Source organism: Hirundo rustica, chromosome 1, assembly GCF_015227805.2.
Source record: "Hirundo rustica isolate bHirRus1 chromosome 1, bHirRus1.pri.v3, whole genome shotgun sequence".
NCBI classification, from domain to species: Eukaryota; Metazoa; Chordata; class Aves; order Passeriformes; family Hirundinidae; genus Hirundo; species Hirundo rustica.
Genome location: NC_053450.1, coordinates 138026273 through 138170451, shown reverse-complemented (window position 1 = coordinate 138170451; position 144179 = coordinate 138026273). Strand labels below are relative to the sequence as shown.

At 43.1% G+C, this 144179-nt stretch overlaps 3 protein-coding genes and 1 non-coding gene across 6 annotated transcripts; 1 reads left to right on the top strand and 3 right to left on the bottom strand.

Annotated features, from left to right (window-relative positions):
* Positions 1 to 36715: 36715 nt before the first annotated feature.
* Positions 36716 to 84064, bottom strand: SPAG6 (sperm associated antigen 6). Of its 3 annotated transcripts, none has more exons than XM_040075442.2 (12): positions 83981 to 84041; positions 83793 to 83888; positions 73606 to 73772; positions 69980 to 70163; positions 63112 to 63317; positions 62051 to 62224; positions 59528 to 59680; positions 57010 to 57201; positions 55708 to 55824; positions 52848 to 52993; positions 37916 to 38017; positions 36716 to 37311 (listed from the first exon to the last, which is right to left on the bottom strand). In XM_040075442.2, exons 1-11 carry the CDS (start codon positions 84003 to 84005, stop codon positions 37936 to 37938), a joined length of 1542 nt encoding a protein of 513 aa, XP_039931376.1. In that variant the 5' UTR covers positions 84006 to 84041; the 3' UTR covers positions 36716 to 37311; positions 37916 to 37935. The 3 variants fall into 3 exon arrangements, with proteins under 3 accessions (XP_039931376.1, XP_039931367.1, XP_039931382.1); XM_040075433.2 differs by having other exon boundaries at positions 36717 to 37330; positions 83981 to 84064; XM_040075448.2 differs by lacking the exons at positions 36716 to 37311; positions 37916 to 38017 and adding an exon at positions 45759 to 50594.
* A 10737-nt stretch (positions 84065 to 94801) lies between these two features.
* BMI1 (BMI1 proto-oncogene, polycomb ring finger) lies at positions 94802 to 105050 on the bottom strand. Its single transcript, XM_040066452.1, has 10 exons — positions 104475 to 105050; positions 99301 to 99434; positions 98788 to 98884; positions 98001 to 98056; positions 97828 to 97878; positions 97457 to 97565; positions 97327 to 97372; positions 96685 to 96783; positions 96264 to 96344; positions 94802 to 96178 (listed from the first exon to the last, which is right to left on the bottom strand). Exons 2-10 carry the CDS (start codon positions 99410 to 99412, stop codon positions 95849 to 95851), a joined length of 981 nt encoding a protein of 326 aa, XP_039922386.1. The 5' UTR covers positions 99413 to 99434; positions 104475 to 105050; the 3' UTR covers positions 94802 to 95848.
* Positions 105051 to 106409: 1359 nt separating this feature from the next.
* On the bottom strand, positions 106410 to 109961 carry COMMD3 (COMM domain containing 3). Its single transcript, XM_040066464.2, has 8 exons — positions 109813 to 109961; positions 108833 to 108944; positions 108665 to 108728; positions 108541 to 108575; positions 108167 to 108227; positions 108026 to 108082; positions 107861 to 107920; positions 106410 to 106799 (listed from the first exon to the last, which is right to left on the bottom strand). Exons 1-8 carry the CDS (start codon positions 109943 to 109945, stop codon positions 106740 to 106742), a joined length of 582 nt encoding a protein of 193 aa, XP_039922398.1. The 5' UTR covers positions 109946 to 109961; the 3' UTR covers positions 106410 to 106739.
* A 28923-nt stretch (positions 109962 to 138884) lies between these two features.
* TRNAN-GUU (transfer RNA asparagine (anticodon GUU)) lies at positions 138885 to 138958 on the top strand. Its single transcript has one exon. It is a non-coding gene; the product is annotated as a tRNA-Asn (tRNA).
* Positions 138959 to 144179: the final 5221 nt, after the last annotated feature.

The window sequence follows — 144179 nt, the reverse complement described above, 5'->3', positions numbered from 1 at the left end:
CTGAAGAGCTGCAGTGGATGGCTGTAAACTCTTCAGAATGGATATGTGAGGGACGAGGGAAGGTGGGGAAGCCCTGTATATTAGGGCCAGTTTTGATTGTCTGGAGCTTAATGACGGTACCAATGGGATCGAGTCTTTATGGTAAAGAACCTGGCAGATACTAAGATGGGAGTCTGTTACAGACCTGCCAGCCAGGATGAAGAGGCAGATGAAAAATTCCACAAGCCACTGGGAGAAGTTCTGCAATTGCTAGTCGTGGTTATCCTGGGTTACTTAAAATGTGGGAGTTGGTCTCTATTCCCAAGTGACAAGTGATAGGACAAAAGGAAATGTCCTGAAGTTGCAGCAGGGGAAGATTTAAGTATTAGCTGATGGGAAGAAAATCTTCACCGGGAGGGTGATCAAGCACTGGAACGGGCTCCCCAGGGCAGTGGTGGAGTCTTGTTGCAGCCCAGCAGAGAAGGTGAGGGTAACCCAGGGTGTTGTTACTAGATCCCTTGGGGCAGGTTAGAGTGAAGCAACACGGGAGGTTTGGTGTTGGTGAACACGCATATGTAGGGTTTATTGTAGAACAATTTGGTTGCAAAGGAAAGCAGGTATGTAGCCATTTGGGGTTTTATTGTCTGCAGTGATAGAACAGCATAAAAGCATTGGAATATGGAAGTACAACAACATCCAAGGATGTGCACAAGGGAAAAGAAAGAGAGAAAGGACAAGAGCATGAAGCACGAAATAAAGAGAGAGAAGGGACCGGAGTGAATATCTCACCAACCACAGGCCCTGCGACAAGAGTCACCTGCTTGTAGTCTTGGTCCCAAATTGGCTCCATCGGGTGGGGGAGGAAGTCCCAAAGAAGTGGTGGGGAGAATTCTCTGGAACACATCATCTGTTGGATTTCTATCCACTCAGGTTCAGGTGGGGAAGCCTTCAGGCCACAGCCAGTGTCCGTACTTCCCGGGGAGAGGAAAGGGCAGCCCCACAACCCAGCGGTTTGTGCGAGGGAGGACAATTTAGCATGAGAGGCACAATCCGTCTCCACTGGATCTGTCTCTTATCTCCTTCATAGCCCCTCATGCTTTCACCCTCTGTCTTATCAGATCAGAGGCTTAGCCATTACACACCCAAAAGACTCACCCCTTTTCACAGCTCCCCATCCCTGGAGGTATTTAAATGACGTGTAGATGTGGCACTTAAAGAGACAGTTTTGTGGTGGACTTAGCAGTGCTGGATTAATAGTTGGAGTCAATGATATAAAAGGTCTTTTCCAACCTAAACAATTCTATGATTTGATGATTTTCTTCATTTTTTTTTGTTAGGATTCAATCCTCAAATCCCCTCCTGACCTGGGTGTCTTTCCCTAGCTACTTCTCCAAGATGCTTTTTGTGCAATGACGTGTATTTTTACATATACAGCAATATTCTAGGTATACATAAGCAGTTGGAGGACTGCATGGGATCCAAGTGTTTCTTTGGCATGTAAGTTGTAGTGTAATGTTCAAAACCATAAATACACATGTGCAGAAAAGTGAACAACTTTGGATCTATAATGTTAACGATTTCTTTTCAAGCTTCCTTCTTGTATTGCTAGGCTTGAACGTAAAACAGAGTCCCTGAATGAAAACATGTTGCATTAGATCCTCCTGCGCCATTTTAGGTTATTACCTCATCAAGAGAGAAATCTTAAAATTGAAAATAGCCTCCAGGTTCAAGACTAGGCAGCAAAATTGTTCCCAATGAGATTAAAACAAAAACAAACAAACAAAATCCAACCAACCAAACAAAATCCATACTTCAGCTGATTCATTGAAAGAGTCGAAGCACACTTAGCTTTCTTGGTTGTACACCTATACTTATTTCCCCAAAACACTTCTTCTCCAGGAGCTCTACATTCTCCACTTCATCACTGTATCATAAGCAGATTTTAGGAAGAAAATGCAAAGCCATAGTGAAAAAAAAAACCGACTTTTTAAATTTTTTCTGGCCTTTCACAGCCCTCTTAAAGGAAGAACAAACCTAAGACAAGGCTGAAGTCTCCCTGATTGTCAGAAGGCACCGACCATCTCTGCAGCAATCTGTGCTGGACTGCCTTAGCCCAGGTTTTCCCAAACAAGGCCCCTTTTCCAGCTAGTTGTCATTTGGAAATGAAATGCATTTCCTGAAGATTTGTCCAGATCAACTGAGCCAGGGGTGATGGCGTTACTCTAAAGAGGGGACATTTAGATTAGGAATAAAAAATAAGTTTTTTACACTCAGGGAGGTGAACATGCCATCTACAGAAGCTGAGGGTGCCCCAGCCCTGGAAACGTTCAAAGCCAGGCCAGAGGGGACTCTGAACAGCTTGGTCTAGTGAAAGGTGATGCTGCCAAGGGCAGCAGGGCTGGACTGACTGGTCTTCAAAGGCCCTTCCCAAGCCAACCCACCTGTGATTCTGACTGCACATTCACACACCACAGGTCTGACACTGCCTGGAAGTTTCAGATCTGCCATTAACAGCCTCCTGCTCAACTGATTCACACATTTACAGTCAGCCCAAAAGACTTCCTGAGTGTTAAATTTATTGCACATTTACAGTGAATCCAACACTTCCCAGAAGCTTCAGGCTCATTGCACAGGCACAAGTAGAAGTGTAGCAGTTTCTGTCTGGAACACCCCAGCACACGGGATTGGCACGGCAGCCTTCGCTCCGAGGTTTGAATGAACACGACACAGCTGCTGTGTTGCTGATGGTGCTGGGCCTGAGAGACACAAGGACACTAATGAAACCCACCCTACCCTGTTCCAACGGGTAATATGAAGTAAATCCAAGAAGAACTTCCTCCACTCCTCTAGATGCTGTACAGGAAGGTGCATGGACTGAAATCGCTTACCACTTGCAGCTACAGTTTGACTTCAAGCAGCAAAGAATCATAAAATCTGCTGAGTTGAAAGGGAACCATCAGGATCATCAAGTCCAACTCCTGACTCTGCACGGGATTATCCCAAAAGTCGCACCATGTGCCTGAGAGCATTTTCCAAATGCTTCTTGAACTCTGTCAGGCTTGGTGCTGTGACCACTTCCCTGGGGACCCCGTTCTAGCCCCCAACTACCCTCCAGTGGAAGAACCTTTTCCTAATATCCAGCCTAAACCTCCCCTGACACACTTTCATGTCATTAATCCACGAGTTAAAGTCCACTGACCTGCTTCTGTTGGTATTCTGGCTACCTTTCCAGGAAAAAGATTCTTGCTGGCTGGCATAAAACCATCAATATTAAATACAGTTGTTTAATTATAGGTGTTTCTTCTACTTGTTTATCAAGAATTAGATACTACCATTATTTAAAAAAAAAAAAAAAGTTTTCTGAGGAATTCTATATTAATATAATTGTTCTGTTGATTTAACATGTATTATTGTAACTAGTGGCAATGGGACATCAGCAAACAGTTGAAGTTTTGCTGACATTTGGTATTATCCATGCAAGAAGTTCACCATACAAGATTAACCTTCTTCAATTACTAAAACTATCTCTCAGCTTTCCACTTCTGCAGTTACACAAAATCCAGGTGTACTCTTGTCATGATAAATGGAGCATGTTAGTGAAGCAGCTTACAATTTCAGTTTAAAAGAAATACGAATAAAGCAAGAAGATTCTTAGCACAGCAGAGGCTGAAATTCCCAACATCTGGAAAATGAAAAGACTCAATCAATAGGCTACAAAGTCTCAGCAATTACTAAGTCTATCTAGATATTCAATACTGTGCTGCATTTCTAAAGCTTCAGAGAAGGAGTTTATGAAACATGCTCTTTCCCCTCTTTGTATATAAAACAGTTTACTTCAAGTAGTATATGGACTGATGATATCTCAATTATTTTCTAAAAGGTATGTTTCAATAAATCACTTGCAATACTAAGTAGATTTTGAAGCTGTCTGGTAATCACTTTTCTTAAAGCCTTGGTTTTGTGAAAATTGATCAAAACTGGTGTAAAAGCTGAACTGTGACCCAAGATTGCACTGCTTGTCCTGTAAGAAAATAATTTGCAATCTACATCATCTGAAATGCCTTTCAGACTACCACGGTGTTTCATTTTTTTCCTCAGAATTTCTATTATTGGGGAAAAATAGAATACAGAGGCAAAAATGTTTTCATTGACTTCCACAAGTCTTTTATTAGACTCAAGAGGCAAAGAGAACATGTAACACCTGGAAGTCTGATGGTAAGAGGAAACAGGAATTATTTTTATCTATTTCCCCTCTACACCTCCGCTACATTTCTTCAGCCCCTCGTTAAGTCATATGTCATCTTGGGAAGATACTCTTTTTTTCCTCCAAACTCCCTCTGACAATGCATTAATTCTCCAGCTCATTTCTGCAGCACAGTGTTTTTCTTTCACGTTTAACCTTTTTAGAGAAGGATTTCACCTTTTTTCCCAAAGTAATATGTTCACACTTACACACCCCTTTGGTTTTTAATTCATCATTAAAATGGTATTCTGTGCTTCAAACAGGTTAATCTCAAGTGTGCACCACAGACATTACCTCATCTGGGCAGCATATGCAGCTCAGTATACGCAGTCTCCTTTATGTGACAATCTCTTCAAGATTGCAAATTATCATTCCCCTATCGGAAACATGAAAGCATCTTTCACAATATGAAGAGGATCATGGCATATAAAGGCACCATCAAAATTTGCATTATCTTTAGAAGACAACGCATGTGGGGTAAAAACAACCTACATGTTCCTGTTCACATAGAATCAACAATGGTGTCATTTGTTTTTATAAAGAAATTAAGAATTCTTTTTTATATATGCGGTTTGTTTTTAACTCGATAAAATGTTAAAGGCTGCAAACTTTCCTGTCCTAGCTATAGAGACTTCATTATACCAGAAGGGACATCAGCAATTTAAAAAAAATTAGGCAGCACAGCAGTTATGCAGTTGTGCAAACTTAGCTGTTTTGTCCAATACTAGAAAAGTCAAACTTGTATTGAAGAAACATTTTTAGTGCTTTTTGTGCATTTTGGCACAGATTATTTATGACCCAGGATAGCCAGAAAATGATTTCCATAAGCAGCTTTCTTTTCTTCTTTCTTTTCATCATTTTTCCTCTAAATGCTGAAACTCACCATAACCCATATGTACACTCTTTTAAAAGTTCTGCTAGTGATATTTTCGTTACTGTATGTAATTTGTGGGTAGCTAAATTGCATGTATTTAGCTTTGATAACTTTAAGCATTTGCCATTCAATCCTATTCATGCTGATAATATTCTACTGCATTTCCAAAAAGAACAGAACAAGTCCCTCAAAAACAAGTATTGTGTAGCCTGCCTAGAGCAGAATCTATTATACTTTCCTACATGTTATATTATTTAAAGGAAGCTACATAAAGGTTACATTTTCTTTTCTATCTTTGAGAAATACAAACCCTGATATACTTGCAACACTCATACACTCTTTGGTTATCTAGGAAACAGACACACGTGAAATAAAAATATATCCAAACCCACATATATAATACTACAGAATCTTCTGACCTAACCAAAGAGTTTGCATTTAGAGTCTGCATCTCCACTAACACCACAGTTGCATCTGGGCCATTATGTTTAATGGCCCTCAGTGGACCCACCCCTCCCTGAACTCTTTAATGCCTTTGGCCTCCACAAGTATTCTCATCATTTTCTCTCACTGCAGCTCTAGGAGCCTGAATTAGCTGCACTGGCAGAAACATCCAGGAGGCTTGAATATTCTTTTTTGAGGATTAAAGTGGTCAATACCCCAGAGTGGAGTAAAATATTCCTCCAACAAAGAAATAAAACGGAAGATAGAACTACCTCAAAAAAAAAAAAAAAAAAAAAAAAAAAAAAAAAAAAAACCAACCACCACAAAAAACAGATTTTTGTCATTAGAATTTACTTTTTGATATGTTTAAATACAAATTGGAAAAAAGATTGCACTTTTTTTTTTTGCATAAAAAACCTCCTGCATCTCCCCATCTCACTGCTTCTATTTTTTTCTTCACACTGTTCCCAAAAAAACTCCGAAGACAACAAAGAACCTACCCTAAGGTTGGTTCCCATCAAATATCTTCTATGATGCTTTTAAGTTTGACTAGATTTAGGTAGTATATAATATACAGCACCAAGGCTCAAAGAAAGAAAGAAATTTCTACATTAAATAGAGATAATGGCTATATTATTTATTAGGAGACATAAACTACCTCCCTGATAGTAAAAGATAAATCGCTCAGTATTTCCAGGGCTATGCATTAACAAAGTCAGTGGAAGGGTACGAGATATAAAAATGTTTAGTTAAATAATAAAATTAGCTGAGAAAAGAGACTGGCTATGTATAAGCCTTGGAATTAATTAAATCTCACATTTCACTGAGGACAAAGAGAGGTTGGCAGGGCAGTAAGTACTGGGCTGTGGGGATGTTAAAGAAACACCTCTCCCCACAAATACCAAGGAATTAAAAACAACATTGCACCACTACATTTCCAGCATAAAACTGCTCCTGAACTCTCTATTCCTCTGCCTGAGAGAAGAGGAATAACACAAGAATTTTCTGTCAAGCCTGTTCAGATGCACAGATACCATCTGCACAAACTCAGCAAACAGACACAAGCACAACAGAAACATGCAAGTAATTGTAACCAAGACACAAATTCTGCACAGTATAAAATATTTATCATCGCCACAGGTGGTGTAACAGTTTGTTGTGCAGATGTTCGCAAGCCCGTCTACTACACCTATGAAAGGAGCAGGTTTGCCAGCTTTACCTGGACTCAGAGCAGTGACTGAAACACCAAACCCTTAGGCAGAGTCCCCAGAATCTCTTCCCTTTGGGTCATTGTCCTTTGCCAAGGTTTTTGTAAAGCAGACAACTGTTTGTGGACACCAGTGTTACTAGAAGGTTGATAAGATCTGAAAGGGACATAAAACTTGTGGCTGTGAATATTGCAGCAGGAGTTGGCATCAAAGTAATTCCTCTGTCTGTCCTTTCTCCAGAGCCTCAGACTTTCAGGGTGCATAGTCCTATACCCAGAACAAAGTCAGGTATGCTGGGGAATACTTTGGAGCACCTACTTAAAAGCAGAAAGGCCAGATCTGATTGCAAAGATCCCAGAGTACTAAATCAACCAACAACCAGAGCTCCAGCCCAGACACAAGTCTCCAGATGCTCTTCCTCTTTTCATTTCCTCTCTGAATTGCTCTCTAACATCTGTGTTTCCTTTTAAATACCATGCTACAATCCAAACCGTTTGTAAAATATGTCAGTTTATACCAGAGTAGAGTGCTACCAGATAAATACAGGGGATATGGGGAAGTGTACACAGAAAATATGGCAGAGTAAATGTCCAGAATGAAACATGTCCTGCCCACAGTCCCTCCAGTCAAGGGCTCCCAGCACTCATACACATCTCTAGTCACTGTCTGACTCGACTATTGCAGTTTATTTTCCCACCTTCAGCGGTAAGGCGGTCCAGAGAGCAACACCCATACTGAGGAAACGGCAATTCTAAAAGCCATTCTGTTAGGCCGTTTTCTTCAAATCAAGTCCCCTCACCTTCAAATTCATTCTCAGAGCAAATGAGTTTTCAATTGCATGTTTACAGTGCTGAGCCCTTGGAAGGCAGAACTGACCAGAAAGACAACGACCAAGGGCTGCCTCGACCACGGACCAGTTTTAAAACCCAGGCGGAGACACGAAAAGCCATGGGGGAACGGCACAAAAGCCTGCTGTCCCTGCCTATAGCAATATCTGCTCCTACTCCCACCTCATTAATTGCTAGTTTTCCTGATTATAGAAACAGCTTTTTCTGCTGCCGAAATGTATGGCGCTGTGCCATTTGCATATGCAAACTGACAAACGAACAATGAACCAGTTGCACAGTTCCTTAGAGAGCAACAATGTAGAGGATTTACGACATGTATAAGGCAACAGGCTGGGAGGGAGTATGGGGAGACAGACACACAAAACCACTCATGATGTTCTTTATGTTGCTTTTCTGATAAATAATCTTTCAGGCAGTCAATTGAAATAAAATATTTAACACTTTAGTGGATTTCTGACACTGGATTTTGGGAAAATAATAGAACTAAAGATCTGCGCAACTTTGATTTGCCTCCAGATGCATATCTGTTTATCAGATTTTAATATATGATCTTTGATTACATGATTGCACACTGTTTGGCCACAAGGTCTTTATGTTATTCTATACAGAGAAGATAGTGTTAATTTAACAAACAGAAGCCTGGCATTCTGTTTTCTTCCTGTTATTCCAGGTATAATCCAGAACTTCATTTGAACATGCTATTGAAACTCTGCTATCCTAAAAGGAAATACATATTTCCTTATGGACATCATTCACTTCATCAAATGTATTATTTCTCTAATTTTGTATTATTTTTTTCCTATGTTAGATGTGAGACACCATTATTACTCCCATTTTACAGACCAGGAACTGGAGACAGATTAGGGGGGAAAAAAATTATTTTGTGATGCCTGTAACCTATTTTCAAAGCATTGGAATTTATGTAAGACTTCATAGATTCAAAGCACAGCTCTCATCATGCCAACTCCATCTCTGAGTGTCTTGCATTTCCACAGGTCTTATTTCACAAACATGAGAACAGTGATTGCCTGGAAAAGATTTGGCTTAAATAATAATCTGATCAGGAAAATGTAGAGCCCTGCAGCAGTGGCAAGGATAGGCTGCAGTTCCCCGACCATCATTTGGATGCCTTAACCATTAAGCATTAATGGTTACACCACCTCCACAGCAAATGAAGAAATTTTACTGAAAGCAAACCCCGCAAGAAGCAGCAATTGTATCCGATGGATGGATGGATGATGAACCACACCGCTCAGCACTTGGGCTGACACCCTTAGGTTCACCACAAACACCTCTGCCACTTGAGGTAAGAAAGCAGCTGGCAGCGGGAGCAGGTGGTTACATCCGCATGGACCAGCACTGGAAGGCAACACAGGGCACAACTCACCAGAAAACTTCTCAGCTGTTTTGTGATTGCAAAAGAAAGGCAAGATTTAGAAACCTTAGTAAGGATAGATCCCATCCTCACTTTAATAATCAACAGACTTCTGGTCTTTCTCCTTGGGATTGACCCCTCTCTGCCCCATCCTCCACTCTACGTTTCAGGCCTGCCCACAGCCCTTGTACCTACACCAAGCTTCTCAGCTCTAACTCTGCCTGGACAGCTATGGTTCCCTTAAAAGCACAGAAAATGCCAAATTGTGCCTCCTTAGTTTAAAACACAGGAAAATGGCTCAGAAGTTATGGACTGTTTTGCCTGACATCAGTGGACAGCTGAGTAGAAAACAGAAGGAGGCTGTGCCAGTACAGCTGGATCTCTCCCAGGTGTCTGACTTGGAACCACACAACAGGTGATACTTTATAGGAAGATAATAAGGCACATATAGATTAAAAACTATCTTAATGAAGAATATCCAAATGTAGGATGTCATTTAATGAGAAAATATCTGAAGGGGCCTCTCCTGGGAGAACCTCCTGAGCATAGTTCTCAGGCTTTATATCTATTCATCAATAGTCCACTCAATCTCATAAGAGCTTGGTCAGTAGAGCTTGTGCATGACACTAAAACCAAGGTCTGCAGAAAAAAGTGAACACATTATTCTTATGTGCTCTGATAAATGGATACCGCTCCACAGGACATTTCAGGGAAGCCTAATGGAAATCTGAAATGCAAGGGATGCTGGAAGGACAGAAGACTACTTTGAAAATCAGTTTCTCAGGGGGAAGCTGAAAAGGCCATCCAGAACACAAGCCTGTGGCATAAGGTGCAAATGGAAATATTGAGTGAAAGGAATTGATTTTGCTACAGTACAATTCACTCCCAAGACCACTACTATGTGCAATCCTGATGCCTACTTTTCTAAATCTCTCAGCTTCCTTGTAGACAGCTGTACAAAAGTGATAAAAATTTGGAAAACAAGTCATAAAAATGTGAGCCAAGGAACAACTGCATGCCTAAGTTGGGCTGGATAGCTGTTGTCCTTCCTGACCCTGGAACTAGTTTCCCACCCAACTCTTTTATGGATACTGGCCAGACATGTAAGTTTTGTAGCCTCCCATGAAGCCAGCTATTATTTGCTTCAAGTATCGCATTTAAGCCTTCTGCTATTAAGTAAAGGAGTCACAAAGGAAGGATTTCCCCATGGACACAGATGTATTAATTTGGCTTCTGATCTTAGGAAAAACACGGATGTCTTTTTTAACTTAATTTCCTAAGGAAACCAAGATGCAAAGGCACCATGTGTCTCTGTATTAGTCTGATCCAGTTCTCGTCCAGATCCTCTGGCCAGCTTTAACCAAATTTAACAGGGAGGTACAGATTGCTTTGAGCTACCAAGTTCCTATACATCTTCAGAGGAACAGAAGTTTGAGTAGAAGAGGAGGACAAAGCAACCTGCACAAGGAAAAGTGGAAGAACAGTCCCCCAAGGTAACAATCACTAACTGAGACACCCTGTGAATATTTACTCACAGTTCCATTAGGAACTCGGGATCAATCACAAAACACAAATCTGGAAGTGCTGGAAGGGGTGAAGGCAGATGGGCAGAATTACTCATTCTGTTCCCCTCAGAAATAGCAGAGCTTAGCCTCAGATGCTGAAAGGTGCTGACAGACCAGAAGTCGAGGGATGGGAGGAAAGCTGCCCCCCAGAGATGTGCTTGGCACGACTGCTCCAGGATGACCAGGGCAAAACAGGCCAGGTTAGGGCAAGGTGGTGCTGCCACATCAGAGGGGAGAGACCACGGGGAAGGTTCATCCTCCCTGCAGCTGAGCCACACTTCACCTGCAGGAATCCTCCACCTGTATCTTCTCTGATAGTTCCCTTTTATCACAAGAACCTGCCGAGCTGAAAAACAGATTATAAGTAACTCCATGTATGAAAAGTTCTCAGCAGATTCCTCTACATTGGACTCCTTTCCTAATTCCATCTGTGAAAGTAGTTGGCAGGTTCTTCTCTGCTTGATTCCTTTACTCACTAAAAATACAGTAACCCAAATATAGGTGAAACTTCTACCAACTTAAATAAATCCTTCTGCTGGTTAAATATATGAAGAAGTACTAGATACATTTCTTTTTTTACTAGGAGAATATATGGTCCAACTCACTGAACTGTTATGAACAGTGTATTTTGAATAATGTTTAATAAACTTCCTTAATTAACTAGCTTAAATGTAGTAAAGTATCTGTATAAATCCTAATGCTGCCTTTGACTGGTAATCTGCACGAAACACAAAAAAACCAAAACAAGGAAAAAACTAAAATCAATAATTACTAATTAGTCTATAATTAGTAATAAATAATATTAATACTTTCATTGAAATTCTATTAATTACTACAACCAATTCTAATAAACCCTTAACAATGCTTCCTGGAAGATCAGGAAACACCATTTCCCCAATATTTTTTCTTTTTTCCTCTGTTTTCACAAAGATTGAGTTTATATAAGAGTAAGAAATCATTACTTTTTTTTTTTCTTTTAATTCGTTAGTAGTTTTCTCTTGTTTAACTGTCATTTTCCTGGACATAATTGGGGAAAAAAAAAAAAAAAAAAAAGGCTGTCTTTTTTGTTCTGATCCTTTGAGACAAATATTAGAGGGGGAAAGTTTACAAAATCTAACACTATCTAAAATGTACAGAAAGAGCAAGTGCTCAAGCAATATCAAACTCTTTATGTACCCAGCTATATTTCACAGATATGACACACAGAAAAAAAAAGGTTTCCAGAGCTACTTTATCAGTTCTAAGACCACAACCATCACTTCACAGATACCTATTTAATATGAAAGGATGTTTTTATATAAATAAGACATACGGTTTTGCTTAGACAGCTATGACATTTTCAGCTGGTAAAGAGCTCTGTATCTACAGGCACAGCATTTTGAGTTTTAATTGTGGGAAAACAATTACTAAATTTATGAACTTTATCAGTACTACAATCTGACAGTATTTCTAAAATAGACCTATGTCACAGCAAGAATATATCCCTTTAAATATCTTAGGTGGAAAAATCCTCTGGAGGAATAACTAGGACAAACATGTTTATGATTATTCAGCACTGTGGATTGCTGAACCGGTGATGTCAGCCATACAAAGCATTTCTGCAGGGGGGAAAAAAAGCCACAAGATACCATTTGAAAGGCCCTATGTAAGTCTCTACATTGAAAGCAAATGCCTCATCCTGCTGCCCCCGAACAGGTGAGAGGGATCTGCGCCTCATGGCTGCACGTAAGAAAAACACACCAAAAGTCACAGTGAATTCATGCGGCTTCCAAACTAATATATTTCAAAGATAAAACAATTTATGTATTAGCCGAAAGCATGCTGTCAACAAGCATTCTTTTACATTCAGTGCTTTTTAACATTTTTGAAAAGGTGAGGCAAACCTAAATGTTCCGTGCTGTGCGTTCAGCACATCCTCCTGAGCCGGCTCCCTTCTGCGGCGGGCAGGAGCGGGCGCGGTGTCACGGGACGGCACTGGCCGTGTACCGGAGTGACTTCGGGGCCTCGCTGCCCCCGGGCAGCCGTGCCAAGGAGCCGCCCGGGCTTCCAGCGGCCTCGGCCCCGTGCTGCCTTGGCATCACACCACGGCACCTCTGCGGGGGTGCGTGGCTGGGTGATCGGCGCTCGGTTTTCTGCCGCTCACAGCCCCACCTCAGCTCGTCGTTAGGGGAGGCAAGTTAACAGCATCTAATTATCGCGGCCCGCTAGTAATGACACTGTGCCCCCTGCAGTTTCCATGGGATACGGTCCCTCTCCTGCCTTCCTCTCCTGAGCGGCGGGGCTCAGGGCTTGCTTCCCGAAGTCGCTTTCTTCTCGGCACAAAGAAAATCTGGGTCGAGACCACGTTCGCCCAGCTAGCAAGGGCTGGATCCTGGCAAGGGGAGCGCTGTGAGAGCTTGGGCAAAGAGGAGCTCTGCAGCTCATTAGCCGCTTTTCTGCGCTGCGAAGGTACTCAGCGGAAATTCTTCATCGGCGCAAAAATGTATTTTCCGGAAAAGCGTCCTCCTTCCTCTGGAAGCTCACCCTCACATCCTCCTCCATTACCAAGCAGGCCAGAGACATCTGAGTGCCATTTCCATGCCGTCGGACCGACTTCAGGCACCGCAGAGGCAGCGCCGATCCTCCGGGATCCTTCCTCCCCTGTGTGCCCCTCGGGTCGGGATGCTGCCCCCGGGCCAAAGCTCAGACTGGGGGCAAGGGCAGTTGTTCCTGCCTGGTGGGCTTTCCAACCAAAGCTGCTAATTAATAACTGCAGATTCACAGGTGGTATGTTACTGGCCCCAGGAGTACCATCCCAAATAATTTTCCTGCACACAGTTCAGCACAAGTTCACAGAAATCCTGTATTATTAATATTGCAAGTGCTGTTCTTGGCACTGCTGCAAATTGTATACAAAACAAATAAAATATACAATAGATGTTAACTCCGCAGAATTACTGAGAACTAACAATAACACGAGTTTCACTGACTATCCCTGGTTGTAAAGGCCTATGATTTAATCTAAAACTTCCCTTCTAAACAAACTATGGTTTCTGTTACATAAATAAAACACTTCTCTGGCTCAAGCCCAGGCAGCATGTTGACCCATTTACACTACCTTGGTTTCCTGCTCATAGGTGGTAATTATCACATCTGCGTTTGTTTCCAAAATTAGAACTTAAAACACAACTCAGTTTACCTCAAACAGGGACAGTATCTGCAGGCTCAAGGAAAGAGCTTTCTGTAACATTTAGGACTCACCAAATCTGCACTGACCTGGGCTGAATTTAAGGAGGCAAAGGCATGCAAATTTTTTTGCCCTATGGGAAATACTAGCACTCATGAGTCACCGGGGAATTCCCACTGACTTCAACAGGGCCAGAACGGGGTCACCTCTGCCACTGTAAACCTCTTCAGTAAGTAAAATTTTGGGAGGAGGCAAGTAACAGGCCACAGGCTGAAAAATATCAAGTCTAACATCATTTTCAGATTTACAGAGCAGCTAACAGGTCTGGTGATTTCCAAAGGACCTTTTAGTTTTTAAGCATTTTAGCTGCTCAAGACAACAACAAAGAGCGAAATGAGAAGCACCCAGTTCTTCACTCCCATGTGGTTGCCTTAAGATGGGAGCTGCTGTAGCTTGTTCCAGTGGGGACTCTCCAGCCTCTCACTTTGCCACCAGTTTCTCCGTGGGGCTTTCTCTGGCCTTCCCACCTTGCCAGCTCATTTTGTTAGAAGTACTAATGCATTTGCACTACATCACTGTGAGGCAAGGTGGCATTATTCTCTTAGTTGTATATGCAAGACATAAAATGAAAGAAAAAAATTAAAGCTGAAATGTCAGATCTCTTGAACAGTTTTCTTTAGATAGCAATAAAGGCTGGCTGCTCCCTCGGGGCCAGCAGGGCAGGGGCAGGGACTGACAGCCACAGACTGGGCTGCCACAGGCAGGGTCAGAGAAGCCCCAGGTGAGGCTGGGCAGGCACAGTGAGACGTGTCAGAGCCTTAAGTTTTGGATCTCCAAACTGGAAACCCTCAGAGACGAATCTTGTGATATCTTCATGTTTTGTAGTACTTCATGGATTCACAGCATAGCTCTCAACAACTTAAACAGAAGCTTTCCCCAAATCAAACCCTTCAGCTCAGATCTCAACTGCCCTTTGAGGACCAGAACCAGTAAGTACAGCACAGAGCAGCCAAGTCAGAAATTTTTTTGACAGGGGACGGCTCAGGTGACAGATGAGCTGTCACACCTGAGGCAAAGCTGCTATCTGTGGGGTTTCCCCGCAGGAAAAACATTGCCTGCTCCTGCTGCCCACCCAACACTGCAGCTTGTGCCAGGGAAGGACAAAAACCACAATCTGGACCCGCTTGCAGGGCAGGAGGCATCTTCTGCATTAAATGCAGGAGTCTTGCAGCAAAGATAAGGTAATATCTCAAAATCTAAGTGGACCAAAAGCCCTTTATAAGGGCTTTATATAAGGCCACATTAACTTGCAGGGAAAAGTTTCATCCTGTCATTTCCTACTTTTGAGCGCTCCGTTCTGTGCACTTTTTCTTTTGATGGTGTTCTAATCTGTGAATTTCTTACTCAGAAAAAAATTTTCCACTGAGAACACTACACATCACAAAAAGTAAACATTTTGCTGGATATAATTTCATCTATCCTGCACACCATCACATGGCTTGGGAAATCAGAAGCTGCCGGTGAGGCCCGTGTGACCTGTGCTAATGAAGGCTAATGTAGGGAAGCGCCTAGGAAGGGGAGGTGCACAATTTCCCAGTAGAATGCCAAGTTACTAGAATTGGGGGGCGGGATAAAGAATAGCCATAACAATTCTTCAGTCTTCATCACTCACGGCCACAAAAACAGCTCTGCAAGTCCAGCACAGCAGGCAGCACAAGGACAGGAATGAGTAAACGGGAGATAAGAGGGGAAGAGTTCCTTACACAGCCTTGCCACCAAACGGGAGATCACAACCAGAGCCAGCAGCATCTCCTGTCTGGGTAGCAACACGTTGTGCTCACACGACTCTTGTACCTAGTGCTGTGCTGTATCATTTCCTGAGCACCAATTTAAGAACTTGTGGTTTTAAGCAGTTTTCTGAAAGCTTGGTACCAGGTTTCCATCCTAATTTTTAGTTCTCACCCTTTCAGCTCGGAAGGCAGGATTTAAGACTCGCGAACAGCGGCACTAGCAGACCACGTGCAAGTGGACAACTCCAACATCTGACATGAAGGCTGCTTACGTATTTTGTATGAGAATTACTGCATGAAGTGCATAGATTTCACAGGGGACAGAGACCCAGGCTCCCTTCATCCTGGCAGAAGGTCCTCAGCATGAACTTTGGGCTCCCTTCTTGTTGTCTGTCTTGCTGGCCCAACAAACCTGGTATTCCTTTCGGCCCAGCACCCCAGCTTCACACAGAATGATGCGTGTCCTTGGTCAGGAGTGGCGTCCTCAGCTACCACTGCACTCGGGAGAAAGACAAATCTTACGTCATGAGCCTGAAGAAGGCCCCAGACCCTGGGTGCCCTGGGAAGGGCTGCAGGCACAGGAGTAGTGCCCTGCACACTGGGCAGGGGCTGGTAGAGTGAGAGGCGTGGCTGGAACACCATATCCACACAGCCTGGCGCTGCCCTGTGCCCTCCGGCAGCCGCACCTCTGGCTCAGGGACACGGTGCCAGGCCGCCCAAGGGATCTGCGTTGGACGCTGACTCGTTCTCTCACTCCCAAAAGACGATGGGAACAGACAGGAGTCTGGGCAGCACCTGCAGGCAGCAGCCCCCACACCGGCGCTGGAACGGGTTCAACACCCAGCTGAGGAACTGGCGCTCCTCCAGCCCGTCCTGCCCGGCTCTGAGACCCCACCCCAGGCCCCTCCGGCCCCCGAACAAAGGGCCGGGGTGAGCAGGGGGAGCGGGTCGGTTCTCCTTGGGGGATTTCGCCGCGCCCGCGGGGGACGCGACGCCGGTGCCGAAATGGGGAGGCAGCGGTGGGTGCCGGTGCGGAGCATGGCCCCCGCATCGCCCCCGGTGCTGGACGGCGCTGCCGAGGCCGGCAGACCCCGCGGGGCTCCCCGAGGGCTGCTCCGCTCCTCCCGGACCCCTGCCTGGAGCCGAGCCGATGCCCGGGAGCGGGGACGGGGGCGGCTTCTCCCGGCGGTGGGGTTTCCCGAGCAGCGGCACAGCATACGGTTTACATGTTGCTCTGCTGCATACAAGGACTAACATTCAGCCCAGGGATTCACTTGACATAAAAAAAGCCCTAATTACAATAATTTAGAGGTGCCTGAATGACAGCAGGCTCAATTTTTGGTTGAATTTGCAATTAAGGGGAGATAATTATGCCTCGCACTAGCGCAGAGTATTAATATTTATGGTAGGAGCCAGAGGCTCCTGTGGCTGAGAGGATGCGGCGGAGCAAAGGTTGAAGCCCGGCGGTACCGGCGAAGGAAAAGTTCGGAGCCCCATAAACTAGGGAGACGGCGGCTGCCTCCATCTCGCCGATGGAATCCAGACCCCGCCAGGGCAGGCAGATTTATACACATCCTTTTATATATATTTATATCGCCTGAGATACGGATACTTCCTCTATAAAGCTTTTATCTTTCAGCAGGCACCTCCTTCACCTACTTCGGTTTTACTCCCGACTATCGATCCCGGGGGCTTTCCATGCCTCATTAACAGATTGGTGACTAAATGAGTAGAATTAATTTTTAAAACCCTTTAATTTACTTTATTAATTACACACATGCGCCCTTGCCTACCCCGTGTGTCCGGCTCACTCGGCACTCAACGTGTCGGGGAACCGGTCACGCCAGGGTGAGAGGGATTAAACGGGGAAAGAAAGGTGTCTGAGACCTCCCCAGCGAGCCTCTTGCGTCCCAGCGCCAGGCATTGGCCGCCGGCTCGCCGGGGACCGGGCATCGCCCGCCAGCGCCTTTAAAGCCGGTTTGCCATTCATTTAGCGGCGCCTTCGCCGGTGCCGGGCTCCGCACAACAAAGGCGGGAGCCCCGGCGCGGGGGCGGGGGCGCTTCTCCGGCAATTTCGGCCGCCTGATTTCGGGGAGAGAGAAAGGAGCAGGCTGTTAAAATTAGCGGGAGCGCCCCGGAGCCCCCTCCCCCTTCCCGCCAGCCGGCGGCTCCGGGAGGGCGGCGGGTGCCGGGCGCGGAGCGGAGCCGCGGCGGCGGCCCCGGGGCGGCCGGCGTCGGTCCCATGGCAACCGGGCGGCCGGGTCCGCAGCGGGCGGGAGGGCTCCGCGCAGCCCCCGCGCCGCAGCCTGCGCACGGAACCGCCCCGGCGGGCAGGGCCGGGGTGCGGAGAAGCCGCGGAGCAGCGCTCCTGGAGCCGGGGAGCTCCGGCGTCCCGGGCGCGCTCCGGGCCCCGCGGGGCGAGCGGCACCGGCGGCACACGGGCCGCCTCCCTGCGCGAAATGCTCGCGCGGGTGCGTGAAAGGCTCGAACGCGAATTGGCCCCTGTATTTATACGTGTCACATTCCTGTTGCCGCCGGGAAAGGCTCGTGTATCTTTCTCCGGGACAACCCCCACCAATTAAAGTGGAATATTGGGAGTCAGCAGCCATAATTTGTTTGGTTTTCCGTCTCTGAGGACTGCCGCTTGCTCGCAGTATAGCCTTCAAACAGCTACATTCCCAGCCCTCAGTTCTCATGCCAGTAAATTAAAACATCTTTATTCATGTTTATTCTTTCAAAAAGTCTTTTTAAGCCCTGGCAAATTTTATAACTATGTCAAAATTCTTTCTGTGTTTTATTGTTGTGAACTAGAAATAAAAAAGCATAGAGAGAGAGTACAGCACTGAATAGTTACCCCATTTACAATGAGAGTCAGAGGTGTATTATACCAGTCACCATGGACTTTATACAGCTTGTATCCCTTTGTATGGCTCGTCATTTACTGACTAAGCTGGTGTTTTCAACGAGGAGGGGAAAAAAAAAAAAAAAAAAAAAAAAAAAACACAACCTGGATCAGGTTTTTTGGGGTTGAAAGATGAGTATATATACTTTTGTACACACACACAACCATGCAAATACGTTGTCTTGCTAGTAGAGCTGGCTGTGCCATTCAGTTTATGCCAATAGGATGATTTATTAATGGAGTTTGCATGACATTTCCCTGCACTGCCTGCAGAAAGGCAACACAGCATCATTGTAAACTCATCAGCGCTGCATGGAGAAAGCAAGAGGATGTTGAAACTACAACTCGGCGGAAGAGAGGAATGTAACTGGAGAGACTTAAAGCATCTTCCAGTGAGGACAAATCCCCCCCAGATTTCCACATTTTCAAGCACTTTGGTCCAAGGGACTAACAAGAAACCTTTGCAGATTTTAAGCCTGAGACTCTGTGGGATTTAAGTGATTCAGTGACTTTGTACCTGTCTTTCTACACAGAATTTAGGATGAATTTTATCCATGGCTAATCCCATTGACTTCAAAGGGAATGCCTGCATAAGTAAAGCAGATGATGATTATTTAAGTGAGATCTTATATATGTTTTAAAAAATGAAACAACTTTGCCATTTAGTTTCTGAAGTTAATGCTGCTTTGATTCTCTTTCTCAGAAAGTTCAGTTTTTAATTTCTCTGTAACTGAGTATTTCTCAGCAAGTCCTCAATTTTTTGTACAAGAAGAAAGGCTTGATATTGTTCAGAACCTAGTACAAAGTGATATATGGTATAATCTAATCCAACCCAGACTCAATCAGAGAGACCCATGGACAAAGCATATGTTGTTTGTTTTGGCTTTTAAAAGCACAAGTTAAATGTGGAGAAAACAGCATGATGAGGTTTTAATCAGTGCAATGATGTTTGAAATCATGGGAAGAGAAAATGTGTAAATCTGTTCTTGTCTGGTTTTCCTTTTCACTTAAAATTTCAGGGAAATCTCTGATTGTAACTTCATCCTTGACTTATCCAAATGATCCTTGAGACAATATCTTTTACAGTAATTCAGATTCCCTCTCCTGGTAGCTGGATTAAGTCAAGACTTTGATGTTTTTTCTGTTCTGATAAGTTCAAAGTTTCTGTTTTTCCAAGGTCCTTACACATTAGTTTAATTGTTTATTATTGGTGTTTCATTGCAGTGTCATTCTCATCACTTCCAGTCAGCACCTTTTTCTAAAATAGCTACGAATTTCAAAAAGTTAAAACTGTCACCTTTTTGAAACCAAATAGCAACCAAGTCAGTGACCAAGAGGGCTGTCCACTGAGTAAAATAGTCTCCAGGCTTGCCAGTAGGTAAATAGATTGTGTAGGGATGTAACATCCTTTGGAATAACATCCTGGAAACTGAAGATTCCAACTAAAAGAGACAAAAAGCTGATACCATTATCTTAAAATGTAAGTAAAATGCACAAATCTGTATTAAAAAAAAAAAAAAAAAAAAAAAAAAAAAAAAAAAAAAAAAAAAAAAACACAACACCAAACCTCTTTCCCTCCAGAGAGGAATATCTTTCACTCTTTCACCATCTATGGATTACCATTCTTTTATGACAAGTGGGCAAAAAGGTAAATCAAGCTGCAGAGTTTATCTGATGAATGCTATCTTCATATGAGGACCTGTTTGGTCTTTATCTTCTAAGCAGAGTGACTTCAATTGCAGTTAATATAAAGATTTATTAACTTGAGAAGTAAATATTGACCAAGGTGAAGCCAAGGCCAATGTTTACCTAGAGGACTAATAAATCTTTGCATTAACTTAAATATGGAAGCTGATGGGCCATATTTTGATCTCAAATCATTATCTACCTTAAATTAGCCATACTAAGATACCTTTGTATTTGCACAAAACATGTTTAGATTACGGACTGTTGTAAAATACATTGAGTATGAGTTTATCAGAAATAGGAAAACTAGACTTTTTTTTACAGGATCACTGACTATTCCTTCACATCTGAAAATCTGACAAATATGTAACAATAAACAGCTAGAATTATTTTTTGCTTGAGGGTAAACATTCATTTAAGTGAATATAGGATCAGGGTGAGGGTTCTGTTTTATTTTACACTCTGGTAAATATAATAAATTATCATGGAGATAAAAGGACACTGATTTGACACGACCAGCTTCCAGAAATCACAGCTTTTAATCTTCTTATTTATATCAATACTGGTCTCGGCCCCTTATTTAGAACATGAGAGGCGCCTAGGTAAAACAACTAAAATATTTGTCAAATCTGCTGGCCTGCCTTTCTACAGAGACTGTTGAAATAACTTCAGTATAACAGAATTTGAGTGCTTTTGTCTTTATGACATTTAATTTCTAAGTCACATGGCTGTGCTGTTTTGTTGACCCTCACAAACATATCATTTTAGCTTATTACATAGGCATTACTGGGCCTTTTACTTGTAAAGAAATCACCAATCTTTTGCACCTACCACAAATATTCTACTATAACTGTCTCTACGTGCCTTAGAAGAATATCACCTTTATCAACCTCTCAGGATGCTTCATGAGTTTTGACAGAATTAGTGTAAGTCTTTTTCTCCTTTGTTATCTCTTTAATAGATTTTTTTTTTTTCCCTGGGTTCTCTGTCTCAGTTGTCTGGTTGAAATGCCGCTTTCTCTGTTCTCAGGAACAAAGAAATGGCTCCTGTTTAACTTAATCAAATACTCTGGTCTCTTTCTGATAGAAAGAATAGTGGCCAATTTACCTCTAGCACTATTAAGTCCCCAACAGTTTTCCTGTGTTTGATTTCTGTATGTGCTTTCAGTACAGCCTTTTTTTCCCCTACCCATTTTCCTTTGTTTCCCTCTCTTTAGGAAGACTGACACAAAAGAATAGCTTACCCATAACATATTTTCTTAGCAAAATCTAGCATTATTTCATTAATTTATTTCTTGACATTTATTTGCAATTAAATTAATTCTACCTTCTGCACACACGAGGTTTTAGTAAATGAAAGCATTACTGCTCCAAGCACCAGATCTTTCTATCTTTGCTTTGCTTATCCTTTGTGCAGCAGAAATCCTGTTGGCTGTAATGGAAAAGCGAAGTATTACTGACTTTAACAGTCCTGCCTGTGTGAGAAATGAGTCTTGAGTTTTGTCTGTTAGTAAATGTGTTCTGGATCATATTTCACAATCAGACTTTCATACGCTCACTGCTAACATTAGATTTCTAGGCTCAATTTTTTAGTTTCACTTCCCATTCATCACACAGAATAACTGATCCTATAAAATGAATCTGTGTTGGATGAAACAATAAAAGGAGCATCCAGTCTCTGCTGCTCACTTTTCTCATGCAAGTGGACCCCTTGAAATCAATAGAATCATTCAGGGGAGTCAGACAAGCAAGAGCTAACTCAAAACAGGTACTCTGTGCTGCCCAGGAACAAACTGCATCTGTCCTCTCTGCCTCTATGAAAAAAAGGTGCCTCAGGTTGTACCAAAATTATGAAAGGAAAGTAATTTTTAGAAGAATTGTAGGGGGAAGCCTATTTAAACTCTGATGGCTTGGCATTTGTATGCAAAGGGCACAGTTTAGGAGATAAGTAAAAATGCTGTGATCAGGAAATGTTAAATGACTATATTTTTAAAGGAATTGTACAACTCTAAATAATGCACAGTTAAAGCTTTTCTTGCTTGTTTGGAACAGCAAATGCAACCTCTAAATTGGTCTTTTCTTAAATTGTGAGTGTTTAGGCAGAAGGCTGAGAATGCTTTAGAATGTTACTACAAAACAGTTCTGCTGTTTAATTAATTTGTTTTCGGTTTGTTTACATTCCTTTTGTATCCACTGTTTTCAAATGTGCTTCAGAGGAACAAAATACTGTCCAGTTTTGCTGAGACTGTCAATGATACAGTCATTTTTAACAAGAGTGAGAAAATCTTCACAGAAGGGGAATTTGGAATTTACTGTGTCACATAGTAGAAGTACAGATTTTCAGGGCTGTGTTTCATGGAAAGAAACATTCCTCAGGGTTCAGTCAAAATACCTCAGATGTCTACATGCTTCTCAAAAATTCATTTTACTTGCTTATATGTTTTAAAATAACAAATATATTCAGATATCTCAGTATGTTCTTGTGCTTGAAATTCAAACAGGAGAAGAGATACATTTTGTTTATATAATTGATGGAGTACCAATTATATTTGTGGGATTGGTGGAATACAAGTCATACTACACACCAGATTTCTGTGGAAATGAAAATCTGGTCAAGACTGATGGTGTTTTATCTCCTAAGACCTGAATCTGCAGTTATTTGTCGGTATTTTTTTAAGCACAGACTGCTCCCCTAAGTAAGGCTATATACATGTTCAGGCTGCTCTAGTTTTACTGTATTAATCACGTCGATCTAAACATTTACAAATTGCCTTCTAATTTCTACTATATCATGATAATTAGAATCTTTACAAATACTACTCTGAAGTCAAAAGCCTGGTTAAAGCATCAATTAAAACCTTAAGTTATGTTACTGCCAATAAGTGGTCATTAAGGGCATGTGAGGGCAACCACCATTGCTGTAGAATCACATTCTTAGGGGCTGGTCTTTAAAGCAGATGTTTTTCATTTTTATTTCTTTTTTAAATGACTTGTGAAATCTTAAGACAACTGTAAGGATAGTGAAGATTTTTTTTTTTTTTTTCTATCAACAATTCATTATAAATGCAGAAATAAGACTTTAAACAAGAAATTTTATTATTGATGAGCGAGAAATAGTCCCTGATCTGTGGAGAGAGAAGCATTGCAACAATATTGATGGTTTAGGAGAATGCTCACTACATTTTAATGGAGAGGAGAGGAATTAGTAGCTTTCTCTAGCGTGACAATTTTCCAGCAACATGAGAAAGGAATTTCTTCAAATAAAATAAAAGAGCAGAATAAAATTTCTTCATACATTACAATTCTTCCTACTACTGGGAAGATACTACTCATTTTCAATACATGCTATGAAAAGGTTGATTTTTAAATCTGTTCAATAGGATTTTTTTCTTTTAGTATATCATGCATAGTCAAAATGGAAGTACTGATCAGCTTTCTGATGAGCTTGTGTTCTCCTGCATGACCTGTGAAGTGTACTATTTGCCCAAAAAGAAGTATTACTGCTAAAATATAGTCCCAAACCACCACTTCCAAATGAAAATAGTTAATTAAATAAATCTCAGAGTAGGTGAAATCTGTTAATTTCACTCACCTCCTTATTCCCGTATCACATTGCCATCCTAATGTATTTAATCTTCACTGAAAATGAAGTATAAAGTCTTGTTTGGGAAGTAATAATCTCAGCATGTAACAGGCTGAAATACTGTTCTTAGTCAACACCAGCTGTTTGGCTTGAGGTAGTTTGTGGTGTTGAAAAAGCATTTAAATTATACAGCAGCAGTGGACTTTTAATGGAATATCTGTTTCCACTAAGTGGAAACCTCTCTGTTGAATCTAAACATAAAACAGAGGAAAAGACTCTCTCTCACCTCTTTTTTTTTTTTTTTTTTTTTTTTTTTTTGTCAAATTTCAGCATGAAGTAGAACAAAGTATAGGGGTTAAATCTCAATAACGTAAGGAAAAAATAATGCCCTTCCTGCACATGCAACAAATGGGATTCTGGACACAATTACTTTGTAAGGTAAACCATGTAATAAACAGAAGTTAGTAGCAGGCTAATGCCCAACAAAGTATCAGGGCAATTTAACGTGCCTTGTGATATCCTCAGTGTACAGCAGAGAATATTTCCTTTCTCCAGCTATTTTCATCTCAGCTCAAAAAGTGTGGAGTTAATGGGATGGAAAATTCAGGCAACCTCACGCTCCTGATTTATGCATGACAAGAGAAACACTTCCCTTTACATTTCTATGATAAAACACACTCCTTTTATTACAATCAAGTTCTTTGCAGTCTGTTTGCTTTTCATGGGCACGGATGTTACCCGTCACAAGCTAGACAGGACACAAGTACTTTTGAGATACTCCAGAGTTCTGCTGGCATAGGCATGTAGGTCATGGTGGCTAATCCCCTAACATAAATGCAGTTTTACTAGCCTAATTTGGCCTTTTTTTTGGTCACAGTACCTAATCCCCTAACACAGATTCAATTTTACTAGCCTAATTTTGGGGGTTTTTAACCTCTAAATTCTGTGGAAAGCAATCCTGTGGTTGTATGGTGGGCGTTCACAGCTGTAGGACTGTATGGGTACGTCACACCACTCTCCCTATTTTGGTAGCATCTTCCTAGTACAGTCATGACAAAAATATCCACCCTAACACTGCCAGTGCAAGTGCAAGCTCGAGGATAAGTCAGGCATCGTGTGGAACTATTTGTATATGCAAACCCTGACCCACAGTGTTATTTGCAGCCCTCCACCAGATATCTACGTTTGACCCTTCAATGTCAACAGAAATGTCTGACTACCAGAACCTGGTTGTCATCTCCTTTCATTATCACAGGATTTTCTTGGGCCTTTTTTCCGTTCTTCATATTCACAATGCTAAGCTTCCATATTAATTAAATGTCAACATTCACTAGTCTGAGACTATGTTATCCAATAAATACCTGCCTGAAGCCAACTGCAGGAAGGGTGGAACTCGCACGATTTTTAATACAAATTATTTGTTCACAATGTTTGATCAAATTAATCAGTAGCAGAATAAACGGGAGCTGCAACCACGTCTGAAAAGAATGTTAAAAAAAGTATGAATGCTGCATCTCTCCACTTTGCCTCCAACAGCCCTCATTTAGGGGATCTTCACCTTCCTCTGTGCCAGAGATGCGTTGTTGTCTGTACGCACAACAGAAAAGATAGTAAGAAGCCTTATACAAACAGAGTCTTATTTAGATTCCATGGGGTTCTTTTTCTTTTCCAGGTCTCCTTTTCAATCCACTTAGGTTTTTTACTAATAAAAGGGGCGGGGGGAGTGTTTTGAATCTTAATGGGAAACCTAAGAAGGCACAGCCCTTTTCTCTCACTTGGTTTGACAATTTTAGCCGCTGGCTGTCGGTGATGAAGCTCCCACGGGCAGATATTATTATCCAGGCTCCCGAGGTGAGGAAGCTGAGCCGGGGAGGGGCTGCCCTTAATCTGCAGAGATAAGCAGCACTTTTGGGCAGGTCAGAAATAGCGTGTGGTGACACAAACCTGCCGGGAGCCCCAGGCCCTCTCTCCTCAGCACCTTCTTCCAGGCAAAGGGTTGGACTCTGCCCCACGCCGGATCACCCTCCCGCGGCTGGGAATTAATGGCTTCCGCGCAGGAGGAACGATATTTTCCTCATCAGTGCTGCAGATGGAGCTCCAAGCAACAGCCAAGGCAGGGGACTTCCACCTCCTCGTAACCGGAGGCAGGTCGAAGCGGGTGCCCCCACACGCCGAGGGCTCGGCAGCGATTTCCCCAGCCCCAGTGGCGGCCGGCAGCGCGGCCAGCTGCCGGCAGCCTCAGCGGAGTCCGGGCGGTGAGGGATGGTGAGCCCAGGGTGTGCTGCACGGCTGGAGGGCTTACCTCCTCGGCAGGCTCTCTGGGATTTCCCGCCCTCCACATGCTGGATGCCTTCCTTTGGATGGGGTTTGCTGGCATTCCTGGGAGAAGCAGCCTCAACAAGCGCCTGCTGCCCCTGCAGCCCCCCAAAACACGAGGTGAGCGGCTCCTGCCACGGCGGGACCTTGCAGCCCTGAGCCTCCGCCGCACCCCAGCTGGGAGAAATTCATGTAATTGTTTGTTGTTGCCTTTTCTTCGGGGGAAGACAAGGCAGCTCCGAGGCAGAGTCGTGTATGTGAGCTCAGGGCTGTCCGTGAGTCTGGCTGACACCACCCGTGTGCCCTGCTCCGTCCCCACCCTGCCCCAGCTGGGGCAGAGCTGAAAGCAGGGGCCGGCAGCGTCTCATACACAGCGCTCCAAAAACCCTCGGAAAGGACCTGGGATTTCAAACAGAATGCTACCACTGCCAGAGCCGCAGCATCCTCATTACAATTCCACAATATCTGTATCACAAACCCTGGCAATTTTAATGACAAAGTACCTCGACGCCACCAAGTATTTTTAGAACTAATAAAACCTCTGCAGAATATTTCCATGGAACGTATTAGGATCCAATTTCTGCCTTCATTAACAATATCAACTAGAATGTGGTGGATGGTTATTTGGGAAAAAAAAAAAAATGCATTCAATGTAAATTGATTTTGTATTATCAGGAATAACGTGGAGAGACGTTTTTCAGCTTCTTGAAGCTTCAGCCATTCCCCTGCCTGCTGCAGTATATGCCCTAATCTTGTGAGATTTACATAGCATTTTAATTTTCAGTCTTGCCTGCATTTGCCGGCCGAGGGATTCTTATTATACTTTAAATTAATTCCAAATTCACACCACAACAATAGCAAAAAAATTGAGTACTGGCAAAGCAAGAGGCCAAACATGACTCAATTAAAATAATATGTATCACTATTAATCACCTCTGCCTGTCCGTCTACATTCCCGTGGTGGTGCCTCCCTCTGCAGCAGCAGCATCTGCGAGCGAAGCCAGCTCTCATCCACCGCTCCGCTCCTCCCTCCGCCTTCCTGCGGGGTGACGAGGAGCCCGGGAGACCGGGAAGGAGCACAAGGGGCAGTGCTGGGAGAAGCCCGGGCTGGAGAGGAGCCGGGCCAGTGCTGAGCCCCGTGCCGCCATGCTCTGGGCTGCCTCCCCGCCCTCGCTGCTGCCTCAGGACGTGAGATGGGTCCGGTCCTGCCGCTGGCCAAACCCAGCGCTCCGCGGGTCCGGCCGCCCGCCGTGGCCGGCAGCCTTGTGCCAGCGGCCGCGTTGTCCTCGGATTTGTGCAGAGCTCAGCTGGTCGCCAAAGCTTAACGCTTCACATTATTATTAACCGTTAATGCACATAAAAATAAGGCAGGACCGATGACAAAGAACAAAAGCAGAGCGGCAATAGCCACGCTCCGCGAAACAAACCCCCCCGGCTGAGCGAGCCGAAGAGGGCAGGGCTCCAGCGCGATTTGCCACCAGCCAGCCGTCAGGTTAATCTGAGACCGGGCAGGGGCTGGCAGTGACAAAGGGGACATTGGAGGCTGAGGCAGGAGGGCTGGCCCTGGCTGTCACTCCTCGGTCCCTGCTGTGCTCCACGGTACAGAAAGTGAGCTGAGGTGCAGAAACAGGGTGAGCTTTGGGAACAGGGACCCACAGGACCTCGGCCCAGGGTGGCTGCTGGCAGCTGGAAAACAGGGTGATGAGCTGGGGGCTGCTCCCCTTGGAAGCAGTCGGCAGAGAGATAAGCCCCAAATCTGCTCAGTGCAAAGCCCCACCTGGCCCTGATGGTCTTAGAGGCCAGGTTTAACACAGACCACTTGGATCAGTCTCTCTCTCCCCTTTTCTGTGCTTTATGCAATCGCTGGCATTTGCTCCAGATGGGAACATATGACTGCTGGCTCGGGCCAACAGAGCCCTGTGCCTACACGGGCGGTGCGAGCCCCGCTGCAAGGGAAAGCCCAAGCACAGCATGGAGAGCAGGGCTGGCGTGTCTCTATGTGACGGAAAAACACAGCCCCACACACTGCAGACTCGCACTAATGTGATTTTGAAAACCATAATACGAGGCTGGTATTGCAACACCCATCCATGAAATTATGGGATTGCAGAAGAACAATCTTACTGCTCTCCTGCATCTGTCTAGCCAACAGCAGGTTCTGTTCCCCCCAAAATCATTTAAATGTGACCCAGGAAGCTTCTCTTGGAAAGAGCTTCAGCGAGGTCTCCACCTTTGATAGAAATGGCCAGGCCTGTGTGTGCAGGAAATGATGCTGTCTTGTTCTCCCCCCTCTTTTTCCAGAGAAGTCCTCTATGTGTCAGCATTAGCCAGAGCCTATAGCATGGAGACAGCAACCACCAGAAACCACAGACAGCTTGGTTCAAAGGAGAGCAAGGAAAACCACGCACCAGTTTACAGCAAGCATTCATGTTTGATCTGGCTGTGCTAGCTGCTCACAAAGCGCCCAGCCCAGTGCGTATGGGCTCCGTTTCATTTGAATAAAAACACTTTGGGTAGCCATGGAGGAAAAGAAACAACTTGCAAGAAGCACTAGCTAGTTTCACAAGAGTAATCACTCATCCGAAACTGGTAACAAAAAAATGGCCCTGTAGCCAAGCACATCAAACTTCAGCTTGACTAATTTGTGACTGGTTATCTCTTTGTGAACAGTATGTTGAATCTAATCTGGGGAAAATGGGTAATTAATGAATCAGTCAATGACATCAGCTCAGCTAGGGACAAAGCTCAGTATCTCTTCTAGCTTGGGACTGTCATTTGTTGCAAATGATCAAATACCTAAAGAAAGGACATATTTGCTGAAAAATGTAGGCAGGCAGATCCAGAAGCATTTGCAACGCAGCTGGGTTTGGCTGCTTCCCTGGGTTACTGCTATACCACAGCTTTCCTCTACTGAAACAGCAACACAAGATGACGCATCAGGCAGGTTAGTACTAAAAGAAATTATTTTTTTCTCCATTCTCATTGCTGAAACTGCTGGAAGAAGCATTTCCGATTTCCTTCTGCAGTAGCAACTCTGGCCATCATGTAGTTTATCTGACCTTTGGCTATGCCACACCATGAAATCAGACACCGCTAGGAGGGGGGCCAGAACAAAGCCTGGAGAGATTAATAAGAGCATTATTTGCGATGTGGCACTGGGCCATGAGTCACCGTGCAGCCAGGCTGCTGCACCTTCTGGCTACAGGAACAGCCCAAGATCTGCATCAAGCTTTCTGCTTACAAAAAAATAAACCCCAAAAAACTAAAACCAAAGCAAAACCACACCAACAAAAACCTCACAAAAACAAACAAACAAAAATCCCCCAGCCAACTTCAGTTCCTTTGCACAAAAACCTGGTCAAATGAATGAATGGGAAAAGAAAAGAAAAAAAAAGAATCAAAACAAAACAAAAAACCCCACTCTCAACTTGTGTGGGAGAGAGAAAATATAAAACATAAAGTTAATGTGTGACTTTCATTCAAAAGAGTCTATTCTTTTCATGATTGTTTGAGGCTTTGGGGTATTAACCAATAAAGAAAAAAATTCTGCTTGTTCAGCCTGATGTTAATGTTGGTGCAATACTTTCATTAGCACAAAGATTTGCTCATATGCCCCTCTAACACCTTCCACCTTCACAGCTGTAGCATTCTAGGACGCAAATGTAGTTCTCTGTGGCAAACAGAACTTCATTTTCTGGTGTCATCATGTACAGATGGCTTGACTTGGAGAACACTAAATTCTGTGAAGGTCAGGTTCAAAGAGCTTGAGGATGAAGAAATATATGTAATTATTATTATTACAGTTCTATACCAAGCCCAGATAATAAGAAAAGGAATTAGATTTCTTATCTTTGACTGCATTTGACTGTAAGGTTAGAGATCAGTGACATCTTGATTAAGAAACAAGAATGATATGAATCAAGAGATTCAAAATTAATCAAGAAGATGTGAATCACATTGAATCAAACATGAACAATATGAGTTTTGCTCTGTATTAAGGAGCTCCCTGACTGCAGCAAGCTCCAGCAGGAAAGCTGAGACTGGAAGGAACCTCTGAGTGAGGAGCAGAGGGGACAGACCTGCTGTAAACAGGGCAGCCTCTCACATCATCTCACAGCATCTCACTCTCAGTGAGGAGAAGCCTGTGAACACATCTTCCTACAGAAAACTGGCAGAAGTGTCTTTCTAGTCTCTGATCCTTACAGAGCATTTCAAACCAGGCATCTGCTGGAAGAGTAACACAGCAATGACCAGGCAATGCAGGAGCTCCTTATATGGCACAAGTGATAATTCCATCTTGTGAATGCTGGAGGGGTCAGCTAGGGATTACACTCAACTTCCAGTGGTGAACATGGTCACAGTATCAGCCTGGATTTATCCTCTGTCACCATTATTAAATTCAGGATCCAGAACAAGGCTGGGAAGGTAAGCTACAGAATAATTACTCTGGATTTCAGGAGAAGAAAGTTCAGTTTGCTCAAAGAGTTGCTAAATAAATCCCTTGAGATACAACCATAGAGTGGAAATGTGCCCAGAAATTCTGAATTATTTTTAAAGACAACTTACTGAGTAGCTCAGCAAAAAATTATCCTGTCGTGCAGGAAGAAGGAATCTCAGCAGAATATTTAGTTGGCTACAGAAGCATCTTCTTGATGAAATGAGATGCAAAAAGGGAACATACAAGAGATGGACGTGAGGCACAGTACCCATTTCCTGGAAGAACTGGCCAGTGGGATTGTAACACTGGTGTCTGTGACCGCTGTCTAGACTGGGAGAATCCCCAGTGTCTGGAAAAATCTACCTACTTTATCTTTAGAAAGGCAAGAAAGGAGACTGGGAAACTGTCTGTTGATCACCATCATCTCAGTCACTAGAAGATTAGGGAGTGTGTCCCTCTTGGGGTCGACTTCTAAGGCCACAAAGGACAAAAACTTACTTGGGAACAAGTAGTATGGACTTGCTGATGACAAACCAAATTTGACTGACCAGCCTGCTTTCTAAGATGAAATTACTGCATGTGTGAAGATGAAAGTGCTGGCTGTAATGTGCCCTGTAAGGTTTTGACACCATTCCACTTAACATCATTTGGAAGCATAAAGAGTGTGGGCCAAAAAAAACAGGTCGAAAGAGGGACTGAAAACTGTCTGGTCATGCCTGGCAGTTCACCAGCAACCAGAGGTGCACCCAAGGGGTCACTACCAAAATCCACACTTCAGTATCTTCATCAGATACCTTGATGGTGACTCAGTCAAATTAGTTGATGACTTAAGCTGTCTGCACTGACAAACAGCAAAGCTTCCATGCAGAGGCTCCTTTATACACTCGCAATCCGGGCCAACAGACACCTCAGGATGTTCAACAAGGAAACATGATCTGTTCCAGGCTGGGAAGCGCCTCGCTGAGGAGCCATCCTGCTGAAAAGGAGCTGGGGATTACAGAGGGCACGAGGCCAAATGTGTCAATTTGGAGAGGGTTCAGTAAAGCGCTGCTGAGATCATCAGAGGCCTGGAGCAACATGAGAGGAGCTGAGGGAGCTGAGCCTGTTTAATCTGATCAAGGGAAAGCTGAGGGCTGCTGGAACAGGATGGGTCTACAGAAGAGAGTCAAACTTGTCTTATTGCTAAAGGTTGAAGGAGTGGACATGTGCTGAGGTCTGGACAGGACATGTGCATTGGGAGGGCAGGGTAACCCTGAAACAGGTTGCCCAGAGAGTCTGCGGAACTTCTGCTCCTGAAAGTGTTTCAAGATTTAGCTGTAGTGTGGCTGACCTCATCTACTATTGGTCACAGCCCAGCTTCAAGCAGGATGTTGACCTAGATGAACTCCTTGATTCTAGAATTAACTAAATAAAATTATAATGGTATGAAATTATAGAAAATTATTATTATAAATAAGATTAAGTAAATTCATTTCCTGTTTGCAAGAAAGTAGCTGAATATGGGTGATTCCATATTTTTGCACTGCACAAAATATGTGATACAATGATTCCTGAGTAGTATTTTTAAAAACTCCAAAATCAGTGCAGCAGTATGTTACAAGGAGGAAAGATTGTAACACAAAGAGTCAACTTGATCATTTGCATGAGCACACTGAAACCATAAGCTTTCCAATGCAGCAAGCTCAGACACAAAGAAGGATGAAAGAGTCACAAGGATGAAGAGAGCCCATGCTGATGAGCAGAGGTTAGTGAAAAGACATGGATAAAGGCCAAGTATGATGCAGGAAGTTATGTCACCTCTGACATCGGCCTTCATGGGCTGTCTGTTCGGGCCACCTCCTGAGTGGGACACAATGAACAGGAGAGAGTCCTAGAGGCTACAAAACGCCTTACAGTGAGAGACAGAAACATTTCATTATGGTATCTCCGCAAAGGTGAGCACAGTGGAGATTGCTGTGCTGGTCTGAAGAGACAATCCCACATTTCTCAATGACACAGGGGAAAAATGGAGTTTTGCTGCTTCTTAGTTGAAAAGAAAAGAGCTTTTATGGGCACTTTGATGTGTTTTCCTCCATCTCCTACACAAAGCCAGAGCCCTGCAAGCCCATGTCAAGCCCACCAAGCCTGTGCCAAGCTCTGCAAGCCGCTGCTCCTGCCTCTGCCCCAGCACTGGGAAGCAACCTCAGCGGACTGTGAGCGTGGGCAGCAGGGACAGGGTTTTACCTCTGCAGAACTCTTTCCCTGCTTCCAGGAATTTGCTTTCCTGAGGCATCTGCCTGTTCTACCCTCACCCAACACAGAGTTTGGTCTCCACATATTTAGACAAGGAACACGGACTCAGCATCTCTTAAAGCTTTCCCAAAGGCTGGAAGTTGAAACTAGATCAGCTGAAACAGAAAACAAGCCACAGTTATGTACACAACATATACATGAAATAAATAACGGTAGTTAGCTACTGAATCCGTGGTGATTGGTGAGAAAATGCTATTAAACTTAGTGTATGCTTGTCCCAAAAGCTGGTGTTTTCTGCAGCGACTGGGCTCGAAACTTGACTTACCTCTGGGCTGGCTAGATGGGAGGTCAGCTGGATGAGTACTCTGGGTCTTTCCAGCCTCAAATTCTGTGACTCTGTGGAAATTATGTGTCAGAGGGTTTTTCTCATCATAGCCAGACTGAGAGCTTGAAATCCACATGGTTACTGACAACTCCCAACTGTCAGTAAAGCTGTTTTACAGAAAGTGTTACATGACTGATGTCTCTACAACTGCACTTTTCCAAACAGATGGGGGAAAAAAAAGGCACCGGTCTCAAATCAAATTAGTCTTGATGGATTACGCAAAAAAACTTAACACATGCTCCACATTTTGAGAAACTTCTAAATATAACATCTCCATTGAAAACACAGTAGATGACAGTACTAAAAATATGTAAATACACATCTATGAAACTATTTTCACATTACAGAATGAGGACCACTGCAAGAGGCTAGAAAAATAACATTTTCTTGATGCAGGAGCCCCGTGTCAGGGTTTGCCACACCTTGTTTAACCTCACAGATAAGCTCATATTTGAAAGCTTACTGTTTGACTTCTCAAGGTTTGTCTCTACGGGACACAGGGCAAAGATAAAAAAGTTCCCATTGTAACTGATGTTGTAATTGCATTCAGAAATAATAAATCTGTGATATTACAGAAAAAAAATAAAATAACCCACAAGAGAAAATATGGTATTTAAATTCTGTTGCAGCTGGAAACATACTGTAACGAAGAATTAACAGGTGAGTCAGGTATTTTCATTATAATTAGACTGGGCATAATTTTATTTTACCAAAGTAGTTATACCGGTAAAACATTTACCGTACATACAATTTTACTCACATAAAGGTATGATGCATCACCATTTCAGGAAAGAGATACAGCAATATAAGAACATCACACTAGTAGACTTCCTGGTATGTACCTCCAAGTAATTGTACTGGTTTAAATGGAGACATGCAGTCAAGGGAACATGTTGTGTACATTCAAATAGGTTCTTGGAAAGTTAGAGTTTTCAATTACTTGTAGACATTAATTAAAAAAAAAAAAAAAAAACAGTCTTGGAGACAGGATTAGCAGAGTAAAAAATGCAGACTCTATTATTGCATAAACAAAAAGTCAGGGATTTCTTCCGAATAATTTCAAATTACGCTGGTAAAACAGGCCCTGAAATGTATAGCAAAAAGGGCCGGTGTAACAGAAATTATTTTTCTAGGAGAATTACATTTGGATTCATTTGTAGCCATTTTGGTACTCCAAGTGATAAAAAGTAAAGCGCATCTCTAGTTTCTTTACTCAATGTAGAACCTGATTTAAAAAATGAACAATGACACCTTCCTAATTACTATTTTGAAAGCAAATTTTAAAATAATAAGAAGAGTCTCCCATGTAATTACCAAAAAGAATTCACATCGTTTCAGGAACAACAGCAAAAAAAAATTGACTGTAGCCTCCTACCTGGGCCAGGGCCAGGGCCAGGGCCAGGGAGCTTTCTTTGGTAAGACTGTGGCAGCCAGAAGAGGCATAAAAGCCATTGCAGCAGTAGATGTTAAGAATGCTAGCACGAGGGACAATTTTGTTCCTCTTGTCAGTGAACACACGCCAGGCCATCTTACTTGGCTCGGTAAAGACCAGCGCAGTTCTGTGAGAGCGGCAGAAGGATGTCCATTTCTCCACTGGGAACACCCAGAGTCACCACTGCAGGGAAAGGTACCTTAGGTTCTTGCAATGACAGAATTGTAACTGAGGGCACTAAAATAATATTAGCTAGTGCCTGAGCAGTGTTTTTTTGTCTTCAGTATGTTTTACAAACAATGATTTGATTCAGCACTGGCTGATGGGGCTTGGCTGCCCCGCCAGGCACCCACACGACTTTGCTGGGACATTTATACGGTGGGAGGCGCTGCCTGGGAGAGGACCTTGTTCAGGCATGTGCTGAGTCAATGTATTTCTCTGGCAGCCTGTACTGGCAGAACAATTATAGTGACCAAAGAGTTATTTATAACTGTCCTCCCGCAGGAGGATTCCTGAGGGAGGATGTTGGTATGAGCGCTGCTGTTCCCTGTACACACCCCACAGCGGTGTCACTATTCAGTGCATGTGCAACACTCCTCTGACAGAAGTCCTGGGGTTTATTTTCCAAGGAGGTCACTTACACAGGGGGAAGAAGGAATGCAGTTCTAACCACAGCCAGTCCACACCTCCTGCAAAAAGCCTGGAGGACTCCCCACAAGTTGCCACAACTTCTTCATGAACTCATCAGGACTAACAGCATGGTTAAGCCTCTGACCATACAAACAAACCCTAATGCTAATGTGGCTTCACTCACTTTGGCTTGCTTTACACTCACCTCCTCTCAGAAAACAGACCTCATTCTGCTTCTGAGGCCCGTATAGGAGTGGGGAGAAGGAAGTTTGTTCTTGAAAAGCTCAGGGCTCAAACATGTAACCCTGCAGGAAAGCCACCCCCACCACAGCCAGCCGAGCCTCGGTCCCTGCTGGCTGCAGCCCCTCCGCTTGCTCATGTGGAACAACTCACAAAACCAGACCAGGGCTTCACCAGTTTAACTAGTAATCTACCACAGGCGAAGATTTACTTCCACAGTGTTCTTACTTTCTTGTACTCTAGAATCTGGATGAACCAGGCAGAAAAATGATGGCAAATGCTGCATCGGCAAAATGTGGTGGCCTGTATGGGGCCTCCTGCAGCTGCATGCCTTTGTTATTGTCCTGGCTGGGAGCAGGTTGGCAGGAACAGAAATAGTCCTTAGGCACTCTAGAATGTGCCTGCGAGTTTCTCTTCTTTGTCTTGCAGTTTCCAACGTGAGCGTTCCGCCTGCCTGTCTGCTGTGAGAAGGCTCTGCAGCAGAGGAGATGCTGCTTCTTGCATTGAGGTTTTGCACATTTTCTTTTCCTGGCATTTCCCTGCACAGGGAGAAAATGTGCTTTTTGCTCTTTGTGCACAGAAAATGTATAGAAACCGGGAAGACATGATAGGGTTTTTTACCAACTCTCTCAATAAGCCAACATAATGGTAAAGAAAGACCAAAAGCAAAATCTCCATGAGAGAGAAAACAAAGCCTGTCTCTCTTCCGTGCTGAATCTCAGGGTCCTGCCAGGCAGGCATGATGCTTCACACATTTAAAGATGCAAAGCACATAATAGGAGCTATATCATAGGGGAAATAAATATGTCTGCATGCATTTCAAAGAAGCTAGGCCAAGCACAAGCATTTCTCCACCGTTTACCTTCGATACGCAGATCTGGTTTTCTATGAACTACCACAATGGTAGAAGGAGGAGCTGCAAAAGGGAGACAGGTGACTGATTAAAAATATTGGGATTCAAAACCTCTTGCACACAGATCAGAGATGTAATCTTTTGTATTGATGGCACTGAATTCAGAAGGTCTCATTCATGGTGATTCTCAATTTATTTCAGCTACGCAAACACTGGTTTGCTTTGGGGGTTCAGAGAGGCTGGAAAGATTTCATAACTCCACTGTGTCAGAGTTTGATGGCTGGTTTTCATTCCAGACAACATAAGGGATTTACTGCAGCTACCAAGGCGCCAGTATCAAAAAAACAGCAGAGATGTTTCCCTTCAATATTATTTTTATTCTAAGATTCATGTGCTTTGTTATATTCCCTTAAAAAAAAAAAAAAAAAAGGGGGGGGGGGGGGGGGGGGGGGAGAAAATCCCAATCCTTAGTGACACTAAAATTAGCAATGCCTAGAATAGATACCAAAATTGTCTTCTTCCCCATTTATTTAGCTCAGATGTGAATGATGCTGCTTCAAGCACAGAAAAGGAGCATATTAGTCTCATTCTACTGGAAAAAACAAGCACATTACATTGCTGAAATGTCAAGTTTCCACCATGCATTTGGTAATAGATTGTGTGCACAGTTTCTTGCATCCATTGTAGCAGCTCACTGAAGATATGCTCTACCCCTGCCAGCAGCAGTTGCCCTTTGGACTGAACCTCTTCAGCCGACCGGGGCTTTACCAGTCGCCCTTCCAGGTGTGGCCTGGCCTGTCGGATGGTTGGGTATCTCAAAAACAGTTAATACTTTTTTTAACAACAGAATTCTACACCTGACTGATTGGGTTTTTATTTATTTATTTTATTATCCCACAGTTTTCCATCATGCACTCTTCCCACAAAGATTTTTGACTACCGTAGCAGGTGAAAGGTCACACCTGGACATCGTCCATCACCGCTGCATTTTCTCTGCACTGCGATCCCATGGGTGGCTGTTTGTTTTGCAGGCTGTGGTAAGCAGGTAGGAACAACTCCAGTGAGAAGGGCTGTATACTGCCAGTGCAGGTCCCCAGATGACTTCCATCACAGTTTTAAGGCTCTGCATGTCATGAAATACCCTGAAATTAAGTTTCAGTCTGTTTCAAATTATACCAAATGCACATAAATCTCATTCAGAGTGGTCCTCCTCAAACACAGGCTGTGACAAGCTCAGGGTGAGGAGAGCTACATAACTAGGAAGGATTGTTATAGCCTAGTTGTTATTTGGGGGGGGAAGACAAAACATACCTAGAGTACCTTTCTTCAACTTGTTTACCAAAACCCAAGACTGGAAAATATCAGTGATCATACACATCTTCTCTGAAAACTCTGGAGAGGAACTGGCTTCTAGAAATACTTTCCCTTAAGCTGCAGTGAAACCTGCTTGTCTTCAAAACCTAACAGCAGTAGTTGAATTCTCAAGCTGTGCTGTCAGCTGCCTGGGTTTAGACACACTGCTGCTGCAGGCTAGAAAATTAACGTGGGGTCAGTACCCAGGGGATGAGTGTGTAAGAGGAGAGGAAGGAACCTGTACCTATGAGAAGTGACCCACTTAAACAGCCCCAGTCACTGCCTGTTTTTCTTCTCCCACCTTGTCGCCTCCTCAAGCAGTGTGGGATGCCACATTGTGCAGAAAAATCAGTGAAGGAACAAGACTAACACACCTCCAGGCGCTGGAATGTAGTCACCATCTCCAGGAACAGGAAGGGCTTAAAGCAGCAGTGAGCACAGAGAAGATGCTACCAGCTTGATGGAGGAAAGGAGCACTGTAAGAAAACAAGAAAGGAAAGTGGACAAATTAACTGAATAAATTTTCTGGTGAAAACAGCTGGATGAGCATCTCTAGAGACTAAGAAAAACTAGAAACAGAATGGAGAGATCATCATCATCTGTCCATATTTATAATGACGACAGATATGACAACCCATCCAATGCAAGCATTCCCATCCTGCTGTGGCACTTTCTCTTTCTAGAACAAAGCTCCTTGGCAGTCCCATCGAGGACAGCAAAAAAATTGCATTTTACTTCTGCCTCCTGTGGTTTTACTTACTATTTGTTATTTCTTTTTTTGCTTTTGTATTTTCATTTCTTCCTGTTTTGGTGATGACCAGTATACAGCATTACCTGCAAAACCGCATTGCTGTCTTACAGTCTCTTTCACAAGCTGGATCCTCTCGGAGGCTCCAAGCAGCATTGGTCCCTCCCTCATTAGTTGTCATATAAGACACCTGCTTTAATACTTGAGCCAAAAACTTTTCATCGTGGTGTTTCTGTGGCCCAAAGGGTTTGCATCTAGCTATGCTATTCAGTTTTGTGCTCATGCCTTCTGTTAAATCCTGATCTAGATGGTTTGAGAGTGTAGTCTCTCCTTTCACCCTCCACTCCAATACACTGCCACACAGATATTTCCATCACACTGTAGGGAATCTCCCACCAAGTCCCAATTATATATCAACAGCAGGTAGAAGACTCATGACAGAAGTTGTATTCCACCTAATCTCTACTCATCTCTGTATTTCACTGAGCATTGTATGAGGAGCCATGTAAAATGCCTTGTCCCACTGGGGGGAAGAAGGGGAGAAATAACTGGCACATAACTACTCCCTTCAGAAGTTCAGCAAATGTGCTTTGAAGTTAAAATAAATTAGTTACTGACCCTTCTCTGGATGGTGGTTTCCACTCCTGAGTAGAGCCCCACTTTGTCCCTTTGTACCATTCATCCACACCCCTCAGTGTCAGGCTGCATGGGATGGGGAGGGTAGCCCAGGCTGTCAGTGGGCTGGCAACCTGCCATTGCAACTCACAGCCAATAAAAGGACTTCAGAAGGGGCCCTGGGAATTGCAGACCAGGAAGTTTGCCCTCCATCCTTACCAACGGCAGTAGAGTCTGAAAAAATTAAGTCACTGTAGATAAGGATAAACACGGTCTCTTGGGAACAAGGTCGTGTGGCTTCTGCAGAGAGAAACCGTAACTCACCAACCCACCACAGCCCTCAGAGCACACCAGAAAAGACAGAGTCAGTGCAGCAGACACAGAACTGACCAATTCTGAAAAAACTTTTGATTAAGTTCTATACCAAAGCTTATCAGAGAAACTAACCACATGATGAGAAGACTCTTTACAGATAGAAAATTGGAGGCAGGACATGAAGCAAAAGATGAGGCTTAAAAGCCACTTTTCAGGGTGGAAAGCAGGCATCAACAAGATCTCTACACTCTGGGATTGTTGGTGGGACTTGCTTTACTCGACATTTTCAGTGAGTACCTGAACAGGGAGTGTACAGTGAAGCCCTTAAGTTTGTACGTCACAGAGTTCTTTCAGGCAAGTAACTGCAGAAGGACTTAATAAAATTGGGTGAGTTGGCAATGGCTCTATAAGCAGTCACTAGAAGACTTAGGCAGTGATGAGCCTCTGACACCCAAACCCAGCCACTGGGGGTGCTGGGGGAGCGCAGAGAGGAGAGGCTCTCCTGCTCTCTGTAGGCAGCATTGGCAGACAGGTTGGATGGACCACCGATCTGACGCAGCAGTGGATGTCTTACATTCTTAAATGTGCTTCTGCACACCATTCCTAGACACTTCCCGGTTTCAGCGCACACTCTGATGGCGCAAATTCCCAGCCTGGTACTAAGGCTGAGATGGAAAAACCCATGCAGCCCTATCGCTGTAGTCCCCAAAGGCAGCGCTGTCTATTCAGTCCATGTCTTCCTGGTAGCTGCCCAGCTGGCAGGCTGACCTGCCAGGCACACTAAATATAAACCCCTTCAAGGACCACAGAACAGTTAAAGAGAGAAGGAAACAGATCTTGCAGATGTGCTTTCACACACGTGCATTCTCTCACTTCCTCCTTCCCCATTATCAAACCTTGCAGAGCAAAGGTCTGTTCAAAACCGACAAACACTTGACTGGAGATCCCAGCTTTCACCTCCTCACCGTTCTCTGGGTTTATCCGGGGTTTGGTGAGCATACTTGTAAGGTCCAGGATCACTCAGCACCCCATTTTTCCTCCTCAGCCTGCCGCGGAGGAATGCCCGTCCCTGGGCCGAGGGCGGTGCTTTTCGTGGCCGAGGCTGCCGAGGCTCTGCCCGCTCCTCAGCCCGGCCGCGGGGCTGGTACGAGTCAGCGGCTCAGCCAGTCCCACAGCCGCACTTCTGGCGGCCAAACTCGGGCTGATTCAGTTCCACAGCCCAGTCTGCCTTCTACCAGGCCGGTGATCTCTGGCCCCAGGCAGCGGGTGCCTGTCCGAAACACCCCCAAGGAAAGGAGCCGAGCCGCGGGGCAGCCGCGCTCCGCCTGCGCGCTGAGCTCCGCGCCCGGCGCGGAACCCGGGGCTGAGCGAGCCAGATCAGGGAAGCAAGATGTATGTAGCAGCTTGTGTACTCTGCCAGCCCTCCGTGCTGTGTGCCTCCTGCACGGATAGGTAAAGGCTGAATTCTCCGTCTCTCCCAGCTCCTCCTGCTTCCCCTGTTGTTTGGGCTGTACTCTGAAGCCTTCCCTGCATTGCGTCCCCTTTTCCAACGCCCAGTTCCGTGATCTCGGAGATTCTTGAGTTCGCTTTACCGAGGGAGGACTGGTGAGCCCAGCCCGAAGAGAGACCTCTGCTACCACTTAGAGGAGCTGCATCCCGGCTCCCCTCCCCCAGCCCCATCAACACCACCCACACAGCAATCCATCAGCATCACCCTTGGAGCATCTGGGGGCAACATGTAATTAGGAATGATGCTGTCTGCCATTTATAGACATACTAGTGCAAGGAAAGGCTGGTGAAAGTAATACCCACCGACAGACATACCTTAGAGCGTGCATTGAACATTAATGGGGAAAAGTAATGGAAAGGTGGAGGAAAGATACAGAGAGGAGAGAGAAGGATGAAAGCAGCAGTGTACTCCCCACAGCTTTAAACCAAAGCACTCATTAAAATATCCTCTCAGTGTGACCGTGACGTAGTTGTCTGATAAAAGTTTATTTGAAGAAATAAATCAATTCTGTAAAACAGAAGCATTCTCTCTTGCTGTGTAAGTAGAGCTGCATTTGCTCTGTGATCCCTTTACTCAGATACAATCCAGCAGAAACTGTGCAGGCATCCACACGCTGCATTGCCTATGCACAGAACATCATGGGCCCGCAGTGGTTTTCTCTCAAAGTCTTTTACTGCAAGAGATCTTATTTGAGATTTACCTGACAGCTGATACTGTGTGTCTCATCTCAAGCATGCCTGCTCCTCAGTTTGGGATTGTTTCTTTTCAATTATTTCCTATTTTGAACCTCCATCTTGTTTATTTTTTAAAGTATTTAAAAACTTGTTTGTGCTTGTCACGACACTGTAAGTATTTAACATGCAGGCTGTGTGTTCACTCTGGAACATACATCAGCCTACTGTCACAGCAAAAAACAGCTGTTTGTGAGATGCTGTAACAATTCTGCCAACACTCAGTAACTAGCTTTGGATAAAGCAAAGTCAGACAAAAGGAGTGTGAACTATGACAAGCAATGTGTGGAGCAGTAATTCAGAAGGGCTGAAGGAGATATGAAGAGTAATTAGCCAAATAAACAAAAACAGGGGACAAATTATTTAAGAGCATCATGACTTGGAATCAAAGAACAGAAGGCGTACATGAGGACTGGGAAAATATTAGACGGAGCTAAAGCTGAGATTCCTGCATTTGTCCCACAGGAAAAAAAAATCACATAGGAGATATGTGCATCAGTGAATTTCAGTTAAAGAAATGAAAGGGGGGAAAAATAGAGACAGAGAAGAGGTGAAGGAAATCCAGAAGACAGTGACTGAACCACTATTTTGCTCAGTAGGAGAAAGGGAAGGATGCAAATAGACCAGCTGTCCACTTAGGGCACAGCAACACGGCAACAGACGACAGCAAAGACCTGAGTTCTGTGCTTTTGGGGCTATGGCAAATGCTCTTCTAATGGAGAGATTTTCAATTGTAGTATGAAGCCAGATCAATTCCCTCCATTGCTTTGTTCTTGCACTCGGTTTGCTCATCTGCAGCAGTAGAACTGATGGCAGTTAAACAGGGTGGAATTTATATCAAGCTTAGAAATTGTACTTGCTGTCTATGGTTTCCCTGCAGAACAGCTTCAAATTACACCCCACTTGTGTGAAGTTGCAGAGTTTTGTCATCTAACCATCCCACCAGTCCAGAGCACATCATGGGAGCTGCACCATTGTCATCTGACTGCCATATGCCCCAGCCTGGAATGTTCCCTCAGCGCAGTCACCCTCAGATCAACAAAAGCTTTTGCCTGGTTGAGGGTTTTCAGGACCAGCTCCCCAGACAAGTAGGATGGCCTGTCTGCACCATTAGCTAACTAACAACCATCTTTTATCTATTCTTCATGTGTCTATCACCACAGGATTCCAACACCACTAGCACCACATTTCATTCATCTGCTGCAGATTGGAATGAACATTCAGCTGAAGTTTTATTAACGTACTTGCGGATTTTCATGAATTACCTTTTAGTTTTGTGGATTTTTGTAATTCCTTCAATAGCTATTGCTTAAGGGTTTTCATACTATGATCCTGACAGTGACTTAACTCTGTACAAAATATGTCCAGATCCATTCATTCGGACTGCTCACACTGAGGGGAAGGAAGAGGTATATCTTTCTTTCAAAATTCAAATAATATTCATTGAGATTACAGAAAACTACTTGTGACCTCAGAGAAGAAGAAAAAAATCCAGATTTTAGATTGCTTTTATAGTTCTGTGTGCTTCCTCTAGGTGTGCAATGATGTAGCTCTGTCTATTTTCACACAGAAGGAATCCAGCTGAGAGCATGTTTTATTATAACTCCAGATGATGTTCAAGGGGATGAAAAACTCATTTTTCTCAGGTGGTCAGAGAACAATTCCCAGTAAACTGACATTCTTTCCTCTCTAATCTGAATTCTGCAGAGGAATTCAAGTTGTTTATAAGCCATTTGAAAGATGTTTTTTAAAAAAAAAAAGATAGCCCTGGACTTTTTTACATTTTCAATTACTTTTCAATCTCTTAAGAACAGTCATTTAGGTCAGAGTAGTTAAATTGCTATAAAACAGCTGCTAAAGCAGTCTTCTATTGTAAATTAAATGGCAATTTTACCAAACATTCACATTGCATGACTACATTAGAATAAACACAAATCTGGATTTTAAAAAACACTTTGGAGGGGAAGGGCTAGGCCTAAAGTAGTGATTCATGACCTTGTGATAGTTCGAGTCCATGGCAAAAATTTTAACAGATTTTGTTACTAGTAGGCCACGTCTCATATTAAAAAAAAAAAAAAAAAATACAAGAACAAGGCAAGGTGGTCCAAACTGGAGCTCCACAGTTCAGAGGGAAAGCCAAGTTTCTGCTCTTGCTGTTGGCCAGGGCAATACATCACAGGCACAGCTACAGCTTCTGAAATGGCAGCTTCTTAAAACATTGTCATCAAAACTGTTCATTTTCTTCAGTTTAACCAAGGGAATTACCACAGCAAAATGAGTTATGGTCAGCTACACACTGATGGCACTGATGAATAGTAACAGTACGTAGTACCCATAGCAGTTTTCAGCTTCAAAGCATTGTGAACATCCCCCCTGGGACACCCTGAGGCGGTGGAAGTCCTCACTGTGCCAGAGCCAACTAGGTAAGGTTGGTGCACTGATGCCAAGTGGACATGGGATGGAGGCAGGGAGAGCAATGTGTCATCTCTCAACCCTCTGTAGGCATATGCTCTAGGTGTGGATATACTGTGTCCAAGGTAGGGTGGGGTCTTGACTATGCAAGTAAGGACAGACCAATTTCAGTTCCACCCACTAGCTGCAACAGCATACAAGCAGCACCAGCACAAGGCCCACTCTCCTTGAACCCTCTTCAGCCTCCCACTGACAAATTTCCCTGTCTCTTGTGAGCTCCAAGACCATGTAGCCTTCATAGATAATCTGGTATAGGATTTGCTGTGCAGTGACTAAAAGCAAGAAAGTTTTGTATTGTTAAACTGCTTTTAAATAGGTTAAATTATTCTCCTTTCCATTGCCATAAAATAAAAATACCTGTAGGAATTACAATCTAATGCCTGAGCAGCACTGCCACGGTGTCACTGATGCGATCACCTGTCCCCAGAGCAGGAGGCAGAGCCCCATGACCAAACTCGGGGACAGCTACAGCAAGGTGTTACCCATGAAAGGAGATGGGAAACTTGAAGCTTCCTTAACATCCATTTCCCAATGCAGGTAAGAGCTGCAACACCAGTACGTTATTGATTCTTCAAATCTCCCTTTCTATCTCATGCTCTGCATGGGTGCAGATTATGTTTCTAACACCGAGCATGAGCCATTCTTCAGTTCTAGAAAAACGTTCCTACCATTCTCTCATTTGAAGCACCGTTGGAGAAGAAAGCAGGGAAGTAATTTTCTTGCTTCTGCTTTGCTTCCAGTAGAAAGCAGAGCTGTTCAGAGCACGGGTGATGCAGATCTAGTGCCCAATTCTCACTGCAATTGAAATCAGATGTGTGCTGCTGACCTTGATGGAAATTAGTATCATAAAGTTGGCATTAGTGCGCAGAGGAGCTGCCCATGACCTGTTCTCCATCAGCCCCTACAGATGCTTTACAGAGGCAAGCCTCGTGAATGCAGACAGATATAATTTTGATTACATTTTGGTTGACTATGCTTGCAAGTGTGTACATATGTGTATACAGGGAGGAGTTACATAGGAGTTACAGGGCAGACTACAAATGGGAGATGTTCTTTCCAAATTTTACACATTACTTGAGTCACAAAATATTAACTGCACCCAGCCCAGTGAACTGCCTTCCTTCTTTGTTCATATTCACTCTAGTATATCCATCATTTTGGTTTCTCTCCTGATTTCCATTGTTGGGGCTTATTTTCTGTGACTTGAGAACCTGAAATTACACTATATATCTTTGTACTTCATTGAGTTAACCAGCATTTATTTTAATTTAGTAAGGAAACATTTGGCTGGGTGTGACCAAAAAAATACTGTGTCTAAACCAACACAAATATAGTTTGTACAAGACTATAAACTTGTCTCAGAGCTCTAATGATATTACAAGTCAATGAAGCTTCAGTGTTCTCATTAACATGATTCCATCAGACCTCTATGTTGCATATTATTAATTTTTAACAATAGATTGAAATATAATTTATACTACTGTGGGGCAACAAAGGCTGAATGCTGATAGTAATCCAACCTTTTAGGTTGATAATGGCTTTAACACTGACCTAAGATTGAAAGGCGAATGTGTTCAGAGGGCATCAGAGCTAATTATAAATAGGACAACAGGGATAAACACATCACTAGTCTGCATCAGTGAAGACAAAACTTTCCTTGAGAGCAAAGGGCACAGATCTTGTCATAAGATTATGAAGAGTTTTGCTGCTAAATTGGACACAAAAAAGTAGTCAAAAACTTTGTTTTAAAGAAATACATTAACACACTTTTCTCACCTCTTGAAGTTTAATTTTTGTTACAAAGCAATAAAATGCAGAACAGCTAATGTTAATCTGGGTACCTATAATTTAGCTCAATTTAGAAGTCGGAACAAGCATATACTTACGAAGAAAAAGCAAGCCTTCAAAATCTCAGTGGAAATATGCTAAACAGATGACATTAGTAGCCTTGCATTGTTCCTCTCCACGGCTTGCTGATTCATGAGAGTGAACACAACCGGTTTGTGCTATGGACAGCAGCTCCCGGTCCCTCAGCACCTCGCTGAGCACTCAGAGCCTCGTGGTCTGAACTCGGGGCGGGAGGGACACAGCCGTGAAACGCGTTTAACCCAAGCAGGAGTAACTTCTTGTGAAAGGCAGCACAAAATTATTTCCTGGTTTAAAAGGCATTCTCATCATCAAAATATGCGGTAGTATTGCTTATACATATTTTCTAACTCAGTCTTTTGTGCCGTATCTAGAAATACAGTGCAGCGGTAATAATGTAATTAGTATTTTCACTAGCTAAATTACAGAGCTGGCTGCAGAATAAAGCACAGTAGCATCAATATTATCAGTTAAGTATTATACAAAAATAACTTCAATAGTTTTTGTATAGTCACAAGATATAATAATTTCCTCTTTTTCTCTGATCCCTTTAAATTGTGTCAGATGAGGAAACTCACAAAATCCACTGACTCTTAATTCAACTACGATTCTAAAAATCAGCATCTCCAAGATTTCCTAGGTAAATTTTTGTAGATTCTTGAACAATATTTCTTTCTGAGTATGGTATTAGTTATAAAGAACTTAAGTTCTGCTGCATCAATCTCTCATATGAATTTAATTTTCCCAGCACTTCTGTAAGTTAACAAAGGAGTAGAACAGATAGTTCACAGATGAAGATGATGAATCATAGGGATTTGTAATAATTATCCAAGACCATAAAAGCAATCCTATGTCAGTGTGAGAAGTGGAACCACTGGCTTTGCAACCCAGTCCTACTCCACATTTCCTTCCCCCTTGGTCACAAAGGGAGATCTAAAATTCCAACAACCAAGATACTGGAAACCAAGCAGCCATTAAGGAAGAAATGGAGGCAAGCATGTTTCACAGATTCCTAACATAGTGAGACGATTGTCTGCAAACCTTACATACCCAGAAATCAGAGGACTCCAACTTATAACAAAGTTGAAAGCATCCCATAGCATTTTCCATGCTTAAAACTCCCCTTCAGCCAGGCTAATTCACAACCCCTTAGACCAAATCAAGAACACTTGAAGATCTACTCACACTCCATCCACTTCCTAATTACAGTAACTTTAAGCTTTACTTCACAAAATGAGATTCATTTCCTCCACCAGTTCCATTCAACTCCTTCAACATTTTGTTCATTTGTTTGTTAAGATGCAGATCTCCAGCAGCTTGATCACTTCAGATGAGACAAAGCAATCCCTTGGTAAATCCCTCTGGACATGCAGAGCATATTATATGCACAAGAGCTGAACTCCTTGAATTTCCCCTTTTCAGATCCTCTAGGTTTCCAGTCATTCAGATAAAGAAAGGAGCTTTTGTAGGCCAGTTAATCCATCCGCTGAATGAAATATGGTAAAAGTTCTACACATCTACAAGTTCTGTCAAGGTCCTGGTTTACATCTGTAGATGTAATAATAACTGTAGTAATGCAGACAAAAATCATGGCTCAGGCCCCCAGAGAAGATCTTTAGAGACTTGAGTTGAAAAGTCCCAATGCTGCAGTCAAAGGAACAGGCAAAATGATTTAAGGGCTTACATTTATTTCTGCCAAAGCACTGGCTTAATTTTCTTTGTGTGTCTTAATAAGCCATCTCTGTGAGAGGGACTCTTACTTGAAATGCCTGTATGTCCTAAGCTCCGAAGTAGGCACCACTGAGTGGTAAGCTGAGACAAACATCCAAAGGCAGTGCAAGGGCCAAGCTGCAAAATGAGCCTGTTGTTCATCTTCTCTAGCACCACAGTCACCCACTCACATGAAAACAGTATTTGAATGAATTAAAATGCAAATCTACATTTTATTATATGAAATTGAGACAAATGATATGCACTTGAAGCCTGCCAGAGTAGCTATTACAAACATTAATATAGTTTTAGATGATGACTTAAACCAAATGAGAGGACGGAATAGAAACACTACAGGAAAAAAGCAACTCTTGCCATAGTTACATTAGTAAAATACAAATTAGTGACAATTCTGCTGTAAAGGGCTATATCTGTCTTGTGTAGACATGTACCACCAGGGAAGCCTGCAGCCACAAGGTGTTTGTGCAAGAGAAGCAGCCTGCCAGCAAAGAACAACTGTGCGGCTCTCAAACTACATGGGAGAGGACTTTGCCAGGAATTTGTCCAGGAATCTTGCAGCAAGAGGCCAAACAGCCGCTGGCCTAGGCTAGAGCTGCCCAGCAGATGTAAAGATGTATTTCTGCTAGGTCTGATTTAGATTGTGCTCTACACAATCAGATCACTTTGAAGGTTTGCCTTGTGCAATCATTTCCTTTGTCAGGAATCAGAAAAAGACTGTGAAAAGACTGTGAACAAATTGTTTAGGCATTGAAATTTAACCCTGTGGAATCCTTACAGTGTAGCACAGTGTGACACAGCAGGAGCACATTTGTCAGGGGACTGAAGCCTCTTTGCTCTCTCTGCACAACACATATACATTAGCATTGTGTGGGGTGGGGGTGCTCCTGAGCACACGAGGCAGCTATGGGGACACACAGCTCCACGCCCCTGCTGCCTCCCATCTGCACGCAGCCCTCTGCACCACTTCTGCTCTCTTAGGGAAAAGAGAGGCTTCAGACCCTTCAAGACTGCCTTGAAGCCCTTCCACTGCATTTTGTTTCAGAGATTGTACAAGATTTGATTTTTAAATATCCATAATGCATGAGACAATTATTGAGTATTACTCTTAACAACAATATCGTTAAGAGTCTCAAAGTTTTTCCACTAGCAATAATAGTGCCAGAGTATCCCAGCATTAATGTCAGAACATAAACACTAAAACCCAAAAGGTATTTGGTAGAAGCTGGTCAGTTCCAAGGCTTCTCACTTAGCTGTGGGCTAAGGAAAGAACCCATCTGGTGTGGAATCTACATGAACATTTATGACACCGACATTTTCCGTCTCAGTCTCCATACAGTAAGGTGCTGTGCATCCCCTGTTCCTCCTGAAAAGCAGAGCCTGAGAGCACCAAGTACTTCACAGCAGGAGCACAGCCCTCTGTAGAAATAAATTTTAACACGGGATAGCCCACCAATGTTTCTGTGAACTATTGAAAAATATGCTGACAAGAATTTTGAAAAAATAATCATTTGGAATTTCACAAAGAAAAGTCACTCTAAATGATTTCCAACTGCAATCAGTCTTTGCTCCTGCTTTACAAGTAATAGATGAGACTATCCTTCTTTAATAAACCCATTCAGTTATATGTTTAAAAAAGTAGGTAAGCTACTCTCCAGTGGAGGTTTTCAAATGCTGCCAGTATATCGATATCCCATTCCAGAAACTCTATTTAGTAGTCTTTAGGAAAAATGCAAAAAAAACCCACCAAAAATGAACAAACAAATCCCACAACCACACCCTCCAAACTGCTGCAAATGAGAAAAAGAAAAATGGTTAGAACAAAAAATGGTAAAGGACGGTTACATATTAGGGAAGACTAGAGGGTTGTTTGCTGTGTGATACACCAGAGGAGGAAGCAGAATGCAAGTCTTTTCACTCTCCAACAGAAGGTAAAAATTGTTTCAGGATGTTCTACAGGTGGGAAAGAGCTCATACCTCTACATCACTGTGATCTGCAGCTTCAAGACTTAAGTTCCAAATGTGTTTTAACTCAACTCTTCAGGTATTTCAGCTCTTGAAGGATAAATCCTAAGCCACCTTAGTCCCATCAGTCCAATGAGTGCAAGCTAAGTGTCCTCAGATTGCCTCTGAATGTGCTCAGAGCTTTTCCAACAGTGTTCCTGCAGCCAAGCAAATCTCCTCTCTTGTGAGGAGCACAAATGTGCTGCTGACCCCTGCAGAACCAAAGCTCCCAGGGTCCTTCCCTTTGCATCAATGGAAGTTCTGAGTTCACTCTGTCCTTCTCAAGAGGAACATTGCATGGGCCAAACAATGTAGTGCTCCTTTCCTCCACAGCGAATCCTGCTTTAATTAGGAGGACTTTTGCAAAAGATGTATCATTCTACCAAGCCAGGATCACCACACTATCATATCATATAGAATTCAGCCCTTGTATCATCTTCAGATCTGATTATTTCTTTGTTTAGCTGCTACTAACATGTTTGGACATGCAAAATCACAACACTTTACTTCCTCAAAGGTAGCAGTAGGAGATATCTCAGTGCAGAAAGAATTCCATTATTGGAAAAAGCACAGGGGCCAGCTTTTTTCCCCTCATCAAGCTTGGGAAGCTTTAAACAATATGCAAAGGCAAAAGGGGAAAATGGTAACAGTACCGAGAAGGCTAAAATTTGAATGAGATAACAAACCTTTCTTGTGGAAGGAAAAGGAAATGACTGATTCTAAAAAAGCTTCTGTGATAAATCATCACCCCTGCATGAAATTCCATTCATATATGTGGCAATATCTGGTAGAAATGTTAAAGAAAAGCAAAAAGGAACAAAAACTTAGCAACAAGTTTTAAAAGAACAAAATATAGTTTGCTATAATTGCTGAGTTTTTTCAGTAGTTCAAACAGTGGAAGGAGATTTGAGAATCAAGCAAAGCTTTCAACAGCTGTATTTGTATTACAGTCATAAAGGCATAAATGTGAAATGCAGCTCTAATAAAACACTGAAGTTTATAAAACTGGTTGGTAATTTTCCACCCTTTCCAGAAGTATCTCAGAATATCCAGGGGTATAATACCTGAAAGAGAAACATTTTGTTTGTCTGTTAGACAACAAAGGGTGTTCTGTGCAAAGTAATGAAACACTATGCATATTTCTAAAGATCAGGAAAAAATCTTAGCATTAAACACTGGTCAAGGGATTCTAGAGTTACTCCCCAACAACCTTATAACAACCTGCTTTTCAACTTACATTATCATTTATACTTGTAAGTCAGGTTTTTTAAAATATAATTAGCTACTTTTAGGGCACATAGGTAAGCAGCTACATTTTACATAGGTTCAGCTTCAGCTGCCATAAGCATTGTCTTTACTAAGAAATGTAGGTGTTGGCTTCTTTTGAAAGTATGGCCTTTAATAAAAAAGCATGAGTTTACACAGAACTGTCAGCTGCAAATAGTCTGCTGCTGTTTGTCAGACATAAGCACACACCCCAAAACTCACATGAAGTCTACATCCATGAGAGGGACACTGGTTCTGGAACAAAAATAAATGTTGCAGTGACCTTCTCTCTCTAATGCTACTCAAGGATGGACATTATCCAGCAGGTTTGCATTAGAGTAGGACTCTATGGTGCCATTATTGTCCTGCTCTCATTCAGCTGGTTTTCCACAATGGACCAACTACATGGATCCAATATGCAAGCATCAAAACTGCATTCAGTTCTTTTTTTCCAGGTTGAGACTATCTGAAATTTAATCTAATCTAATACTAATACAGTAGTATTCTAAAAAATTAGTATTCTAAAAACATACATCTCAGTATATTTCTAGTTTTGCAGGCAGGTGAATTGCCACCTCCGAGCCCTGAAAGCTTCAACTAGAAAGAGAGGAACACACCTCCATGTAATGTAGGCCTAAAATATACTAAAAAAAAAAAAATCCCCTATGATTTCCCTTAAAGGAAAAACTATTTATTTTATATTATTTATAATTTAAAATTGTTAATTTTAATTTTCTGGATAATTTTTGCATGATTTAATTCTTTTTAGATCTCATATTACTTCTGTGATTGTAAAGCCAACTTTCTAATACATTACTGTATTCAGTCTGGAAACAGCCTAAAATAACAGGTCTCCAGGACAAACCCAGAGCTGGATTCTATCACAGCTGCTGTGCCTCAGGCAGCACAACCAACATCAGGCAATAGCACAGGCAGGCAAGCAGGAGATGCTCAAAGGGGCCTTTTTCTTTATTACATCCCAGGTTAGATGAGTAACCTTTTTTCATTTACAGAGAGGAAAAAATAGCTATAACAAAGAAACATTATTAATATCCAGAAAAGCATAAACAAATTCCTCTTTCCCTCTGAAGTACTAGATGCAGAATAAAATTTCTTTATGACTTTGCTTTTACCCATTTGACAGCCACTGGCTTTTCTTTGTGGAGGCAAACAGGGCTTCATTTTGTGAGACTTAGTTTCTAGCACTATTAGCTGAAGAACTCTGCTGCTATAATTAAAATTGATGATGCGGATTTTCAGAGCCTGTAGAGGGAGTACATGAGTACAATGTCCTTCTGATGTGGTGATGGAGTGAAGGACTGGTAAATGGATACCTAGAATCTAGGAGGGCATTTCTCTCATTACTACAATTTAGGATGGTGACATTTTGACTGTAAGCTATTTAATAGTGTTTCTGTATTCATTAAGGGCAAAGTTCAACTTGGTGCAGACAGCTGGTGTATGGTCCTTTTATATAACACTTAAGCCTCATGATGAGGCTCAGGGAGGAAGGGCAGCTGTGGGCAGACCAACTGTGCAGGAGAGCCTCTGGACCCTCTGTACATCAGAGGAAGTTTCAAAGGAGCCTCTGAATGCACTAGTTCAGACACACTATTATGAAAGTCAAGGATGCAACCAAAGATTCACCAATACCTGTATTTTGGAGCCTAAGTAATCCACAGATAAGTTACCAAAATAAATTTCCCACAGACATTTGCAAATGTGAGTGGTTGTACTGAAGACTCAGAGTCCATCTGGGCAGTGCAGACTGACTTTTCGTCACACTTTCCTACAAGAGCCTGATTATTTGGGCTTTGTTGACAGACAAAGAAATTTGATTCCAAAGACAAAAAGCGAAAGTTTTCTAATGTATGTGTCCAGAGGTTGTGTTGCCACTGGGGCAATTAACCAAATGTTACACTTTGGTTTTATTAAAACCAAAATTCACATAGGAGTTAAATTACTATTTTAAATCCTTCCTTTGTGTTTTTCCTGTGAAAAACATCTAACAATGTTACAAGTATGAATCCTTTAAATTTCATTTTCCCTACCTTACTATTTCCTCTGGATAGCAACTGTTAATAGTGTTGATATATTCCTGAAGAAGTGACCCAGGTTCTGCTTTTATTTCTTGAACCTTTTTAAGTCCACCAGTTGTTACAAAAAGACGACGTGCTTTACTGTCGTGTGGTAACACCTACACACAGAATAGTACATTAAAAAAATATTTTTAATTAATCTGTATGCCACTAGGCTCAAATATTGCTTATTTGTTTTTAATTCAGAGGACAGATAAAATGGAAAATCAGAGAAACAACATCTGTAAACTACTGTATTATAACACCCAGTTGTATAGGGGAAAAACCCCATAAGCCCTTTATGATTACAACATAATTTATCAGTACTTTAATACATAACATTTATAAAATAATGAATTTAATATTTATCCTTACATAAATAATATTTCTTTAATTATTCCTACAGAGACAATAAGATCGTGGAGAATAAATAGATAATAAAAACAGAACACTAACATGGAATAACAACAGCATCTGTTCCACTTAAACCAAGTTATTCAGGTCTTTTATGTCACTTCCCACAGTTTAATTGTAGAGCTGAATTTTATATCATTATAATGATCTAGTATAGATTAGTGCATGAAAACAATACTGAGAATTGTTGCAAGTGAACAATACAGCCTTGAAGCATTACATGCTACTATTAAATTCCTAGATATTAAAATCCTTTAACACACTGTGTAGCCATGGAAGCCCTTTACAAACACACACACAAAGCAAAAACGTGAAGTTTCTGCAGCCAAAGGGGATGAGAAGCAGAAATGATCAGACAATAACATTCTGTGCTCCCTGAGTGATGCCAATACGCAGCTCTGTCCAGAGGACGGCAGGGAGGGAGGGAGGGAGGGAGGAATGAAGGGAGGGAGGTGGGGGCTGGGCCAGGCAAGGGAGAATGACAGCATGTAGTCCATAGGCCCATAGGGCTGCAATATTATTAAAAAAAAAAAAAAAATAGAGAGAGAGAAAAAGACAGAAAGATAATGCAAGATGTCAGCTGCATCTACAGCAAAACCAGATGCGTTTAAAACCAGCTCTGAGAGTTGCAGATTATGAGGGCAAAAGCATTTTGTAAGCTTCCACACTGGTCAGACATTAAGCCATAAATTTTGACTGTATTTCAGTGTAAAACAAGAGCCTCAAATGAGGCAGGGAATGCCTAAAAGGATGAAGAAAAAGAACAAGATTTCTTCCGTGCATACAGGCAAACAACCCTCATTTCTGTGGTTCCTCTAGGCTGTACAAAAGCAACAGCCAGGTAAAGAAAAAGCAGGAGAGCACAGAGACTTCTCTCTATTATGCGCTCCACAGAAGTGTCAGGAACAACTGTGATTTTTTCGTTGTGGGAACTGAACAGACGTCTGTTTTCACATATCTCCCACAACAAGAACTGCAAAGGAGGAGCTAGCAAGGAGACAGGATATGGCCCTTTCCCTGCCTTCCTCCTCCACACTGTGACTTCCAGGCTGGATAAGACAGCAGAAAACTCTCTTGGAAGGGGCCCTAAAGAGAGAGAGCACCTCTGAGACGTAGTCCTTTCCCCCAGTCCAACCTGAGACAGCACAGAATTGCACAAACCCTGAAAACACTAATGCTAAAATGCACAGTCCAGCACGAAAATAGCACCCCATTTTGAAGCACAGCTTGGAAATAAGGCTTTTACTGTGCCATAAATAAGCCCACAGAAGTAACAGACCACGGGTCTAAGATTAAGAAATTCCCAAGCTATGGTACAGGAGAGAAAAATGGTTTTGCTACAGAGAACTTAATTTTGAGAGTTAAGAGTAAGAGTAAGAACTTAACTTAATTTAACAAATGCCAGACAAGTATAGTTTTATATATATATATATATATATAGTATATATATATAATAGCAAGCAACATTCAAATATACACTGGGTAACCAATTGCTATGTGCTTGGCACATTAATAGCTCCAGTCAGAACAGAGAAACAAAAGGGACTGGATTCTGTGCAAATCTCCAGTCTTTAGCAAGAAGAGAGGACAAATTAAACTGTGGCAACAAAACCAGGAATCTGCACTACCAACAGCAGTGCTTCCAGATCTGTCATAATCAGAACTGAGTATCGAAAGTGTTTTACTTGGCCATTTCCAGGAAGAACATCCCACCAACAGAGCTTGGTATACCCTGCTAACAGGTTACACTGCAGAGTATTGCACAAAACATAGCCTATAGTTGAAAAGGATTCCCAACACGAGCTGAACACGACAGACACTGCAAGTCTCCCCATTAGTTAGCAATTACTTTAAAATGTTAAATATTTTTAATAAATTGCATCACTTTTACATGCTGCGTTCAAATCAATAATGTAATTAACAACTAACTACCAAAATTTTGAGAGGGATGAAAAAAGATCTGAAATTTTTACACTTATTTTAGACTGAAATTTAATCCGGATAAAAGGAGTGAAGCCTTTATATTATTGTCAAATAGCTGACTTAAGTCACTCCTGTACAGACAGCTTGTAGTTTATCTAAAACAGATGTGACTGGGATTTATGTGATACGTTGGCTCAGAGAAAATATTTGCACGTGAGTTAATATTCCACTTAATCTCAAGAGGCAAGGAAGAAAAAAACACCTTGCTTGTAAGAAACTGTTTTCCCAGTCTTAGGATGAATTATGGCAGATTCCAAATGAAACGGTATCCAGCTGTATCAGACAGAAAAACGGGATCCAAACTGCTTTTTAAGGGGATGTTTTTGGATCCTGAGAAAACAATGTCACGTTTCTTCTTTGGGAAGATAGCTTCCTTGCTAAATGGGAAACAATTAGCAATCAACATATTACTCACCAAGCAGAGTCTTTTTCTTACCTTACTAAACTGTCCAATAATATGCTTTAGAATACCAGGAGGGGCCTCATGAAGCAGGGGTTCAAGTGCTGGAAGATACGTGCATTTCTGAAGAATGCTCTTTAAAGCTTTCTTAGTCTATTGAAATGCAAAATAAACTTTCTCTAGTAAGATATCAATGAAAACAACAAGAATTCATATATATCACTGAAGTCTGATTTAAAAAGCAAATTGATCAGAATATTCAATGAGCAATTTTTGAATAGAGACTATGATATCTATCAGGTCACTTAATGAAGAATCAATTCTCTACTTAGATTTATTAAACCTCAAAACCTATAGTGCATCATATTATTATTATGTTATCTACAGTCAAAGTAATGGCAATTTTCCTTTGACTATAATGAAAGCTGGACTAGACCCTGTAGGTAGATTGACGTACCCTAATACAATAAGAAAGTTAAATCAAAACATGTTTTAAAAGATTGTATTTTAGAAGTGGCTTACTAGGAGAGGCTGCTGGTCTGGGATAGCAAAGTGCAGTACTGTCCAGGCAGGGGGTAAAAGAGAGAGTGAAACAATTGTGTATTGGTGCATATTTCTGAAAACAAACTCAGTGTTGACTGATACAAGCAGTAGTGACCTTCTTGGGCTGGGTTACAGCTACAACTAATTTGGCTTCAGTATTTTTGGGATCATTGGAAATTACTATATAAAAGTTACTTTACAGATCTGGAATGTGGTATTTCAGTGGAATGAACAGAAGCATAGTGCAACATGGGAGATCATATCCCGTCCTATTACACTCTTCTGTTGGTTCACTTACTGTTACTCAGAAACACACTTTACTAAATTGCAACTCTGCTAGCTCCCACACAAGGAAAGGCCCTAAACATGGGCAGTTGCATGTTTTAAAGAGCAGAGCCTTGATTGGCTGCTACAGTTTTATAATAATATAAAAATATAATAATAATAGTATTTTCTACTAGAGCTTACACTTGCAAAAAAATAAGTGGATAATTAGAAATGAGTCACAAGAAATGACAGCATTTATGGGTCTATGCAACTCTGATCTAAACTGGGAAAAAAATAAGGGATTAGACTGTGGTGGCTGTAGCATATGATTGGGTATACGCCATATGCCCACGCATTAGAACAAGCCAGTCTCCTAGTAAGTGACGCAGCCTTCATCCACTCTGCACCCAGGAAAGCTGTGACTCGGTGAGCGTGAATAAAAACACATATAATTTAGTCATTTTTAAGCACTTAAACCTCTTAATTACAATTAATATACCATACTGCAAATACTACAAATCTACTTGCTTTCGCCTTAAGATCTTCTGAGCTGCGTGTGTCCACAAAGATATCGAGCAGTGTGGGCAGCACGTTTGCTACTGCAACATGACGTGCATGCTCAGCAGTATGTCTTCCAATCTGTCCCAAGGCCCAAGCAGCTGCTGCCTTAATATGATCTTCATGTTCTTCTATCAAGCAGGCACCCAGTGGTGGTATTCCCTGTAGCATTAATCAAAAGCCCAACCTTTACAAATGTAGACCAGGGAATGACAATGTGAAACAGATACAGATAGTTAGAAAATGTTTCTCTCTTTACACTCTTCTCCTGAAAAAAGCTGTAAGAGAATGTATGCTAGTGGTATCCTATATTTACAGCATCATGATTAGCAAGAATTTTTAATAAATCTTAATAAATATAGTTAAAAAGAAACTGATTCAATGCTCTAAGTCAGAAAGCAGTTTGAACAAACATGCAAATGTAAGGTATGAAAAGAATACACAACATAATTCAGGCTGTAGTGAGTAAAGGTGGCAGTTTTTCTCAGACTGAAAATAAAAGAATTTGAGTGCTTGTGATTCTGTGAAATCAGTTTAAGACCAGAAGGGCTCAATCACTGAGTCTTTCTATTTTGCTATCCACAGCACTATCCAACTTATCAACCTCTTCTTGGGTCCAATAGTTCATCTTTGACTCACCCAATCATTTCAGGCACGGTTTTGACTCTTGATTTGCAGACATCAAGAGACAGAGATCTCACATCCAGCTGTTACTGAAGTTGTTCTGGTTCGGGGTTTTTATACTTTCTCCACAACAACTTACTAGCTGTTATTTCATGCCAAAACACTCCAACAGGAAACATTTCATGCTACTTTAGTAAGGCAAGGCTACCAAACCTCTATCCCAAAAACCTTTTTCTCTATCCCATGAATCCTTCTTTGCTCTTTTCTACAGGGTTTTCTGCTTTGTTGTTTTGGGTTTTTTTCCCCAAGATACTTTTCAAATGCAGACAGTAGAACTATATATGTTACTACAACAAATATATTAACTTCTCTCTTCCAATAATGCTTCATCTTCTTCTCTTTCATACCGCAAAGGACTAAATCGTGGGGGGTTTTGCCACTGCATTACAACAGAAGGCCACAATGAAGCGTTTGTCCAGTATGATCCCAGAAATCATTGTTCAAAAGTCATCCTTTCCAGGTTAGTGTACCATGGAATGGAACTATCACTTTCCATCATAACATCATCAGTGTCTAACTGCATATGGTTATGCCACAGTGCATTTCTTTCAAACTGTTCCAGTTTACCAAGCCCCATCCTCAGCACTATGTACCACTCCACAAACTTAATTTCCCCTGAAGGAGTTTGGTTGTTTTTTTAATGGGTTTATTATAATTTCTTTTGTGGATCATTCATTAACATATTTAATTTCATCAAAGATTGCCCAGATCCCTAGAACAGCTCTCACAGCGGTTCCATTCACTTATGATAGGAATTATTATTATTCTTCAAAAATCTAACTTAGGGGCTTCCTCCAGAACTTAATCCTGGTTTCATCCCACTTACTATCAAGCACTCAAGAGCAGGAGAATATTTGCTATAGGCATCCCTGAAAGTGGAAAGGCAGACACTTCCAGAGAAGAAGGGCCTCCAGAGATGGCAAGAAAAAAGCATCTATTTCTTTAGATTTAAAATACAGAAGAGCATTTTTTGATCACTCCTACTTTCCCTGCATACTATATTATGTTGTAGCATACTTCCATTCTTCAACTTGCATTTCTACTAGAAGAAATTTCTGTTCCTTTGTTTATATTTTTTGTTGCTCCACTCATACATATATTTTAAATTACTGACATAGTGTCAAAATGGGTCAAAAATGTTAGTGAAATTGTTTCCTTCCTTCTGTCATTAGTTAGCATTGTTCACATCAGACTGTTAAGCCAGGCACTAATTTCACCTATTGCAAACATTGCAAATTCTTCCTCTTCTATATCATTGCCCAGCAGAATTTATTTAAATCTGAAAAATTTATAACTTTACTCATTTGAAATGGCACTTGCACAACTGAATCAAACCACACTGCATTAGAAACTGAGGTCTTTTCAAGTCTGAAGATTGCTGTTGCAAGACACTCTAGCAGTACTAGCAGAGTCATGGTAGTAAAATGAAGAACACGCCATCAAACATAGTTGTTTCAAAGAAGCTTTTGATGTAGCCACAAATATACATTTTAAGAGGAAGCAGACTACGGAAATTCTGTGACTTATTTTCTGTACCCATGCAATTGCAACACAGAAAAATCATGCACTGTAATACCAACTAATCCAGGGTGTTTTGTAAGAGGTTCAACACCGTAAAGACACCCTTTTACCAGGCTACCACATAATTTCAGTCATAGAAAGCAGCAATACTAGGAGAAAGTGCATTCATCGAGAGCAAGTACATAATCCTGGCACAAAATGCATTCTCTGTCTATGTTAATTTGTATCTGTACCAAAGAATACTGCTGAAGAACTACAAGAAGACAACAAAGTGATAGCTAACCTTGGAGACAATCACTGCCATTGACAGGTCCTCCGAATGAGCCGCCACATAACCAAGTGTCATGATGCCAGGCAGTCTGACAGTCCCTCTGCAGCTGCCAATACAATCAACCACAGCAGCAACCCCGCCTGAATTTACTACAAGCTGTGAAAGCTGAAAAGATAAACAGAAGAGATTAGATACTGTGAAGTATCAACAGGCACGAAGCACCACATCAGAGAAGCCTCTTAATGTATTGCTCCTGTTTTACAAAATAAAGCTGGAATAAGAATGATGTATCATACAGACTCTGGGGAACTAAGTGCAGCATCAAGTTTTCAGGAATGAAGCTAATTTGCTGCTGTGTTTTTGACTGACTTTACTGCAAAGAAACCAGGGTTCTTAATCCTTGATGCTGTACAGCATGGAATAACATATTCTCAACTCCATCATCACACACCAGAGAAATGTGCAAATGACAGCCTATCACTTGATCTTGAAGATGCACCTACTGAGCCAGATCCTGTTTCATCCTAGTACCCCCCATTCCCTAACTAACATCCTATGTTCTGTGCAGTGACAGAGGGAAAGGCCCATTCCTCCTCTCACCTGCAGTCTAAATTACCTCTGTGGCACAAAATCCTTCGTGGATCCTTACGCTGGGGCATGAAGCCAAGGACGACTGTTCTGGATGTGCAAAACTGACTTGGGCTGCACCATTCTGCCATGTTAGCATGCCCTGGGGAAAGTGTCCAGGGAACACACTTGATGGGTAATGGAGTCTGCCCCAGAATGCCAAATTACAGAGCCTTGCTTATAAATGATACTCAAGTTATGTAATATGAGTTTCTACCAAAAGCAAACTTTTTATATCAGTTATGGGGCAGCAGTAGAACATGTATGATATCAATAATGCATATAAATTATTATTATTATTATTATTATTATTATTATTATTATTGTCCACACTTTTAGGTATAGCCCATTCTCCCTACAGATTCCAAAGCAAAAGGAACATGTTCTTAAAAGTCAAAATTAAATTAACAAAATTGAGGCACGTGAATTCCCAATCCAGTTGATTTCTATAAATATGAAATCCGCCTTTGTCCTAGAGCCTTTAAAAAGGGATTGTTTTCTTCATGAAACAGCCAGATGAAATTTTCAGTTAGTACTTAGGAAAACCTGTTCACTTGATTGTGAATTACAGCCAGTGGCAACCAAGTCCTACATCTGGACACAGCCCCGTGCACCTGGATGTGCAGAGCTCCTGCTGTGTCCCTCAGCCCTCGCTCTAAGTCCCTCTGCTGCTGACCTGCACATGAATTTTACTGCATATGCAGACAGAGAGCTGAGATTCAAAAGCCATGACTCTCAAATGACACAGCCAGGTCCTCTAGAAATACCATTTGCCAGCCTGTCCCCACTGCAACATGTGTCACTTGATAGAGTTCTCAGAACTGGACAGTCATCTCAGTCACTCTGAAGTCAGACATGGATTGTGACTTCCCACTGGGAGTCACCAAGATACTTCCTACTGCTCCTTTGGAGCGTGCTAGCATGGCCAGCTCCTCTGGCATGGAGGATCTGGTGCCAGAAGCTCTTCCAGCTTTACCTGCAATCCTGAGTTCGGTCTCTGGCTTCTGACTCTAGGGCCCCCTTTTGATAATGATAATTTCTTTATTTTTGAGGGAATGAAGTTGCATTTCCCATGAGGTACAGAGAGAAAGCAGGAAAGGTACCAAGACTGGAAACTTTTATCACCAGCTTAAAGACTGGCAGGCCAAAGAAACTACACAACATTCATGTCTAAACGCTTCTCAGTTTTTAAGTTAGTATCATGATTTTGAAATTACTATGCTCACCATTAGTGTGTTCCACAAATACATGGCTTATATTTCATTCCAAAGTCATATTTAGAGTATTTTAATTATCTCTGTGGTGTGGCAGATTAACATAGTTATAATGATACAGTTTTCCTATTTATTTTGTATTGACTTTGCCCAACATCCCCACCTTCTTATGGGCAAAAACACTGCAAATGCTCAAACTCACATTACAAACTCAAGTTACAATCAGGTTAATAATAAATAAGAGATTTTTTTTTGACCTTTGCTGTCATTGGGAAAATAATTAAAATGTGATCCCAGCAACCCTGAAAATTTTTTAAAAGACACACACCATCTATTATTGTTAAAGGATGATCTTGCAATTTATTAGCTGGTATCATGACTTCTATGAGGCTTTTCTCATAATATTTTTAATATCTAGGACTGACAGTACTGTCAGCCAAGAACTCCCTCTCTGTGCTGATATCTCACAGAATGAAGCAGCTAGGTATACATTTTATGATTCCCAGTTTCCTAACCCAATTCATATTCAATACACATCTCATAATATCAGCAAGCATTTCCATATTTTCCAATGAACATGCCAAACAGTCATTTGCCCTCCCTTTCGAAAAGCAAATGACAGAATAATCCTGTATTTTATTTAAAGTGTAAAATCTAATGATATGACCTTGTATTTGCATTTTCAAGGTTTTACCTCAGGCGTATGCTTTGCTATCTCTCTAATTAAAGTTGCACCATTTTTCTTGACATATTCATCTGAGTCCTTCAGGCATATGAGCACAACTGGGAAAATTTCTGCTTCAACCACCAACTCTGCAAGATCCACTGAATGCTTTGCTATTTGGCTTAGAGCTGACAGCACCTGACGCTAGTAAATAAAAATTGTTATAAAATCAATAGTATACAAACATCCCACAACACACACTCCCCCTGCACACAAAAATCTATTGCATCAAGAAAAACAAAGCAGGATAGGGAAAACAATTACAGCTATTTTACAATTCACTGAGTCAATTCACGCACAAATATAATGGCACAGAACATTCGCTGGTTCCTGAATGAAAGTTTCTCTTTTGTTTTATCCCATTCAAGATTGTATGTATTAAAAAAGAAAATATATATACACACCGTTTAAAACTGTAATTAAAAATCTAGTAAAATCTATAGAAAGTATTTTTATTTACATAAATTGGATCTGTCAGATCTTATATTAGGAATTTTTTGTGGCATTTTTATGTTGTCTTCGGCTTGATAAAGTAAGACAGAAAATTTATAATAAGAAACAAGTTTTCTGTCAATTAAACTCCAGTTATTAAACCTTTGACAACAGATAGTTAAATTAAACATCTGACAACAGATCTAATGCTATTCACATCAGATAGTATATTCTAAAATACAATGAGTTCACAATTAACTGGTTTATCACATAATCTTTAGTATGCAAAACCTTTTTTGAAACTGAAATGTGCAAATTTTATCTATTAAATGTATCTGTTGCATTCTTCATATACTATATCTTTCTAAAAAAACCCATACTCCTCATTTTAAAGATTAGTTTAGCTGTTCCTCAGAGCTACAGTTCATATCCAGTAGCTAAATTTGTAAATATGTTCAGAAGTCTTTGTCACTAACTACATAGTTACGTTTTGTTAAAACCCAAACCAAGAGCTTCTAAATAAATATGCACATCCATGTCTTTGATTCAGTCTCAAGTAACGACTGGTATAATGGAGATTAAAAAAAAATTAAATGTACCTTCAGTTTAGCATCAGGGTTCGGGATCATCTGAGCTAAGTAAGCGATAGCTCTTGCATCCACTACTGTCTGTGCTAACTCTGGAGAATGCTTTGAAATATCACTGAGAGTTGAAGCAGCAATCCTTTTCAAAGCAATTTCGGGCTCCTGGATACAGAGCACTAAAAGAGGAACAGCGCCTGCATCCACCACAGCTTGTGACAGTTCTGTAGGTCCAAGGAAAGTAATTAAGTGAGTATGGGTGACTGACCCTTGTGCAAGCCATTTTTCACCCTGACAGATACAGCAAAGGAAAAAGGGGAGGGTGTAGTTCACTGTCTCGACATCTGCATTTCAAATCAGCCCTCCTGGTTTCATAAACCGTGTGGACCAATCCACAACTGAAAAGAATGCAGGTCAATAGATGGACCCCCATTTACATGCACACATTTGAGGTAGATTAGGCTGAAATGGTTTGTTATTCTGTTTTCTTTTTCTTTTTTTAAAGTAAGCAGATGTCAGCTGTTTAAACCCTGGCTATTCTACACTGATCAATAGGAAAGCATTTTATGCATGGCTAACAACAACACAGAAAGCCAAAGTACCAAAATTTTATCAACCAGCTAATTAGAGAGCATTTTACCCTGTTAAATGATAAGCAGATATTAGCATAGATCAAATGCCAAAAACAAAAATACAAAAAACATATATTAAATATTTATCTTGCATAAAAGATTGCAAAAATGGAACTTGCTGATCAAAACTGGTCTTTGCTACCATATATGGGATGAGAAAGAATTTATACTTTAATAACAAGAAAATGTTATCATACAAAATTAGACAAATGAGAAATAGCATGAGTGATATTGAATGTCTGAGATTAGCACAGTATCCTTAACAAACTGCACCTTAAAAAAAAAAAAAATCTGAGCATGTGATTAGCTGACATGGACAAAAATTACACTATTAGAAATTCATTAGCTCTCTGTGTGTATGCAGCATTAATCACAGTCCTAAAATGAGAATTACTGGGTATCAGAAGCAAAATTTATATTATAACCAAGCTGTGCTATTTTAAAATAGTATTGAAAAAGTGGTAAAAACCACAGGGGATTTAATAATCTATTAGGTTTTTCATTCAGTTTTGCTACACCTTATTATGCATATCCATTATTATCTTTAACATTTATCTTGACTTACAGTACCATGGCAACATATGGCTGTTGTATTTCAAGACTCTAACTTAGCTTTTGATTTATAGTCCATCCATAAAGAGATTTTCATACTAAGAAAAATACAGCATACTTCATTAAATATACATAGACTAATACAGTTTTTCATGAAATCTCTAAGTCATGTCATTATTACGTTAATATCCAAATAATGTTCCAGACCAGATTTGTTTTCAATTTGTGAGTTATAGCCACACACTGCAATACATGTGATAAGTCAAATATTTACTGTATGTCATTTTATGATACAATGTTTTTTTTAAAAATACAAATACTACATTGAAAAAATAAATTGTGCAGTAATTTTTAAACTGATACAATACCCTGAAATTAGCTTAGTTGGCAAGAGCATAGTGCTAATAAAGGCAAAGCTGTGAGTTCCACCCCTGTACAGGCCATTTACTTAAGAGTTGAACTTGATGATCCTTATGGGTCCCTTCCAATTCAGAACATGCTGCGAATGTGTAAAATTAACTCTACAAAGTTTGTTTTTCAAAGAAGTATTTGACTGCAAATGTAGTGCGTGCATCCTCAAAATACACAAATCCTAAGGTTTCACAAAACTCAAATGCTGTATCTTCAGTTTAAAAATCTGAAGTGAAATGTACCTGAAATGTATGTGAAAACAAACTTGAAAAGGGGCTAATAAACATAAGTGGTATAAGCTACACTCAGCTTTTCATGGAAAAAGCCATGTTCAGCTTCTTCAGCTCATGTGTTGCTGCTGTACACTGACCAAGTGGAATACAGGGTGATCTACTGACCAACAGTCCTGATTAACCCCTCCAGATTGTGCCTCAGAACTTCAGACCAACAGCTCCAGTCCCCACAATCTGCTGGGAAATGCTAATATCAAGAATCTGATGTCAAGAGGGACATGGTGCTAGAAGAATGGGCTTCTTTGATGTCTTACGAGCTAAAAACATGAAGTTCAAGCAGGCAGAGAAAGAGCGATACTTTCAGGTCACAGCTACGCTCAGGCACGCAAAAGTAACTGTAAAAGTTATTTCAAAGGGGCAAACTAAATCTGATTCAATTTAGATCAGCTCTTGCTGTTAGAAGTGTGATATCATTTAAATACTGATGGTTACTGTTGGTCATGGATAATTAAATGGTTTTTCTTCCAGTGGTGTTTATAAGGTTCATGGCTAATAACTTACCACATGGAGGGCTGGACCATGTGTCAAGACAGACCAGTTGTAAATGGACTGTCAGAAAAACAGAAAAGCAGAGGCAGGGAAGAAAGGGAATATAGTATTTCCCATCATGTTTCCCTGCAAATTCAGACCAAAATCACAATTCTAAGTATTAATAATTCTATTATAAATTGTAATTCTTTCTTTTTTTTTTTTTTCTCAAGAAAAGGCTCAATTAATCTTCCTATTTGTAGAACATCTTTAATGAGGATTATACACCAAAGGATTCATGAAACTCTGCCATCCAATTAGAAACACATACAGAGTGGGAAAAAATTTAGACTGAGAAGGAGTTAGAGGCAAAAACAAACTTGGCAATAAGAAAAATTTAAAACCAAATATTCAGACAGAAAACATTAAGATAACTGAAACAAATTACAAAAATACTCTTCCAAATACTACGCCAAGGCTGTATTATAAGGGCAAAGACAAGACTCATAGCTGCAGAGGAGAAAGACAGCAGAGAAAAGCTAATGCATGAACCTCATCTAATTCCACAGAAGGTTATGAAAATCACAGGCTTGGAAGTCACATTGGGGTACAACTTAAGGAACTTGTCCAAATACATGATGATAAAGTTGAACTTCCTATGGGAGGGGAAGTAGAAAATTGAAATCCCTATGTTCAGACACAGGAGAACTATGGCTCAAAACTGACCACAAATTATCGCTTTCACCCAGATCTACATGAGGAAGATTTTAGCAAGTGCAAGTACTGCAGACAAGACTCAAATGGATGAAGAAGAGAGAATAATAAAAACAGATTTTGCAGTCTGAGATGCCACCAGTTCTAGTACAACTAGAAGTTGTACTAGATTTGCACTGGTTTGTCTCAATAAAAAAGTACTCATCAGGGATGAAGAAATTAATTCAAAGTTGAAGGCTTGTCATGAGTTTATGTGATCAGGAAGAGGGGAAAGCCAGCAAAGTGGAGTCAAGATCCTACCTACATACCCACTGAAAACAATGGGAAGTCTTACAGGATTATTCTAAATTAGTTTAAAGTGTTAAAAAAAACCCCAACAAACCCACTAATATTAACACATTGGCAATAATACTATGGATTAAAAAAAAAGATGAGAATAAAAAAGATGAAGGTGAGAAAGCGAATATCCAGGTTGTCCCCAGAGAAAGAAAATCAGCTCAATATTATATTGACAATATACAATATTATATCCCCATAGTAGAGCAGCAGCAAAAGCCCTGATTGGAAGGAAATGCAAGTTTCAGTTCAGACCAGGGTTCTCAAACAGACCTTGCTGTGGTAGCAGGGGCATCCACAGGAAACAACAGGTTTTGACCAAAACAACCACCAGTACTATCTTTTTCTGAAGACTATGCGATCATGTTATGGCCACATAGAAAGACTTGAATTCCCACAAGTAGCCCAAAGGCTGCACTTCAAAATCAGAGGTTTATGCAGGCCACTACAACCACAATGCTAAAGATTCCACTGGAACCAGTGTGAAAACCTTTCATCGGGAGGATGGAGGTTAGACTCAAACCACTGAAGTGCTGAAGAACCAGTTCTTGTAGCTGATGCTGCTTCAAGCAGGAAGGTCCAAGATCCCTTCTAAGCTGAGCTGTGATCCACTGTATGACAGAAAATGAGCAAAACTCTGCTCTTAGCAATTTGCTTCAGTATAAACAGTGTTGTTTAGTTTTGTTTTCCTACCAATTCACCATATACAGAAGCAGGTATGAGACAATTAATAAATAACACCTTTAATGCAGACAAAAAAAAAAAATGGAAAGCCAAATTATTTGCATACTTCAAAGAAAACATTTTTGCTCTTTAACTGAATATGGTATAAGTAAAATGTTACAAAATATTTTTCATTGACGTAACGGTATTTATGGGTTTTTTAACACTTTATGTTCTTTTTAAACACAAATAGTAGAAATAACAAATGGCAAACTCACAGCACATTGATTTGTACGCTTTGGAGTAAGATCAGCATTGGAAATTCAGATCAAAGGGAAAGAAAGAGCAGAACTGCAAGAGCAGTTTCTAAATTTTGGAATCTGACCTGACAAGATTTCTAGCATCTTGAAACCTCATGAGACATTTATCTTGACCTAAAATCTCACAGGACTTCTGGAGACATCTGTTCACAGAAGAACTGCATTTTAAGAGATTTTTGAATGAAGTCAGTATAGAACTTGTTAAGCAGTGTGTTTTCATCGGGGGGGGCGTGGTGGGAAGCCTCAATTTCTCAACATGGAAGTCTTTTCATGGGAACATACACTGCAGTTCTTAGCAGCTTTACTGGGCCATGGATGCAATTTCTGATAAAAAGCATAGAGACCCTCATTGCAAACAGTTATCACTGAATGCTGGGAACCTTTGACTGCACTCATGAAGACAGAGTTTCACGTCCTGCCTAAAATAGATCAGGACTTTAATCCCAGAGATATGCCCTAATTATTGAACTTTTTTTGTGGGGGCAAACAAATCTCCCTAACCCCCAATCTTTTCAGGAGAGAGAAAAAGTCTTGTCCAAATTTTTGAAACTGAATTTTTGAAACTGAAAAACCTTTTGTGGTTGGGGGAAACCATTTCACACAGAGCTCTACATTTAAAGTTAAAGCTGCATTATGCGTGCACAGAAATTCAATGATGGAAAATCATAACCACCAAATTTTGTCAACAGGAGCATGTCACTCTAATCCAGAGTTTCTTGAACAGCAAACAACAGCTATTGATAAGAAAAAGTCTCAGTATCTCATTTTTCTATCTCTGTATCCCATGTCCAACAACATCATATTGCAAAGGCATGCTTGTAGCAGTGTAAGAATCATATGATGCACAGAGTGATCTTCTTTCAGTGTAAATCCTCTATTTTCAACAATAATTTTAGAGACATCCTGTGACTGTGTTATAGAGGCAGGTAAATCCCTTAAATTGGCTGTAGCTGGGCAATTTTTTCAGGGATCTTTTAGTGGGCTTTTGTTGGCATTTGGGGTTTTTTTACTGATTTCATCTAGTGTTCTGTCTATGTCCTGATGCTTGCAGCTTGGTAGCACTCACAATTTCAGCCTAATTTCTGAGGATGCTGTTCTTATTGTCGTTGTAAATTGACATAAGGTATGCACCCATTCACCATCAGCAAATAATTTATTCATAACCATGGAATAAAAATTTGTACAAGGAATTTGTTGTCTTCAATACCCTCACATCACCTTCATCTTTGCAGACAATGCTGTCACAGAGTGAACTGGATCACCCTAAAGCTCAGTCAGCATTCATGCAGTGAATAGCATGAAGGGCAATTGAAGTGAGTCAATATTGATTTAGTGACATAACAAAACTGCAGAAATGTTTATGTTAGGAGTAACACTGACACACACTACACACATTTACACAAATGAATGCTTTTGATACTTGAATAAATATCTGTCAGATGGAAGGAACAATTATTTTCCAGCAAGGGTGGAATTCAATCCTGATGACCAAATGATAAAAGATCATTACCAGAGAGGTGTCCCAAGAATTAATTTGTTCCCCAGAAAATGCAGTCTGTTAGAAAGGTGCTAACAACTTTGGAGACTGTTCCAGAAAGCTAACCCTCTAAGTGGGAAGGAGGAATCCTTCTGCAGTTCAACATTCACTATTGATTAAAAAACAAAGAAAATCATTTCCAAAATCAGTCTATGCACATTTTAGAGCCAAAACCAAATATAAAACCAGGAGTTAATGTTACGTTCCTAAAATTAGTTTAACTTTGAACAATATGAACACTGACCGTTTCTCCCACCCCTTCCAGCTAGCAGTTTCTTCCCTTGGTTCTTTCATTCACAGTCTAAACTTTTACTTGAACTATATAAATAGCTGGAAAAAGAACTATCAGCCACGTGGATCAGCTTTTAAATAGGAACATGACACCACTGGTGAGTTATACAACTGCCTGTGAGACAGCAGTGAACTGCCCAATATTGGATTCCCAGGATCTATTCCTGACTCTCAGAGAGTAGTGTGGTTCATTGGCTAATGATAACATAGTGCAATAAATTTGGCCTATTTATCCTGCAAACACTACTGTAAGCTGAATGAAACTTGCTTCTCCCTAGGCTTTGCCATTCAACTATGTATATAAAAGAAGAACAAAAGTCAAGCAAAAGAAACCTGGTCCTGCAGTAACACCTACACAATATATAAAAATTCAGAAATCTCTTCATGAAGAGGAATAAAGCAGAGTGTCCTTTCCTGGCCACGGGCCAAACACGTCTCTTAAAGTGCCTCTCATAACAGGGCACTGCTGGTGTCAGGTATGCCAGTTTCCCACAAAAAGGTACAACATTGTTGGAATGGTACAGCTACACTAGGGTTTTATCACAAATTTAAAATTTGTAACAGCAGAGAAGAAAAAGCATCTTATTCTAGTTAGCAAAATAACACAATTATTATTATAAATTATCACATGACATTTAACTAAAAGAGAATACACATGAAGCTTGTTACCTGGATTGTGTCGGGCAATATACTCAAGTGCCCAACATGCACCTTCTTTGACTCCAGGATCAAAATCTTCCAAGCAAATCACCAGCATTTCCAGTGCTCCACATTGAACTACTGCCTGAGCTAGTTGTGGAGAATGTTTAGCAATTGCTCTTAGCACAAATGCAGCTGCTTTCTTGTAGTAACGCTAGAAAATCAGAAACAAACAAACATCCACTAACGTTAGAGGTTCAAAGCATAATATAGTACAGACATGCCTAAATTAGATGGTTTTAGTAGCAGCAATATCCTATACAGATCCAAATCAAGACCACTAGACATCACACAAACAATGAACATACAGTTCTTTGGGACAGCTCATGACATAAAATCTGCAGCAAGTGCATAAACAAACAGAAAAAATTAAAGAGAGCTAAGAGGATATGGGAAAAAGATAGTAGTCAGGTAGGTCTGTTTGTTTAAGTGAAAAGTGAACAAGAAGAACTGCAAAAACAATAACTCTTAACCAAATTACACAGGTTATGCCGGGCAAGCTCCTGAAATAATTCTACCCATGTGTAACATTTGCCAGATTTTACACCTTCTAAAATAGATACTCTCACAACCTCTCCATGAGAAAACATTACTTACAATTTGCAAACAGGAAACTGAGACAGAGAAAATTAGATCAAATAAAAGAGTTTAGGATCTGAATCCTGAAATGCCTAAATACTGCCTACAACCCACAGCTAGGATACTGAAAACCCATCCCAGCAACACCCAATACTGAATAATCCTCCATTTTGACCAAGCAGCATGCAATTTTACTTCAGAAGAAGCTCACTTTGAACAGGACTAAGCACCCTGGCCTTTTTGTCATAAGAGCATGTGAAGTCTAAGCTCTTGTCTCAATTCTGCCCACCTCCCTCAGTGCTGGACCAAATAATGTTTTCATTATGTATATATAATACATGACACTGCACACAGCATGGGATTCCCATGCAAACTGCAGCAGTGATTTCTTCTAAAAGCACAGTCTTCCCTCAAGAAGTCACATTTCAGTCACCTCCTGCAATTTTATAACTGCCATTAGGATATGGAAGCTAAAGATTAAGTTTCTTCTACTGCCTTACATTTTCAAAATCCAGACCCCAGTTGAAGTACTCTAGTCAGAGAAAACCATGTTGTGAGAAAGACAGTTCCTCTCCCTGATGAAGGGCAAGATTCATGGGGACACAAGTAACCCGCTGCTCCGTCTATGTGCCTGGAGTATACCCTCCAGCCTGGGCATTGACAGATGATCCCTATGGAAAAGCTCTAGAGGGCTCTCTCCGTATGCCAGCTGGGTTTGATCTCTTCCCAAGATGCTTGATTCTCCCCTGCTCTGCACAGGGAGCCTGGGCACTAAACAGTGCTAGTCCTACTGTCAAGGTACCCACAATTTAAACAATGCAAAGCCCACATCCCTTCTGGATCAAGTCCAGAAAAACAAAGAAGCACGTGAGTGCTTTGTGCATCCTGTAAGGTACCCAAACACCTTCAAAAGCCTGATCTAAAGCACTAAGATACGGCAACAAAACAGTACCTGCAATGGCGCTCCAGGAAATCAAGTATACCCAAGCCCACTCCCTGGCTCTAAAGGAAGGTGACACAGCATAACACATCCGTTCACATAAATTCCTCTTTCCTCAAAGTACAGTGGCCTCATCTATGCTACTGGAAACTGTTCCTGCCTTGTCCTACCCCTTAAACCACGTCCAAGCATTGTTGAGTAGTTTGATGGCTGGTATTACCTAAAACCACATCAGAGAGCATACTACTGATTAACGAGCACAGTTATCTTTCAGTGCTCCAACACATGCCCCTACCTTCCTTAGTTTACCAGTACTGATATAATTCCTTTATGTCAAAAATCCAGTTTTGTAAGTTAAGGTCTACAAGCAGGTACATTAAACATAATTTACAAGCAAAGCATTAAACTTCATTTAGGGGGAACAGAAGTTAAGGGAAACAGAACAGACAAATGGTCAAACCCCTAGATAATGTAAGTTGCTGAAAGTTTTGCTGAACTCGATGGAGCCATATTTGTTTACATAAGTCTATGTCTGTACAAATACGGGTATGTTGTTTCTGTTAATTAATTATGCTCCTGGCAAAGAAAAACACTTCTTTGTTTTCATTATTCAAAACACATTATTTACAAACAAACCATAGCCACAGGCATAGCTGTAAAACTGAATCCTACTCCATTTAATTGATAAAACATTGATCTGGGATGTTACCCTGTTACTGTCACCCGTAAATCAGTAGAATAGTATTTATTCATTGCGTGCTTGAAGAATCTCATCCTTAAATACAGATGTTGATACACTAAAAGTGAGTGGAATGGAAAAGGGTTTTTTGCCTGTGGGAAGTGACAAACTATCTGCTTGCTAAACTCTGCATGAACAGGATGAGTTTCCTTCACTTGCCCACAGTCACCAAGGCACAGCAGGCTTTCCATGACCTCACACTGCTTTTGCTTCCCCTAATTACTGTATCTCAGGGCACTTGAGCCAATTTAGCAAGGGTTTCAACTTGTAGCAGGGGGTAGTTTCCAAACCAACAGTGGGTAGAGTTCGTTCCGCATCTTCCCTTAAAAATAGAAATAAAATAACCAAAATGCTTATAACCTTGTCTAATTAAAATCTTTACTTTCTTTTCATACTATACCAGCATCTTGCCATCAAAGTTTTTCTTTAGTGTTTTCTTTTCCAATTTTAATTGCATAGGCAATGATTCCATATGCCCAAAAAGTATGCAATGAGTACATTTACATCTTTGTTTTCCTCAAAAGATTGAAAATGAAAATACGTGGTTTTCCAAATTATATTTCAATTGAAAACCTACTTTTCTTAAATCAAAGCTGCAACACAAGTATGGTTGTGATATCAGTGCACTTAACCCTTCGGCTGTCAGTTTCCAGATGTTAGGAGCCTCGGTTGAAAGTATTTCTGTTAATCTAGGTTAGCTTCATTCGAAAAATCAGAGTTGAAAGAGACTTGAAAAAAATGTCAGGGAGGGAGTGAAAGAGACCAACAGATTTATTTGTATTGCAATTGTGACTGTCCTTTTTTGGTATTGACAAATATTAAGAAGAAAACCTTTCTGTATATTTTCCTGCGACGGAGGTTTATTATTTCTAATGCTACAGATTTTCAAAGGCCTTTGGAAGATACAAAGTTCGTATTTTGTTTGGAGATACAAAGTGTTTCATTACAGAAGTTCAGGGGGTTTATACCTATTTTACATGTGTATGGTATTAGGACAAAACCTAGTCAATTATCACCAAAGCTTCCATACTGTCTCCTTTTTGAAGAGAGACCCTTTACAAAGCATCACGCAACATTTTAAAAATGTTACAGTACCATGAATATACTTCCTGTAGTGCATTAAATGGTAATACAATATTTTAAAGTGAAGCTTATTTGAAGTCAGACTCAGGCGTACGGTACACAGTGATCTCTCAGAGGTTCAAACATACATGCTGCTCTGACTTCAATACATTTAATGTCCTATTAGAATAAAAGCAGATGCTGATACAGAAAGATTTCCCTTTCCCTGTATAATAGTTAAAAAAAATACTATTTAAGAGAACAATCATGCCTTACATTCTCCTCAGGCAATGAACATATGAGCTGTGGAAGAATGCCTGCCTTCACAACTGCCTCTGCCAGCTCCACATCACAATCAGCAAGTCTCCCAAGAGCCAAGGCAGTGGTCTGTCGAATACTTGGGACGACATCCAGCAGAAGAGGTCTCAGCAAACACACTACACCTGAGTTGCAGCAAGAAGACAAAAGCCGATCTGGTAAGCAGAAGTTTTTCTAAACATTTGCCTTTACTCATAAAAACCTATTAAATTACTCTTCCAGGTAATAAGAACATGTAGGAAATCCAGGGGTTCCGCTGAAATGAAGTTGGCACTTGAGTAGCACTGCTGTATAGCAATATTTCTCCCCACTTTTCATAGGTACAAAACAATTCTGAAATACAAAAAAAAGTCACATGCAGAAATAAGGTGAATTTAAATATCAGTAAAATACATATTAAAATTTACACAAGAAACTAAGCTATATTCAAACATACATAAAGTACATGTGTTACTGTGTGCACGGGAAACTCCATCTGGAGATCCTGGTGAGAAGATATTGGCATGTATCCCTCATTCATCATGCCAGCAGAACCTCTACATTGAATTACACCAAATTAGATTTCAACTGTTGTAAGTAATGACTGATTTGAAGACCAATATCCATAATACATTACATTCCAGATAGAAGAGTTGTAGATTTTCTTATCATGTTATTATTTATGATGTGTTTTCACTGCTGAGGTCACAGTGTATCAGCCAACCTTAAAAAACATGAAAGCAGCAGCAAGGGAAGCTCTAAGAAACCACAGACTGAATGACTGCATAACAAAATGGCTCATGGAGCTCATGCAGGGAACGGAACTCCAGCCTCACATATGCAGTGATGGACCCCAGACAGGTTATCACCAATCAGGAGAAAAATCTCAGTGTTGGAACAGAGAGTTTGATAGAGATCCCAGCTCTTGCTCAGTAGTAGAGAACAAACTTTACCTGCAGAAGTATACAGAGTGCTCAGGATTATTTGGAAAGGGGTGGAGGCTGAAGCAGGGGTCACCACTATCCTTCATTTAATAGCCTCCACTAGAGCAGAGTTGAAAAAGATTCAGTGAAAGGGAACAAGGATGATCAAAGATGACCAATCCGTACGTGGAAGCTCTTCCTGTTAAACTAAGACTCTTCAGTAGGGATAGATATTAGTTCCAAGTGGTTATATAAAGTATGTTTTTCTTAAGGTCTGGGATTAGAAAATTACTTGTATTGTGATCCTTCAAACGTGCTGTCCCTGTAGCAGCCAGCTCTGTGAATTAACATTTTGGAGCTTTATACCTTAGCCAGAAAGCAGAGGTCTTTGAAAATGGAGAGGTGTTACAAGAGAACAACTAACACTCAGAGCTACAGGGATCCTCATATCAGCTCTCTCAGTCCTTTCCATTACTTTTTTTTTACAAATATAAAAATCTAGTTGAGCAACAATGAAAGAAAGCAAAACTTGCCTTCTCAAGGGCTCATATGGTTACTAGCACTGAGCAAAGGCCTTTTGGTGTGACAGTGCCACAACAGGGGGATCACTGCCTAATGGCAAGCAACAAACACCCAGGTGTTCAACAGGCACTCCATGACAAGGAAAAGCTGAGGACCTCAGAACAAGGACTAGTCCCAAGTGATGGAGGCTATAACAAGTTACACCTGTAGCATATTTCTTGCCCTAAAAAAGAAAAAAAAGGTAAGTATAGCAGCAGTAAAATTCTCACCTTTATTTTACATCAAAACCAAATTGCTCCCAGCAAGAAGAAAATAGCTGAATCATCTACACATAATTCTGAAAGGGCTGGGAAGGAAGACACAAAAAACTAACCATGGAGGCTATGCTGTCCACTAACAAATTTGTAGGAAGGTCAATACTCTAGACAAAAGCTGCACTGTCATGAGAGGTACAACCTCCCAGCATGTTCACAAGACACAGATTTCAGGGGGACACATAACAAAAGCAGAAAAGTAAACTGAAAGTAAAAAGTAAAAAGAACCTATGGAAAGAGGTCTGTAATATAGCTGGGGTCTACTCACCTTTCTGTTAAAGCCACTGGGAACTGAAAGAGGCTTCCTGTGTACCAAGTGACAAAAGATAGATCCTCCAGTATTGTAAGATCAATGGGAATTCATTTAGCACTTTGCAGAAATCACTACTTCAGAATGTGGTCATCACACAGACATCTTCTCATGAACTCTCCATAGCGGGTATAGTGTCATTAGCAAGTTATGCTTCATATCAAAAACCACTAAATACTTTCTATGACAAATTAGTAGTAAAAACAAACATATGAGTTGGGGCCAATGCCATCTATCTTCTAGCCAGTCATCTACACCCTCTGTGAGAGGATATTTTCTTGTCCTTCCCTCTAACATCAGTTGCATACTCAAACAGCTGCTGAAATTCCTAAGGGGACCTCACACTGTTCTTATGATCTACATTGAAGGTATTTTAGTGAAGCAGGAACAGTTAAAAGTAGTTCACTTTTATTCACTGTAAAGATATTATCTGACTTGAGATAATATGAAAACAAGATTATTTAATAAACAGAAAAGCAAAAAAGAAAGGGGGGGAAATAGTTTTACTGGTGTAAAAGAGCCTGTCAGAAGTGGTTGGGGGAGAGGTAAAGGAACATTTCAGCATGAAGTGTCCTGACCCTAAAAAAGCCAAGAGCCGCATGGCTGGGACATTAAACCAGGATGTGTCAGACAGTTCAATTCTGATGATCTCAAATCCAGAGAAATTTAAAGAGACTAGAATCACTTTACTCACAAGCTGGGTCCAGACCACGTGACACGCTTCTGACCTTTATGAAATATGTAAGCACTGCAAAATGTAGAACCACATTTACTAAGGTCTACATACATGTATGCTTTGAGTCATTCCAAATGTGAGATTTACACATTTTGTATTTTCAAGATTAGCTGATACAGCTTTCACTTTTGAAACAGCCTGAAAAACCTTCAATCTGAAAATACTTCCAAGCAGCATGCCTCCCCATGACTAATGCCTTTCATTTCATGAAAGTATAAACCATGTAAAGTTTGGTGATGACATTCAAGAATCAGCACAAAATGTTTTACTGTGAATTACTTTAGCTGGTGCAACTTATAGTGAGGAAAGAGATGAAAAATTAAATGGGAGTTACTGTTTGAAGAAAGGACACAAAATATTACAAAAAAAAAAAAAAAAACAAACCAACAACAAACTACAACATGTTTAGAAATAAAAGCAACTGTGCTTGTCCTCAAGGAATCTGTATTTTCTTAAAGTCATGTTTGAATGTAAGAAGAGACAGTGGACAAATAATTACAATGGCATGAGTTTTGGAGAAACAAGACAGAGAAAAAACAATTCCTGGTACTATACAAGGCTTATATTCACATCAAATTGACTAAGAATTGAGAGGAATATATATAGGCCTAGACCGTCCCTGTGCTTAGAAGATAATTAAAAGCTTTTATCTCTTCTTTCCACCTTCTCTTAAAACCACTTTTTTGCTCTGTGTCAAGATGCTTTCCATCACCTCCAATTACTCTGCAAGACCAACTCCTTGAAGAGTTTTCACCGTTGTCACCATTTTTGTATCTTCAGCAAACTTAGTATTTCTTTCTTTACAGCACTTAGAAAAAAGAGGAATTAATTCTGAGAGTATGAAAACAGCTACATAGAGATTCTACAGTCTCCACTAAGCCAAGATATCCAACCTTTTCTTCTATGACTTTTGAACATAGTGCTTTAAAGGACAGATGTGCCTGACACAGGATGGGACTTTCCTGCACTGGGCCCAGCCCAGCTCTTTGTTCCAGGGACAGCTGTATTTGGTGACCTCCTGTATTTGATCTCTTCCTTTCATCTATCCTGTTTACAGCAGTCTACTCCTCCAAAGAGGTCCAAGCCAGGATTCCTATCAGTATTTTTAATTAAATTCAAATGTATTTAACATTATTTAGAGTAGTAAAATAGGCAAGAACCTTCCAACAACTTCCTTTTATCTTGACCATTCACTCAAGTGAACAGGGCCAGACAGATCATGGAGTAGCAGTGTCTTGTCGCTGAAAACTTTAGAACTCCTTGGTCTTCTTCTAAATAAGTCTGTTGTGACAGAAGTAGGAAATTCATTAACCCTAATTCAAAAGCAACCGCACAGAAAGTAAACTACAAAATAAGGCATTTAGACTATTGCACTGGATTTATTTTGGAAGAGTTCCCACAAGCACTCAGAAACTGAGTAACAGAGAATTACTGCCAAGTATCCTCTCTTGCATCACAGAACCTTGACTGACATTGAGCAAGGAATGATCCCCCTTTCTATCCTCAGTTTCCCACTCAAATTTGTTTCAAAGAATGACACACTTTAGAAGCTGAATCATTCTTAACACACACTTCTCAAGTGGAGCTGTTACGTACAGGCCTGATGCACTTTCTTTTAGCAAGCAAGTGCTGGCTGCTGCCTAGCTGGAAAACAAACAAACAAACAAAAAAATCACTTGAGGCAGCAGCAGGTTCCAATTTTTTTTCATTCTAAGTTTCTGTAGCAAAGAAACAGTTGCTGCTCTGGAAATAGCAATCTTTGCTTGGCCATTTTGATTTTTTGGGAAAACAACCTGCAATTCATGCAAAATACTTCTACCCTCTTCCCATACTCATCAAATCCTTGTCAAACTTGCCTAGTCACAAATCAGAGAAATAACCCTACACTGGAAATTCTTTTCATTTCTGCATCTGAAGATGACTACTCCTAACCTACTTTCTGTCCTTAAAGGAAAAATAATCTCTCTTTTAAAATCTGGAAAAAAGTCATTCTACACTACTGTTGTCTCTGGACACACTCTTGTCTTGAAGATACTGTTCTTCTAATTTACGCTTTGGAACAAGAGAATGTCTTCTCATTTTTGTGTTCTGTTACATTTAGAACATTCACAGAGCTAACTTAAACTTTCATCATAATCAGCTTGATTTTTCACAGCTCCTCATGACAAATTCAGCTGACTTAACAAGGAAATAAAATGGAAATTTAATTCAGCCTCACCCCAACACCCTATCTTCACCTACCCTTTTCTAGGAGCTGCATTGCAGTAGGTTTTAAATCCCCTACTTAGAACAAATTTTCCAGAAGAGCGGTGAGAGAGAATTTTCACACTCACTTGTCCTGACACAGCCTCTTCCAGAGACAACAGAGTATGCAAGTCTCAAGTATGTACTCCTCAAGTGTGTCCTTTTCACAAGAAAGGACTCCTCACTGCAACAGTTCCATGGCCAGAACAGCTACCATCCTTCAGAGATCAAAGGGAACATAAATACAGTTTGGTAACAGAGACTCTGGCTGATCAAGTAATTCATACAGCAACTACCAGATGGTGTAGGACATAACGCACATTCAGCTTGACAGTATCACTGAAGATTCCTGAAGGATCCAGGAACAGTAAGTTTCTTCTCCTTAGATGCCAGACCCTGTTTCTGCATTAATGAAGCTGAACAAATCCTGTTACAAGAGGACAAATTTCTGAAAACACCCCTTACAGGGCTGTTAGTGGCCACCATGCAATTGTGCACAGATGCACCAAAACCAAGGCGGTCACAAGGAGCTGCTTCTTTTTAATGTCCACTCGTTAAGATGAGATTGAAATCCCTAAAAAATTCTGGTTTTGGCATTTTACTTGCAAATCTCCAGACAGGCCAGGAGACTGAAAAGAGGAGGTATCCTGGAACAGTTGAGCTTTCACTTGATTGAGTTACAGAAAAAGTCAATCCTCCAGCTTCAGCTGCATTTATTTTCTCCTCTGTCATCTCTTGTACTTTCCTTAAAGCAGCCTCCTTCTTCCCTTCATCAGGGGCCATGTCATCAAGCCTTTGGGAGAGCCACTCTCCACACCTGATCTACTACAACTGCAAAGACAACCTTTTGTCTTTTATGCCACACTGCATAATCCTCTCCCACTTCTGCTGCTAAAGCTCAGTAAAGCTTTTAACTCAAAATAAAAATATCTTTAGAAAACACAAAACCAAACCAAACAAACAACAACAAAACAACCAACCAAAAAAACTCCCAAAATTGTGTGCACCCTTTACAAATGGTACATAAACTCCAGTGTTTAAACTGGCTACTTGAGGGCACTGGAGTCTACTCATGTATATCCACTTGCAAGATCCAAATGCTCCCAGGCTTTCTATTAAGCACAGTGCTATCAAATTATAATCCTTAATACTACATAAAATATGGAACTATATCCTAAAATCTCTTCCTATGGTCTGTTCTGATTACACAGGGCCAAGTGTCCAACTGTCATATTCAAAAATAGTATATTTAAAATACATACATCAGAATCAAAAATTGAGAAAAGCATGGGCAAAAAGATTCAGTGCAATTGGAGGAGGAAAAATCAATTTTAACAGAGTTTTCTTTTTAAAAAAGGCTCCTAAAACCAATCCAGAGATTCAGAAATATAGCTCTTAAAACCTGTCACCAGTGGAATAGGCCTGGAGCCAGGAAAGAATACTGATGACATTATCCTTTACCTACAGAAAAACAGACCACTAAATAGGGGAAGGTGTCACGCCACTGCACAAGACTAAACTGTTTCTTAATCACAATGATAGCCTTAAATAACTCACATATTAAAAGCAACATTCTCATCACCATATGTTCTAATGCAAGATAAATAAATAAAAACTAATCAAATAACCAATCAAAAATGAATATCCAGAAGTAATTATTCTGATACATGTATTTATCCTGAATTGTAAATGCCCCAAAGAAAGATTAAAAAAAAAAAAAAAAAAAAAAAAAAAGAAGAAGAAGAAGAGCCTAAATCTGAGTGCAAGAGTGAGTGCTCAAGTTCATCTGCCATTATAACTGAAAATAACCTGTTTCTGGGATTTAAAATTTTGGAAGGATGAGGGGGTGTGGAGCTGAATAATGCATTCCAGTACCAAACTTCACAAGCATTAGCTGCCAAATGAATAGATTTAATTTTAAAGAGCATATTTAAAGTCATTACTATCAAAGTAGCTTCTCCCATTAGTCAGCAGCCCTCAAGAAAAAAAAAAAATTGATAAAATGTCTGTCATTGTTTCACATGTATATTTACTAAATGGAAAAGGTTTAGGAGTCTTGGAGCAGACTTTTCTCCCCAAGTATCAACTAATTAAGCATTCAAATGACAAATCCCACAATTATTCATGGTAGTATTTAATCATAGGGAACAACTTTATCAAAGCAAATCAGAGAGTTGGGAAACACACAGGAATGAGTTCCAGCAAAAGAATTTCTCTGATCATCCCTTGCACTTTCTTGCCACCAGAAAGCTGTTAAGCTCCCAGGCACTCACCCTCAGGACATTCTTGACCAGGAAAGAACCAGTGCCATGCAAATGTGGCCAGATTCCAGTTCCCTGGTTACAACATCTTTGAGATTTCTGCCCAGTGGGAAAAGCAGCTCCAGAACATGATGAGATACAGGAGCTTCAGAAGACAGATGCCCTAAGGAAAGGTGGGCTTCCTGTTGGCCCTCTCTGACCTTCTTTTCAGCTTCCCACCAGTTTTCCTTACAGGTCATACATAGGAGTCTCCAAAATAATGGTACCTTAAGGTTTCTCAACAGTCAAGCCAGCATAAGGAACTCGTGCCTCTGATCCTGGCTGCTTGCTCCCCTCTAAGACTGCAGGCTCCAAATGTGCAACAATATCACTGCTTGTACCTGGTTTAGCACCACAGAAGCAGGGCTTAGAGGGTGGTAAAGAATTACTTTTTCAACACTTCCATCTTTCATGATGTTAGCATGGTGTCCAGAGACACCTCCACAAAGAATAAAGTTTCAAACTAGTATTTATTTCCCTTACAAGATGTTAAGTACCAAAAGAACTTCTAAAATGGGATCAGATGCTTTATTCCTTGAGCACTCATCTTTCATTCTTATTCCAGGAATATAAACTGAGGCCATTAATACAAGAGCACATGATGATACATTTTAAGGATTTATTTTAGTTCAAATTCAAGTCACTGTAATCTTGGCTTCTGCTTTTGCCAGAAAGACACTAAACCCTGACAACTTTTGAGAACCAACAAAAGAACCCTGCAAGGTGCCCCTGACTCCTATAACTAATGTGAAATGATAGCAGACAAAGACTCTTCTCATCTTCTTAAAACAGTGATCTCCATAAGGGATGGCTAGAATTCTCATTCGCCAGAGTAAGAAACAAGCCCCAAACTCTTTTAAATACAGATTTATAGAGATACACATATAGACAGGCATCTTTCTTAAATCATTGCTCCAGCACTCACTAGATTAAGACCATAAAAGGCACACCAGTTATATGCTAGACAGCAGTGTCCCAAAATATTTGTTTTAATACAAGGACAAATTTTATTTGGTGGGAGGCTTTAAAGAAAAACACTTATTCACATATAATTTACGAGGAGGTTTTAAAACTTGTATCTAACACATCCAGAAAAGGCCAAAATGAACAGCTGTCATTGCAATTATATAACTACAAAGTATTTTTAAAGACACAGTTAGGAAAGATGGTAGAACATTTGCAGGCCATACAAATAAATTGCAACAACCATACTTGCAGACATTTGCCTCTTGTCCAGCATCTGAAAAACTAAAGTTTGTGGAAAAGCATGTCATGACCCGAAACAGCCAAGTAGGATAATCTACACAAATGCACATTTTCACATTATTACCCAGAGTCTGATCCTTGCAAATTTAACTTTCAGACCAACACCAGCTGGGTGCAGAAGAAAGTTTCAGGACTCTGAATGTGTTATAAGCAACAAATCGGTTCCAAGATAAAGTTACAACCAGATTACATCAAAACAGTTATTTTAAAAAGAAATACAATGCAATTAAAGTTTGCTTAGCACTTTGATTGCTTTCTTAAAATAGAAACTTTCTGCATTTTTAAAATGCTGGGCTGTGAGAAGCTTGCCTATCTGGGATCTCTCTCTGGGAGCTGCTAAAAACAGCACTGTAAAAGGACACAGAGGGACTTCATCATGCAGATAAGGCATAAATTATTCCTATAATCAAGCTGTCCCTTTAGCAAACAGAGATCACTTGTATAAACCACACCAGTGGCATTAACTTGCCAAAAGATGGAAAACAAAACAAAAAAATCAGGAGCCACAGCAAGGTAATACAAAAGGCCTGGTGTCAACATGTCACCCCCATAATAAAAGGAAATGTTTACTTAGCAAGAATTAAGAGATAGAGGTTTTAATAAAACAATTTTAATAAACGGTTGCAAATACAGTAAGAGAAAGTTGTGAATATTAACACCATTGGTTTTCTTTTCCATTTGCTTGTTAGATGTTGTTGTATTTGAAAAAAAGATGGATAGTTTTATTAGATCTGGGAAAGAAGTACTAAAAACAAAATCTAGGCACACCAAAATATACTCAATTCATTAATACCACATGGCAAACCAACCACTGATCTATAGCACATTTTCAAACTGTCATTCAGGTAATCAATTACCAGGCATTTCTTTTTCCTCTTTTAAGCTCAGGAACTTTGGCCGAGCGGAGTGGGTTTGCCAGATGCCAGCAGCACAACAGCTGGTAGAAGTGCTCCCGCAGCTCCTCTTTCTAAAAATGTTCAATTTGGTTCACGACATCCCATGACAGCAATATAACAAAAGCAAATCCCTCCTAAACTGAGCCAATCTGCCGGCAGAAAGAAGAACTTAGGAACAAACTTGTAAGGCCAGTTTAAAAATTCGTTTATTCTAAAAGTAGAATTTCCTTGGCAAATTAATGCTGGCTTCATCGGGAATTCCAATTTCTGTACTTCACATATCGGAACCGGGAGGAAGTAAATTTTTAAAAGGATTACACTGAGAATTTTTCCTCGAAATAAGCTGGAGGTCTCAGCCAGAGACATCCGCCCCGCACAGGCATGCGGGGCCCCCGCCCGCAGCTGGCCAGCGCAATTTACCCTCCCGCGGCAACGAGGCGGACTCGACAAGCAGGCTGGGGGCCAAATCCTACCGGGAAAATATCTCCAGAAACTGAGCGGGCAACGGGGGAGGAAGGAGACAAAAAAAAAAAAAAAAAAAAAAAAAAACCCCACAACACAGGGAAACCAGCGCTGCGGCCCCGCGCTGCCCCCGCCCCGGGGCGCGCGAAACCCCGCGGCCGCGCACGGCCCGGCCCCGCCGGCTCCCGCGTACCTGCACTTCGGAGCGTGTCGATGCTCTGCGGGCGGGCGGCGAGGTCGGCCACGGCCTGCGCGAACTGCGATCGGGCGCGCTGGTACTGCTCGAACACTGCGGGCGGCAGCGCCGGGGCGCCGGGTCAGCGGGCGGGCGAGCGCCGCGCCAGCCCCGCTGCCCGGGCCCCGGCCCCCGGCCCAGCCTACCTTGCAGGACCTGCCGCTGGCTCATGGCGGCGCCGGGCGGGCTCCGCGCCCGCGGGGATTTCCGCGCTGTGGACGCGTCTCCCCGGCAACCGGGCGGAAGCCGAGCCGCGGGGGGGCGGGGCCTCGGCAGTGACGTCACGCGCCCGCCCGCCGCGCCGGGTCCCGCTCCGCCCCGCGGGGCTCCGCGCGCCGCCCCCGGGCCGAGCTCGCGGGGTCGGGACGGGCCGCGGGCTGGGCCCGGCCGGCGCCGGGTCGCACACGCGTGTCACATGCTCCCTGCCGGTACGCGTGTGGCTATCGGCCCCTACAGAGTTTGGCGGGGGCGTGCGGACCGGCAGCTCCGCGGAGAGGGGACCGCCGCTGTGTCACGTCTGTAGCGCACATCACGGCACAGCACCTGTGGGGGTGTATCAACGCGACTTGACGTGAAAACGTGTACAGCGACTGTCCGCTCTCACCTCTCACCGGCAGGCAGCTGCCGCTCTCGGGAGCGCCGGGGAAGGCTGGGGACGGGCAGGGAACGCGCAGTGCCCGCGGGATGGTGCCGGCCGCGGCGCAGGGACGTGTCCGGCCCGCGGCGCGTCGCCGAGTTCAGCGCAGCGGAGGCTGGCGGGGAGATGTCGGACGGCCGGGCCGGGGCCTGTCCGCCACCGCTGACGTTTGGGAGCGGCGCAGTGGCCGCCCCGCCGGTGCGCACCGGTGGGACGCGCTGCTCCCCCGGGGCGCGTCCCTTGTCCCGCTCCGCTGCTGCATAACTTGCCGAGGGCTCGGCGGGCAGACAGGGAGAGCCTCGCCGCTCTGGCGAAATCCAGCGCATCTCCCGGCGGGTCCCCTGGGGTCCTCCTGCCTGGCTCCCGCTTCCCTCCGCACCCAGGGAGCCGAGGGAAATAAATAAATAAATAAATAAAAAGAAAAGATAAAAGCAATTCGAAGCTGCTCTCCCCCCGCCGCGCCTTTATTCTTCGGGAAGTGGAGTCCTTTGATTTTAGTTTTTTCTTTCTCACCACCGACGCGGTTCCTCCTCGGGGATCTCCGCTCCTGCCTTGCGCCGCCACGACGACCCACGCAGGGGGGGTTGCGCCTCACGGGGAATAAGCTTGCCCCGCGCAGGGCCGCGCAGGCCCCCTCCACCCACGGCCACGGAGCGGGGCCGGGGCGGTGCGGGCAGCGCGGTCGCGCAGGGGCGAGCCCGTGGGCTACAGCCGCACCTCGGCCGGGAGCCGCGAGAGAAGTGCGGCAGAAGAAGCGCGGTGCCCCGCTGGAAGGGAAGGCTTTTCTCAGACGATACACGACGCAGTTAATGATCTGCCCGAGCGCACCCATCCGCGCAGAGCACTCGCGCAGCAGCGGCAGCTCCCCGCCCCGCTCGGCCGCAGGTGGCCGGGAGTAGCATCCGCTGTCTCGGTGCAGGGCGGAGCAGCGCGGGGAAGGATGGTCCGGCAGCAGCCCTCTAGCTCTGCCTGGTACGGACACAAATTATTGCCGTGCACTATAATAGGGAGGAATTGTTAATTTTTTTTTTTTTTTTTTTTTCCCCCAGCAGCGTATCATTCTGGTAGATAAGCTGCGCGCTGCCTTCCATTTTTTCTCATCTTGGTGTCCGGCCATTAGGACTAATTACGAATAATTCTCTTCATAACTGGTTGGCAAAGACATGGTTGGTTGCATGTACGAGTAAACACAACCTTGGAGGTCTGTATAGCAAGTAATGCAAACGGTGGGACTGGAAAATGAAATCAGTGTTATCAGGGTTGGAAGAGAAATAGACTCTACATCTCCCCCAGTATCTTTTGAGGGCGATTCCCAAGACGCAGGATACTTGCGAACGAAGGTAATAGTTAGCTCTGCTATCGATCAGGCAGCTTCAACTGAAATTGTGATCCACAACAGAAAATCAGAGTTAATAGTCAATAAAGAATGTCGCTTTCTGTAGCCACACATTATTGCACAGTGGCTTCAAGTTTTCATGGGCTGCTAATCTGTCCTACAGAGATGTAAATGTACAAAATCAGACGACTGACACTATATAAACGTATTATCTGACAGGTATAAAAAGTTTTGTCTCATACCCTAAAGCTGGAATGTTGAAGGTATGTCAGCTGCCTTTTAAAAGTTTAGAAAAGTGTAAAAGAGATGTCTACATTTTTTAAAACTCTTGTCTGTGTTTACTCAGCTGAAAAGAGAGGGGCTAACATACACAATTTCATGGTCTGAAATGAGCTATGTGTATTTAGAGTATTTAGTGCAGGAAAAAAAATCTCTTTCAGCAAACAAATTAAACAGGCGATGTGCTGTTCTTTACAAATAAAGGAGACAAATAAAATCAGATTGGTGAGAAGGTCGTTTACCACAGAAAATATTTTGGGAAATTATCACCATGTGTACTTGAGAAGGGAACAGCTGTTAAACACATTTCTTTATACTTATTTCTGTTTATAAGTTAAATAAAAAATAAACAAATGGTGATTAATTACTTCCAGAGGTTAAAAAAAAAAAAAAAAAAAAAAAAAAAAAAAAAAAAAAGGCAGAAGTGTCCACTACAGATAAATTGATTTATCTGTCTAATTAAGTCTAATGTTTGGATAAGGAACAACAAACCCCACCCTGAGTACCACCAAGACTTGCTGCTACACTTCGTTGCTTGATACTAAGTCTGTTCACATGATTAATATTAATAATAATGAGGAATAAACACCATGCAAATGCAGTCTACGGAAATGTCACCGGTTCTCGCAAAAGTACTGAAGACGGAAAATCATTTATGGAAATGACGTAGTTGTGAGACTTCATTGCCTACTGCTGGGGTGCTCATTAGTAGGAAACCTGTATCCTTAAGCGGGTGGTGTTGGTAATGACTGCGTTACCGGACACGTCAGTTTAAAAAATAAACCAGAGACCGGGGGAACAGTTATCCAAATGAATAATGTGCCTTCGCTTTCAGGTGGATGTTCTTTAATCTCGGACTTTGATTCACTCGGAAATATGCCCGGAACGGGGCGGGGAAACATCATTTTCCCTAAAACGGGGAAAGGCGAAGTTGCTCCCGGGTTTGTTTGTGGGGTGAGGCGTGCTCAGAGCGTGGGTTTTCCCGGCTCGGTCTCGTCCCCGCGGGTGCGAGGCAACAGGTGACTCAGCTTCGGGAGCTGCCGGGTTCCCTCGGCAAGACCCCCCAACTCGAAGGGCACTGGGTGACCGGTCCAGGACCGAGCTCTCTGCCCCTCGACGGCTCAAGCCCCGCCGTGCCTCGGCTGGTCAAGCCGTGGATGCTCCACTACGGCTTAAAACTGCACGACGCCCATTAAAAGGCGAGGTCTTCCCGTGCCTTGGTGCGGCGGCTTCCCCAGCGGTTCGGGAGGGCGCCGGGGCTGAGGGTCACCCGGGCTGGAGCCAGACCGCCCCCGGCCGCCCCCCGCGCCCGTCGGAGGGGCGCTGGGTCTCCCCATCTGCCTCTGGAGGGTCTGTTCCTCCTGCCGCACGCCTGGCAAATTGTTCAAAGTGTTGAGGAGATATTCATAGGGTTACAGAAATTAGGGCTTTTAATCCCGTATTTGAGCGACTCGGCTCATTTGGTAGGAAGAGTAACGCGCAAACTCTCCCACGGATCAGAGTCGGAAGTGCTGGGTTTATAAAAGTCGGGAGTTTGAACGTGGAAAGGTTAGTGGGAGCAAATAGGATGTAAGCAACTGAAGTGCTCTCTCGAAAAGAGTACACTGACTGAAGAATCTCCAACTCCACGTATAGCCTCTACTGAAATTATTTTGAAACCTTTAATAATTTATTTTTAAAATTTAAGTTGGGCTGTGCCATTACCTGATTTTAGCAAAAACTTTATCAGAGAGACCATAGGAATGGAGAGTTCTCTCTTTTTTCTCCCTGAGCTTTGGCTCGGGGCTGCAGGGACTCGAGCCATTCTGGGGTCCCCTCTCCGGATTTTCGGAGACGAGTTTAGTTTGTAAGATCTTCTTATAGAGTACATTATTTCTGTGAGGCGAAGACACAAACATCGAGGCACTTCAGACGCACTAGAAAGAGGAGTTCTTTTTCTTCACTCAACAGGACGACGCTGGCATTTGAGCAGATATTTGTAACTGTAAAGGTGTAAAAGCTACAGGTTTGGCTAGTGGAGATTGGTGAATCACCATTACACTAGGAAAGGCTGAATAATAATGTTAAGGGATAAATACACCGGAAAAGGGCAAAACATATCAAGTTGACTTGCAGGATGAGACCAGGAAATATTAGCTGGTAGGGCTGAGCCCTTTTTACCACGTGCATATGGTTACACCTCTAGTTTCCTGCGGAACCGTCAGCGCCTGTGCAGTGCCATTAAAAAAAATGTATTTTTGGGACGTTCCAAAACTGAAAGCCGGAGCTTAATTTATTCTGCGGACTTGAAAGGAACGAGGTCTTCCTTTGTGTCTGATGCTCCGGGGGAGGGTGTGTGTTGGCTTGGCGCTGAACGCTGCCCGCATCTACATATGTAAACCCAGCAGCGCTTCTCCCCCCCGCGCCGGTCGGATTGCAGCTCTCAACAATGCTGCCACACAATGCGAAATGCGCGGAGCCTGCGCGGCTGCGGCTGAAAGCCAGTATTTAGTTCTTGATGTGGAAGGACCAAATCTGCGCGGTGCCCAGCGGAGCCCGCAGTCCGCCCCGAGGCCGTCCCGTCCTCCCGCACCGTTATTGTCCTTGGCTGCTGCGGTTAGTGGGGTGGGGACAGGCAGCAGCCAGACGAACGTATCCCGGTTTGCAGAAGAAGGTGTAACGAGAGGCGCTGGCAGCAGCAAAGGCTGCAAATCGCTGTCGTGTGGTTGCTATTAGCAACAAATCAGCTGAACAGCCTGCAAACCCCGAGCACCTAGGGCGGAGGTGGCAGGGAGAGCGCCGGGGCTGGGAAGGCTGGGGTTGATGGGCGCTTTCCCGAGGGGACCTCCCGTGCCGCCCCGAGCTGCCTCCCTGCAGGAAGGCCGAGGAGGGGCAGAGCAAGGGGAGATGCTGCCACGGCCGCGCACAGCGCTGCGGGAGAGGGGAAAGCCAAACCTCTTAAAAGAGACAAAATGGCAGCTCATGGCTTGTAGGCATCCTTCCCGGCGCTGAGTCCCTGTCTACCCTCCGCCAGTCTCCTCTGCTGCCAGCTCCTCCGTGCCAGGGGCTCTCCCCGCCTGCCCGGCAGCAGAGCCCCAGCCTGGGGAGCAGCAGCGCGGTGTCCCCCGGGGCTCCAGCCGCAGCCAGCCTAGAAACTGAAGTGCCACCCCTTCGGACGGGACAGGTCCCGACCGGGTACATCGAAGCTCCCGTTGGCCGGGCAGAGCTGCGGCTGAGAGCACCGCGCACCCCGGCTCCTCTGGCGCGCTGCCGGTGTCGGGAACACACGAAGTGTGCGCGCAGACTCCGCACCCCGCGCAGTGAGAGCTGCCTCGCAGGGGCATCACTCACTCAGCATCCCTGCACCTTGGCCATGCCAACACCTTTCTTTCAGCACCCTGGTAGCATAACTTTTTGGGTATCTTGATTTCAGTTGTTTGGGCTTTCTTCTGTTTTTTATTTTGTTGATTGTTTTGTTGGAGGGTTTTTTCCCTATTTCTCCTTCAAAGTTTTGGGATTGTGTATGTGGAGTTTTTGGGGGGGTTCTTTGGTGGAGTATGGGGTTTTTTCTCATTTAGCTAGGATTTTTTTCTGATTTTTGTGTTTGAGTTTTGGAAGTTTTTCTTGTTTGTTTTTCTTTGGTTTTTTTTTTGTTTGTTTGTTGGGGGGGTTGGTTTAGTTTTGGTTGGGGTTTGTTGTTGTTGTTTGGGGTTTTTTTGTGGGGTTTTTTTGTGTGGGTTTGTTTTTGTTTTTTTTTTTTAAACTCAGTCCACCTCGGAGGCCTCCATCAGCTGCATGATGTTATCTCACTGATCAGAAAGTGCCTCGTTGAGAAGGCAACTCTCGAGCATCCCCAGCACATGGAGAGGGAGGAGTAAGAAATGCCACCGCTGGCAGCAGTGCCTGGAAGCTCTGCGCTCAGCGGGGCCCCAGGATGCGAGGCGGCTCCTCCTGGCCTCGGCCTTCTCCACCGGGGATGTGGCGGCCGAGAGGCATCGGGGACGCGGAGCCCGGCGGCGGGCGCTGAGGGGGAAGGGCTGCTGGCTGTCTCTGCTGTTTTAAAGTGCCTACCTGCCACTGGGGAGTTCTCACCCGGCCCCTCCCGGAAAATGTACCCCTCCACACCGTTGAGAGCATCGGCGTTCGGAACGGGGAAGGCATCTGCCTGTCCCCGACGAAAGGAACGTACAGCCCTTTGTCTCTCTAGACGAGGTGCGATATTCAGCTGCGGCCCACGAAAACAGATACGCCAAATGGCTACCGCGACCTCCTCCTATCCCTCGGGGAGGTGGGCTCGCCCCGAGGCCCCACCGTGCCCCGAGAAGGGCTGGTGCCGGCCGGCCCCAGCGGGTGGCCGTGTGCTTGCGGCAGGGCGGACACGCAGGACACGACCGCGGCGCCCCGCAGCTGGAAAACCCGGAACGCTCCCGTCCCGCTGCGCACATCCCCAAATGTCCGGGCTGGCTGGAGCACCCGAAGGACCAGGAGGCGGGGAAAGGCAGACCGAACGCAGGACGGTGCGAAGCCTGCGGCGCCTCAGCGGAGGGCGGCCGCGGCCGGGGGTGCTGCCCGCCAGGCGTACCCGACGCCCACCGGCCGGACCGGGCACGACTCGAGAGCCGCCCAAGGCGCGACGGTGAGCCCGCCGCGGCCGCCGGCGGAGGCCGATGGGGCGCGGCCCGCGGGCGGCGGGCGCGGCGCGGAGCGGCCGGCGGGTCCCTCCGCGGGTCCCGCTCCGCGCGGCCCCGTTCGAATCTGGCGGCGCGGGGGAAGTTCCGCGGGCGCGAGAGGTGCGCAGGCGCAAGATGGCCTCTGCCCGGGCGCGGGGGGCGCGGAGCGGGGCGGCCCGCCCGCGGAGGGGCGGCCGGCGGGGGCCCGCCCGCGCCCGCGGCACCGGCGGCGCCTAGCGCCACGTTTTCCACGCCGGCCGGAGAAGCCGCGTTCCCGCCGGCGCGGGCAAAGCGGAGAGAATCGCGGCAGAACCGCAGCTCCCGGCTGGGCTCGCGGGGCGGGCAGCGGCCGCCCGTCCGGCGGCGGAGGGGCCCGCGGGCTCCTCGCACCCCTGGGGCAGCGCCCGCCTCCGGCGCTGCCACTCTCGGCCTTTCCGTGACTGCCGCTGTCTTGCCCGTCGCGGCCGCGGCTTCGTGTCAGCGAGCGCGGATGGAAGTCCCGCTCCCTGCCCAACCCCGGCAGGAAAGCCTCCTTTGCCGTGGGTGTTACGTGTCCTTCGTACTCTACCCGTTACCGACATCGATGATTTTTTTTTTTTTTTTCTTTAACCCACATAATGGCTGTTAAATAAATAAAAATATCCCATCCCTAAAGACGGCGAGACCGAGAACTGCCTGGTCCACACCGGGCTTTATAAGTTTTTCTGTTCTTCTGGCAGGACTCCTCTGTCGCGGGGAAAGCGAGTGAAGGAGCCAGAGTTGGAAAAAATCCTCGCTGCCAGAACCCTTGCCGTCCTTGAGTTAATAAAACACAAATCAGCCGTGAGTCGGAGCTCCCGCAACGGGGCAACGACGTTGCGCCGCGGAAAGCGGAGATCCGCAGCCCCTGGGAGGTGAGGGCAGGTTCTTCTCCAGGCGTCCTCCGGGTAGGAGACGGGCAGAAAAGATGAAAAATAAACTGTTTAGAGTAAAATAAAGGAAATCCGTTTCAAGTACCCAGAGTAGGAGCAAGAACGTTAAAAATTAACAGCGGAAACAGGAAACACTTATCTGAGTAAACACTGTCTCAGAATTTCACCGTTTTAAAATTAGGAGGGCGCGAGGTGCTCGGCGGGGCCGCCGCCACCCTCCTCCCGCTGCGGTGCCTGCGGCGGGGGCCGCTGCCGACCGCCCCGTTCCGGGGCCAGAAAGCGGAGCCCGGCCCGACGAGACGACCCGATCCTCGTCAGCCAGTTTGGTGGCAAAGATCGGAACTGCAGGAGTTTCTGCGTGGTGAGAGATGAACAGTCCAGAAGTGATGTTTGGAAGGCAGGAGCACTCTGCCGCCGGGGCTAAGGAACCGGCGGTTCGGGGCCGCGGCGAAGGAAAGAGGCGCAGGGTTGGCGGAGGCGGAAGGAAGGAGAGTTCAACGCGGTACCGACCGTGAGAGGACTTGCTTCGGCCGCGCTTTGAAAATCCCCAGCGAAACGAGCGGCTCCTGGGACAGCGGTGCGGCGGCGGAGGTGACGGCGGTGACCCGGCGGCCGCGGCCGGAGGACCAAAGGCATCGCCTCGTCGGGAAGGGCGCCCGCCTCTGCCTCTGCCGCTGCCTCCGCCGTCGGGTTTCTGTGCCCCCCATCTTTCGAAAATCGGGGAGCGTCGTTTTCTCACGGCGTTTCCTGGGGCTCCCCCGATGCTGCCCGGGTCCCCGGCGCCGCGGCGGTGCCACCCGCCGCTTCCCTCTCCTGCCCACGGGACGCTGCCGGTGTCGGAAATTTGCCGGCGGTACCCGCCCGCCAGCCTCGGTTTTCCTGGAAGTCATGGGCGCAGGTTGTTGCGAGAAATGGTCAGTGCTGGAGGACAACCATCTCGGCTCAGCAAGCTCGTCATACTCTTCTTTCTCTCCCTGCATATTTCTGCATTCCGTCTCCCTGTTTCTTTCTATCCGTCTTCTCCAGAAGCCTACGGAGCTTTTCATGCTCCCTCTCTGTTGCTTTCCCCGGGGCTGGATCCCCATTCGTGCCGGACACAAAAGCGCTGCTTGGAGCTGCAGGCAGCTGAACCGGGGCGGAAAATTTGGTCGGACGAAGGCAGAAAAACATCCTTTTCCAGCCGGCACAGACCACTCCCGCCTCTGTCCTTGACCAGATTGCTTGTTGAGCAAGCTCAGGAAAACGCAGCAGACTTTGCCTTTATCCCTCCATCTATATAAATGCGACGTCGGATAATGAAAAAATTCCCTTTACATGTATCGAGCGGGGATTTCTTTTCCATCAGGGAGAATGTAGGTACATGTGAAGGGAAAACCTGTCACTATGTACATGCAAAGGAAAATACTGTGAAACCGGGAAGGCTGACACAGCAGCTTCACAAGTAGAGCACCAAGATGCTATCTTAGGTCGTCCTCCCAGTTGTGCTTAGCAGCATATACGCATCGCGGCACCATCTGCGCAGGGCCAGCAGCAAATCAAGAGTTTCTCATGGCAGCACAAACATCCTCGGCGGCTTTTGCACCTCGGCAAGAGAGCTACTAGAGCGTTTGTTCTTGTTCAGACAGGAGATGTCAAATTGGGAGATGTCGAAAATACTCTAAAAGCTTAGTAAATGTCGAAGGGAAATATCCAACTCCTGTTTCACTGCCGAGGGCTTCACGGGTACTCCACAAAGACCGAGAATAGCTCCGTATTGATGCTAGATGTAGTGATTAACTGCTTTTTTGAGTAAAATTAAGCACATTTTGATCAGTGTGCTAACGTACAAGCCTCTGCAGCAGGTTAAGTGCTGGTTTTTGGGCGAAATAATTCAACCAGTACAGTGAATCACTCATGTAGCTGAGGGAATTGTGCCAAGACGGACATTCAGTCGCATTGAGAGGTATCTTTATATTAAAACGTATTTAGTTCTACTGAAGCTTTAAAAAGTAATCCAGGGCAGCACAGGCAGAACATGGCACTCGCCCTCACAAAAATCAAGTTCTTCCCTTCCCGGACAGTGCAGTTTAACAGGGGCTAAGTTCAAACAGATAGGAGGTAAAACCTGTGGCTGACTGGGATGTGAGGATGCACCATTTGCTTATTTTCAAGAATAAATCAGGGTCAAATAAAGAACAGCAAATGTTTTCTAGACAGGCAACCAAAACAAATCACTACAATTTCTAAGTGAGTTTTTACCCACTCCCCCTTTGTTATTTTAGTATGTTATACTGTAGTGTTCACTAAAATCTTTGGTACACACAGAAATACTTCCCATGAGAACAAGATGTTTGTCCTTTAACACCACATTATCAACAGAGGTAATTTGCTACTTTTCAATGAATTATCCCTTTTATTTATTTCTTTGATCAGCTATAAAGGAAAGTTATTAGTGTATATAAAACTGAAGTTTTTACTGTTGAAATTGAACTGTACATGTTTACTACAGGAAAAAATATCAACTCTTGTTTAACAAGACATATACATCAATAATCAATAACCTTGTGGAGGATTTGCAATCACTTGGTCTATAAAAACAAGCAGGACAAGTAACAGCAATTTATATGCAAAAGTAATGATTTAATGACTATAAGCAAGACAAAGCAATAAGAATTGTGCTTCTTTTGCAGACTGGAGACAATGAAATGTTTAACTACAATTTTTCCGTACAAACATGAAACAATATCCATATAGAATAAACACCCTCACAAATGTATAACTGATGGGTGATGAGCACACACAAAGTTCGACCAAAGCAAAGCACAAACTGAAAAGTGTTCTGGGCTGTTCATATTTTATGGTGGAAAAGTTCCTCCTATTGAAAAAACCCCACCCTTAGAAGCCTCTAATAAAATGCACCTACTTGCAGGCCATTAAAGAGAAGGCATTCTCCACAATTTATTGGAAATATTAAAGTACCAGTTAAATTTTAATGACGTTAGTACTGTACCATATACATATATATTAAAACAAATTTAGATAAAATGCCTTCATCCAGCCACTTGCTGGTTCCTTAAAATTTGTATCAAATAGTTTATGGCTTCTATAATGATTCCATGTGCTTTTAAAAACACAGTCCCACCACACCAAATAATAAAAAGGTAATCAAACAGGTCTAAAACTTCCACGTCCCTTGATTTCTTTTTTCTCACTATATCACTTCAAGATTTGGTAAAATAAAAATACTCCGCTTGGAAGGAAAAAAAAAGACAAAGCAAGTAAAATCCTTTTAAGATTGCCAATTGCCTCCAGGTTATCAGAGACTTGAATGTGCTTTCCCAATACTGTAGCTCTCACACACAACGTGTTTCTTGCAGTATGAGCAAAGCCCAAACAGGCGGCATCTGCAAGGGTCGAACCAGTTTAGAAATTTAACAACCATATCATGAGTGCATGAAACACAATATTTTCTTTATAGTATTTATAAATATATCATACAATACTGTTTCCTGTTATGTCATATACCAATATGGCATTGTACAATAAGCATAATGCCATCTGATTCTTACAAAAGCGAATCATTTAAACAAGTCAGTAAATAAAACGGTAATACCCGCTTTTAGGCATACAGATTGTAAAACTGAAGTTTACTTTTCTTTTGATCGGTTCTGCGCAGCAACAGAGAAGTAAAGGATGCAACATAAGAATCAAAATGGCTAATACGCAAAAATTGTTATTCACAGTGACATGGCTACATATATGCATTTTTCTATGCATATTCTTTCAATTTTGTTGGATTTCAAGATGAAAAAGCACTTGCTTTCTACAGGTTCACAAAACAGTATAAGAACAATAACAATCGAAGAGAACGCAATGGAGGAGTTACTCTGGATTAACAAACTACTTCCCAGGATTTGTATCGACTTCTGGAGACTCCTGGCTCCAGGTGATGGGGACAGAAACAACTCCACATCATTCAAAACAGGTGAAGGTGTAACTTTTGTTTGCTTCCCAGTCCTCTGAAAACAATTTACACTTCAAACTTGCGTTTCCATTAACGTCCATCCTGAATGTCACCTAGTCCGCCTTTTATAGCCAAGTTCAGTGTTACTACAAAAGAAAGCAATTTGGATGATAGTCACATGGATTAGCATCTATAAAGCTGTAATGGCATGGAAAGATCTATATAAAGGAGGGGTGAGGGTGGTAGCCTGGCTGGCACATCAACCAGATGAAGTGGCTGAGGAGCCATTTATTGATGTTTTCCGAGCTCTGTTGGTAAAGGAGGACTGGTGGTTGCTGCTGGGGCTGCTGCTGGTGCCATTCATGGTGCTGGAGATGTGGGGGAACTGGGGGTGAGGAGACTGGACTGGTGTGCTGGGGCTGGGCAAACAGGAGGAGGTGGAGGGGATGCCTCCTGCTGGGCTGCTCGCCTTGTCGCTCCCAGAGTCACTTTCCAGCTCCCCGCTATTATTCAAGCCTTCCCTCTGGTGACTGATCTTCATCCTCTTGCAAGTAGGTCGGACACGGTATTTCAAGGGCAGAGGCCCATTCTGCAAAGCAAAAGGGAGACCTTGGTAAGTGCCCTGCCCAGGCCATGACCAGCGCCCTCCTGGGAGGCACACTAGAAATACTCACCCGCCTCCAGGTATAGATGTAGGCAATATCCATTAGGGTGTAATAGTCCTTCAGAGGCTCCTCTTCATACATCACATCGATCTGTTCAAGACACGAACCCTTGCATTAAGGAGCATCCGGGCATTTACCCCCAGCACATGACCGCTCTGAGGTAAAAATAGCCTCACTGTCACAGATATCACAAACACATCAAGGTGCAATTTCTTAATACTTTGGTATTTACAGCACTAAAAAAATTACAGAGTCACTGAACTCTACAGACAGGTATTTTAAAAACAAACCAAATAACGTACAGCACACGCCAGAAACATGTGGCTGTTACCACTTGCAGAGACTCGCTGTAATGAGAAAATGAGTCCTACCAAAAGACACCCCAAAAAACCCAAACAAACAAAAAACCCCACTCTTTCCACAAGGGTACCTGGAAAGTGTTAGGTATATCCATCTTACTCCGAAGGAACTTTCTTAGATGCATCACTGTCATTGCTGCTGGGCAGCGCAAGTATCTTTTGTCATTCACCTAGTGGCATAGTTAAGAAAATCAGTCAACTGAGAACCAGCATTACTCCCACCGATGTTGTATTCCAGTGATTCATGCTGAAAAAAGTGCACCTCACTAAATTATGAACTGTAACACAACAATGCCTGCTGTCTTAGAGGGCACATCAGAAATAAGCGGCAAATTACAGTTCTAGAGAAAGTAATTTAAAATTGTAACTAAATATATATGTAAATATTTGTACTATATTTAATATAATTTTAGGGCACATATACCATACATATTATTTTTAATAAATTATGAAATAATTTTCCCAAACTTTGACCAAAAAAAATCAGATGCTGCTTTAAAAATAATACTGCAGGTATTTTTAATTTTAAAAAGTTGCCTGCATATACAGCTGTATGAAAATGTTTTACCTCTTCTGTACTTAGTGCCACAATAGGAGTTGTGTCTCCTTTGTTCTAGACACACATACCTACATATTTTTCTTAGATACAGACCTGCCCCAAAGTTGTGTGTGTGTGTGCTATGTTTCCTCTGGAGTAAAGGAAAGTTATTTACCTCTTCCTTTGATTTTTCTTTCTCCTTATTTCCTTTTCGCTCCAGTCTGTGAGAAGAAATTACACAATTACAGCAAATAATAAATACAGGTAAACAAGTAAACATAAAATTTTGCCATTCTGGAACTTGCCTATTCTGGTCAAAGAATTCAATGGATAAGCTTATTATCTCGTCGTCTGTTATAATTCTTTTGTCTTCATCAGCCACTTCTCCCCTGTCTTCATTAGAGCCATTGGCAGCTGCACAGAAATTTCCACAATAATTTACATTTTGAAATTCAAATCAGGAAGAATTGCAATTCTCAGTAACAAGAAAAAAACTCTTCACAGTTAAGATAATGAATGAAAGCTACCTGACTGTTAAAACAATAAACTTTTATTATGCTGACTTCACTTCTTAAAATTCTGTGACAGTAATACATCACTTGTAAGTTAAGAAGGAAACAGTAAAACATCTAGCTCAATGCGACACATATTAAAGTTGTGAACAAGAAGCTTTTACCATCAGCCGACGGATGAGCAGCATAAAAATCCCTTCTTCTTTTCATTTCATCTAGATGGAAAAGCATATATTTTTCTTTTAGTAATTACTCTGTAACTCACGGTACTGATAAAGAATAGTGGCTCTGGCTTTGTTTTTCTTCTCTTAATAAAATACCTGATTTAACTACTTACTTTTGAAAAGGCCTGGTACTAGCTTGTATACAATATCTTGGAGAGTTTTATCCGACCTGAAAAATAACAACCCCACAACATAAAATTAAGCAGATGAAGCGATTTTTTAATCCAAATGGCGGCACCTCACTTATCAACTTTCACAACAATGAGGCATCTTCTAAAAAGTGGGAGGCCAGTCTTGAAAAATTGACTTACATGACTTTGTAATCAAACTAACCCTGCTCTAAATACCACTCTGAACCAAAACTTATCTATGTTACCACAACTGAAAAAGACCTCCCTCAGACCGAAGAAAGGCCTTAAAAAACTACATGTCCTCCCTACAAAGTAAAGAGGGCAAAATGCAGTGCTGACAACAAAATCATTTCTGAAAGGCAAGTGATATTTTAAAGGCTTTTGCCTCTTCGTTTGGAAAGTTGCAGCGGGAGTTTTCATGACTAGGAGCTGTGGTTGGAGTGATGCATGTCTTGGAGATACCGAAAGTAGAGGCAAGAACTGTCGGGGTGGTAGAGGAGAATGGAGGAGAGGGAAGAGGCATCAATGATTGGTGCATGCTAAAATAGACCAACAAAAACTTTCTGTCTCACATATAGAGAGGCATCTTCGGTTTCAATCAGTGAAGAAACTCCAAAGAGAGCACATACACACAAGGTAGTTTGTAAATTGACAAGCTCTTTCAGACTTAAATTGCAGATGAAGAGATAACATTGACACCGACTACCGCTGGTCTCCCCACATAAAACAAAACGAGAGATGCAGAGTGCACTTTGCAACTTTCTCCTACCTTATATTCAAAAGCGGTCGAGTTTTGTGAACTTGGACATCGCAGATAGGACAATACTTGCTGGTCTCCAAGTAACGCACGATACAGGTCTTACAGACTGTAAGTCAAACATCACAGGCTTTTAGTGATGCTCCTAGGTGCCGCTCAGATATGCATAGATAAAGGTGCGATTTTCTAAACCATGCAAGCTAGAGCAAATCGTCCATTGTCAGCAACACGCTGCTTAAGCTAAACAACTACCCAAATAAGCTGCAATTACCATGAAAAGGAGACGCTTATAGTACATATATTATTACTTTAACAAAGACCGTAGGGCCGTCCTCAGAAAATCTGCACCGCGCCTGGAACACCTACTTCCCCTCCCGTCGGGGAGGAGGAGGGCGTCGGTCCCGAGCCCCTCGGGGGGGGTTTGGGCTTGGGAGGAATTTTTTTTTTTTTTCGTGTGTTTTCCCGGGATGCCGGGAAAGGAGGGAAGCGACGGGGGAAAACCGCGGAGCGCCCGGTCGTACTTACAGGAGTGGAGGCACTCTATGATGGTTGTTGCATCAATGAAGTACCCGCCGCAGAGCACGCACATGAGATGGGGGTTTAGCTCGGTTATTTTGATTCTGGTTGTTCGGTGCATTTTGGCGTGGCGAGGAGCGGCTCTGAAAGACACACACACACAGAGGACCGGTCAGCGGAGACGAGCGCGGCGGAGTCCCAGGTGCCGCGGTCCGGCGCATCCCCTTCCCCCGTGCATCGCATCGCATCCCCCGGCGCAGAGGAAGACCAAGCGCGGAAGACGAAGGCGGCGGCGGCGCGAGGCCGGGCGGCGGGCGGCGGGCGAGGGCAGGTCCCGAGGCCGGCGGGGCGTCCCCGCACCGCACCGCCCCGAGTCGGCCTGGGCGCAGCCCCGCGGAGGAGCGGCGGTTCCGCGGCACCCACCGCGCCGTTCCCCGGCGGGCACGGGCTGTTCCCGCGGCGCGGCCGGCTCGGGCGGCTCGGCGGCGATGCGGCGGGGAGCTCCGGGGGAGGCACGGCGGGCACCGGGCTGCCGGCGAGCAGCACAAAGGGGAACCAGCGCCTCCCGGTGCGGCTGCCCTGGCATTTCCGGAGCGCGGGGAGGGGCGGCGGGGGGAGGGACGGAGAGGGGGGGACACACGCACCTCGGAGCGGGGCCGGGCACCGGGGCGGCGGGGCCGGCCCGCCGGGGGGGTCCGGGCGGCTGCCGCTGCGGCTCGGTGCCGATCCGGATCTGCTCCGCTCTCCGAGGGGGTTGCTATAGCAACTTACACTTACACTTGGCATCCTGCCACCGCTGGGAACACACGAGAGCCGGGCGGGGGGCGGCCGGGGGGGCGGGCCGGGCCGGGCCGGGCCGGGCCAGGGGGTGGGACGCGGGGCCCGGGGGCTGGCGGAGGGGGTGGAGGAGCCGAGGAGCCCGCGGGGGTCTGGGAGCCCGGCCGCGAAGGGAGGGGAGGGGGAGGGCGGGAGCGGCCCGGGCGGGGTCGGGTGCCACAACCCGGAGGGTGCCCGGGCGCGGTGCGGGGCCGCGGGGGCGGCCCCGGGCTTTGGGGGTCTCAGCCTGGCGGAGGCGAGTGCCAGAGGCTCCTCCCGAGCCTCGGCCATTTCGGATCCTCTCAGGGGCCTCTCTCCACGTCGACTCGGTGCGAGGAGCTGGTCTGAGATAGCTCCTCTCCCCCTCCGCTCCCTCCCTCCGGCGAGCAGGACCGCGTCGCGCTCCCGGGGACCGAGCCCCCTGCACCGCCAGTGGGGTGCCGAGCTCCAGCTCCCGCTCCACCGCGCCGGCATCCCCGCTCCCTCCTTCTCTGCTTTCCTCACTTTTCTCTTTCCTACCTTTCTCTCACCCCCAGCTCTTTCTCTTTCTTTCCTTCTCCCACCTTTTGACGCTCGTTTGAAAATCATCCCGCGGACGAGGCAAGCGCGGTGCAAAGTTTTGCAAAAGGTGTAAAGAGATTTGCATCACCAGAATAAGGTGCTTGGAAGGGAGAAAACAAGTATCCGGATCCTTGAGTAGCCCCCCTTTTCAGCAATAAAGCACACCAAGAAGGGGGGAAAAGCCCAAACCGACTTTAAACGGTACATTAGTGACAACATGCGAAGGACCATGTGACCAGATCATTCCTAAAGCTAAATCAACACCTTGTCAACACAATGCAGAGACAAGAGTGAAAAACAAATGTCATTTTCATAGTCTGAAACCCATAAAACCCCATCGGATGCACTGGCACCAACGCGAGACGCATACGCGCTGTTTAAAATGAGAGGGAGTAACAGATAAAGGGAAAAGCACACGGAAGGAAAATAGCCCTGTCAGCCACGTCAACTGTAGAGCAAATTATTTTCTGTCGACCAGATCCTGAAAAATGTAATGAAACAACGTTGCTCCAGTCCAAGCTATTAATTTCCCCAGGTCAGTGCTCCCAGCACACCAGCCCCTGTTCTTGGTCCCCCCTCCTCCCGAGGCACAGCTTGCGAGCCACCTCTCACCGCAGCACCGTATGCTCAAGATGGGAGCAGCCCCTCGCAAACTTCTATGTTAGGCAGCGGGGGGACCAAAAAAAAAAAAAAAAAAAAAAAAGGCATCACACTAAGCTTCCTAAAAGCTTTGAACGTCAGCCAAACTGACCAGAACAGGGGTACAATATTCGTCAGAAGTGTACACAGCGCCAACGAGCGACCCCGACCAGGAAACTTCTCTTGCTGCTGCAGGAGAACCCTCGAGTGAACAGCAGATAAAACTCCTCAACATCAAGCCATAGCCAGCCAGCACAAAGAAAAGCAAAGTTCCAGAAGCACCAAGCCAGACCAGGTCCCCAAAGCTGTTCCCAGCACCGTGCGGAAAAGCAAGACCCCGGCTGCATTGTACTGCGGTTTAAATGTCGCTTCCAGGGTCCCTGACCCTCCGCTTCTTCCTTTTAAACTGATACCGAGGTTTTGCTTTTCCCAGAAAAGGCAGAGACGGAGTTTCTGCATGCCTTTCTGAAGAACCCAGCACCCTGACATCGGCGGCTCTGGAGTCCCCTTAGGTACCTGCACATGGACAGGCTACTTTCATGGTCCTGTGTTTTATTTGTTCAAGTCGCTACCTTATAATTCATAAATATCTAAACAAAAACAAAAAAAAAAACACCCAAAAAAACCACCACACACACACAAAAAAAACCCACAAAAAAACCACCACCACCACCAAACCCCAACAGTGACCGAGGTCACACAAGTCGGCTGACCGAAAATTCCTTCCCAGCCCTGACAGACTGGGACAAACCTTTCAAGACATTAACGCGTTTATTTCACGCAGGCATAGCTTCTTCCTAAATGGAGGGGGATTAAATTCAACCGTGAAACCTGTTTTGTCGAAGCACTCCCTAAATGCGGATTATTTATTGCCCAAAGTTAAAACATTTTCAACGTACTATGAGCTATCTTGAAAATTAGTGATTTTCCCCAGCAAGCTGAACCAGGCACCTAATTTCTCCCCAAAAGCCACCCGCACAGGCACACGCGTGTCTGTGCCTGCGGGGATGTAACATGAACGCAGCACATTTTACTACAGCAGCCTGAGTTTAATATCTCGGTACGAGGGAAAACCTTTCAGATGTTTTTTCTGCTCCTGCTGATCGCACAGTGAATGCCAACACTTCACAGAAATACAAACAGCCTCTTAGCCAGGACAATATATATTTACACACTGACACATGGAACAACCTAACGTAAAATATATGTGGATAATACCTACTAGAAGTAAACACTGCCAGCCAACCGATTATACAGAGGCCTTAAACAAGTTATGTCAAAATGAAGAAAAACAGAAGTACATTCTCCTGCTAAGAATCAGCAACATTATTAAAAATCCATAAAGGCAATAAGCTATCAAACCTTGCTCGACAGGTCTCTAACAGAAGATACATACATAAAAAATAGAATCATCACTTGGATAGGTTTGTGTACTTTGAACCCATCTCCTCTCTGAAAACTCTCATAAGGAATAAAGAAGCCTTCATTCTACATCTTCACCCATTATCAGCCAGAGCCACTTGTACTATCGAGCCTGTTATTACCCTTTCGCTTAAGAATGGCCGCATATGTTTTAAAGGAGAGGACAGTAGCTCTTTCAGAGGAGGCACACGAACCTCAAGTATCTCTGCGTAACTCACTGCAGCGAGAAGAGACCTGAATATTGGCAACAGAGTGCAAAAGGACCACCGTCTCTTAAATCGCCTCCCTGGGACTAGGCATAGAACACAATCTATCTACTTTTAAAAATAAACTAAAATGTTAATTTTGTAATATCTAAGCGATCAGGTAGGTCAAGACTTCGTGTCTCTGGCAAAGTGCAACACAAGCCTCAGTTTCCAGGACGGGCTGCACAGAGTCACTCAAAGTAGTTTTACTGGACTGTGCTAAACGTCCCTGGTCTTAGGGACAGTCCCATAACAGAAGGTGCTCTCACCACTACAGACTACGCAAAAAAATTTCTTTTAGCGCCAAGCTTGCAAAAGGGCACAGATGCCCAGGTTTTCTTCGACTTTTCTGGAGAGTAGAGGAGTGAACCAAAGTTTTCAGAGGCTGAAAAGTTACTGCCTCACTTTTATGGAAATGCGACTTTTTTCCTGCTTATTTTCACCTGATTATTTGCAAATGTTTACAGCAAACACACAGAAACATCCCGCTTTATATACTGCCAAGGCCATTCAATTATAAAAACACAACACCAACAACTTTCAAGTGCTGCCCATAAGCAGCACGAGGAGCCCACTCGTGACATCTTTAAGATCTGACAAAGGATTTCATGTAAATTTACCCTTCCCGGGCTCAGGGGGAAAAAAAAAAATACCAACCAGAGAAAAGAAATTCACACACACCACCCCCCCTCCGCGTCCCGCAGACACATCACCTTTGCTCCAAAGGCTCCAGCAAACCGCTCGCCCCAGCTCCCCAAGACCGCGTTAAAAGTGCTATCCTTACCCCCCAAAAAAGTTAATTCTCGGCGTCGACCACCCCTTGCCTCTCCCAGTAGGCACAAACCCCTAAAGTTCAGCATTTAGAGCAGAAATGTAAGAGGAGACATTGGAAACAACTGAGAACCGCCATCTTACAACCCATCCAATTTCACAGAAGTACTTGTCCAACTTAAGTTAATAACATTTTCTGCTGGGTGCCCCGGCGCCTAACAACCCCCCCATGAGGATCGCTACCCCCCGCTGGCTCCGTCCCTATAAAATGGGTGCGTTATCTGACATTTTAACCCCCCCCAGACACATTTCTTTCGAGGAGGACTGAAACCACTTGACCCAGGCAGCTCCAGATTTCACGAACGTCCCTGTTTAATCAAAATCTGCCTTTAAACAAAGGGCGCTCGGGCCGGGCTGGCAGCAGGGTCGGGAAATATAAATATTCTCCTCGGGGGCCATGTGCACAGAAAGGTTTTAGGGGGCGTCTGGAGAAAGAAAGGAACTAAAATTTGCAAATGTGGGTGCGTAACGCGAGCGAGTGCACAGGCTGCTGCTGCTGCGTGTCTGTATGTGTGTGTGTGGCTAGAGCAGCCTGTCAGCGCTTTTCCCATACGGAGAGCTCGGGGGACACCTAGGCGCCCCTTTGCAGCCCCCAAACCGGCCGAAAACCGCCGCCGAGCCCCCTTCGCCCCCCGCCCTTGGTAAGACGACACCTCGCTTCATACGTACCCGGAAAACGGAGCCGGTGGGTGATGATCGGAGCGGCCAAAAAAGACAATGAAAGTTAAAAGTCGTTCAGCAGAAAATGAATGTGAGCCAAGCGGCCATCTTGAAATGAACTGCAGACGCTGTCAATTGCAATAAGCTTATTGCCGCCGCCGCCGCTGCGCTCCGCTCATTTTAGTTACAGAACGCCCGGGTCTCCTCCGCTCCTCGCGGGCCCTTCTCGCTCGCTCCCTCGCTCTCTCGCTCCCTCCGAGTTGGCCGCCCGGGCGGCTCAGGCGCTGGGAGCGCACAGTCTCCCCGGTCCGGATGGGTCCTCTCTCCACCAGCCCATTGTCTCTCCCTCTGCCCCCCGCTCCGCCTCGCGGCCTCTCTCGCGTTCCTTCTTTTATTATTATTGTTATTATTACGAGTATTATTGTTGTTGTTATTTCATAGTTGGTGGCGGGGACCCGGGGAGGGAAGGAGGGCGGGCGGGCGGGCGGGCGGGAGGAGGGCGGAGGAGGGAAGAATGCAACGCTGAAGGCACACAGTGGAAACTGACACCGTCCCCAAAATGGCTCGGAGTTCGCCCGCCCCGCCAGCGTCACGTGGGGCGCCTCATTCCTTAAGGGCGGCCTGGGAATTAGCGGCGCTGCCGCCGGGGCCCGGCAGCCTCCCCGTGACCCAATCCCGCAACCCGGCCGCCTCCTCCCCCTCCGCCTCCCCCCTCCCTCCTTCTCTCCCTCCCTCCCCTCCCCCGCCCGCCACCCCCTCCCTTCCCTCCCTCCCCTCCCCCCGGCCCTGCACGCGCTCGCCCGCGCGCCGCCGATGCCTCCTTTTCCTCCTTTTCCTCACCGCCCGCCCCGACCCCCGGCCCCGCTCCGCGGCTCCCGCCCGCCGCAGCCCCAGCGCCTCCTGCGCTCCTTCTCCGCGCTCGCTCCGCCCGCGCCGCGGCTCTCCTTCAGCCGCTGCCCTCCCCGCTCTCGCCCCGCGGCCCCCGCCCCGCCCGGCGCTGCCCTTCCCATCCTCCCCGCGCCGCAGCCCCACAGCCCGCGCGCCCGCCGGCCCCACGCGGCACGCTGCCCCCCGCAGCCCCCGTCTCCCTCCGCGCACTTGTTGCGCGCTCCCGCCCCCGGCCGCCCCGCGCGCCCCGTCCCGCCGCCGCGGGGACCCGCGCCGCGGCCTCGCGCCTCCGCCACCGCGTGCGCGCTGCCGCGCGTCCCTGGCCCCGCCGCGCCCGCCCGAGGCCGCGCGGAGCTGGGGCGTCGAGGCGTCGCGTCCCCTCCAGGGCCGCGCCGAAGCTTTTCCGCCCCGAGCGGCGGCGGCAGCGGGCGTCGCGGGGACCCCCGGTGCCTCCGCACCCCGCGGGTGGGACGGGCGGCCGCCGGAGCGGGGAGGGAGGGAACCGGGGTAACCCTCGCGGTGCTCGCCTCCGGCGAGGATAAGACGCCGCCCGCCGCTCGAGCGCGGAGGAGCGGAGAGGAAAAAGCCCCGCTCCGCGGAGAGGGGTCGGCCGCCTCCGCGCATCCTCCGCGGGGGCCCCGCTCCCTCGCCGGCAGGTGCGGACGGACCGCGCCTCGGAGCACCCCTCCGCACCTGCCGGCGGGAGCGAGCGGCTCCGCGGAGACCAGCGGTGCCGGGCACGGCCCGAGGCGAGCGGGAGATGCTGGAGCAGCCGCGCCGTCGAGCCGGAGCCGCCATCCGGCTCCGCTCCGTTCCGCGGATTCTGCCGCCTTTCCGTGAGGCGCCGCGGGTCCACAGGATTAAACCGAAGCCTTTCTTGCCTCCCGCGCGGGGTCCAGCTTTTCGTCGTAGGAGAGATGTAAAGTCGGCTGCAAATGACAAAGCGCGGCGGGCGATTTAGCAAACGCGCCGCAGCCGCGGCGCGGGAAGAAGGCGCTTTTGCCTCAATGAGCTGATCTATCGTTTAGCATCTTACTTTTAAGTACAGCTAATTCATCCATAGAAATTGCACAACAGGCGAAAATAAACTTTTATTAGATCACAGAGGAAAAAAAAAAAAAAGCAGTGACAGTTGTAAAAATGTACAAAATAAGACAGAAGGAATACGTTGATGACACGACAGTTCAGCAAATACTTAACAGGAGTTAATTAAAAAAAAATAACATGAGCAAGGAATACCCAGTGCAGGTATAAAAAAGTTGTTTCACTTAATTCACAACCAAGGACTTAAAAAAATCCTAGTTTGCATCAAGAGATGAAAGACATTTGTCATTTAGGAGACACTTAGGAGGGGGAGTGCTTCAGCAGGCTGATAACTTCCTTCAGTCACATCTGAGTTGCTCGTTCTAGACTTTTTGCAGCATCTTTTAGCTTTCCCACTAAGTCCTAAGAGATGAAAGAGAGTCTTAGAATAAGCATATCTTTAAGAGCTCAGCCATAAGAATGGAATATTTTTTATACAGAGATGCAAGTGAAACTAGCACCTTGTAGCACAAAGTGTTGCAACTGATGAACAATACAAGCAAATAATTAAATAGCTCTGTATTTTACAATGTAGCCAGAAAAGTGGGAACTGAAGGAAAACACTTTTTAAAATGTACTTTCTCCTAAAATAGATCATCATTATTAACATGTAGATTTTACTGATATTGCCACAATGGCTAATGCTGACATTTGCTTCAGGCTTTGAAGTACTACATGGATTTCTAGAACACTGAAAATATTTTGAAAGCAATTTTGTACTAGGACCATTCTCCAGCCAAAGCACATCAGATTTCACTATGCCAGCAAACCAACTAGAAACACTCATTACTGACAAAAGGACAACTTTGGAGACACATTTAAAAAGAGGAGGTTTAGCCTCAAGTTTTAATATCTTGCTTTTCCTCTCCCACCAAGCCCTCTTCTCGATCTTCCACAGTTTGGTCACTTCCAAGCATTACAATACCTCTATTGTTCAGTTACACATTTAAATCGCTAAACAAAGATCAACGTTTGTTTCAGGACATTTCTTACATGTCATTAACACCACTGAAGAGCCTTCAGTTCCTTCTCTATTTTTAATCATGACACATTTAAATCACTGAACCAGCTTCTTTAATCACTTCTCTAAGCACTGGGAAATCAGGGTTTCAGAAAAGAGTGAGTTTCCTCCCACATCTACATATGGATTACGGTTATGAAAACAGACAAAATATTTATGCACGTATGTAAAACACTCCCCACGCAACTAAATTCAGCTACTTTGCAACTTTATTTGAAAAGACAGTAAAAATATACTTGGATAACTTTTATGGAAAATTCTTTTACACTCCCTGTACTGGATTTTTTTTTTTTTTTTTTTTTAAGTAATAGTGTATATATGTTTTCATTTTGATTGGCAAGTTGTTAAAAACATGTACATCCACAATTGGGGCTAAGCATAGGAAGATGAAGGAAACAAGTACCTGTAATTGCTCCATTGTACAACTAAAACTAACATCTGGGCATGAACTTGAATCACTGTTCTGAAGGGGGAAAAAAAAAAAGCAAAGAAACAGCAATTTTTTTTTTATTTAAAAAATATAATAAAATTGCATTTTTTTTCTTTGAGGGAGCTGGGAGTACAGTACCTCTACGTTTAAAGTCACCAAATAGGAAGGCTGATAAGTTTTATGGAGTTGATTGTTCTAAATGAAAAACAAAGAACATATAAAAAAGCCACATCTCAGCATTAAAAAGACTAAAGAAACACCTTGATCTGTTAAAATTACCTTGATCTGATATTCCAAGCGCCAAGACACATCAGTTATATGGAGAGGAGATCTGCCTATGCTGAAAGACACAACAGTTACAAGTTCCCTATGCTAAAAGAAAAGGTCATTTTCTCAAGCTGTCCATCAATGAAGAATTTTTTCATGATCTTGGTAATGTTTCTTGGGAAGCTCTAAAAGCTTATTTTAGAGTAGAATTCCAAATGAAGAAAAGTTTCAACAGCTGTTTTCTAGAGTTTGTTAAAAATGCACTTTATTTTTTTATTGGAACAATATGACTTACTTTAATCATCTAAAGTATGCAGAAGTGTTTTCCAGGACAGTTTCAAACTTACTGTAAGTGAAACCATGTCTCCACTGAGTGATTGACCTACCTTCCCAATAGGATTTCCAATGCATCCTTGTTTTTCTGGAGCAAGAGGAAAAAAAAAAATTTACTAGGTTCAATAAATTCCTATGAAAGGAGAAAAATTAATATGTTAAAACTGGTTTAAAAACCTGATATTCGGTGCAAAATTGTTCTATTCTCTCTTTATCCAGTTTGCAGTCTTCCAGGCATGTGCTACAGGGAAAAAGAATTTATTAGTTTTCTGTTCACATTAACTCAGCAGTACACTTTTAAGTAACAACCGCTTGAAAAATGGTGTAGCTTCTAAGTATGAGTACCTTATAGCAGATATGTCAGCTTTCTGTTTCCCTGCCTCCAGAATACATGTTGCAGCCGCAGCATGGCAATGTTTTAATACTGTAGGGTCAATATCTTTCAGGTCTGGATCGTCTAAAATAAATGAATTACTGATGACACACTTATTTGCCAAACCCCAGCACACGGTACCAAAGGCTGCTGCCTGCCCTTTGAACGCTACCTTCCCCACAAAAATTTCAAAATGAAACACGTTTGGTGTTTCAGAGCAAAAGGACAGAGCAAGCAGGCAAGGTGCGAGGAGGTGGAGGAGAAGGTGAGGGGCTGGCGGACCGGCTGGGGCTGGCCGTACCAGGCGGGGCTGCGCGGCGCTGAGCGCCCCGCCGCCTCCACATCTCCTTCCTATTAAAAAAAAAAAAAAAAAAAAAAAAAAAAAAAAAAAAAAAAAAAAAAAAGAGAGAGAGAGAGAGAGAGAAAGAAATAAAGAAAAAAAGAAAAGGAAAGCCTCCGTTTCCTCTGCGAGCCCCGTCCGCGATCCACAGCAGCCTCTTCACGGCGAGGAGCGGGACTGGGGCCACCGGCCGGGAGTGGCACCGGGGCGGCCGGCACCGGCGGCTCCCTCCGTCCGCGGCGGCGGAGTCATTAACACCGCAAATTAATTGCACGGCCGCGCACCCTCGAGCTGCCGCAGGACGCGTCCACGAGCGAAGCCTCCCGCAGGGTCGCAGCGCAGCGGGAACACCGCCTGCTTAGCCCAGCCCGCGGACACGAACGCGCGGAGGGACCCTTCCCCCCCCCCCCCCCGCTATTTTGAACGGGTCGGAGTTTTAACGGAGCGGGCGCGCATTAGCGATGACACCCCGCGCAGCGGCACCCTGGAGCCGTCCGCGGGCAGGAGCCGCTCCGGCGCGGGCGCGCGAGCGCATCCGCGGGGGCGGACGGAGCCCCGCGCCCGCCCGCGCGCTCCGCTCCGCGGCGCGGCCCGCCCCGCCCCGCGCCTTACCCAGCCCGGCCCGCGGGTCATCCAGGAGGCTGCGGAAGGCGGCGCGGAGGAGGGCGGCGAAGGGGCGGCGGGGGAAGCGGCGGGGGTCGCCCAGCAGCCGCCACCCGCCCTGCGCGTACGGCGACAGCTCCATTGTGGGCGCCGTGACCTTCGACACGCGCCCACGTGACGCGCGCGCAGCTGATCGCGGGCGCGAGGCGGGGCCGCCGCGGGGCGGGCGGGGCGCGAGGCGCCGGTGCCGGTGCGCGGCCGCGGAGCCCCGCGCCCTCCGCGCCCCCCCCCGCCGTCCTCCCCACGCGTGTCCCGAGGGTCGCCCCTCGCTCCTTGGGGCTTGGAGCGGGAGGCGATGCTGTTTTCGTGGGAGATGCGCCGCAAAGGCGTGTTTTGGGGTGTAATTAGCTCGTAATGAATCGTAAAACTGTTCGCATCTCATGAAATCCCCAAAGCGCTTGTATCTCAGTAGATGTCTGACGTGCGCGTGTTCGCCCAAAAATGTGTTGCCGGCCATCTCCAGTCCTCAGGAACAGACCCTTATCCCTTCCTTACAGGGGATCATAGAACCGCTGAGGTTGGAAAAGACGTTCAAAATCATCGACTCCAAGCCTCGACTGGATACCACCATGCCTACTCAACCGTACCACAAAGTGCCACAATCTACTCGGGTTTTTTGACATTTCCAGGGATGGTGACTCCATCACCTCCCTGGGGAGCCTGTTCCAATGCTTAACCACTCTTCCAGTAAAGAATGTTATTTTGCTTCTGAAACCTCTATCTGTATAATCAGATATTTCCCCCCCCCTCTCCCCACGGTGATAGGTTTGCGTATCAAACCACGTTTTTTACCTATGGCTATGGCCAGCTGAAATGTAAACTCACTACTAAACTAATTAAATTTTGCCTAAAGTAATCTTCTAACCAGGATTGCTACTGCATTTTGGCAAAAAGCTTTGTACATTTTGACATACAAAACTAGTTACAGATAGATAAAACAGCCTTTTGTGGTGATTTAGGAAAGGTGTACAACTGATGTCTGAAAACATTTCCATGAAAATCTAATAAATTCTTCACGAGACATTAACCTCTTATGTTAGCATTTTATTCTTTAAGTATTGAAACGTTGCCATAATCCTCAGAAATACTAAAGTTTACTTAAGTAACCTAAAAGTAAACAATGAAATATTGTGTGGTTATATGTCAGCTAAGGACCAAATTAGGACTAATGTAATGAAAAAAGATAAAGGCCTTAGTGTGTTACGTGAATCATGATATATACGACCTTTGGAGTTCATGTACAGAAAATATTTTAGATCTCATTTTTTTCTTTGTGCGTGTCTATTCTGAATCGTCAAGAACGTTACTGTGTTACTTGGCATTCTTTACTGAACAAACGTTTCTGCTGGACATTTCTTAAAGGGAAATGCAATGCCGAAAGCTACTCAGCCTCAAAAATATGAGTAAAAGCTAAAGGCCTTTGCCAGATTCATTATTTTAAAATAATGTCTATACAATGTCAAAAAGAACAAAAATTTTCATTTCATCTGAACTTTTATGGTAATTGACTGGTAGCTGATTTAATCAAAAAGCTGTTTGGAATTTTGTATCCATCGCTGTCACTAATTACAATTCACCATTTAAAAGCCTGGTCCAGCTTTGGAGGCCAGTTCCAGCTTTGTCCTAGTACAGATGGTAAGATTAGACTTTATCACATCTCACCACAACACATTTATGTTTATTTGAATCGTGCTACATTTGAGATCATCCCTCAACTTCTTTCCTTTTTCTTTTTTTTTTTTTTTTTGGTGATTTTAATATTTTTGTGACATTAATTAATTAATATTTTCAGCAAACCCAGCCAATGCATGCGTCTCCTTCAGTATGGAATGCAGGCTATCAAAAGATTCTGCTTTCCTGCAGTTTCCTGCCTCCTGTGGGTTGTCTGCCGCTGTGTTATAAAAACACACATTTGTATACCTAGGTCTTCATTGTACCCAAATTAGGGTAAAGAGGAAAATCATCCTGGCTGCAGAATCAGGCTCTCAGTTCCAGCTCTCGTGCACAGTATTAGGCCTCATGATACTGCGAAGAACGGACACGGAATGTTTTGGAATGTGATCCGAAATACTCCCTCTGGCCTGATACATAAAAGTTAATAACACTGAATTGACAAACTCCAAGCTTCAGAGTCTGGCAGACAGAAGGACAGAAGTCCCGGTTTTTTGTGGTGGTGTTTTTTTTTCTTTTTTTTTTTTCTTTTTTTTTTTTTTTTTTTATTTTTTTTTTTTTTTTGTTTTTTTTTATTTTTTTTTTTTACCCCCAGAAACAAGAAAGCGGTGGTGACAGCCAGGTAGGCTGACAAAATAAGGCTTTCTCTCTTTTTTTGGTATGATTGTCAAATGTGTGCATGATACCTAAGAAAAGCCAGCATAAAATGGAGGAAAAGAAAAACCATAACATGGAGGAGAGGACAGGGTTCTGAGCTGTAGAATTACAAAGGTAAAGAGACCAGGGTTTTAAGAAGGGGTTGTCACCTAAAATATATTAAAATGTACACATAGGGTATGATTGCACATTACAGAAATTTCTTCATCAACATCTCCTTATCATTTATAGCATATTGAAAGCTGTAAATTAACATCTGGCTTTAAAGGCAAAACAACTGCGAAAGATTCATTGCAAGATTATGTTGTACATGTAACTCGCATCACAATTTCATCACAAAATGTTTATTATCAAGTCCTCTACCCAGTCTCTCAGCTTGACTTTTGTTCTTTCTTTTTCTCTTCAAGAAGATCATGAGAAGGATTCAGATGGAGATTTCTATGAGATTTTATTACTTGTTTAGAGCATATACACATTTTAAAGAGCTGTTCATTAAAATTTCCTGGAGAATTCTAGCCTGTATATTGACTAAAGAAATTATAAAGGAAATGTATAAATACTTGAATAATAATCAGGGAAACAGACTACCTCACCCCATGCCAGATAGTAATTTTTTACAGCTTGAGCTTTGTTAATGAAAACAAAATAGTTCAACAATTCAAAATGAAGGGAAATCATTAGCATCTCCAAAGGACTAATTAATAAAATTTAAACATTGGCACTAGTATTTCTGAATAGTCTCAGATTAACATTTTTTCATCTGTGTATTGATCTTCATAGAGTTAAGGGACAGTAACATAAGATGATATTTTAACACCAGTTTTCTGCCAAATTATTCCTGAATTCCAAGAGTTTCTTCCACACATTAATGGAATGCCTCTTGAACTTCTAAGTCAATATCAAGCCTTCTTTATTATAAAACATATTTTTCTGAATAGAATATTTTAGGCAGATCAAAGCAGTAAAAATAAGTCAATATTTTTTACAAAATTTATTTCTTGCTGGATTAATATCGTTAGAGACAGCATGATATCCACATACCAGTAATTGACATGATCATAGAAATAAAGGAGTCTGCATACGCCGGAAAGTCCAGGAAAATTTCTCTCATGATCACAGGCACAAAAGTGCAATATATTAAATAAAATACTGCCTTGAACCAGGAAATTATGTGAATTATTTAATTGGTATGATTATTGTAGGCAGTCCTCATGTCTGCTGAAAGTGCAGCACTTGTCACATATTAAAAAGAAAATATTTGCTTTCAGAAATTTTTGGTATGTACTAATTTCAATAAATGCATTGTTTGTCTAGACACAAGGACTATTCATGCTTTGTTTGCTTACAAATAGTTCTGATTAACAGTTAAGGAACTTAGCTTTTTATTTAAATATGTGAAAGTACCTGATTTATTTCAATAAGGTAAAACCTATAGTAGTTGAATACATCTTTTTACCAGGTATTTAATTTTTTTTTTGTCTATTCAACCTGAAAACCATTTTTTCTACTAGGTAGTATTTTTGGAGTTAAATGAGATTAATTTATTAAAAAATAAGTAGGTCTTATCTATTTACTTTTTAATTAGCTTTATTCAACTTGCTTTTTATCTTCTGTTCATCAAAACTTAGTCTTCTGATTTTCCCTTCATACATGAAAAAAGCAGACATTCTTAGGCTGAAGAAAAAAAAAATCTAGAGCTTTCACATTTTAATTTTACTTTCAAATTATTGATATTTCAGTCCTTATTTAAATACTCAGGGATAGAGGCAACCAGAGAAGTACAACTTCTTAAAACATTATAGTTTCTTTGATTTCTAACAATTCAGGAAAATCTTACATGTTATAAAATTTACATTACCCCCTTATTTTATGAAAACACAAATCAAAACTCTAAAAATTTATTTGAATTTATATTTTACAATTTCTTGCCAAATTTAAAAAAAAAAAAAATCCACAGGGATAATTTTCATACTTTATGTCTAAGATCATGCAAAAAGCTGAGTAATAAAAGAATGTAAATATCTGTGGATGTGAGCTTTAAGGCATCAAGCTGGAGTCACTGTGATGTACTACATCCTCCAGGATAGCAGCTTTGCTGTTTTGTGTGTTTTGACTTATTTTGAAGTCCTTCTAATTAAATGAAAGTCCTGTATTTACTGATTTTTCAGCCGTTCTCTTTCTTCCTTTTTCTTTCACGGAGAAATAAAGCTATGTAGCTCATAATGCGTTTGCTCTCTCTGCAGATAAAGCTGTGATGCCTTTGATTAAATTCATGGAGGTTTTACCAATGAGGCCTACATAAAGCGTGCTGCTTTTGATGTCAGATGGAGAAATACGAACACCCCTGCTGCTTTACCGGAGTTACTCTTGTAACTCCGTGTCCAGTCCTGTGTCACAGGTGAACAGTTTGTCATATTCACAGAAGTATTGAGAACTGCTTTTTAGTTATTATATTGGTGTTCTGTCTTTGTAAGCAACACTTATTGGAACCAGGTCTTAAATGGAAATTTTTGCTGCTTTTCAAATGATCTGAACATAATTTACAGATGCTTCGGGGTTGAGGCAGCACTCAGATACAGATGTCACACGTTGTGCCCAAAGTCCTTTGCATCTAGCTTTATTTAGTAGATTTATTGAGAAAAGTCTAATCTGTGTGTGGTTTTTAACATTAAGCCAAATACATTTGAAATGTGTTAATGTTTAAAGTAAGGCTTTTTACGTGTTTATACACGTGATGGTAAGATTGTAGCCTTGCTGGTGGAAACCTGTAAGGAGGATATTATGTTCTATTGTCAAGAAGCATTCACAGTCTGTCACATTAGTGCTAGAGATGTGTGTAGAAGAGTAATTATTATAAGCTGACATCCAGGAAATGTAAGTAAAAATAGATAAACCTCAAAGGAAAATTCAGCTGTGTGGCTTAGATACTATTTTTCTCCAGATGTTTAATGTCATGACATTAAAATGTTATCTAACATAGCACCTAATTTTGCTATGTAAAATAATTTTGTATTTATATAACAAGCAGAAATGTGATTTTCTTAGCTCTGCACTTAGTTTCAAATTCTATCAAATTAGATAAAAGCAGAAATACAGACAGTGAGTTATCATTAATCCAGTATTTAGAGGTATGTGACATAACATTTTTAATTCTCTTTATACAGTTCCACAGTATCAAGCAGCAAAAGTATCCAATTCTGCTCATGTATTAAAGAGTTTTTTTGAAAAACTTGTTGAAACAGATGTTGTAATATTGCAACAAGAGCAAGCACTACATGGCTTTTTTTTTTTTTTCCCCCCCTAGAATTAAACCTGCTGTTTCATGAAATTGTTTGATTCTGGTCATAAAGCAAGACTTGCATGCCAAAATAATAGATGCCTTAAAAGAAGCTTTGATAAATAAAGTGCTGCAGACTTTGATATTCGCAGTTCCCTTTTGGCAACAGTGAGGAATGGCTGAGTAATAGCTAAGAAACTGACTTAAGATGGTTTATTGCATCTAAATATATTAGGGCTAGATCTGCAGTGAGTGTGAATCAGCATATCTGCCTTCAAACTACTTACATTGCATTGTGTCAGCAGAGAATCTGGCCCCTATCCATTATCTAGAGGGAATATCAACTACTACAAAGCATACTTATCTAACCAAAAGCAAACGTAGTGTACGTAGCTCATTGATGTTTCTTGTAACACTTATGTTAACCTTTATAGTGTGATAAAAATCTGGCACAGTTATGTATGGTTGCAAAGGATCTTGCTTTGATAGTATCAACAATTATAAATTAGCACTTATTGCTTTTAATGCCGCTTCAAATTACATTGATAAAAGCTTAACTTGATATTGATGAGAGGACCAGTAATTTAGGATCTTGCTGTTGCTCTAATTAACTTTACTGGGAGCAGAATAAGGCCTCTCCTCTGAAACAGATCTGCCTATCAAAGTAATATGATGTGGTTTGGGATTTTTTCTTTTTAAAATATTTTTTTTATATACCTGTAGAGTATTTTTTGTGTTCTCCTGCTGCACGTATTTCATATTTTGTAACAACCACATTTTATAGAACCACTAAGTTTAGAATCCTGGCTTTTACATATAAACAAACATATTATTCAACTCAGCAAAATCACCAAGAGTGAATTCAGATACAGAGGCATCTGCAGAGTTCCAAGTTAAAAGTTCTAGTTGAAATGATGACCCTGCGAGACCCAGAGTAACATAACAAGCCCTGGTTCATTCTTCATTTGTTTGGCTCAATTAATGAACATTTACTAGTTATCAGAAATTTGAGCAGTAAACACCGGGACTAAGAAATATCTCGATTAGTGGATGTGATGCTGCAACCATTAAACCCGTTCAGCAGATGCTCCAGCAGTAACTTACGGGCAAATCGAAGCACTGAAGTACACGGAATTTTGCACGTGCTGAATTGTCTGCATCATTGATACGACATCAAGTTTACTTCAGGCTGTGGAAATAGTTTTGCTATTAAAGATACAGTTGTGGTTTCTGCTCATTGTAAATAGCAAATGACATGATCGCTCTGAGGAAACAAAAAGGAATGCTTTGGTGACTCTAAATTTATTATACTGGCAACACCACTGAAAACTACGAGTGTCCGTGTACTCTCTGTTTCATGCAAGATTTATTTGTTGTGAGAGAAAACCCTGATGGTTGGTTAGTGAATTAGGTCAATAAGCAGTAGGATAGTGATAGGGGAGATTCTATTGCTCTTGGGGATTTAGGCTTCCTAGCACGACATTTAAATCAATAGGAATCATCAGCTACCCTAATCTGCCCGTACCAAATAGCACTGGGCCTAAGGTGGTGGAGAAAAATTGGAAGAGACCCTGGGAAATTGCTTTCTTTTCCTCGAAAAAATTAATGAAATGTATTGTGTAGTTGCTTATAAAGATTTTTATCATCTTTTCTGTATCTGCAATTTTATTAAAAATACAATGTAATTTCTAAAGATAACACTAATTATAATAATAATTACTTGTTATTTATGCAGTCATAGAATTCAACTATTTTTGCAAATGCATCAGTAACCTGTCAAAATGTAGAGAAGAAAGCTGCACAAGGCGAGAAATTCCAATTACAGCATAAACAAAATGTTAAGATCCTGTCTTGCAGCTGCTGGTATTAGTTAATACAATGCTGATACAGTTAAAATGACAACAGAAAGACACAGTTAAAATGACACGGCTATGTACAACCAGTATGAAGCAATTTAAGAAGCCTCTGTTTTGTAGGTTAAATAACACTTAATCAGTAACAATTCAAATTCCTGATGATACAAACCAGAACTGTATAAGTCCATCAATGAGATCAATGATAAATCTGTGTTGTTTTCACATCCTATGTTTTCACTGGACACACAGGAATTTGAGTTGAATATATATTACCAAAGCAGCTCTTAGAAATCTGGGGAACAATGGTTTTCTAAGGGCAAATTTATTTTCTTCTTTTCTTAGTAGCAGGCAAATATAATTTAATTTTGGTCAGTTTTCCCTATAAAATACTGAATTACGTTTGTTACACAGGTGATAACAATTTTAGATATTGTATTATAAACAGCGCATCACTGAAAAAAACCCCTTGCCCTGTGCTCATTGTAAAACATAAGTAAACCCTTCCTTTGTTTATATGGTTATATTTATTAAAAAGATCTTTGCAGACAAAAAACTGTATCTTAGACCACCTTTCAAAATAAGCACGAGGAGCTCCCTTCCACTCCACTGTGTGCTCACGCAGGAACACGTTAACCTTCGAGAGCTACGTCAGTGTGCAGCAGCTACTCGCCGACGGCGGCGTTCTGACTGGCAGCCAGGAAGTCTGCTCGCAGCACCTACACGGGATGTGTGTTTGTTCAGTCAAATGTTGTTGCCATTATACCATTTTTACAGCAATAAAGTTCCATTGAGGCCAATTAGGAACTACTAGAGTGGAGACTGAGCAACAAATTTCAAAATTTGATCCATCATTTCTTGGCTGTCAAACCCCGTGCCCATCTGCTCACATGGCAAGCAGCCCACTTGCAAGTGAGCTGGACCTTTCCTCTAAGAAATGAGTGACAGAGAAGAACAGCTTAGTTGGTCTGTAACAATGCAAACAGGGTTTTTTTGGTTTTTTTCCTACAGGAAGAGTGGTCCAGTATCTAGGGGAGCTGGACAACACTTGCCTTCTTTTGCTTCATTATATTTTTGACATGTACATTGTTAGAAATGGTTAAGCAACAGAGGGAAGAAAATCAGGGGTTTGCTGGTACTGGTTGCTGCCAAAAAGACAGGTTGTATTGGAACAGGTGCTTTGAAAATCTGTGAAAGCCAGCTGAAAGGTGTCAAAATGTGCATAACATGAACCAACAGTTCACAGACATTTTGTGTGAATTTGGTGTTGTATCAGGAAAGTTTAGAAGGAACCCTCAGCAGAGATTATCCGCCTTAGGAACAGCCAGCCAGCTTAACAGGCAGACCCTTGTCTGCTCAATCAGAGTGTGCATGATGCTGTCATGCAGGAGGGATGACAAAGGAAAGAAAAAAAATATTTCCTTCTGTTACATTTATATACTTCATTATCTTGGAATCATCAAATCGGGAAAAAAAGATATAATAATCTCTTCCTAAAATATGTTAAGATGATCATCTAGCCTAAAAATAAAAGTAGATCAGTTGAGACTCCACGAGCTGTGTTTGGGTGAGTGATTAACTGCAGTGTGTGTGCAGGTAAAAGAAAGCAGAATGTGTGATCCTTTTTTATCATACCGGTCAAACTAATGCCTGTGAGCCACACTTGTCCCTTGACCTTGTTAAATGTGGCCCACGTGTTGGAGGGAGCACAAGAAACTTTTCTGACACATTCCCTTCCCACATGTTTTTCCTGCAGTGTGCTACTGTAGATAGTTCTAAAACACATGGGACTACAAGTGGGTTCCCCATGTGCATTTAAAACCTAACAGAGCTACAACAGTCAAAACCACATGGGGATAGAAAAGGAGCATCAGGAAAGAAAAGCTTTTTGACTATTTGTGCTCATGTTCTTCATGTGCTCAGGAAACACATGGGAGAGCAAGAGCAAGACAAGGGAGAGCAAGAGAAGAAAGGAAGAGGAAGAAAGAAGCAGACAGAAGAAAAGAAAAAGGAACAAAGCAAGATGGCATTGAAAAGGAAAAGGAGAAAAGACAAGTGAGAAAGGAGAAGGCATTGCAAGGAAATGACAGGAACTGACAGGGAAAAAAATCATAGAGAAAATCATTTCACTGCATGAAAGGATTAAGCCAAATGAGCTTGCTGTGCTTTTCATTTCAGCTTTATAATTTGTGTGTGTTTAGTTTTAACAAATGTAAGAAGAGGCATCTTGTGCACATTCCCCCATGTCATCCCTCCTTTCATTTTGTCTCCCAATGCTGCATCTTTGTTTCTGCTTCTGCTTTCTGTCTCATTCTGTCTCTTGCTTACCCCTCCCCTTTTTCTCTTCTCTGCCTCTCACAGGCAATGAATGAGATGCAGCATATCATTGTATTAGCAGGGCCAGGTTTTTCCTGAACTTGCCTTGAAAATGGAATGCCAGTATATTGTTAATCTTTCAGCCTTCCTTCCCCCCCCCCACCCCCGCAAGACTCAGCGGAGACAGCCTGAAATCCTCAACAGAAACCTAAGTGAGCATGTGAGTGAAATGTGGCTTTTGCTCCATGTCAGTCATGGGATATGGTCACAGTCTTGATTTCGAGGAGCTTTACAAGAAGTCAGTGCTGAGAACTTTTTCACTTTCTTGGTGAAATCAAAGACGAACAACTAAACTATCTCCCATCTTCCTCTCTCGTGCTTGTGGACACACATCTGCATGTGCAGCCTCTCCTCTGGAATTCCTGAGGTGTACTACTCTCTGTGTGCTCCACTTACCCTGTAAGCTGTCATTGGGAAGGACAGTTTTGTGTGTCACACAGCAAATCTAAACACTCTCACAGAAATATACAAATATTATGTTATCTAATATGATACATTTGGTTTAATTTAAATTGGAATAAAGTTAAATGGCTTTGAATCCATTTTACATTGTAACATCATTTGTGTAATCTCAGAATTTTTTCTTTGATTTGGGGATGAGCTAATGCTGAGATTTGGCATTGCATTTAGATTTATTATTTTTATCTTCAAAAACAAAGGAAGAGTCTTTACTCTGGTTTTATCCCCACTTTCTTTGGATCTTATGCTCTATTTTTCTATTTCTTGTTGTTGACCCTTTTTAGCAATATGCCAGATTCTCAAGGTTTCCAAACTAAAGCCAGGAACTCAGGAGGATGAACAGCTTTCAGGAAACGGTCAACAGCTCTCAGGGTGCAATTCTAAAGGTCATTTGTTACCACATCTGTTCCTGTCAAAGACATCCTCTCTGTGGCAAAGCCCATCTGAGAGGCTGGAAACCTTGGGAGGTTCTATGGTAGGATTTTCTCTCTCATGCTGTATGATGAGACTGAAAAGAGTGCATTCATCTGTGGAGTTCTCCCAGTGTCAAGGAAAGCTGTCAGAAACCTTCTCCCCCTGCCCTGTTTCACTGTGACCTTCATTTCCCAGCCAGTGGCCTGAGTCTAAATGCAAACTGCCCCCCCCCCCCCCCAGTTAATATTGGGATTTGTCTGATTTCCCCCGGTTCTCTTAAAGCAGAGCAAAACTGGAGACCACCGTTTGGCAGGAAGTCCAAGACTTTTTGAATGTGGCTGTGACGAATGAGAGTCAGAGGAGAAGGGAAGAATGTTGGGGTTGAATGACTAGCCCAGAATGAATGCTGGGGATAGCTTTGCTAGCATTGGAACTTCTCAGTGCTGGAAGTTGTTCACTCCAAGGAAGTTATGGAGCTGATTAGGCTGGGCAAGTCATGCTGGAGTCCTGCTTTGTGCTTCCCACCATCCACTCACATCACTGGGATCACTGTGCCACGTGGTACCAGAAAAATGCCATAAGTGTTTTGTATATAGAAGTGCGGACAAGCATGCATTTTATGGCAGTAATCTAATTATTTAAGCTGAGATATTATGATGATATAGTAGTACTCAAAAAAAAAAAAAAAAAATAGAGGCAGAATTTAGAATATTCTGGACTGTTATCTAGCCCAGTTTTTAAATAATATGTGAATATAGTAAAATACCTGATTAACTTAAGAAATATTCTTATATCAGATAGATAATATATGTTTTTAAATGTAAGCACATTCCAGAGTACTTTTTTGTTTACTCTGTTATCTGCAGGACTCTATTAGATTAAATATTATCAGCCAAAACATCTCCTAGCATGATCTGATAGCACCCTGTAGGGATCGATGTAGGTGTACCTTTTATTGGCTGGACTGCTTTAAATAACTAAACTATTATATGTCCCTGTTCATATTTTGGAAAATAAATTGTTTCTGTTATTTAAAGAAAGTGAAGATATAGTAGCTTAGAGCATAATCCACTTTTAAGCATAAATAAATTCAGACAGATTCTTTACACGTTCTAAAATTTCAGTAAATTTTTAATGTCTCTATTGCTCTATGAAGGTAAAATGTTAGGTAAAAGTCGTACTTTGTGGAAGAGGCTTTTGTCCTTGTTTGCAATCAAGAGGTATTCCAAAACTGTTCCACATTGTATCTTACATAGCAGACAGAGGATAAAAAATGGTGTGTTCTGCATCTGTCACTATTCTGCATCTGTCACTCAAAGAAAATTCCCCTTTCCCTTTTTGGGAAAATTGCCTAAGGATGATGGGATATAGCTGATAGAAATAATCTATATTTAGGCAACTAGAAGATTATGATGAAATTAGCTAGAGTAAGCGAATGCAGACAAAGTCAAAACATCTGTTATGGTAACTTTAACTTACCCTATTATTTCTAGTTTTTGCTGTGTCATAACTTACATTCCTGCATCATCTTGCCATAAAAGTAGCTTTGAAATTCAGCTCTAACTTTAAATTATTTGCTTTACACTTCATATAATAAAATTAATATTCTGAAACACAGCAGTTGATCTTTGTGTTGGGTTTGCCTGGACAGGTTTTTGTATTGAGAAGATGCCAGAAGCTTTGTCCTTGTCCAGCAGAACCAATGGCAGCCAGCTCCGAGGCAGAGTTGCCACTGCCCAGGGCCAAGCCCATCAGGGATGGTGGTAGAGCCTCTGGGATAACACATTTAAGAAGGGGGAAGGAATCCAGTGCAACTTCACTTTGAGAGAGGAATGAGAATATGAGAAAGAAACAGCTCTGCAGACACCAAGACCAGTGAAGAAAGAAGGTGGAGAAGGAGCTCCAGGTGTGAGAGCAGAGATTCCCTCGGAGTCTGTGGTGAAGGCCACGGTGGCCCAAGGCGCAGCAGAGATCCACGTGCAGCCCACAGAGAAGCGCACGCCGGAGCTGATGAGTGCCCACAGGAGGCTGTGACCATGTCAGACGCCCACCCCGGAGCAGGCTCCTGGCAGGACCTGTGACCGTGTGAGAGAGAACTCCGCACTGGAGCAAGTTTGCTGGCAGGACTTGTGGGCCCAGCAGGATCCGCACGGAAGCAGCCTGTTCATGAAGGGCTGGGCCTTGTGGAAGGGACCCAGGCTCTAGATGCTTGGGAAGAACTGCGTGGGAAAGGGTCACGGTGGAGGAATTGGTGAAGGACGGCCTCCCACGGGAGGGACCCCATACTGGAGCAGAGGAAGAGTGTGAGGAGTTCTCCTCCTGAGGAGAAAGGGCCAGCAAAGTAAACGTGATGAACTGGCCACAGCCTCTGTTCTCTCTGCCCCTCTGCTGGGAGGAGGAGGTAGAGAAGATGGGGAGTGAACTTGAACCTGGGCAGAGGGGAAGGGCAGGGAGAAGGTATTTTAAGATTTAGGTTTCATTTTCTCATTGCTCTACTCTGACTTGCTTGGTAATAAATTAAACTAATTTCCCAAGTCAAGTCTGTTTTGCCCATGACTGTACCTGGTGAGTTGTCTCTCCGTGTCTTTATCTCAATCCATGAACCTTTTGCTATATTCTCCCTCCTCTGTCCAGCTGAGGAGGAGAGTGATAGAGTGGGCACCTGGCATCCAGCCAAGGTCAACCCACTACAATCTTTAGACACTAATTGTACAAGTAAGAGATCTACTTGATAGATTGCAAAGTGTGTTGGATTTTGTCCCTGATCGTGATAATAATTTGATTTGCTTCAACATAGCTATTAAATGTTTACCGAAAGATGAATTGCAGTGGTACGAAGGATTTCACATTTAATGGTTTTTTGAAAGAGATTCAGAACATAAACAGGTTTCATGACTATTCTTAACTAGAATATCTGAATATATATTCTTCTATCTCTACAGCACTCAACTTGCCATGGAAATTTTTGGCAGAATAGAAATTCCTTTGGTTTTCCAGCTCTTCTCATCACAACGTGTTGCTGAATTTCCAGGACACGGTTGCATAAACCACAGGAGACAAGTGCCCAGAAAAAAGCACTATAATAAATGAAAAAAAGGTGTAGTGTGTTACGAGCCTGATCCTGTTACGTGAGAGATCTCAGTCAGAAGATTTCATTCTGTAAATTTCAGAGAGGATCGGTCCCATGACATCTGCTAGGAAATGTGGATATTAATTCTGATTCTGCCTCTTTTACCAGTCACTCCGCTAATTAGCAGCAAGACATGGTGCTGGTAACTTATAGCTGCTGTGTAGCCTGAATACAGGAGTGTCTGCAGTGTCTGTGCGTGGGCTGCCGAGTCCCATTGCAAGTCCTCTGTTCATTCACTGTGCCTGCTAGAATAACATGTTACGATACTGGACTTCCAAAGAATATATTAACTTCCTGACTCTCTATAGTAATACCGTACAGCTGGTTCAAATAAACATTCCAAGCCAGTGCATTTTTCATCTTGAAAAAAATAGCAATCCCAAAGAAGTTTTGTATTTATTCAATGTTTACTGTCATTGCCTGTGACACCGAGAGCAAAATTAATAGTTAAAAAAAATGGAGTTACTCTCTAGGCCTTTGCATTGATTCTCTTTTGTTGTTCTTCATTTATTTTGTTGACCATTACCGTCAAAAAGAGAGGAAAAACTGCTCATGGCATTAATTTTCTTGAGTTATTGCACTGTTCTGTCTCACTAAAACTTTATTGTGGCTTTTTTTTTTTTTTAATATACATTGAATAAAATGTAACTATTTTTATCTGAACCAGAATCCATTTAAAGAATTTGGATTGCTCTTGACTTTACCTACCTATTGTGAAATTTCACTGACATTGATACAGAAACCAAGTAATCAATATACCTACATTAAACTTTTGCATACTATTAAAAATATGTTCATCTGTTTCTTTAATGATTCTATTTTCAATTCATCTATTAAGGCTTTTATCAAAAAGGCTCTTGAAACATGACTGAGAACCTTAGGCAAAGTCATCACGTAAGTAATGGGTATTTTGGCTGGATAAGGACTGTAGGTTTGGTCATATTTGGTGACACAGTTTTTTGTAATTTTACTGTCATAGATACACTGGCTTTTGGCTTCAGAAACAGTACATATGAATAAATAAAGAAAGATTTTTCTCCAAATATTGTTCATCCACAACATACCAATTCCCTGCAGGGAAAATGAAATATGTCACAACCTACAGATCTTCTATTTCTATTTCATGCTGCCATTTATTAAGTAATTTCCTCAAGAAAATGCTTAGATGAGCCAGGATTCTGAGTTGGTTTCTTATAATCTAAGCTGTAATTATGGAAAAATGTATGGATAGAATTTTGGAAAATATTGTGCATGTCTGTCCTTTTCTGAGTTTTGTTTTAATTCTCTGGGCTAATTATGAAGAAAAAAATTATATTCCAGTAAGCTGTGGAACAATCAGAGTTATTCAAACACATGTGATACCCAGACTTAAGGAGTTCTCAAAAGCTGGACATTAGTCTTGATCTCTCATCCAAATGGCAAAGATGTAAGTGGGAATGTGTCCCTGATTTCAATGGGAGCAGGAGTAGGTGTTAGTTTTTCATTGTTATGCAATACATGAAGAAGGCAATTGTGTATGCAAGACTTACAGTGATGTCAGATCTACATTTTTATGTGGTTTGTTACAGTCTGTGAATAACTGGACTGTATGCGTATAAATCTGTCTTTGATTAAGATGGATTATTCTGGTGTCCTGTTATAAGATTATTTTACATTAACGGAGTTATCATTGACAAGTACAGAATCATTCTGATTTATAGTACTTTCCGAAAAATGTACACATCTGTAAAAAATGCCAACTTATGTCTGGAATTAAGGGTTAGATGCATGTTCTTTTTATTCTGCCTTTGCATAAAGAAAAACTATTTGCCTGTTACTGGTTCACATAGTCAACGTAAATTTGCTTTTCTCAGACATCTTTACAAAATTTACAGATAAGATTTTATGACTGGAAGCAAGGGAGTATTGTAAAACTGCAGTATTAGACAAAGTACATCAGAACATTCTGAACCCCCAATGCTATATTAAGGTCACACACGTTTTAAATTAGGACCCTCTGTTCTCACTCATAAATGTCTCAAACTTCCAACTTCTGATCTGAAACTTTTGGTGGTTGAATATTGTAACAGTAGCCACTGGAATTAGTAGATAATGACTCTTGTGCCATATGACGGGCTGTATGTAACTGTTCGTGACCCTGGCCAGTTTCATGTGACTGAAGCGAAGAAATTAAGCTTAGCCTGTCACTAGAGCTCCTGCAGGCTGGGACTTCATAATGCAGGTAAAGATGACTGGGTTTTGAGTTAGTCTATCAATATAAAATACATTTACATAAAGAATATTATTAGATTTAAATAAACTTCGTCCCATTCACATGCATAAGCATGAGGAAAGCAAAACATAGCTTAGTCTCATTGGCTTCAAATGTGTGGTTGTTGCCAGCGAATGCCTGAGCATTTCTCTTTTATGTTTTCAGCTCAGATTTTTAAAACTTATTTTTGGTATTGTTTCTTTGTTGTTTTTCTTTTGTTCTTACTATCTGCAAGACGTGTTACATGACAAGCACTGAACATCTATTTATGTGGAGCATTCTAGGAAATGGAGAGTTATACATATGTATGTCTGATGATAATACGGAACTCTGACAAAGGTACTCCTGCCTGTGCTTTTTGGAATTGACAATACAAAGCTATGGTTTATTGAAATAATGATAAAAATAACATTCTAAAAATGTACTAGTTACCGAAATATTCAAAAATACAAAAACATTTTTAGTCCCAGGTAGAAAAACTCCTCTTTGAAATATTTGCAGAAAAATATTCCTGCATCTCCCTATCCCTTAAGATCCATTTTCTGCAAAGCTCTATAAGTGTGAGAGAGGATAGAATTTCGCAACAGTTTATTGCTAGATTTACAATGCTGGCGATAAAGTCGTCCTTAAAAAATGGGATAGACTTCTCCCAGGAACTGATCTCTGGTTGGGTTAATGGATTATATGGGCCAGACCATGCCTGTGACTACTCCTTACCCAGTAACGCTGCTGAAATTGTGTGTGAGATCCAGTCCGGTAAGAGAGCTTCTGGGAGCCCAGCACCCCAACCCCCTGGATAACCTCTCCAATGGAGCACGAACACGTCAGAGCCATGCTTATGCATCTCCAGCGACACAAAAGCAGCAAGAACAGCCCTCCTAAAGGTGCCAGAAGCTGACAATATCCCTACATTGGTCTGATTATAGAAAGACTGACCCTTTTGCAATTACTCCCAACTTGAATTGTTTGAAACAATCATTGTCAAGACTGCCGGTCAGCTCGTGGAAGGCTGATTGTTCAGCTGCATGCTTTGATTTTATTGATTAGATTTTATGAGGTTATCCATTGTCCCTTACATGACACATTAGCTGAAAGTGAAGGCAGGAAGTAAAACCGACATTTTGGAACTCATATTTATATATTATTTGAAATAATTTTCAGAAGACCTCTGCCATGGCAAAAGGCAAAAATAGGCTGAAATGGTTTGGTGCATTAAATTGGGTGGGATTTTTTTGTCCCTACTGACTACAATAAGATCATTATGTCCCAGAGTCTTTATCACAGCACATAACTATTTATGGAACCTTGCTGCTGTGGGCAGCTGGATCTCAGTGCCATTGATACTGGTGGCAAAATCCCCTTTTTGTTGTCTTTGTCAGAATCAGGACTGGGCTTCCCAGTGCCTGCAACACAGAAATTGGGTGGCTCCTCAGAGTCGCTGTAGGCATACAGTGGTTTCTCACTCTTTGCCTCAAAGAGCTTCATCAAGGGCTGCTCCACATCAGCGGACCTAACACAGCTCAGAGTGTGAGAAAAGCACACCGAAACTGTACAAATTCACTTCTGGCATTTAAATCCCTTATGAAAGGTGGCAAGACTACAGCTTTCAATTCTGGCATGTCTCTTGGGTTGGTCCTTGCCTTTGAAGTGACCCTAGCCTTAGATCAGGGGAACTTGCTCTGCATTACTCAGTGGTGGCCAGGTGAGATGGGTGGTGCCAGATGGAGAAGAATGGGAAGGAGCCCTGGTTGTGTGGCATCCATGGGGGTGGCCGAGGTGTGCTCTGGAGCTGGCTGAAGGCCGAGCTCTCAGGATGGCCATTGTGGCCGGGTGGGTGGGTGCTGGTGGGCACTGCAGGCTGGCTGGGGTGCGGGGAGTCCCGTGGTGGTGACCCTCAGGGTGTGCTCCCAGCAGGGACCAGCAGCTCCGTGCGCAGGGCTCGGCAGTGCAGGCGGCTCATCTGTACCTTTTTTATCAGCAAAGCACAAAAGTGTGTGGAATCCAAACCCTTCGCCCTCCCTCCAGCTTAGCGGTTCTATTTGTAAAAGAATTACACGAGATGCCACCTAAGGCAAATCTTATAAAAGTAAAAGAAAGGGTACAGTGATATATCCTCAAATTTCATGACGGTAGGAAGTTATAAAATCCTCAGCCTTCCAGAATTCCTGTGGTTCAGTGCTTGGTCACAAGGGGAGTAAGTACAGTAATCCCGCACAGAAATAAATGTGACTGAATCCTGTTTGCTTTCAAATAATTGCATTTATTTACATCAGTTTAACCTCCATTTAAAATGTCATGTATATCTCAGCTAGATTAATGCATGTGAAAAAAATAGCCTCTGTGGGAAGTGTTTTGAGTAAACAATTTGTTTTGCTTGTAATTAATGGATTCTTACCTAAAGTACAAGTTATAAATAAAAATAAACTAAGAATGAGTGGTAGTTTGCCGCTGTCATTCAAATAGTGGACAGTTGGGTAATTACAGACCATCAAAGAACTGCTGCACTGCTGATTATTATCTTTTAAGAATTTGCCAGCCTTTCATCGTTCAAAAGAAACTCGCATTGAAGTCTTTAAATATATGCTATTAATAAAATAAACCTATTAAGTGGTGTGATGGTTGGTATTTACAGCTCATGCAGGGGAACAAGTCACCTTTCCTTTGTTGCTTTGTCTGATACAGAATCCCACGTTGTGAAGTTGGCAGCCAAATCTTATTTAGGCTCGTGTATCCGTGTCAATACCAGGGGCGTCATTCGGCAAATGTGTAAGCAGCTTGGCTCAGATGAGAAGCTTTGGAGCAGAGTTGGACTCTACCTCTGGAGAAAGCTACTCAAGTGTTTGTGAGGCCAGGTCCTGAAAATGTCAGAAAATGCATGTGCATGGAACTCGTGTGCAAACCTTTGAACTGAAACCAAAAATGATCAGTGGGGGAGATGTAGCCATAGTTGCATCTGCTCTGAACTAGAAATGCATAAAACTTCTATTGCATTTTATACATACACTTATGCCATGTGTTGCTAAGATTTGGTATTTAAAAATCCTTATGAGTGGCATCTTAATACGTATTTACAGAATTTAATTTTCCAAACTAAGCTAGATGCTAGGCACAGAATTATTTTTCGCAGTTGTGACTCCACTTACCTAATATCAAAGTGATCAAAACATACATTTCCAAGGTAACTTTAGTTAAAAGCCGGACTTAGGGTGGAAATGACGTTCTCCCTTTCCTTCATAGAGGTAAATCCATATTTAATACATCCAAGACTGCGATCCTTGTATTGACTAGAGGCAGCATTTGAAGCACAATGTTGAAAAACGCGTTGATGCACACAGTGGTGCTGGAGACAGTGAACTCGGTGTGTTGGGGGAGGAGGGGACACGCAGCGCGGTGTGCCCGTGCTAGGTCTCCATCAGAAGCGCTGCGGAGCTCTCGGAGCGTGTCGCGCCCGGCGCTGCTGCCGCATCTGCCTGCGAGCCCGCACGGGCTGCAGCCGCCCCGTCTCCAGCAAGGAGGCATCCCCCACCCCGGCTGACGGTGTGTCTGCCTGCTTATCTCGTGTTTATAGCACAAGAAAAGAGTCGCTCCTGCATCTTCCTCTCAGTATACTTGAGGGCTCATCTTCCATTCGGTAATAGAATCGAGAGATTGAATTACTCATCTCGGTAACATTGCCAGGATGGGGATTGTAAACATCTGTAAACAGAACACTGAAATTATAAATAATATAAAACAAATGCTAAATATTGTACCCTTTGGTTGCTTTCATTGAGCCAGACTCTAATAATCGTTAAGGCATGTAAAAAAATATCGAGGTATGTGGTTTATATGAAAGGTCAGTTGCAGTCCACTGTTATTTTTTAATTCATTGGATTGTTTTTAGCAGGCATATCTCTGCGTAGCATAATCTCTTGCCCATTTTCAGCAAAACATGCTTAAATTCATCATACATGAAAACAGAGCTGGAGGAAGAGGAAATGAACAATTTTCTAATTTATGCAATTTAAGAGAAATATGGGGGGGGTGTGGATCTTTAATGACCATTAGCTGATGAAATACAAGTTATCTGTACCTACCAAGCTGCAAAAGCCTGTTGAAGATGGCAGAAATGCTGCTTTTAAAGGCTTTTGTAGTCTTGAGAGATTAGTTTTGTTATAAATCTGCTTGTGTGCCATTGAACTGGATACTGTTATTTCTAAAAGAGGATAAATACAAATTTTATCATTAATATAGTCATTCTTTTTGATATGTTTTAGCTTGACAGTTTTGGCATAATATTTTAACATGCTGTAAAAAATACTGAGTTAAAAAATGAAAGAATTTCAGAAAATAATCTGTCTTAAGGTAGCTTGAGAATTTAATTGAGAGGGATTTTAATATTACAATTTTGTTGATTATCTTAATTTAAAAAAAAGACTGAAAAATTCCAGATGCACTGACAGACTCATGCACACCTGTGGGAGTTTTTTGAGTGGTGGGGGTTGGGGTTTTGTTTGTTTGGGGTCGGGGTTTTTTTTGTTTTGATTGGTTTTTTGTTTTTAATAAACCACAAGAAAGGAAAATGGTTAAACCTCTGAGAATCTGGAAATGCCAATCACATGACTACATGAGGAAAGCAACTGTTAAAGTGCTCCAAGTGTTAGCAGAATTTTCCAAAGCTAGCTAATGTGGTAATGACAAGAGTAGGAAGGGCTCTAAGACTTAGAAATATGCTGTGCACAATCGGGTGTTCTTTATATTTTGTATTTACACATAGGTAGTTAGTTGTGGAAGCTGGACCAGTGTACAGTGTATTAGCAGAGAGCGTGGAAATACAGAAAAAGCTAATGATCCTACAGTTACAGCTTGGTTGTGTGGAAAACTGAAAATCCTGGACTGTGTTCTTTTGAAAAACTATAACAAGTTGTAATGCTGGATCATTAGGAGTCTCTTCAGTAGCAACAGGGGCGTGGTGCAGTGGATGTTTATTAATACACCGTTTTTTCACAAAGTAGTATTTAAAATATTTGATAATTTTTTGGAGACAGTAAATAATTGCAAAACAAACCTGTGGAAATCTAGAAAGGCTTTTATATAAAGAAAGAAAAGTGAGAAATTAGAAGGGGAAAGGAATCATTTTAGATCTTTCAGGCCTAGAGGGTTCCTGGGAAGGTGAAATGATGAGATTTAACGTGTTGCCTGACTATTCTTGGGCTTATTGTTAGGGCCTTACATCACAGCCTCGAGCAGAAGGAGGACTTCAGTACTGTCAGAATGTGCTGCTGTGCACAGCCTGTATTTCCTTTTCCTGGGAGGGTTATGCTGTGTGGGAAGGACAGAGTTCTGCACAGCAGTAGAGATGTCTGAATGGAAGATCCCTTCCCCCAGGAGTGGCACATCTCACTAAATGTTCTGGTCACTTGAGCCAGGGGCATTTTGACCAAAATGTATTAAACTTTGGAGATGTGATCTCTTCTGTTCTTTTTTTATTAAAGAGAGCACGTGATTCTGTATTTAGGGGCAATTTTTTGTCTTATCCACCATTAGTGAATTGCATGCTTGTGGAAAAAGAGAGAATTAGCTTGTGTGTGCTTCTGCAATAATTGTTAGTATAGTCTAATATTCGTTATAATAAAGTCCTTCTGAAGTTGCTCATGGCAAGGAAAATGGCAAAAGAGGAAAGTGGCTCCTCATAACCCTCTTGCTCTGTCTTACCTTCTGTGGGCCACATTAGTTAAATGTCTAAACAACGATCTTTGTAACTGTATTCACACTTCTAAACGTCTATCATGCTTTTATTTTACCTTTCATTTCCTTGGCAGATGATGCTATAGGGAATTAAGATAAAGTGCAATCATCTGTCCAGTTTCTTTCCTATAGCCGTATTGTATATTATACTCTCAGACCCCACAGTGTTCTGCAGGAGATTATCCAAGAAATGATAAATCCTCAGTAGGGGCCATCAAAGCATCATTGCCAGTTTGCAGCCGCCAAGAAGTCCCTCACATCTCTTTCACTGTCACTGCATTATTGATTAGCCCGTGAAATACTGACGCTCTATTGATTGCAAATATTTAGGGATGAAAAGGGAAGCCTGGTCCTCGAAGGTATTTGCAGTCTTCTCTCCTCCATTAGAGATCTTTCTTCCCTAGTATTTCTCTGCCTTCGTACCTTTATGTACAGGAGGCTGATGTGTTCATCCGAGGGCGCTGGGAAGGTGGGCAAACAGCTGCCTCACCCTGCTGGGGCCAAAACCTGAAAGAGGAAAACGAAGCACAGTACTTATATTAAGACTCCTGGATTTCTTTTGCACACACAGGCATTTTGACAGAAATTATAGGAAGGAAAAGCCATTTCCTGTTTGTCTATCTTTTCATTGATTTGTATTTAGAAATTATCTTGATGATCCAGGCTATGAGGTCTGAAGCAGTCCTGCACAAGATAGCACATAACTGGCTGATATTCTAGTCCCATCAGACAACAGAGCTGCTGAAACCCCAGCACATTCTGTCTGCAGACTCGTGGGTTCTCCTAATCCAGTTACAAGAACCCTGTGCAGACAAACTAAAATACAAGACCCGAGAAAAAGCTTGTTGATGCATTCAAGTGAGAGCTGAAAAGGGACTTTGCAAAGGCAGAGCAGTAAAATACTCAACAAAACAATTCCCTGCAAATTCAGGAAGTTAGTTCTTGCCGTCTCTTCTCCAAGAAGTCCCTGCTTAGGAGGGACATTGGCATACGCAGGTGATTTCTGCCTGGTCAGTGTACAGTCAGTTCTCTGCCTGGTACTTCGGCTGAAATCATTAACATGTGTCTTGTGTGTTACCTGAATGAAAGGCCAGTTCATGGGTTATTACTGCCCATTTTTTCTCTTTGCTCCTGCACTTCCCTGTTTCGATTACAAATCCCCCTCCAGGCACAAAGCAAGCTGGACACCTACAGTGCAGCTAAAGAGTTATTTGCTCCCTAGGTGGACGCTAATGAATGACTGCAGTGCTGCCCTGAGTGAGAGGGTCCCCACTATTAAAGTTTAATAGAAAGATCTGAGAAACTGGGGGCCAAGAAGAGGAGGAGGGGACAGGAGGCTGTGAGTAACTCTCCAAGTGCCTTCTCTCTTTCTTTGCTGTAGTGGAGATTATACCATCCTTTAGGACAGGAGCAACCGGAGACAGGTCAGTTCCCTCTGTGTTCTCCTTCTGCCTTCAGTCTCACTGAAAGCTACTGAAGCTGCAAAAATATGGTGGTTTCTTTCCACTGTAAAATCTCTGAAAGTAGCAGAAATATGGCCTGACTCAAAAATTATCTAATTCAGACTTACTTTCATTTTTCTGATTTTTTTTTTTTATCCTTTTTCTTCACATTCCATGTTGTCCTCTTTTGTTTCTCCCTAATCTGTCTCTTTTTTCCTTACTCTCCCTACTCTAATCTTCCTCTGCCTCATACTTTCCAGGATTTGGGATTAGGATAGGTATATTTAATTTGGGGGCTTAAAGGTGATTGATTTAGTGGTTTTAAAAATTCTTCTTTAAATATTCCAGCACCCTTGAATTTCTGTTCATGCTAAGTGATGATAAACTATCATAGAACATTAGAAGTACATCATCCATTATTTCAATCAATGTAAATATAAACCTCCTCAGTTTTTCTCTCTCCCACTGAATTGGAGGAGACTAATGTCTAGTTTTAGTTTTGCTTTTAGTTTTTGAGGCCCCATTATTGTGAAACTTGACCATGTCTAAGACCATATAGAGAGATGGATCCTTTAATTTCTCTCTACTGTTAATTACTAAGAATATTCTGAGTATCACTCCCACAGTATTTATAAGGAACAAGACAAACCTCTTGTGTACCCTTCTTATTATAACTTCAAGGAGGTTTTTTTTACTGGAGGTTCAGACCACCAACAGGTTTGGTATCCTGAGGTCCTACAGAATGTTTCTCACATTGCAAGAGACAGCTAGAGATCAGCAATGGAAGAAACTTCCTTGCCCCAGAGGTGTTTGAGAGAGTTAGAATTCTGCTGGAGATAATGATAACCATAGGAATTCAAGTTTGGTTTCAGGATGGGGTATAATAACCTCCCTTCCTTTTGGCAGTAGAGTTACAGGATTAGAAACCCTTGTTGATATTTCACTAGCTAAAAATAAATGTAGCTGGAGAAACAAAAATATATTGGTTTTCCATGGTTCTTTGAACCCTCTGTGCTATCTGTCTCACAGAGCTCTTCTAGAAGTCAATGCAAGGACTCTTTGAGCCTGTAAATACATCCTGAAAAGAGCACTGATACTGGAACTTGATTTTTTATTTACTCTTTGAAAAGTGGTGCTGCCAATACAACCTGTCAGCACAGGTTTCTTAAGCCTGAAGCCTGGCCCAAACATGTTTGATTCCTGTTTGGAAATATCTGGACTGGATCCACAAAACTTACCCGTGCTTTCCTTTCTCACTGCCTTTACTCCAGACGTTCTGGCTGAACTATAGCGCTTAGAGGCAGATGTAAATCTAACTGGTGTGATGACCTGAGAAATCACTTAGAACTGGTATTTTCTGGTGAGACCATCAAGGAGACGCGTTTTCCTCAGCATTGCAAGGATACAGAATTTGTGCTCTTCTCCTTTCTTAACAAACTATGGGTTTGGGTCTACTCTAAAATTTGCCCCTTTTCTTTTCCCCTGAAATTTAACCTGTTTTGGAAAGTACTTTTATACTACCTTATTTACTTGAAGGCAACACATTCTTTCATATTGCTCTGAATACAGCTGCTTTCCTGAACTGAGGACTATGCTGAGAACTTAAATGTGAATTCTGGACTTCAGAAAATGGTAAAACAGGTTGGTGCTTCTGAAAATACCAGCTGGAAATTCCTGTGCTTTCATGTGTGTTATGTAGACACAACATTAAAGTTCAGTTGCATAAGACTCTTTCTTATTTTCATATTTACTATTATTTTAAGAACTCTTAAGCATTCCTAATATGTGCAGTTCAGAAAACGTGCAAGGACAGGAAAGTTCTCCCTTTCTTACCATGATAATAAGAAGTGCTTGGGATAGATAAGTGCTTTGTGGAAGCATCATTATTACTCTTCCCATTTCTTATGCCAGTAAAATTTTCCTTTTTTCACTTTAGATTGTATATGGGGGGTTTAATTTGCCTTTTTTAAAGTTTTGGTTGTGTGTGTGTAAACTATTGAACTGACTGCCACAATGATTGCTCTCTTTTCAGTCGTCATTCAGAACAGGTAGTGTAGGAGTCCCCAACAGATAGATTGCAGGGAATGGCAAAATAAAACCTCCTTTACAGTATGTCACTTGAGATCTGAAGATCAATTCTGAATGCAGCCCTCTCTATTTGGTTTGGGGTTTGTTTTTGTTTTGTTTGTTTTTGTCATTGTTGTAGGGTTTTGGGTTTTGATGGCTTTTTTCCACAATTGCAGACTGCATTTCAAATTACTGATAATGGCAATGGCTGTACTAATTTTGTTACAAGTCACATTGAAACATCTTTTTTGTCTCTCCAGAACTTAACTGCAACTGCATGTGTTGTGACCCAGAACCAGGCAGCCTGTGCCATTTCCTTTTGGTAAACATAGAGGTTGGAAGTATGGTTGTCTTATTTTACCCAACAGTCTGCAGTTGACAATAACCCAAGATTTCTGGATTTTCTCCCCTAGTCATCTTTTGTGTGACTTGTATCAGAAGAGAAGCCAGAGCTAAGCAACAGCTCAGTGAAATACTATCGTTCGGTCTTGTTCTTTGCTTTTAGGGTAAGTTGATCAGATTTGGAGGGATGTCCTTTCAGTTACTTTCAGACATTTTTCTGATTTTACTAACAGACCCAAGAATAGAAGTGTTTAGTTGATAAAATATAAGCTATCTTTGTACCTGGAAAGCAGCAAATTTGTATATCAACAACTGAAAAAACCCATACAAATTCATTTTATTGGAAGAAAAAAAGAACAGAGACCTTGTAATTGGTCAAGAAAAAACTGTCAATTCCTGCTTCTTCCAACCGTTTGAATCCTTCTTTCAGAATAATGTTTTCCATGGTTTGATGTTTGCAGCTCAATAAAGAAAAATCTTTTTCATGGAAATCTTATTCTCTGACCGTAATAACTCTAATAGCAATGTTGAATTGCATTATCTGCCCATTTATCTTAATGTCCCAGTTCTTGTAAGGGTTAGAATTGCATATTTCTGAGGAAAACACAAAAATCTTGGGATGGTTACCTAGAGACTTCTGTTACAAAGTAAGGAATCAGAAATGCACTTGGGCAGAAACTGAGTAGGTGTTACACACTTTTATTTGTGACTATGAATTTTTGTAATTTGGGCTGAGTTGTAGCTTGAGAGCTGACAAACATCTGACCAAAAATGAAGCAGGATAATAAATGAAGTAAGCGCATGGGCTTGTTGAGGAAAAATGGTCCTTTGCCACGTAGAAATTGTAGAAATAGAGTAATTCTGCGATATAAGTGGAAAGATTCTATTGTTTCTGCTATATCCTGTTGAATTGATTTTAGGAATTGTTCCGGGTGAAAAACTAGATTTGTTTTTTCTGAACAGCAGACGAATAGATGGTGTGTTTATAAATCTTGTAAACAATACCAGTTTCACCCTCTGTCCTGCAGTAACTTTCTCTGGCATTTAAGAACCAAAGACTATATCTAAAGAAGGTCACAGATGTCATAGCAATGAACATTTAAGCTCAAAGATTTAAGGAAAAAAAATAGTTCACATTAGATAGCACTATATTTTAATATATTGATATGTAATATATTGTTATACATTTATGGTTTTATAAAAAATCTAAACCACAATATGATTCATAATGAGCAAATGCAATAGTAGTATTTAAATTATATACACTAGATATTGTAAATAACTTAGCACCTCCAGATACAATTCACAAGAAACAACATTTCAAGGAACAGAGCTGTCCAGAAATACAGAACAAAACCCTGATAGGAAGGGTAATTATTCTGAAGTAACAGCTCTTTCTGGTTTCTGAATGCCTTAAGCAGTACTTGGGCTCTTCCTTTCTACTAAAGAGACAGACACCTCCTCCCAGGAGTAGGCAGCACATCTTTTCCATGCGCAGAGCAGTGATAGATCATATTGCCCTCTGGTATGATGTCTCACTGGTTGGTGCTTCCACAGTCAGTCAAGTCATCCATGTTCAGATCTTTTGCTGATCTGTGGGTTTCACAGCTGTGTATGTTCTTTTTCTTTTCTACCTTGTAAGACTTTAAATGACAGACTCTGAGATTCAGCGAGGAAGACTGTTGAGAAGAAAGGTGGCAAGTGACTGTGTAGCCTCACCTACATCACTCTTCTTGCTGTCCCAGTGCAGAGCTGGCAGCCTTGGATGTCTAACACCAGGTGAGACAGCTCAGAGCTAGAGCCTGTGTTCAGTATTAGCATAGCAAAGATCCTTTCTAGATCTGGCCTTCTAGACACAGAGTTTGAAAATAGCCTACGTTCATTAAAACTCATGTGAATATTCATGTGCATAAAGTAAAATATTTCAGGGCCCAAAATCCACACCCAACCTACAGGTCTGTGGATCTACGGGTTAGGCCTTTAGTCAGACTGAAATCTTGTTTGTTCCACTGAATACCACTAAGTTCCACTAATTGGCTTGTGCATAAAATCACAGGACTCTTTGCTTGTCTCCTACACAGAGCAGACAGAAGTGGTCCAGCCTGTGAACTGATTCTTCTGATCCTAAGAGAAGCAGATATCTGGGTAGGAAAATATGCAGCAGCAGGCATGGTGTCCCAAAAAGCAATCTTTAAAATAATTATTTCAATCCCTCTTCAGGGCTTGCATATCTCATCTTTCTCTTCCAGGTTTTAAAATATGTCAGTCAGTGAGTTACCAAAAATACACAATAAAAGAAAATTGAGTCATCCTGAGATAAATCTGGCGTTTATATAGGTCTTTTCAAAGTATTGGAAAAACTGGAAAGGTTGAACTGTGATCAGTAAATGATCAGTCTAAAGTTACTCACTGGGATGAGGAATGAAGTCAAGCAGCGTTGATGAGCAAGGTTTTGTGCAAGATACGAGACTCTCTGGTTTCAGGAGTGAGCTGGGACTTCTTAGTCATGGATGGGTGGATACCAGGAGATAACCAGCACTGCTTGGAAAGCAGTCGGTGCCATGGTGTTGTGGGTGCCATGGTGTTGTGGGTGCCACGTGCCTGCTCGACACCGAAGGCTTTTAATAGGCAGAAGAGCCATCAGGCAGAGCTGTAGGGGGATATAGGGACAACGTGAAGCCAAGGATATTGTAAGAGTTCAGAGTCAAGCAGTATCAGTCTGTGAAGGCAAAGGGGAAACAGTTGCTCAGGTTCAGATGTGGAACTTTGTACTAGCAGAGCTGTAGGTATAGATTTACTGTAAGGGACTCTGGGAAGAAGATTTTGATAAAATAATAAATAGGAATGTTAGCTTTTCTTCACGGCTTTTTCCAGTACTTAGAACAGTAAATGCACTTAAACTACACACACAGAGGACTGCTGCCTGTTTTAGACAGTCTAACTGTTCCCTGCAATCACTTAAAATTACTTTCTAAATATATTAATAGTCCAGATTTGCCATGATATCTGGAAATTGTATTTTGGTTTGCATATGTAACTCATCAGTTAGTAGCATCCAAGAAGAAGATGTTTTAAGTCTGATTCATTAATTTATTCCCTACAAGAAGGAATCGCTGCAAACAATGATTTTGGGAATGAGTGTTTCCCATAGGGTAGGAGGAGAAAAGCCGCCGTTTTCGCTGTTTCCTCTGTGGGTTTTTTTGGCGTTCCGAGAGGCTCGCGGTTTAAGATCCCGTGCTTGGTAGGTCCGCGGTGGCCGCCCCCGGTGTTCCGGGCGGGGGCGAGGAGGCGGCAGGGACGCGGCGGGCGCGGTGCGGCAGCACTTGAGTAGCAGGGCGGGGAGCGGTGCTGCGGAGTCTCTGTGGCGCAATCGGTTAGCGCGTTCGGCTGTTAACCGAAAGGTTGGTGGTTCGAGCCCACCCAGGGACGAGTTCCCCTTTTGGGCCCGGCGCCGCCCCCGCCGCCGACCGTCGTTTTGTGCGTGTGCGCCGGGGGAGGATGTGAGATTAGCGCCGGCGGCCCTGCAGGCGCCGCGTGTTGCCGGGCAGGGGGGCCCCCGGCGGGGAGCGCAGCTGCTGCCGGGCCCGCCCCGAGCTCTGAGCCCCGAGCCCCGCCGCGGAGCGGAGCGCCTGCCCTGCCCTGCCCTGCCCTGCCCGCGGCGCCCGGGCTCCGGCCGTGATCCGCCGTGCTCCGCCGCTCCCGGCCGGGGGGTGCGGGACACGCGAGACCTGCTCCTGCCCGCCTGCGGCGATGCGGTCGCTGTGAGCGGCCGCCGGCCGCAGCGGCCCGCTCTGTCCTGAGGCCGGCAGGGACCCGAGCGCCCGGAGTTTCTGCAGCTCCTGCTCCCGCGGCGGGAGGTGCGAAGGAAAATGCTGTCTTCGAGCTGCTCCGGGATAACGGGCGATGATGCCGAGCGATTGGGATTCGCTCCGGGAGGAGCTCGCGGCGCTCGGGCGATCGCCAGCGGACAGCCCGGGCGGGAGCGGACACTCGGGGACAAACGCCGCTTGCGAGGAGGATTATTGTGATCGCTGCCGAGCGCGACTGCGGCCGGCGCTCCGCGGCGCGCTGTTAACGCGCAGACCGGCGGCCCCGTCTCTCCCGGCGGACGGAGCCCGCGCAGCCGGGTGAAGCGAGGCGGGGGCACGGGAGCCTGGCGGCAGAGCCGGCTGCGGGGTCCCGCCGCGTCCCGGGGCTCGGCGGGCGGGACCGGGACGCCGCGGTGCCCTGCGGGTCCCTGCCCGCCCGAGGCGGGACGTGCTCCGGGCCCGTTCCCTGCTGGCAGCCGCCGCGGCCGCTCCGGGCTCGCCCTGCCCGAGCGAAGCCGCTTTGCATAAATGAATGTTAAAAGCAATTACTCCGGGAGCTTCGCCTAAACGTGTCAATTAGAAGTTGGCACCTTCGCCGTATCCGAGCCCGAGAGCCGATTCCAAGGAGCGCTCTGGTCGCGTGAAATCCGGCTGCCTTCCAGCCCGACCTCTGCCAGCTCTGAGAGGATATATTTACAGTTTAAAGAAAACAGGATCCGTATTAAAAATGCCCCTTCCCCAGCGAAGCTGTATTTCACAGATCTTTCTGTTCAACCCGCCTGGTTTGAATAAGGAATACAACCCTCCTAAAGGTCAGGCTGTGCCATTGATTTACCATCGATGACAAGATACGGCCCTCGCTAGCCAAGATAGCGGAGAAAAGACATGTATTTAGAAACACCGAAAAATCTTTTGAAAGTAGTAAACCTTAAATCCTTGATGTGATGGTATATTTTTCTTTTCCTATCATCCACATATTTTTCATTTCGGTAAAACATTTTGAAAAACTGACAGCCGTGTGCTGAGCATCAGGGGAGGTGTAGCTCTCTGCAGGACGTCTCTGTGCTTAACCCGTAAATATTTCCTGCTGATAGGGAGAATTTTATTTTAACTAAAGCGGTTCAGGTAAATTCCCTCCTCGATATTTCCACGCTGTTTGCAGCGCAGGATGGATTCAGTCCGGTAGCATTGCATCTTCTGCAGCCAGCAAAGCCTCGCAGGGGATGAAATCTAAAAATCTGCGTTTGCCAGTGCTTGGACCGCCGAGCTGGCAGGCAGGCATCAAGGGCTTACAGGAACCACCACCAACAAAAAAATTGATCATGTCAGTGTGAAACAGCAGTGTCTGGAAAACCAGTAACAATTTAGAAACTAAAATTAGCCGGTAGCTCATGAGGAAGGACAGGCGTTTCTGCTCCCATAAAGCAGGTCTTGCTCTCCTGAGCAAGTCACAGATGCGTTTTATAGGGGAGGTTATTGCTGACCACGGGGTTTGTTAAGGCTCATTCCAGTTGCTACACGTCGCTGTGCAAACGTACACCGTCAAACCTGTTAAAATAGGTGCGGGGTGTGAGCATCCACACCGCGATCCTGCGACACGTGTGCGGGAGGAGGCTCATCGTGGGCTCGGTAATACAAAGCGACGTTTAGGCAGTGCTTGATAAACTCATTTTGTAGAAGTGGAAAGCTCGTGCATGGGAAGTGCCTCATCCCATCTGTTCACTAACTAATTACAATTAAGGTTGTGGAGAACGGGAAACCTGATACATTTTTTGGACTATACAGGGAATCGAAGCTTTCTTTGTATGAATTAAATTTTTTTCAGAGGTCAGTGGAGCTTTCAGTTCTTAGCAGTGGAAAAAGCTTCTCGTAGCTGTGTAATGTACCCAGACAAACCAGCCGGTTCTTGACTTAATCCATTTATCTATGTGCAGTTCTAAATGTGATGGGGGACTGCACCGTCTGATGCTTTTAGGAAAAAGACTTGACATATTCAAAGTGACCTCTTAACCAACACCGAGATAAATTCCAGAGGAACTATTTCCAACCGATATTCCAAGCAATTTCTAAGGCAGATGGGGAATACTCTCCGTCGAGACCTTCGGGAGAACCCAGAATCAGCGGACCGCCGGTTGTCTTAACCTGGCATCACCGGCGCCTGGATAAACCCCAGCAACCCGCAACGCGCCGCGGCTCTTTGTTCGCTCGGCGATGGGACGGGGACGCGGGGCTGGGGGCGGCCGGTGGCTCGGGCTGGGGACAGAGAGAACAGCTCTGCCGCCGTCCCCCGCCTGGGGCAGCGCCCGGGGGCTCCGCGCTCGGCGGAGGGGGAGCCGCCGCCCGTGGCCCGGGATGAAGGGCTCGGGGAGCCGGCTCTCCCCGCGGGTGCGGATCCCGCTCCCCTCCCCGCCGCGTCCAGAGGAGCCCTGGGGGATGGGGAGGACACGGCTGCCCGCACCGCTAGAGCCCCCGGCCCGAGCCGACCCCCGCCGCTGCTCGGGACACTCGCAAAACGGGGACGCCCGGGGACAAAAGAACACTCTTCCCCCGGCACGGGAAGCCCCAGGGGAGAGGTGGGCCGCGCGTGGGAGCCGGGGGGATCCGAGCCGCCCCCGCCCCTCGCCGGGGCTTCCCGCCGCCTCCCGCCAGCGGGCGGGGCCGAGCGGAGCCGGGACCCCCCCGCAGCCGCCGGCGGCAGCGGCCCCTCCGCCCCCCCGGCCCCGCGGCTGCGGAGCCGCCGCCCGGGAAGGGACGCGGGCCCCCGCGGAACTCCAGGTGCCGGCCCCGCCGCCCCCGCGGAGCCGCCGCGCTCCGGGCGCTGCCCCGGCCCTGCCTCCCGGCCGCGGGGGCGAGCGGGGCCCGGCCGGGGGCGCGGAGGCTCGGCCGGGGTGTCCCGGCGCCGGGGCGCATCCTCGGCGGCGAGCGGCCGTGCGGGAGCGGCGGCCGGAGGGCTGCGCGGCGTCCGGGCTGGGAGCGAGGTCGCGGGGAAGAGACTCCCTTTGAACTTTGGCCAATATTTAATGACTCGGGAGGCAGATAAGATGGGGAATAAAATATTCATGGTCTCAATAAAGACGGGGACCCGGAGTATGGGAAAGATGAAAAACTGTACAGCTCGCAGAAAGGGTGCAGAAAACAGCCATCTTGAATATTTTAATCTCTGGCAAGTGTTTCTTTGGAACAAAATGGATGTTGGAGGGAAACGGCGTAGTTAACATTACTGTAGCCTTCCATTTCTAGCACCATCCCTCTCGCAGAATTCGGCTGGCACGAAGCAGGGAGACTGGAAGGAACGCCACAGCCTTTCATCTACCTACAATGGCAATAAATAATCATAATCTGAATACTGTGGTCTGGAAATTTAGTACCTCTCTAAGTGATGGTGCTTTTTTTACCCACGATTTATATCGATTTGTTTTCATCGACATAAGTCACATGTAATGCTGCAAAAACACTCTCGGAGCTCATGCAACGTACAGAAACAATCGGTCTGTGTTCGGCCAGAACACACGGGTAAAGATTTTTTTTTTTTTTTTTTATGATATTGTACGTTGTTACCATCACCAAAATTAAAGAAGGTATTCCTGCTGATTACCCTGGAAATTGAATCGGGGCCTGGGTTCAGAGTTTGTTCTGTATTCATGATATGAACCAATTATTTTAAGGATTCATTGTCTGGCCATAAAAATCACTCTAGGCTGAAATTAGGCTTAAAAAGTCGCCAGGATTTTTTCCACTTCTACTAAAATGGGTTAATCGCTATCTTTATTTTTTTTTTCCTTTGTTTTTCCCCCACCTCAAACTGATGGTGAAAACAAATACAAATGCTGATTTCAGATGCTTTTTGTTTTCCAATACCTGCAAAATATCCGCTTTTTTTTTTTTTTTTTTTTTTTTCCCCCTAAGAATTGCAAAGCTGTTAATACGGTTAGGCCTTCACTAATTTTAAATTTTTTTTGTTGGTGGTTTTCTGCCTTTTTTTTTTTTTTTTTTTTTTTTTTTTTTTAACAGAGGAACAACGGACTGAAGTGGGGGGTGTGGTGAGAGCAGAGACAATAAGTCAGTGGTTCAGCTACACAGGCTCAGAAAGGCTCCTTCCCCGGGATTATTTATTTCTTTCTTTTCTCGTTGCTGTTTGCTTACTTTGGACATACTGCTTCTAAGATAAGCCCAGCAGACACAACGCACTTTGAAAAAAAAACAAAGACAGCTAAAAAAAATATAATGCAGGGATGGCTGGAGAGCATTGTCTGAAGATTAAAGAATAGGATTTTGAGACAGAACTGCTTGATTTTATTCATTTACTGGTTTCTTTAAAGTCAATTTGGGCAGAAGTCCTCATCCTGATTGTTAAGAATAATGTTCCTGTTGAGAACTGTATTGTCCTTATTAAATATTTTTAATTTTTCGAGGAAATTCTGAGATCTTGCATAGGCAGTTCCTGATTATTTCAGCATCTTGGTACAGCTTACTTTCTGTATCTGCACATTTTTGCTTTAATTTCTCAGTTCCATACTCTCCCTCGTGGACTGATACATAAAAATCTATTTAACACCTCCTTCCTACGCATCCTGAAGTTGGTACAGCATTTCTTGAGACTATTTGAACCAAAGGCACTGTGAAACCAAGTAGCTTCCTAGTTATTTTTTTATAATTGTAGCACACATGAATCTCCAAATAATAGCATTTGTGAAAAGCAGAGTGAGCAAAATTACTAAAATGTAATTGACAAGCTCCATCAAAGGCTAAAATTAAAAACTTGTGCTCGTGAGAAAAAAAAGATACATAAACTAGAAACAACAACCTAGAAAAGCAGGCACTGACTTTTTAATGGGCAAGGG

Bases quoted from the DNA above. Each gene is read 5' to 3' on its own strand.
- SPAG6 (XM_040075433.2), bottom strand. From the start codon at position 84,005: ATGAGCCAGCGGCAGGTCCTGCAAG. The intron at 62,225-63,111 runs GTACATTTAATT...TTTATTTACTAG, and splicing joins ACCCTGATGCTAAACTGAAG to CGTCAGGTGCTGTCAGCTCT. The intron at 55,825-57,009 runs GCAAGTAGATTT...GCATTTCAATAG, and splicing joins CAGAAGATCTTAAGGCGAAA to ACTAAGAAAGCTTTAAAGAG.
- BMI1 (XM_040066452.1), bottom strand. From the start codon at position 99,412: ATGCACCGAACAACCAGAATCAAAATAACCGAGCTAAACCCCCATCTC. The intron at 98,057-98,787 runs GTAGGAGAAAGT...GTTATTTTTCAG, and splicing joins CGACCGCTTTTGAATATAAG to GTCGGATAAAACTCTCCAAG. The intron at 96,179-96,263 runs GTGAGTATTTCT...TTTGCTTTGCAG, and splicing joins ACATCTATACCTGGAGGCGG to AATGGGCCTCTGCCCTTGAA.
- COMMD3 (XM_040066464.2), bottom strand. From the start codon at position 109,945: ATGGAGCTGTCGCCGTACGCGCAGGGCGGGTGGCGGCTGCTGGGCGAC. The intron at 108,945-109,812 runs GTAAGGCGCGGG...CATTTATTTTAG, and splicing joins TGACCCGCGGGCCGGGCTGG to ACGATCCAGACCTGAAAGAT. The intron at 108,083-108,166 runs GTAATTTTAACA...TTTTTCATTTAG, and splicing joins GCTTGGAATATCAGATCAAG to AACAATCAACTCCATAAAAC.